Here is a 141,851-nt window from a genome sequence, read left to right on the forward strand (position 1 = left end):
TCAAATTTGGGGTGTGACTGAGTAATGGAGTGCTTGCCTAAAATGCTCAAGGCCCTGTGTTCAGTTCCCGACACACACACACACACACACACACACACACACACACACACACACACCACCAAACATGGAGCAAAGCCAAGGTTATCAGGACAGGAGCCTCCAGACAAGATTCCCTTTCCTTCTCAGAACCAGCCCTTCTGCTCAATTTCCCAGCTCACTCAGAAAGCAAAAGAGACTTCAGCAACTGAATGTTCAGCCAGTGATCCCTTCCTCTCCACATTCCATGTCATTTATAGTTTGTACATCACCAAGAGCTTTCTGCTTCCATGAACTGAGTTTTAGGCGCTGAGGAGACCCCCAAGAAAGGGTAGGAAGCCCCTAAAGTCACACCTAAAGGAGGCAGTAGTCCTTTCCCTTGGTGGCATGCTAGGGCCACCTGGGGTCCTTCAAAAAGTCCCCATGTCTAGGTCATACCCCAGTCTGATTCTGATTGCATCATGATCACTCAGGGAGGACACCAGACTTCAGGGTTTCTTAAAGTTCCCCAGTGATACAAGCCAAGTTCAGAACCTTGGAGTCAAACAATCCTGAGTCAGCTGTAGCCAACCGAGGGTGGAACAACAGCTTTGATTATAGGTGGTGAATGAATGTCTACCATTTATGTAGGCAAAGGTGTGTGATGGCCAGCAAGAGCAAGTCCCCTCATCTTTTTAGATGAGGCCGCATCTAAAAAGTGGATATCCTGACAGTAACGCTTAAGGGTTAAATGATAAATATTTGTAAGGGCTTGGCTCTGTGCCTGGCACATAGAACATATCCAGGAACTTGTCACAATTTCCAGTGTTTACCCTGATGTTCTCTGTGAAGTCTGCATAACGAAACCACATCCCCTCAATTCTAGGGATATGTCAAGAGAGAGCCCAGGAATCCACATAAAAAGCTAGATGTGGTGGTGCAGGTCTGTAATCCCAGTATTCCTACATCGGAGGTGGGAAGTTTAGACAGCAGAATCATCTAGAAGCTTGCAAGATGGCTAGCTTAGAGTGTACAGTACAGCAACGGAACCAATGAGAGAGACCTGTCTCAAAAAGATAGAAGGGAAGATCCGACTCCCAAAGTTGTTCTTGAATCTCCACATGCACGCACACAATTTTTTTTTCCAGTTTTTTGAGACAAGGTTTCTCGGTAGTTTTGGAGCCTGTCCTGAAACTCACTTTATAGATCAGGCTAGCCTCGAACTCAGAGATCTGTCTGCCGCTGTCTCCTAAGTACTGGGGTCAAAACCAACTCCCAGCGTAATAAATAATGTTTTAAAAGTGAAAATTCATCTTATCACTGATGGTTACTAGTATTTGGTGACATATAGAAAAATGACACTCACCAGTGCCAGGCACCACAGTCTGTTTCTGCTCATTGCCACCCTTGATTGACTTTCCCACAATTTATCAGAAGAGTTGTTTGTGGGGTTTGCTGTTTTGTTGAGACACAGTCTCACTATGTAACCTACATTGGCCACTCTTGATCCTCCTACCTCAGCCTCCCAAATACTTGGATTACAGGTATGCATCACTACACCTAGGAAAAGAGAGTTTTATTATATCTTCCCTCACAGATTGGTAAACTGAGGCCCAGAATTCAAGTTCTTATAGTCATTTGAAGATTGGGATGGGAACCTTGGGCAAGTGACTAAGCTGACTTCTCTGCTCTGTACAGCTTGGGGGAAACTAGAGTCCCCTGAACAGAGTAAAGTGGCCCAGCCTGTGGTACCAGAGCCACTGTGCTCACGCCCTGTTTCCACCTACAGTGGCTCTGAGCCACAGTGGAAGGAAGCCGATGTGGCTTTCTACCCCGCTCGGGCTTCCTGGTTGGCTGCCCTCTCCCCACAGATCCTCTCTCCAGCTCATTTGACTTGGTTGGGGCCTGAGTCAACAGCTTGGATCCGTTCTCTCCTGCCAGTTCATGCACCTCAGGCTTCTGATCTTGTTTCTGTCTGTCTTGAGTCAGCCTGTCCTGTGGGTCTCACTCACCCTGTCACCAGAGCGATTCTCCACAGCCCTGGGCATTCTGCTGAGGACTCTGTATGAACTGCCTTCTTCTCTCCATGGCTGCTCCAGGAGTTAAGTGGAATTCATATCCCCATTCTGCCTGTTCATTTAACACAAGGGCTCATTTTGTAGGCTAGACTGGCCTGGGATTGACTGTAGCCCTTTAACTTGTAGCAACTGTCCTGCATCGGCCTCCCAAGATCTGGGATTACAGATGCGAGGCACCATATCTTATTATTCCCACTGTGAGCCTAGGACTCAAGTGTTTCAGCTATTTACTCACTGAGATGAAATACAATCCCAGACTCCCCAGACAAGTATTTCTGCTGGGCACTTCCTCCAAGAAGGAATGTTCACTGAATCCATTCTGCTGGTGCCTCTAGAGGGCCTGGCACTGGGAATAAAGTGATGAGCTGGGCAGGTTAAGATGTGGCATCAGGGACCACCTGAACTAGAGGGCAGAGGTCCCATGATGAAGGCTATAAGGGAAGCCAAGCAGGGGACTGGAACTGGGGGAAAGCCACAGGGCCAACCTAGCCAGAGCAAGGAGGAAGGAGACCAGGAAAAGGGCCAGCTTGGTTTCAAGGCAATCAAGGCTGCTCTGACATTGTGCCCTCAGGAGAGCCACTACATGACCCTCAGGTAACCAGCCAAGCAGTGACAGGATCCCATCTAAATTCTCTAGGGTCCTCCACCAACAGCAAATTCTGTCATAGTACCTATCTATTAACATGGTGGCAGGCCCTGCCACTCACCCAGCCTTCCCAGCAAAGGAGGGGCTGAGCCACAGAGTCAAGGGCTGACTGGGCCAAGGACCATGTGTGCCATCCAGCCATGGTTGGTTTTCAGGAAATGAGGAAATAAGGAGACAGCAAAGTGGCTTAACTCAGCCAGAGGAGCTGGAAGGGTTTCATCTGAAACTTCCATGAAACAAAAACCTTAGCCCAGACCAGCAAGGCCAGATGGGAGTTGGTCTTATGGTAAGCTTCTCTCGCAGGCCCTGACTCCAGCCTTGGTACGTACGTAATTAACACCCAGGACTCTTTCAGCTGAGCCAGAATCGGCTGGGACATTATACAGGAGATGACTTTGGACCATATTTCTATTTGTGAAATTATATCTATTTAAAGGTAGAATACTGTTTTCTAAAAGGAAATGGTGTGCGCCTTTAATTCCAGCACTCAGGAAGCAGAGGCAGCCAGAACATTGTGAGTTCTGGACCAACCAGGATAACATAGTGAGAATCTGTCTCAAGTAAAAAGAAATAAGGAAAGGAAGGAAGGAAGGAAGGAAGGAAGGAAGGAAGGAAGGAAGAAGAAAAAACCAATCATAATAAATAAACAAAAGTTTGCCTGGCATGATTGTATACACCTGTAGTTCTCAGCACTTGCAACATGGAGGCAGGAGGATCAGGAGCTACATAAGGAATGTGAGACCAGCCTGGGCTACCTAAAGGCCTACCTCAAAACTAACAAATAAAAATAATAAAATTATGGGCTGGAGAGGTATCTCAGTTGGTAAACTGCTTGCCAGGTAAGCATGATTCCCATCTATGTCTTATCGATAGATTTTTACATCTGTGTAAGAAACTGTGGTAGACTTCACACACACGCACACACTCCATCAAAAGCAGGCAGAGCCTGGGTGCCTCCTGGCCAGTTCACCTAGCCTAATCACACAGTCCCAGGGAGAAAGCCTGTCTCAAGGAAACAAGGTACCTAGTTCCTGCTGAACAACATTCAGGTTTGACCTCTGACCTTCACACACACACTCATACATGTGCACTTACACATAAGATGGATGGATCGATGGATTCCCCTCACCCCCACCCCCACATTAACAATATCCCTGGAGTTTGCTATAAAATGGCAGCTATATCTTAAGCTACTTGCTTGTTTGGATTCTATCCTGGGAAGGTGCCTACACTATGGGGCCAATAAGGGCACAACTATAAAGGTGAGCAGGACCATAGGAGGGAGGTAGCCTAGCTCAGCGTTAGGTGAGTGTCCAGGGTTCTGTCCCTACCTTGAGCAGGTTAAGCTGGAGCCCCAAACAGGACAAAGACAGTTCAGATCGTCAAGGACCTACATGCAGAATGCCTGTAAGCACAGCCAAGCATGGTCCTAAGCCTCACCTTGTCACAGAACTAAGTGCCCCTACAACACACACACACACACACACACACACACACACACACACATACACACACACGTTAGGAGTATCTACCACCTGAATCGACAGATCTCAAGTCTTATGCCAGCTCTGTCTCTTCCAGACGTTTGATTCTTCTAGACCTTGGATAGGGTACCCAGCCCTGGGAAAACAAGGTGAGTGATCTGATGAGACATCCTCAAAGGCATGATGACTGGCAGAGCCTTTCGGAGAAGTTGGTTTCTGAACTGAACCAAAGCAATTTATTATACTGATGATTGATGCCTGGCTCTGAGACAGGTGTCCCAGAGAGACAGGCTGGAAAGGAAGAAGTCCTGGGAGATGTGGCGGTATCTCCACACCCCAATTCTCCTCAGAGACACCTGCTGTAAAAAGAGCCAGGGCTTCCTCCGGTCAGGCCCTGGGGCCAAACAGCCTTCCAGGGGAGCAGTGGGAGGCAAATGCTCCAATTCCTCCACCCCACAGGGTGACAGTGAGGTCAGGGTTCAGGTAGAGCAACACCCCCTGTGACATCTGGGCAACGGCTTCTGTGCTACATGACTTTGTGGATGACACAGCTTCTAGGAGACCAGAGAACACAGGGAACATCTCCCATGGGCTGACTTCCCCACTAGGCCCAGGAGACATAGTGTTCAGGACCCACCAAAATCCGGGGTTGGGGGGAGGGGGAATCACCTTTATACCAACATATTCGTATAATATCTTTTAACTTTTAAAATTATAATTATTTACTCCTCTTTGTCTCTGTCACCCTCCCGTGTGTGTGTGTGTGTGTGTGTGTGTGCGTGTGCGCACGCACGCGCACGCGCGCGTTCATGTCTGTATGTGCATGTGCACACTTGTTTGCACACTGTTGGAGACCTTACCGGGTGTTGTCCCTTAGTAGCCCTCCATCTTGTTTTGTGAGACAGGATCTCTCACTGGGACTTGGGGCTTGCCAAGTAGACTAGGCTGGCAGACCAGCAAGCCCCAGGGACCCAGTACTCCGGGTAAACGTCTCCCCTGCTGGGAATGCAAGTATATACTGCCATCACACTTGACTTGTTTGTTTTGTTTTGTTGAGGGTGCTATGTAGTCCTGGCTGACCTGGAACTTGCTATGTAGACCAGACTAGCCTTGGACCTAGAGAGCTCTACCTGCCTCTGCCTCCCCAGTGCTGGGACTAAAGACATGTACCACTGTGCCTGGCAGCACACTTGGTTTTTATCTGGGTGCCGAGGATCAAACCCAGGCCTTTGCACTTGCATGGCAAGCTAGCACTTTATAGACTGGGCCTCCCTCCCTGCCCGTTAATTTTGTTTTTAATATGTGAAAGGATTTATAAAGGTGAAAGTCAGTCGTGACCCTGGTTCCCGTGACTCTATCCTCACGTAGAGGGGAAGGACACGGACAACTTCTAAGGTACAACCTTGCCTTGTTTTGATTAACAAAACCAGAGCTGAAGTTCACCTGAAGGAGTCAAAGCTCTCAGTCAGGCCCAGGCCATTCCGGTGAGCCTGCAGCACCCCACCCCACTCTCTGTCCCATGTCGGTCCCCAAATCCCCTCACCATGCCAGGCCCCCTGGCAACCCTGAGCTGAGGAAGGTTGGGTTCCAATTCCTGGAAGAGCCCAGTTTCCTGTTTTTCTCCAAGTGGACAAGGTCAGGCTGCTGCTGGGAAGGGATGAGGGACCCCAGAGGGCTACAAATCCCAACCAATGGAGGAAGGAGGGGCTCTGAACCCTTGGGTCCCCCTCTCTGTGAGTAGAGGCCCCCACCACTTTGACAGCCTTGTAGAATCCTGCAAGGCCTCCAGGTCCCCTCTCAACTGGGCTTCAGTTTGCTCATCTAGGAAACGGAGCAAATGGGTCTACAGAATCTTCCACAGCCCAGCCTCCTCTATCCATGTGCCGTGGGTATGGGCAATGTCTGGGAAATCCAGGAGTGGTGGTGAAGTGTACAGCCTTAGCGGAAGTGGCTGAGGCATCACTGTGTGAGAATAATAAGATGCTTTGCTAGCTGGTATCAACAGAAACCAGGCGCTTATATAAAGAGCCAGCCCATAAGCATCAAGCCATACCTCACTACCACTGTCCATTCTGCATCATTGAGTGCCTGTTATATGCTGGATTCGTGCCTCCTCAGGATGCCCTTCCTCTTCCAGGATATAGGGCCAGACTCTCCAAATTCAAATCCCAGATCTGCCAGTTACAAGGTGTAAGACTTCGGGCAAGTTTCATAACTCACTTTGTCTCCATCCCCTTTGGAGGATGGGCATAATAAAGGTATGTGAGGTGACACACATCCCTAATCCCAACACTCAGGAAGCTGAGACAGGGGAACCTTATGTTTTAGCTAGGCTAGAGGGTATAAAATGAAATACTGTTCTTCTACCCCCACCCCAAATACTAATAGTGCTGAGCTCGTGAGTGAATGAGTTAATCTGTCAAATGTAGCCAGCAGCACCCTCTCCCTTTCTCCATCTCAGCTCGACTTACGTCGTTCACCCTCGTTCCTTACTCCTAGACACTCGCTCTGCCCCTGCTTCCTCCTGTTTATTCTGCCTCATCTCTTCTTCCTGAGTCTTCCCTGAGAGGCACAGCTGGCTTCCAGGAAGAGTAGGCACTGGCCGTGAGTACAACAGCAGCCATGTCCGCATGGATGCAGCGAATGGACCCCATGAGAGAGCAGAGCTTCATGCTGCACAGAGCCTAAGGAAACACTTGACCCTGTCTCCTGACAAGCCCTCTTGGCCTGAGACATCATGACTCCTAGCCAAAGACCGTAAGCCCAGGACTCAGGAGGCTGAGGCAGGAGGATTATGAGTTCGATGACAGTCTGGACTACATAAGGGAGGTTCTGTCTCAAAAAAAGGGAAAATAGTAAGAAATGGCTGAGGAAGAACTCTTCCATATCCCACAATAGCAAACATAGGGCGCCTGACCAGAAGTTCAGGGACCCGTGAGATGTGGGAGAAAAGGGACTTAAGCATCGACAGAACCAGGCCCAAGGTTACCCAAGTCCAGACCTTCTAGCCTGAGCAGCCATGCACAGGAAAACTCGGCCTCTCCATTTATTTATTTATTTACTTATTTATTATTTTGGTTTTGAGAGATCAGAATTTGCTATGTAGCTCAGGCTGGCCTCAAATAATAACAACACTCACCTTATCCCAAATGAATAAAATAATGCAGGTAAAATAAATGCTGTGCCTGAGACATGAAATGGTGAATGGACAGCCATGGGATACCTGAAAAGCGAAGGAAACAGTGAAGGAGAATAGTAGCTTGTTCCTACGTCCGGGAGCTTCATGCCACCCCACATCTGAACAGGAAAAAACTAGGACAGCCAGTCAGGTGTTCCAGATGAAGCATATGAACCAGCCCCGGCATACAACTAACGTCTGCCATGGTGGCCTGGGCATGAGAACTCACAGCTCCCCTGCAGCCGGTCTTTGGGGTCACCTCCCAAATCCTAGGCTCTAGAAAATGCTATGGAGACCCCTCAGCTGCCAGCTCTCTTTAGAGACTGCCTTCTACTATAGAAATCATCATCATCCAAAGCTCAGCCAGTAGCCAGGGATGATGTAACTGAGATGGTCTGAAAAGCCACCTTAGCCCTGAGCTCCGTGTGGGGTCAGCTGGGGCTTTCACTGAGACCACATTCGGTCTAACTTCTCCTCTGCCCGGCCTTGCTTCTGCCTTTTCCTCGTGACTGGCACCAGTCGCCAACGCCTCCTCATCTACTTCCTACAGGCTCATCTCCAGCTCAGGCTCTGTGGGCTGAGGGAGCTCAGCCTACATCACCACCTTTATTTTCAGGAGCGTCCCAGGCAGCATGAGACGTTTACCCGGTCCCACGAGCTCTATGAATCCTCCCAGGTCACATGGCGCTGTCACTGCTCACTCTAATTACTTATTTAATAATACTAGATCGAAAGCCTCAAGAGGCAGAGAAAGCATTAAGTCTCATCGCCAGTTCTGCAGAACCCAGGCCTGTCACAGCAGGTACTCAATAAATACTTGTTGAGTGAATGAATAAACTTCCTTATCTGAGGATTTGGAGATCTGACACCTGCCGGGGAGGACGGCAGCTAAAATACAAAGCATAGCCAGCAGCAGTGCATCTACACCCCCACACAGTCACCTGCCTTTGCGTTAATGCCCCCAATACCCTGCCCTCTCCCAATGCCATTCCACCCCTACCTGTAGCTCTCCACACATAGTCACTCACCCCTCCCCCATTCCCACACTAGCGGGTCCAGCCCAGGCTTTGATCCTCTGGGAGGTCATGGGTTAGAGCTGGACCAAGTACTGTGATATCACATGAGGTGTCAATAGGACATTCCGGCCACCTTTGCTTTTTACTTTAGCAAGATGTCACCTGTGACAATGTCCAGGTGGATTTGTCTGCAGAGTCCCAGGAAGGACTCTAATTTTCATGGCATGTTTCTTAAAACCCCAACTCCTATGTGGGGTTCCCTGGCCCCCTGCATTTTCTTACTTCCTCTCCCCAATCTCCACTGTTGATATTATTCTGTGACCCAGATCATATCCACAATGCCTGCCAAGGTGAGATTTGCCTAATTGCCATGCGGTTGGTAAAGAGCATTCTCTGTTTTGTCTTGTTTCATAATGCTGGGGATGGGACCCAGGCCTTTATTCATGCTACACAATACACTGAGTTATAATACATCTCTGACCATGTCCACTTTTTTTTAATATTCTATTTTATTTTTATTTTTATTTTGTGTGCATTGGTGTTGTGCCTACATGTATATAAGGATGCTGGGGTCCCTGGAACTGAAGTTAGAGACAGTTGTGAGCTGCCATGTGGGTGCTGGGAATTGAACTTGGGTCCTCTGGAAGAGCAGCCAGTGCTCTTAACCACTGAACCATCTCTCCGGCCCCGGGACCACATTTGAAAGACGACCTTTAAGAGACAACAGTCTTGGTTTGCTTGCCTACTCCAGACCAGATGAGTAGAAGGCCAATGCAGATGGGAAAGTACCTACCTTGTAGATTTAACCCAGCCAGACACAGCAGCCTGGCAGTCACCTCCCAGGAGTTCTAGCTGAGCTCCTGAAAACTGGGGCCAATCTGGTGAGCTGGCAGCGCCTGGGAGAGCTGGCAGGCCATCTCTTTTCTGCCTGCCTGCTTTGCTTCCTACTCTAGTCTCCTCTTAGTAAACACACTGGGCAAAGCTCACTGCTCACTGCGGAGCCAGATTCCAGGAAGTCCGGGCTGAGCAGACTTCTGACAGCATTCATTCTCAATTCCTTTTTGCTTCTTAAAGGTCCCTGAGCCAGAGCTCAGCCCCGTGACCTTCCAGGCAGGATCCTGGCCACACTTTTGCATGGTTCCCACCCTCCCCCCATAAGTAGACTTCTCCCTTCTTGGGCCTTCTGAGAATCCTGGAAGGTCACTGGTGGAAAGGACCGTGTTGAGAGCAAATGAGGAAACGGAGAAACCGTGGCCCATCTGACTGCTCCCACCCGCCAGTACCCAGCTTCTAGAAGGACCTCCATTAGTTAGGTGCCAAGTGCTATAGGACACTCTTCCCTCCCCTGACCTGACCGGTGATGAAATAAAAAGGTCTAGATGTCCTACAAAAGAGGGTTTGGGGTTATTGCTGGAGAGTCACAGATCCTGGAATAGGAGAGTGAAAAGCAGTGTTTCCCATCCCACCTCCATCAACCTAGGGGCTGCGGAATTCTCTAGAAGGATGAAGGATTATGGGAAAAGACTGTCAAACTAGGAGCCTGAGAACAAAGTGATGGAGATGGAGCAGAGGGCGATCTCATAAGAGATTCGGGAGGGTTTTCTCAGCCTGGGATCTGCCTTGTAGGCATTGTGGCGCAAAGATACATGCAAGTGCATTTTGAGGATGGGACCCTCACTCTTCTCTTCCTCCCTGGACCAATAGCAAAGAACCCTACCTAGGCAGATGGCCTGTGTCTGCCCCCTTGCTAAGTGTTTATCAGCTTATTCATTTCCTTATTTAGCCAGGTCTTCAGCACCCATGTCAGCCCACAATCAAACAGCCATCCTCAAGCGAGGTGTGACAACTGTCCCCATGACATGAGTGACCCAATGGGTATAATTAAAGAATGTCACAGCAAAGTGGGAATAAAGTAGTGAATAAGCAGGCGACAGGACTAACACAAGGAGCAGATGAGAGGCCTCAACTCAGGGAGGAGTCAAAGCCAGCCTAAGCTAGGTGACTTGAAGGACAGCACCTGAGCCTCGGAGAGGTTACTTTCCCTGGGATCACGCATCTGGCAAGTGGTAGCTGCCCACTCAACTCCCCATCCGTATAAACGCACTAAGTTTGAATCCTGCCTTTTCCATTTTCTGGTTAAGTGCTCCTGGGTACGTTACTGAATTGTTCTTTGTCCATGTTCCCTCATCTGTAAAAACAGAATATGGGTATCCTGCCTGGACTGTACAGAAAACTAAATGTAAAACCAAATGTATTAGCACAGTAGTTCTCTCTGCATGGTCTTGGGACCTTCTGAAAAGCCCAGAACTCTTCTGAGGGCTCCATGAAGTCAAAACTGTGCAAGATACTGGGACAGCATTTTATGGCATCATACAAATCAAATGCAGGTATCAATCTAGCTGCCTTTGAGTATGATCATGAAAGACACTTCGTAAAATGTGCCGTTCTTTTCATTTTTTATTTTACAAAATAAAATTAAATGGGCCAAAGAGATGCCAGGTTCAATTCCCAGCACCCACACAGCAGCTCACAACCGTCTGTAACTCCAGTTCCAGGGTTTCCAATGTCCTTTTCTGGCCTCCTTGGGCACTGTATACACATGGTGCACAGACATCCGTGGAGACAAAACTCATTCACATAAATTAAGAACAACTTTTTTTTCAAAAAAAATTATCACTTATAAAGGGTGTGTGGGAGTACACTCCTATAATCCTAGCACTTGAGAGGCGGAGGCAGGAGGATCAGAAGATCAAGGCAAACTCAGCTTCACAGCAAATTCAAGGCCAGCCCAGGCTACATGAGACCCTGTCACAAAACAAAGACTGGTTCCTGGAGAACCAATTACTAAATATTTACTTTCCTAACACCAGATAATGATCTACATAAACAAAAGTTCTTTGGGATCTTCAACAATTTTGTTGAAAACAAGCAAGTTTGAGAGACACTGAATTAGTCTTTATAAAACATTTCCATCAGTGCCAGATTCCTGGCAGGCCTAGGTCACCGTGAGCTGATAGTCACTAGGTTCGTATACTCCTCAAAGATTTAACTTTGCTGGGAGTGGTGATGCATGCCAATAATGCCTGCACTTGGAAGATGGAGGCAGAAGGCAAATACTTATACACATAAACATAAACACTCATATACATAAAATGTTAAAATAAAAACAAATCTTTCAAAAGCAAAAGGAAACCGGGTGTGGTTGCACACGCCTTTAATCCCAGCACCTGGGAGATGGAGGCAAATGGATCTCTGTGAGTTTGAGGCCGCCCTGATCTCCAGAGCAAGTTTCAGGAAAGCCAGGCTTACACACGGAAACCCTGTCTCAAACAAAACAAAACAAAAAACAAAAACAAAAACAAACAAATGACAAAAAACAAACAGAAAGCAAAAAGAAGGGTGGGAAGTAGGGCATAGTGGCACATGCCTCTAATCCCAACACTCAGGGGAGGCAGAGGACCACAAGTTCACAGCCAGTCTAGGCTACACGAGGCTTTATCCTAAACAACAAACACGACAACCACAAGGATTGGGGTACACGGCAATTGTAGAGTGCTTGCCTAGCATGTGCAAAGGCCCAGGTTCAAACTTCAGTGCTAGCACCAAAAGAAAAAGGAAGTTAGCAGGAGTCAGAGAGAGGCATGAAAGATGGAGTGGTACCAAAGGCAGCCTCCCCTACTTGGGATTGAAACTGTGGACACCTGCTAGGAACCTATTGAGCCTTCTCCCCTGTGAGCATAGCTTCACGACCAAGCGCTGTGTTTCTTGGCTCTACCCTCCTGTACCCAGAGTCCTCCTGATGCAGTCATTCAGTAAATATTTGTTGATTGCATGGATTAATGAATATGTAAAAAGAAAGCGGTGCCAGTTCATTGAAACAGTTCTTACATTAGGAAATGCTTGGACATAGGTAAGTCTATTAATCTATTAAGAGGAAACAAAATAATCCTATTCCAGACCAGGTGGTGGTGGCACACGCCTTTAGTCCCAGCACTTGGGAGGCAGAGGCAGGCAGATCTCTGTGAGTTCGAGGCCAGCCTGGTCTACAGAGCAAGTGCCAGGACAGGCTCCAAACCCTGTCTGGAAAAACAGAAACAAAAAACAAAAACAAAATCGTATTGCAGTTGTGCAATGGAAGAGTATGCAGAACGAGACAGGTCTATGTGCATGCGGAACTCACTGATATGTTAGTGAAATAAGCAAGGTATTGAGCAGCTGTGTCTAGTGCACTTCCGTTAATTGATATTTTTGCATTTTGTTCATTTTGTGTTTGTGTATTGCTTGGGCATGGGTGTGATGGTCAGAGGACAACTTTGGAGAATTGCTTCTCTCCTTCCATTCTGTGGATCTCAGGGGTTGAACTCAGGTTGTCAGACTTGATGGCAGGTCCTTCTAGTCACCAATCCATCTCTCCAGCCCCACTTGCATTAAATTTTCAAAAGTGATATTCAAAGGTCTGACAAGACAGCTGAGTGGGTGAGGGTGCTTGCCTACAGGCCTGAGGACGCGAGTTCAATCCCTGTGAGAGAACAAACTCCCGAAAGTTGTCTTCTGACCTTCGCACATATGCTGTGGCAGGTCACACGCACACACAATAAACAAGCATAAAGGGGGTTGTGAACGCATGTTGCATGTTTGTAGATGCAGCAAATATATTGGGAAATTGAAAAGAAGCAGTAAAAATGGTTCCATTAACAGAGGACACCAGGAACCAGGGATAGGAGAAACAAGTTCATTCTTGTGCAGTTTTTTACCCCGACTGCCAAGAATGATTCTGAGAGAGAGAGAGAGAGAGAGAGAGAGAGAGAATTGGAAAGAGAACCACCTTTGCATGAGTCCAATATGACTTAGATCTGTGGCTGCCACTCACCATCTAGTGTGCCACCAGGGAACCCGGTACTCCTCTCACGGAAAAGACCTGTCAGCACGTCACTGGTTATTGGAAACACTCTTGTCCCCACAGACTAAAGTCTGCAGTAATCTCGGAATCCAAACACCTGGGTTTTCCCTCCTCCTAATGTGAACATCTTTTATCTTACCTGAGTAGAACATATCTTCTTCCCAATCGGCCCTTAGCAGAGTCACGCAATCTTTGACTGACATCCCTGGTATGTGATTCAGCCCATTATAAGTCATCCACCCCTTTCCACAGCTTTCCCAGAGGAGGTTTCTTTCTCAGAAAACAGGAGCGGAGCTGTCAGTGCACCCAGGCTGTAGACCTGGCTGCCTTCCATCTCCTCATGGTCTCTTAATCTTAAGAAGCACACACTTAAGGATATATTAAGGGTCTTGTCATTTTATCCCAGGATGACTGGGATGGGGATTCTTAAGTTGGCTAAATCCTACAAATCTCATGGTGTGGACTAGTAATGAGTATCACAGAATCTCAGCTTCAGGGGATTAATCATGCAGCCAGGAGCTAAAGACAAGAAATCCCTAGGAGGTGAGCATCCCTGATTGCATTAACAGTTCTATGATGTTCCTGGAAGTCGGGGCCATGTGGCTTTCATCTCTGCAACCACAGATAGTTTTGTCTACAGTTGTTTGTATATGTGGTGTGTGCGTGTGTGTGTGTGTGTGTGTGTGTGTGTGTGTGTGTGTACATATGTGCCCCCACCCTCGTGTGTGTCTGTGTGTAGAGGCCAGAGTTCAATGGCAGGTGTCTTTCACTATTGCTCCCCACCTTACATTTTGAGACACGATCTCTCCTCGAACCTGGAGCTCACTGATTTAGCTAGACTACCTGGCCAGCAAGCCCTTGGGATCCACCTGTCTCTGCCTTCCCAGCACTAGGATTGCAGATAATCCTACCATGCCCAGCTTTTGATGCGGGTGCTGGAAACTTGGTCAGTTTCTCATGTTTGTGTGGCAAGAATTTTACCAACCAAGTCATCTGCCCAGTCCTGTTGTTTGGTTTTCACTTATGTTTTATTTTTAATTATGCCTATATGTGTGTCTATGTGAAGATATACTCACATGCATGTAGGCAGCCATGGAGATCCTTGTATCTGGAGCTGCAGGTGGCTGTGAGTAGGAAATGCTCTTAACCAATGGTTTCTCTAGCCTCAGTGTTGCTGTTTTTTTAAACAAGGTCTTATGTAGCTGATGCTGGCCTTGAACTTGCTATGTAACCAAGGATGACCTTAAACTTCTGCTTAGCTTGCTTTTTCCTCCTGAGTCTGAAGACTACTGCCACATACCCCCACATCTAATCCATTCTGTGCTGGGGATTGAACCTAGGCCTCCTCCAACCCTCAGATGGAGGATTTTTACCCTTAAGCTGACTTTATGCCTATACTTCCATGCTGCCAGACTCTGAGTCTGCACCCCAGAAAGAAGAAAGGAAGTAGGGCAAAGGACAAAGACAAAGGATATGTGCTAGCTGAATTGGTTCCTATAACCAAGCCAAAGACCTCTAGGTCCACCTATCTCCCTGGCCAGGATTGGGTAACTTAGTCATTCCAGCGGCCAGGGAGCCACGGAAGCATTCAAACCAAACAGGTCACCACTATAATTAAATAAGAGCTCTGATCATACACAAAGGAGAGAGTGAACACCTCACAAGCCAATGACACTTTAAGCTAACACTATGTTAAGCTGGAACTTAATCAGCAGGCAGTGGAAAGCCATTAACACCCTTGAGTGAGAGAGTAATAATGTAGAGAGGATCAGCACATAGCCCTGCGTAGTGGCGCACCCCTTTAACCGCAGCACTAGGGAGACAGAGGCAGGCGGATCTCTGTGAGTTCAAGGCCAGCCTGGTTCTACCTAGCAAGTTCCAGGACAGCCAGAGTTACACAGTGAGGTCCTGCCACATACAAACAAAAAAGAAAAGAAAGGATTGACACAGAAAAAGAAGCGGGAAAAGGGATGAGAGGAGAGAAAAGGGGAGGTCCCAAACAAAGGGCGCTGCTTTACAAACAAGTCAGTGTGACTTGGCACAAAAAAAGGCCATGAAGATTTGGGGGTGGGGGCTGGCAGTGATGTCATTAACACTGACAGAGCAAAGTGGAGATGGAGGCACCAGGTGGCTAGAGGGCTGGAGGATAGAAACATTCTCTGGGTCAGTGGCAATTCTAGTTTGGAGCTCAGGGTGAAGGTCACACTTGAAGGTGTCAATGTAGAAGTCAACAGCTAGGAGAAGATAATGGAAGGGGCAGCAAAACTGAAATGGTGCTTCCAAAGCCAATAGAATCCTCTGCAGAATCCTCTCACCTACTGCTCATGACCCCAGCATCCCAGGCGTGCCCTCCATCCCTGTTCACATTGTCCCAGCATCCCAGATGCCCTCCATCCCTGTTCACATTGTCCCAGAATCCCAGATGCCCTCCATCCCTGTTCACATAGTCGGAGCATCCCAGGCGTGCCCTCCATCCCTGTTCACATTGTCCGAGCATCCCAGATGCCCTCCATCCCTGTTCACATTGTCCGAGCATCCCAGATGCCCTCCATCTCTGTTTACATGGACCCAGCATCCTAGATGTGCCCTGCATTCCTGTTCTCATTCAGCTCTCTATAGCTTCTTGGTTCTGAATCTCTCTGTCTGGCTAACCTCTCCCAGATCTCCATCTTCTGCCACTGCCCTAGTTCAGCTCAATCACATCCAACCTGACTTTCAGCCAAGCTCTGCAGCTGGCCTCCTGCTCTGTAACTGCCACCCCAGTACCTATTTTGGAAAGAGAAATTGAACTAGGAGTCCATTCTAACAATTTAATCTGTCTTTTCCCCGGTGCTATCTGCTACTTATGCCCCGCATTGCCTTCCTTAGTCCAGGTCATAGACTTCAGTGTCGTGTCGGCTACATTTCTCTCCCTGTCCCTTACATCTGACATCCAGTTCCCCAAATGGGTTGACTGTCCTCTATCTCCACAGCTTCACATGTCACTCCTGATCCCATGTTACTTATAGTTACCTGGCCTTCTCTCAATACACCTGGCCTGGCAGTAATCAGTTTAAGAGGTACCTCTTCCCGGAAGCCACCTTTGATCTGTCCTATAAGACCTTCCTTCACCCAGTGGCTCCTCTGCCCTTTACATTGTATTGCTGATCCCCCTATGAATAGAAGGACACTTGCCTCATTCACCACTATGTCACCAAGGACTTAGTCAAGGGCCAGCTGTATGCTATATGCTCAGTTAATGCTTTCTGGATGATTTAGGGAAGCCAGGGACTGATGAGAACAAGGGGAAGGTTGTAGAAAAGCAAGGGATTCAAAACTAAAACTCAGGGAGTGTTCAGTTGGTAGAATACTTGCTTATCATACATGAATCCCTGAGCCCAAAGCACAGCAGAGGATAAGAAGTTCAAGAGCATCTTCAACCTTAGCTACAGAGATCCTGTCTTCGAAAAGAATAGGAATAAGCTGGTCATGGTGGCACAAGCTTAATCCCTGCACCTGAGAGATAGAGGCATGTGGATCTCTGAGTTCAAGGCCAGCCAGGTCTATACAGTGAGACCCTGTCTCAAAAGAAGGAGGGAGAAGATGAGATGGACAGAAAACATAAAAGGGCTAGGTCCAAATGTCAGTGATTGTCAGGAGTATGTCTCCTTTAACTCCCTCTTTTAGGTCACACTTAGTCCTGTAGGAGTCTCCATGAGCCCCCTCTGAGAGTTAGTCCCTATCAACTCTCACACATAGGCTGTGTGCCCTGCTATCCAGCCTTCGCTTCTCTGCTGCTAACTGTGCCCCTGCAAACTCACAGGCCAGCCAGAGGCTCTGGCAGGAAACCAGAAGGTGGAGGACAAGGCGAATCCAAGCTTTCCCTCCATCCCTCTTCATCTTGAGTGGGAGCTGTGGAAGTGGGTGTATCTGCAGTGTGGTTCTTTCCCAGTGACACAGCCTCTGACTGTCCTGCCCTGTCTGGTCTTCCCACCAGGGGGCAGGAGTGGATTCCTGGTCACAGTTATCTTCTGTTGGCCTTTGCCATTCTTCTTTCTCCTGTGTAACTCACTCCTCTATGAAATACTGCCTAGCTAGGTCCTGCCTGATAGAGTATACTCTGCATCTCCATCATCATGCACCCAATACCCAGGATGACTCAAGTCCTCATCTGAAATGACTTAGATTCTGCCAGTCACTACAGCAAAAGTTCCCTGAGGGCAGGGGCCAGTCTAGACACTCAGTATTCATTTCCCAGCCTGACCCAAAGGTGCTCAGCATCACATTGTGCAGCACAGGGAGACAGGAACTGAGATGAGGGTATTTAATGGGAGCCAAGTGAGTGTGTGGTCACAAAGAGGAGGAGAGGAGGAGAGGTGAGCAGAAGTCATATTGCAAGGAAGACACTGGGAAACACATACAGGAAAGCCAGGATGGGGGAAGGTATTGTTTAGCTGGTTGGTTATTTTTAGGCTGGGAGCTTGGTTGCATTCACAGGTTGAAAGGGGGAGACTAAAGGAGCAAGATGTTTTATGGCAGGAGATGCTGGGGCATTGGTTGTGAGATAATGACTAAGTAGCCTCACATGAGGATTAAGGCCACCAGAAGTGTCAGGGATGGTATGGATTTTTTTTTTTTAAAGACAACATCTCATGTAACCAAGGTTGGCTTTGAGCTCCCTATATAGCCAAGGATGACCTTGAGCTTCTGATCTTCTTGCCTCTACTTTTTTGAGTGCTAGGAACGCAGGCCATACCGTCATTCCTGGTTTGTATGGTGCTGGTGCTTGGGTGCTGGAGTCTAGGGCTTCATGTCTGCTAGGCAAGCACTCTACCAACTGCGCCACATCTTCAGATGCTACAGACACTAGAGGTAGGGAGGTGAGTGAACTGAGAAGAATATCAGCCAAGCCAGGGATCCCTTTGACCACACCAAAGGCAGGGAGGGGGTCTCAGGGAGGGATGTCCAGGCATGCTCTTGGTAAGGTTATCTTTGTTCAGTGCCCATCAGAGACTCCCATTTGTACAGCTCCATCCTGTGTCAAAACTCGAACCTCTTCTTCCTCTCATCTTAACACTTCTGTCCCCTACCAGTTCTGTAGTTTATGGTCTCCCTTCCATCATCCCAGTATGTGATAAGATGGGTCAGAAGGCAGAGGCCAGCAGCAGCAGGTAACAATGTTCTGGGAATTGTTTAGCAACTGGTTTGGAAGGGGAGATGGTGGTATGCCCAGGCTTATGTTATTTGCCAATTTCTATGGTGTAAATAGTCCCACTGTACGCTACTCATGAGGTCACAGTCTGAAGAGCAGGGGCAGTATCTCTGTATCTGTTTCCTCCACTGCTTCCCCATCCCCTACCCAGATGTGTGGGTTGAAGGCAGTAATGGGGCAGGTCCAAACTAGGGACCAGCAATAACATCATGGCTGTGGTGCAGGCAGGTCCCCAGTGGGAGGGAGCATACCTTCTCCTCCAGGAATGTCTGCCTTTAGGCCTAGGTCCTCTCTCAAGTCATCCTTACACCAGCCCTCACCTGAATTCAAGATTTCACAGGAATGTTACCCCAAGACCCACAGGCATCAGGTGATCTGCCCAACGCCTTCTCACTAGACATGGCATCGCATCCTAAATGTGCTAAGGCCACACGACAGTTTCCCTTCTCCAGGACAAACAGAAAAGGGCAAATGACCCAAAGACAGCATTGTCTCACCACTGCACCCAATTCCACAGAACTGATGGGGGTACTTACTCCTTGAACCCTGACGTTTCTATGGAGTCCTGCCTGCAGGGAGTGTGATGTACTATGTTGTTTGGATCCTGGGTCTTCAGGTACAGAGAAGTGACCCTGGGCAAATCACTTCTTTCCAGGCTTCCGTTTGTTCATCTGTGGGATGAACAGTAATAAAACGACAGGGTTCTCAAGTAGGGACAACTGCTTCTCCTGGGAATAGGTTAGCAATATCCAGAGATTTTGTGTTGTCACATGATGTCTGGGAGCATGTTTTCCTAACCAAGCAGACTGTCAAGAATGCTCTTAAATATCCTGCAATGACAAGGTGACAGGGCTGCCCGGTCAGTGACAATGAATTATCCAATACAAAATGTCAAGACTGAGGCTATCCAGTCAGGTTATGTACACAACACACTTAGTTCACATTCTTTTGTTTGTGGGTTGATTGAAGACAGGGTCTTCTGTAGCCCAGGCTGGCCTCAAACACACTCTGTAGGTGAAGATGGCGTTGAACTCTTAATCCTCCTGTTTTCCAATCTCAAGTGTTGGGATTACAGTCATATGCCACTATACCTAGCTGGATTATGTTCTTAGTCTCTTAAAAGCCAGGCGCTGAACAGATGAGAGCCAAGTATAATGACACATATATGTGAAAATGCTATGATGTAACCCATTCCTTTGCACGCTAACTTTAAGAATTTTTTTTTTTTAAAAAAAGAGAGGTGTAAACAAACACAAAACAGAGGAGCCAGGAATAGCAGCACGTGCCTGTAATCCCAATACTGGAGAGATGAAATCATGAAGAAGTTTGAGGTTAGCTGGGGCCAAATAAGGAGTTATAGGCCACAGAGACCTTACCTAGAAAAAAAAGAAAGGAAGGAAGGAAGGAAGGAAGGAAGGAAGGAAGGAAGAAAGGAAGGAAGAGGGCCAGGATGAGCTCCATGGTAGATAGAGTATTTGTCTAGGGTATGAAAGGCCCTGGATTTGGACCTTCTGATCTGAAAACAAAGCAGACCCCACTGCGCTCTCAGCCTGGCACACTCTTACCCTTGTGTTTCCAAGCCTGAAATAGATGGGATGTGAAACCCTGAGTACTGAACCCAACACTGCCCCAGGTGTGAGTCACCCTGTAAATGTCAATTATTTTATTTAAAGCCTACTTGAAGCTGCACAAGTGACTCAGGGCTAGAAGCCTGCCCAGACCATCATGACTTATTAGACCAGGACGAGGAAGTCACTTTTACCCCGAATCTCTCCTAGGGGTGGGTATTTGAAGTTTCAGAGACACCCCAGTGATCACCGGAAGAGGGGAGAGGGGTGTTTGCATCTCCCCTCACACACGGTGGGAAGAGACAGGAGAAAAGCAGCTGAGACTGAGAAGCCCTGCTTTCCCTAGTGTTTTCCTTGCTAGCGAGTGCAGTGGTTTGTTTTCCCCTGCAAGGTGACCTTCTGAAGAGCTTTGAGTCAAGAGTTTCCTTCTCACTAATACACCCTAGCACAGCAGTGTGCGTTTAAAGACCAATCATCTTGCTGGAATAGACATTGCATGGAAGGGGACCAGGACCACAGAGAAACTAGTAAAGGACAGAAACACGGATGTCCTAAAGAAGGGAGGGTGAGAGGGAGATGGCAAAGGTGAACCAGCCCTGCAGGGAGCCACTGCAGAACCTGGGCCCACTGCCCGCACCTTTCCTGAGAAGTGCTTTGCCCAGAGGCAAGCAGGTGGTGGGAGGGAAAAGACAGACAGCAAGAAAGACCTGATCCCAACCTGCACATCTGGCCCAGCTCTGCCTCTTCTGAGTCACTGAAATACCAAACCCTGGGGATGGCAGGAGCCTTTCACAAGCCCCCAGTCCAGGTTTTGTTTGTTTGTTTTGTTCTGGTCTTACCATCTCTCAGCTGGTCACCAGCAAAGCCAAGATATGTGCCCGAGACTGTCTTGACTCTCCAGTATATGTTCTGTGGAAGTCACGGCCAGAAATGCTTCCAGGGACCACACTTGTCATGGTAGAGAATGAGACACATGTGCTAGGCTATGAGCAACTGCAGGCTTTGCACTCACATTCTTCTAGCCCGGGCGGGTGGGTGAGCCTCTCGGGTTGGAGGCTGTTTGTTTTGTTTTCATACAGAAGTCTTGCCACGCAGCCCAGATTGGCCTCAAACCTGTCATCCTCCTGCCCCAGCCTCCTGAATGCTGGCCAGATGGTGAGATTCCCACACTGTCTAAATGAATGGCCTTTCCTGGTATCCAGTAACAGCTGTCTGCTTGGACACATCTCCAAAAGGAAGCTAGGTCTGCAAAGTGGTCACAAGCCGACAGTGGCCTGGCCCTGGCTCAAACCTTTCCAGACAGGACTTTCCTTATTTCTCAAGACAGACTCGGATGGAGCTGCCCACTCCCACCCAACATCCAGTGCCTGCATCTGCAGTTAGACTCCTAGCAGAGTCTATGGTGGCAAACTCTAAAAAAAAAAAAAAAAAAGTATGTGATTTCTTATTACCACTAAATAGAAGCTTCCTGTTCAGTATCAAAGTTAACAAACCCATACATTCCCTTCACTCCCCATCAAAAGGGCACTATGGATACCATGTTTTCAAAGCCCAGTCTAGGATGGGTCCTGTGCCCAGCATTCATACCACGCAGCTTCTCCTGGGGCGGAAAGAGTTTGTACCACGCCACCTGCACGCTGCTGTGTTTCAACATTAGGCCTGTGTTCTGTGGACCTTTGGCTTCCCACGTTTCTCACAGGCAGGCACAGTAACCTCATCTTCAGACACTTTACAGCATCAGGCACACGCTAAGTGCTCCATAAAAGTGTTTCTAGCCTCACCAGGACCCCACGAAGTAGCCACTCCCTTAAGTAGAAAGGAAGAGGAATCCAAGACCTTGGAGGGAAAGCGCCTCTCCATCTCCAAGGTAACCAAAGCCGAAGCCTGGAATGCCCACGCATGCGTACAGTCGCCCTTCCTTCCCGTAACCTCAAAAAGAATGCAACCCGTAAAAAGATTCGCCAGAAGCCGAGAGCGCATGTGTGGTTCCACCAACACCCTGGCCTCCTCCGCCTACTGCCCGCCCGTCCACCCAGCCACCGCTTCTAGAAACCCTGGCCGGAAACAGTATCCATTTTGGGAAAGGCCACAATAGCCAATGGCTGCTAAGGAGTGGGCGGCAAGCCGACTTGGAAGAGACGTTTTATTGGCTCACTTGTGGGAGTGGGCGGGATCAAGGGTCGCGGTGCGGCCAAAGAAAGGAGGCGGGAAGTTCGCAAAGTCTCAGCCACAGGGAGAGGCGTGGCCATGGGCGGGGCTAGACATGGGGGCGTGGTCGGGGAGGGGCGGCTAGGGCCCCCGAGCGGTCGCTGGCCAGCGAAGCACCACACTCGCTTGGTTGAGGAGAGCGGCGCTCAGCCGGTAGGTGACTGGGCAGAGCCCTGAGATCTAAAGCGGGACGCTGATGGCTCTAGCGGGCGGGGAAGGGGAGCCTCTCAGGTCGGGGCCGGGCTGCGGCCTTGCTCTCCGCGAGAGCTGGCAGGCATGGGTGGCTGGGTGTCTGCGGTCTAACCAGCTCGCACGCGCCACGCTCGCAACGCCGTGCTCTCCCGGAGCTTTCAGGCCGCGTACCCACGGGTCACTCGCTCGCCCGAAATGCGCGCGGGGACTGCCTTCTTCCCCTTCCCCAACATCCGTGCCATCGAGTTCGACTGCCCCACTACCAGACCCGGCTCTTAGGTGCCCCTCAAGAGGAGGAGATCGCTTCACCGCCCTAGCTGTGAAATGCGCTGCCTTTCCCTGTGAAGTGCTTGGGGTCGCTTGTGCTGGGAGAAGCAGCTGAGGACACTCAGCAGGGCAGTGCTAGTCGCACACAGTACCCTTCCTTTTCGATGATCCTGATCCTTCTGTGTGATTCAGTGTTCTGGGACTTTTGGTGTGTGTTTATATGTGCTAGTCCCATCTTGGAAGCTCACCCTGGCTCTGGCAACTTGCAGCCACCTGTCACCAAGTAAAAAGAAACATTTGTCAGAGGCAGAGATTCCCACCTGCTTAGGAGCCTCTTCTGTGTTTATTAACTTCAGAAAAAGTCTTTTTTTTTTTTTTTTCTAAGTTGAGATTAAAAGATGGCTCTCGACACTAGAGGAAGGAGAGGATGAGTGAAGTTTCAAAAATCAGTAGCTTAATGACAATTTTTTGTTGCTGTTGTTAATTGGAGACAATGAACTTGATGACCTGATTAAGGACTCTAAAAGTGAATGAAAGCAAGTGATGACAGTAGCACCATGAGCAGTGAACACTGGTACTGTGGCTAGAGACAGAGTCTTTCTGAAAGATTAGAGGATCCTAACATTAGTGGTGCAGGGTTTTGCTCAGTAACTTTCACCTCTAGTGGTAGGTGTGCTAAGATGAGTAGAGTTTTATCCAGTTGCTAAGTGAAGTACCTGAACCGGGTGTGGGGGGCATGAGGGTGAGCATATGTCTGAGAAGGTCTGGGGTAGTGTTTCTGCTCTTAACATGAGAGGATACTTGAGGGGTTCTTGACTTGCTTATGATGTATCTCTTGCATCTGAAGTGATGTCAAAGGCAATTCCTTTGGGTCAGTGCCAGCTTTCTGAGTTTTTCAAACGCCTTGAAGACATCTTGAAGGCTAGGCATGATGGCACACACTTGTAATCCCACCACTTGGGAGGCCAAGGATTACTGTGACTTTGAAGACAGCTAGGGCTTCATAGCTAGATCCTGTCTCAGAACACCAGAAAGGAAGACAGAAGAAGACATCCTGATTTATTTGGAAGAGTGTGGTGAACTTCTCAGAAGATCTCATAAGAGTAGTTAATATGTCTGACTTAATTTTAGAGATAACTACCTAGCTGTGCATACCCAGAAATACTTCCCAGCATTTTATGAAACTAAGCAAATACTAGGCTTTAGGTCATTTTCTGATTGTTCCTGAGCAGAAGGAGCGGTTCTGAGGGGATTTTGCCTCCAGTCGGTTAGTTTGCGAGAGTGCAACACAGAGACCCTGCCAAGTGAACCTTCATCTATTAAACAAAAATGTCTGGTTTTGCCACTCAGCCTCAGCAGATAGAAGTTTGGTTCCTCATTTTGGTTCTCTTGATGAACACAGATTCCTTTGTGATTTGCTCCGAGTGTTTGTGTGCGGGAGGCTAGGACTCACCCTCATTGGTTGTCTAGCCTTTGGCAACTGTTAGGAGGGTTTTTTTTTTTTTTTTTTTTTTTTTTTTTTTGGTGAGTGAAAGAGTTCATCACTAGCTAGGGGCTGGTAGGAGATTGGAGGGGTGTACAGTAGATAAATCTGGGTTTGTTTGTGTAGGCCATTTATCCCACTCTTAAGAGTTTTATGTCATCTCCTTGGCCCCTGAAGTCACGTTTAGGTTCCTATTTGTTTTTCCTGTCTGGGTGGACAACACATGGACTTCTCCCAACAGCTGCTTCTAGTCTGGGAAGAGCTCACAGGTTCATCCTGGGTGGCTTGACAGATGTTCTTTCTGGGGAGAAAGAAGGAATCTGAAAACCAAATTCAGTCTAAGTGAAAGGTCAGCTTGCCGCACATGCAGGCAGCAGACATTTCCACCGCTGGCTTCCATCACCCAATGCTTTTTTTTTTCTTCCTGGCAAAAGGTTAAAATGCAACTAAAATTCTGCTTTCGTGATTAATAAGTCACTACCGCAGTTGTGTCTGATGCTTCCTGTTTGCCCCATTTTAGTATTTCAGTTAAACTGGAGGTATCTCAGCACCCTGGGCACTTTTGATGGCACCGGCATGAAGTGGGTGCAGAGAGGGGCCGGAGAGGAGCGGTTTGGAGAGTGGATTTGGGGAGCTCTAAGGATAAGTCAGCCCTCTGCACACCAGGATCCCGAATAAGGGAAAGGAATGGGGTTGAATGTCTTCACGGGTAGGGTGAGCGATTCAAATATGAGCACCCTGCATTCACTCGGTGATACGGGTGATACCGACTGCAGGGCTGGCAGCTGCGGGGCGGAGTGGGAAGGCAGGAGGCATAGGAGAGTGTCTGGCAGTTCTGTGCCACGGTACTGAGGTAGGGTCCTGCATTCTGAGCTTCTCTCAACTGCCTGGGTGATAACACTAAGGAAACTTTACTCTGAGGCCCGTGTGCTCTTTTATTCGAGCTTAGATTGAGGCCCCTTTCCCCTCTTGCTGTTTTAGAGTCTTTCATCTTGAGCTCCCTGGTAGAAATCCTTTGGAATTATGTGCATAGGGAATAATTTTGTAGACAGCCTTTCTATTTTCTTGCAGTACAGAGGTAAAGATCTTTAAAATGAGGACCGAATAAAACAGACAACAATCCTTAGGAATTTGGTGTCATGGATAGAATCTAAACTGACTTTTCTTGACATATACTTCATCATTTTAGAATACTCACTTGCTCAAGAGTGATAGGCCCTTCTCCACAAAAAGTCAATTTTGAATGTAATTAAACCAGGGAAGCAATTTTAACTACCATAATGATCCTTACTTGTTATTGATGTTTAGTGATTATTGATACTGGCGGTTACTAAAAGCCTGCTGCCGGAACAAGCATGCCTATGCTCGTATTCCAGATATAGAAACTAAGGCAGAAGGCACAAGTGATCTGTCCTGTGATAGAACCTGTTCATAGTGCCTCCACATCCCCTGAGTCAGAGCCTGGTCTGCCTGTGGCTGTCTGTCTGTCTGTGTGCCCTTGAGCAAAGTGTTTCACTTCTGTGAGCATGGAGTGTCTCTGTCTGCAAATGGGATCAGAAACATTTCGTGTGGCTGTTTTAAGTAGAAGATATGAGAGGATTTGTATGCTGGGCTGGGCACAGTGGCTGTCACTGCTGTTGGTCATTGTCGTGGTAGTTATGGCAGTAGTAGTAGCAGCCAGTTACATTGTGACTAGATCTGTCATCTGAAAGATGATGTGAAGGGAAACTATTACCTGACAGGTTCGTCTTTTCCTTTCAGCAGCCCTCCAAGGATTGCTCACCAGCCTGGATGGGTTAGCTGTCAAGTTTTCCCAGTCTAAAAACAAAACAACAAAAACATTACACACTGAACATATTCACTGTGAATGCACACATGTGTATCTCAGCACATGTGTGGAGATCAGAGGACAATTTGCAGGATTCTCCCCTTCCACTAAGTGACCTCCAAAGAGCAAACTCAGGTCTTCAGGCTGAGCTGCAAGCATATTTACTCACTGAGCCACCTCCCTAGCCCCTGGTCCTCTAGGCTTACTGTACATCCTGCCCTCACACTACTTCAGATAAGCCTAAAAAGATCAAGGATCTGTCTGGTCAGAGTTCAGAGTCCTAAACAGGGATTACCTGCATGCATCTCAGGACTCTGATCCAAACAGAACTGGGCCTGTCGGGGAGCTCCCCCATCCTCCATGTGGTTAAGTGGGTCCCAGCATTAACCTGGGGTGAGAAAGAAAGTACTCACTGAATATAAGCCACTGAGGACTTGTTCTTTGTTTGGGGGACAAGGAGGCAACATTTTGGGGGGGTACGAATTGCATCAGCACATGGTACCCCACCTCTTCTCCCTTAAAACTGTCTTATCTCTATAACCAGGTCTGGAGGCCCTGGACCTACAGGGTGGGGAGGGGGAAGATTGAATTCCTTTTTCCCCTCTTAATACAAAACAAAAATACTGCTCCCACCACACTGACATTCTTTCTAAATAGCCTTTGTTTTCTCTGGGGGAAGCTGTCTTGATAGGCGAAGAGTCATTTCTAAAGCGAACCTAGTTTTTAGAAAAAATAAATCACCGGATGTCGAGCCTCGTGAGGAGCTCACTCAGATAGATGAAAATGAAAGCAGCAACCCCGGGTGGCACTTGCCTTCAAGGCTGGAGGTGAAGGCAGAGGTCTGGACCCTGCTCCGTCACTGGCCAGCCCCACAGCCTGCATTTGATAGGTGCCTTAGTCATTTTTCAAGCAGCTCTATTTAGGTGAGGGGAGTACTTTCTCTGGGAGGTGAGTCACTCACGCAGGGGTGTAGGTAACAGGCCATTTGTTCCCCGGCCTGGTTGCAGAGGAAGTCCCGAGCGGAGCAGACTTTATTGAAAAGCCCTCTGCCAAAGATCACCCTCATTCCAGCCCAAGGGCTAGGATTAGGCAGCAGGAAGCCCATGGGAGGCTCCTAAAACTTGCTGACTGACAGTCCCATCCCCTGGTGGGTCATGTGGGCAGGGCACAGAGCCCAGGTCAGCAGTGTCACCACTCCTGAGTCCTGCCACCTTGAGGGTGGAAAATGGCTCGCTTCCAGTGACAATTGAGTGCAGCAGCAGGGGTGGAGCTTTGGCCCGGAGCTGGGAAATCCCTCGGCAGAGAGTTAGAGAGACACAACCTGTACTTGGAGATGAGAGATTTGGGGAGAACCTTTTCACCTCTGCCTTCTTTCTAGCCACCTGAGTTGCAGGCACACAGGAGCTCCAGGTGTTGGGAAGGAAGGCCTGTTGCTCCCCGGGGTTTCAGGGAACTTGGAGGACTGCAAATATCACCTGAGTGGTCTCCACTTACCAGGTCAGCATTTGGGCCCAGAAAGAGGCACCTGGGAAGGCTCGAGCCATTCTCCCCTCCCATTTTCTGGTAGTCGCAGCTTCTCCTGACTCTCATTCCAGAGTCAATGATCAGCATCCATAGAAAGAGGGTCTTTCACAATGTGTCCTTGACTAGCGCACTCAGTGTTAATCCATGTGTCCAGGACCATCCACAAAATGGCCTTGACTGTTCTGGGCCTCAGTAGAACTGATAATCCCTTGCAAGTGTCCTGGTTCCCCTCCTAAGTTCAGCACTCAGCATCTACATAAAAAGCCAGATGCAGCATTGTGTCCCTGTGATCCCAGTATTGGGCTGGGGAGTAAAGACAGGAGGATCCCGGGGGCTCCTGGGAGCACGATGGCCAATCAGTGAGCTCCCCTTTCTGTGTGTGTGTGTGTGTGTGTGTGTGTGTGTGAGAGAGAGAGAGAGAGAGAGAGAGAGAGAGAGAGAGAGAGAGAGAGAGAGAGAGAGAGGAGAACCGTAGAGGAAAATGCCTGACAGTCACCCTCTGGTGTCCACACATGACATACACACATGGGAGTAGGGGCCAGATAGTCATTCGTATCTGTACTATCATCTGCAAAAGGTAGACTAAAGCCATCCAGCTACTTGTGGAGAGCTTTAGCTCTTTGTACTGTGTCTTGTTGCCACTGGACCCAGGAACTATGCCCAGCATAGGGCTTTAATTTCCTTAAAAAGCTCCCCTGTCTGTTTCCCCACAGGAAATCCATCACTCTCAGGCTCCCTGAAAGTTCTTTGGGCCTGGGAAGGGTGGAATCTGTGTGGCTTCTGCTCTCCTTCTAAGTAAACAGAAAACTGTTTGAGTCTCTCCTTTACCATTAGGTTGATGTGGTCAAAAGGAGGCCAGGGTTGGTTGATAAGAAACTACAGTCTAGGCAGGGTTACCCGGAAGTCTCAAAGGTTGTCTCCACCTCTAGGGCACTTTCTTATGTCCCCAAGCAGTATCTTGCCTAACGTAGGCCTATAGTGACTATTGATGATTGATTGTGAGGCTCCAAAGCCACTGGGCACCAAGAAGCATTTGTGTCTTTCTTCTCCAAAGACATGGCATGTTGCCCAAAGCTTACAGGTGGCCAGAAGAGCCTGAGTAGCCGGTGTCACCACAGCCAGGCCTGTCTGGCTCCTCTCCATAAGAGGCCTCTAAGGGCAAAGCATGATGTCATGTCTGGGTAATGGCCCATTGTACGTGCAAAGAGCTGTTCTAGCTAATCCTTCTGGTGACCTTGGCCTTTCCCTTTACTGAGCAGAATTGCTCTTCTGGTTGGTTTTGGGAATAGCTGGGAGGCTTAGAAGGAAAGAGGAGTTTAGCTAGCCCCAAATGAGGGTGTGATTGCCAGTTAAGATAATACCTGGAGTGTTTTGCCTGGGGGAGTTAACGTGGGGAGCAGCTCCCCATGAGTCTTAGCTGTTGTGTGATGTGGTTTGAGAGGCAGGAATAGCTTCATAGAAATGTAAGACAGAGATGTCTGTGCACCATCTATCCCCATGTGCATCTCAGTCCTGGTGGACATGGTGTGGATTAGAGGGCCAAGAAGGCTCACCTTCTCAGTCAATGGGTCACCAGGTCGGTATTTAGGGAAGAGGTCGATGACCGTGTCAGCATCCAGCTTGCAGACTTTCCCACTGGGATGCAGTCAGAACACAGTCACTGATATGATCCCCCTTTGGCAGCCACCAGGTGCCCTCCCTTTGAGCTTACCAGTGATGGGTGTGAACACACATATACCAACCCAGGCAGGCTCTCAGAGCCTATGGCCCTCGTCCATTTAGTCATTTTTTTTTTTAATATTTTACTTATGCAAGAGAGATGGGTGATGTGTGCCACAGTGCACATGTAGGAGGTCAGAGGACAACCTTGTGAAGGTGGTTCTGTGTAATCACCCCCCATTCCCCTCCCCACACTGTTAGCTGTATTCTAGGATCAAACTCAGGCCACCTGTGTAGCCCTGACTAACCTGTAATTTGCTGCTTAGACCAGGCTGGCCTTGACTTGCATTGATCCTCCTGCCTCTGCCTCTTGAGTGCTGGGATTACAGGCATGTGCCACCACACCTGGCTATTCTTTCACTCAAGAACTGTTTATAAAGAGTGTTAACTGACAAGCTCTAGAAGGTAGGACATATATACATCCCACTGATGGTGGTCCCAACTTAGTATGATACAGAAGCAATCGGCATTCCCTGGAGAATCCTCCAGATTTTTCCACGTGATCGCTCCTTGAGCTAGTGATAAATGACACAAGACCATGGTAATCTGGGCATTGGCTATGGGTCATAGCTCCCTGTCAGCCTCACTATTGTGAGGGAGGCATAGCCAGTACTACAAAGTGCTGTGTTGTTCATCTGTAATGTTCAGTAAGCTGTGACATTAGGCACAGCCCACACATTTTACTTTACATTGTTTTCATCTCACAGTGGCTTTATTGGGTCATATACCATTGAGCATCTGTCATTAAAAACTAGTAGGACTGGGGCACTTCTGTCAAAGAAGTCACCATGGAGGGCAAATGGATGCACAGGAGTCACGCTACAACTTGACCCAGTGCTGGCTGTCCCACAGAGAGCTCCCCGACAGGCGTAGCCGCCCCCCCCCCCCCAGCCTGCCAGTGTCTAATCGGGGATGCCCCAGCATCTCCCTCCTCCTAGAACCCTTTTCTGCTTCTCCTTGGACTAGGAACTTGCTGACACTCTGGAGTCTTCAGCATGCATGTTCAAACAAGGTTGGCAAAGAGGTGCTCCAACATACTTAAGCTCAGAAACACATAGTGCTTGGTGCCCTGTGGGCACATGCAGATGGCCCAAGACCTGGCCTATGACAAGCCTTTTGACAGCTAGGGTCAGTATTCTAGGATGGTCTTTCGGGGTCACAAACAAGGAAAGCTCCTGCTTGGTCACCATCATACTTCCACTGGCTAGTCCAGCACTCGGAAAGTGGTACCCACTTTCCATCAAATGGAAGTGCAGATCTATACTCCTGTTAGGCCCTGTTGGTGTGAGTAACAGAGCCATAGGCCTCTCCTCAGTTTTCCTCCTTTCCCCAAGGAATCAGTCTGAGGTCCTTTTGTAAACATGCAACTCATTAGGTGGTGGTGGTGGTGGTAGCATCACACCCCTTTACGCCCAGCACTCTGGAGGCACAAGCAGGTGGATCTCTGTGGTCTACAAAGCTAGTGCCAGTACAGCTAGAGCTACACAGTGAAACCCTATGTTGAGAAAGAAAGGAAGGAAGGAAGCAAGGAAGGAGGGAGGGAGGGAGGGAAGGAAGGACATACCTCTCATCTCCTACATCCCCCACCTCAGGAGAGAGCAAAAGTGTAGTGTAGTGGGCATGTCAGATGCACCCCTGGCACTGTGTCCTCAGATGATCACTTGGAATAGCTTGTCAAAGAATACGTAAGACAGCATCTAAAACTCGGTCCTGGTCAGGCTCCTCAGTGGACCGAGTGTCTCCCCTTCAGCACACCCCCATCCCCACATTGGAACTCTTCCGCAGGAAGCCAAGTTGTTTGGGCTTCTTGTTTGTTCTGAAGTTCCTCAAATCAGTTCCTCAATTTCAGAACCAGTCACCAGTGACTAGAATGACCTTGAAGCCTCCTCCCTCACAGGGACACTGAACCTGTCTTTCTCTTCCCCACTAAGGCCCGAGACCAGTCCCACTTGTGAAAATTACATATATAAACCCAGAAAGGAGGGCAACGGTTGTATTCAGCAGGATTGGCCATGCCTAGGGACAGCTCATTGGTATGAATCAGTCCAAAAGGTTGAGAGAGAAAGAGAGAGAGGTTTCACAGTTCACAACAGCGTTGTTACTTCTAACGATGACATCAAGCTTATTAGCAAGATCCTGAAGTGCATTTTGATTTATCAAAAACCATACCAAAAACAAAACAAAACAAAAACAAAAAACAACTGGTTTGACAGAGTGTGGTGACTCACACTTGTAATTCCAGCACTCAGGAGGCCGAGACGTGACGATTATGAGTTCAAGGCCATCCTGGGCTATATAGCAAGACCTTTTCCAAACAAAGTAAAGCAAAACAGAACAAGAAAGGGCAGGAGAGGCTGTGGTGTGGCTTAATATGAGGCAGCGGGGTAGCATTTGGAAACTGTTGAATGGTGTATACTTCAACCCCATTTCATGAGAATTACCAGTTAAAGAAAATGTCCTCATAGGCATATTTAAAGGAGACTTACTTAAATGCTTTTGCATAACATACCTAAAATACTGTTGCTGTGTATTGTATGAGGTGAAGTATACATATGGTTGGTTTTTTCTCTCTCTCGATATTATTCTACCCTCCACCTGTCCCTGCATTCCATATGTCCTCTATGACTCAGAGGTGCTCTCTCTGACATTCTGACATTCTTCATATTTGGTGTTTTGTGTGTGTGTGTGTGTGTGTGTGTGTGTGTGTGTGTGTGTAGTTTTTCAAGACAGGGTTTGGCTGTCCCAGAACTTACTCTGTATACCAGACTGGCCTCGAACTTACATAATCTGCTTGCCTCTGTCTCCCCAGTGCTGAGATTAAGGTTTATGTATTTACTTATTATCATATATACAGTGTAATAATGTCTGCATGCATGCATGCCTGAAGAGGGCGCTAGATCTCATTATAGATGATTTCCAGCCACCATGCGGTTGCTGGGAATTGAACTCAGGACCTCTGGAAGAGCAACCAGTGCTCTTAAGCTCTGAGCCATCCCTCCAACTCTGGTGTTGGCTTTCTTAATGCAAAGTTTTTTGCACGTTCCATGTAAAATGGCATTGTATCATTTTTTTTAAAGGCTTACCAAACGCCCTGTGTCGGGGGTCTGGAGACAAAGTATTGGCCATGTGTATGACATGGCAGCTGGTGCTCAAGGCTTTGTTATCAAACAAACAAACCAAACAGTGACCTAGACTCAAGAAGCCCAGAAGTAGACTTCATCAAAGGAATAGCCAATTTGGACTTGGTTACAGACCCGTTCCAGGATGAGATTCTCTTTCCTCCGCTCTCCACTCCCTTTCCTAAAACACAGGCTGTCTGTCCATGCTTGGCCATTGAGGAGATGCTTCCTCTTGGGTTAGCCCCTGGGGTTCTCACTAACCCCCCATGGATGTAAAGAGCCTCTGTATTTCAGCCCCACCTTTTAAAGCTGAGATTATTGGATAAGAGATTCAGTGTCATGGCTAAGAGTGGGCTTCGGCATAAAAGTCCATCGTGTATGTCCTGTTGGTGCCCCTTCCATGCAATGTGACATTGAGCAGATGACCTGCAGACCCTCAGTTTCCTCCTCTATATAAAGGACATTGTAGAGCCAGGCATGGGGACTCATACCTGTAACCCCAGCTCTCAAGAAGCAAGGCAGAAGAATTGCAAGTTCCAGGCCAATTAGGATGCATACCCAGACCTGTATCAAATAAATACGAAAATAATAAAAATGAAGGACATAATGTAGTGTCTTGCCTACAGAGTTGTAAGGATTTAATAATGCATGCATCACTTGATACAGAGTGAGCAGTAATAGCTGCCAGCATGAATTTCTGTTTACACGGACCAGAACGTAATTCATGTATGCAAATGTCAAAAATACCCAAAGATACGGCAAGACAACTTCCACCGAGGTCATCAAGTATCACCAGGTTATTCCTTAGTCCATTCGGTGCTGAGAGCTTTCCAGTGGAGACAGGAGCCAAACATGTTGCAGAGGGCTCTTTGGAGCCACTGTCAGATGTGATCCTTTGATGACTAAGGGCTCTTCTGCCTTTGTCCTGAGTCGTCTTCCTCCTCCCTTTCCTATCTGTTGGGCTGACATCGGTGCTGCTGACCAGAGACTATGGAGACAAAGCCTTTGGAACAGTTTACATGTATAGTCAGGGGAAAGGCTGTTCATTGTGTCGCATCGTTCATCCCTCTGCAGGCCCCACTGGTGGAATACCAGCCACGTGCCAGGCACTGACCTGTATAAATTTTCTTGCAGTTAATCATGCAGTTGCACACTGTATGTAGATGTAGTTTGAGAATGCCTCTTTCACAGGTCTCTGATTAAATGGCTGGTCCATGCCTGCCTCTCAGAATGTGAGGGGCCAATGGTTTGCACTTGCATCCTCCATCCTTTCCTTTGTGTGACTGGCCTTTCCCAGCATTAATTAGTAAGTAATGTGTTGGAATAAATGAATGCCAAAGGCATTTCTTTTTTGTGTTTGTTTGTTTTCAAGACAGGGATTCTCTGTGTAGCTTTGGAGCCTGTCCTGGAACTCCTGTAAACCAGGCTGGCCTCAAACTCACAGAGATCCGCCTTTCTCTGCCTCCTGAGTGCTGGGATTAAAGGCGTGTGCTACCACCACCGGGTGCCAAAAGCCTTTCTGAATCTAAGATCAATTTAGGGCTCATTTAAATAAATACAAGAAAAAATGACATATGATCCATTTATCTGTTTTCTCCCCAGATGGATTAGAAACACCTTGAGGACAAGGGTAATACTTTAGCAAGTAACTAGGATGTGTGAGGACCACCAGTTTCTCTGACACCCTGAACCAGGAGAGAAAGAGAGAGCACACTGACAGAGAGTCATCTGGAAATTCCAGTCCCAGCAATGTGCCACTCAGAATTATTTCCCAGCTGTACAAAAAATGTGAACAAGGATGGGTTTTTTGTGGTACTACTTCTAAGTGACAATTTGGAAACAGTTTATCCAAAGAAGAGCAGATGGATAGTCTATGACAAGGAAGTTCCTTTTTAGATGAGTGTAGGTAAGAGCAGGTGTGTGTGTATGTGAGTGATATGTGATGGCTATCTCCTTACTTCCTGAGTCTCAACCAATAAAACTCACAGTCCCCAGGGAGAATGTAAAGGAGAGTGAAATGAAAACCAAAACGCAGAGAGAGGTGCTCTCATTTCCAACCTCTGTTTCTTTGAGCGACCATCAGTGCGCTATGTACCTTTGTGTCTGCATGCTTGGTGTCATACTAAATTTACCAAGTCCCACTCCCAAACATGGATACATGTTTCTGCAATTCTTGTCCCCTACCAAGAGATCCTTTTTGGCTAGAGCATGTTTTCATTATGAGAACATCAGTGAGGGATAGGAGATGAATGGGTAATGGCCATCTACTCAGAAGAATGCAGGAAGGGGGAAGGACTTAAGCTTCTTATGGTATATTCTCCTTCTCTTTCTTTCTCTCTCTCCCGCTCCCTCTTTCTCTGTCTGTATGTGTGTGTGTGCCTGTGTGCCTGTGTTTAAGCACTTGAAATTGTTGCCTATGCAAACAGACTAACTCACTGGGCAATGGTGGCGAGCACCTTTAATCCCAGCACTCGGGAGGCAGAAGCAGGCGGATCTATGTGAGTTCCAGGCCAGCCTGGTCTACACAGTGAGTTCCAGGACAGCCAGGGCTGTTATGCAGAGAACCCTGTCTTGAAAAACAAAAAGAAAGAAAAAATAAAAAAGGAAAAAAAGACTGACTCACTGGAAAAAATGTGAGAAAATTATTAAAATATTTTAAAATACTAAGACATTCGTAAGTCTGACAAGAAGAGGACCTTTGTTATGTCTGCCAGCGTTTGGATTTTTGCTTGTTTGTTTTAAGACTCAGTCTCCATGTTTATGTTTTTATAAACGTTGATATACTTTAGAAAGGGCTGGAGAGATGGCTCAGCAGTTAAGAGCACCGGCTGCTCTTACAGAGGTCCTGGGGTTGGTTCCTAGCACCCATATAGTGCCTTGCAACCGTGGGTATCCAACACCCTTTTCATTTGCAAGTGCACAAGGTGAACAGACATACATGCAGACAAAACACCCATGTACATAAAGTTTAAAAAAAAAAAAAAGACACACACAGGGTAAGTACTATTCAGAGCCAGAATTTACATACAATTCTATGCTTTTTCTTTACGTTGTCTCCAGTGATATTAATTCATAAACATTTTACTGGGTATGCTGTGATCTAATAACTAATTTCCCCTTAATTAATTTTACTCTGGGTTTGTATTACTATAGAAACACTATGAACATCCTCAATTGTGCATCTCTTTCTGTATTCCTGTTTGGTTTATATCAAGATTGTAATTCTAGGTGATAGCTGCATAAAAAGTGGCCGTTGTCTTGAATAATGCGTTACTGTCCCCAGTACTTTCTGCCGTGTTATTGCATTGGATGAGGGTATGTTTAAAGGTCAGAGTGAAGGAGAGGGAAGAGACTGAGGTACTGTGGGTTGTCAGCGGCTTCCTGGAAGTGGAAGGCCTGAGCTTAGTCTGTACAGGACAAGCAGGAAGTGCCAGGTGGCCCACACAGGAAGGCCCACTGGGAGACCCGTAGAGCTCACTAGCTAGGAGGTTGGGGAGGGATGGGAGCAGCCAGAGCCGCGCCCTGTGTTGAGGGAAACAGTGGTCAGATAGATTATAGACCACAGACTTGAGACTGGACCATAAGCACTGCAGAGACAGCAGATGTCTTTCAGCCTGGGCTTGTCTAAAGGACTTGGTGTTTTACAGTGATCTCAGGCCGGTGGGTGTGCCGAGGTCAGGGGGAGGATGGAAGTGGCTAAGACCTACACTAATAGAATAGATACCCGGTGGTTGCCCTTAGCATCCTGAGGGCCCTTAAGGGCTGCCAAACATGCGGTGGGGACTGGAGCACTATATATATATATATAAATAAAATAAGCTGTATCCCACAGACTTCTTAACCCTGCCCTTGGCTTTGTAGAACTGGCAGTAAGGCTGAATAGCTGTGGGCATGTGAGATTTTTTTTTTTTTTTTTACATTATTGATCTGTAAAATTTTAATGATTAATGAACCTTCACATTTCATATCCTCACTAATGGGAAATGCACAAAAGGAATCTCCCTCCAGGGAGCAGGCTTTAAGCTGGCCAGGGAGGGGGTTCAAGATCCTTCCAGTTCAGTTTCACTAAGAGTGCCCAAGTACGGCCTCAGGCTTGTCCCCTCCTCCTTGCTAGTAGTCACCGGCCCCCACCTCCCTTGGAAAAGAATTCAGCAAACCTTCCAGAGCCCTGTAGCTTTTACCAGCGATATTTGTCCCACAGCTACTGTCTGTCCCTCCCCCAACCATAGTCCTCCACCTAGAACCCTGTAGCCAAGAATGTGAGGGAATGGAGATTTATATCCTCACTCTCCAGGGAATTAGACCCTGGGGTATAGGAGAACCAACTTCATTTTCATGATCTCCAGTTTCACCAGCTGCAGCTGCGACTTAAGCTTACCCACCAGCTTCTTAAAGAGTTTGTGACTCCTACAGGGAGACTCACCTCTGGATTACATACATCTTCCTGGGCCCTTCTTACCTAGAGTGCCGTGTGTGTGTGTGTGTGTGTGTGTGTGTGTGTGTGTGTGTGTGTGTGTGTGTGTGTGTGTTTACAATGTATGTGCATATCCAATTGGAAGCCTGAGATCTGCTATTGTTCCTCAAGAGTCACCCACCCACGTTTATTACTTTTATTATATTTTTATTTACTCAGGCCACCGAGTGGGTGTGGAGGTCAGAGGGCAACTTGGAGTCATTTCTCTCCTCTTACCATCTGGTTTAGTAGCACACACCTTCGCCTACTGAACCATCTCTGCAGCCTCTCTATTTTTTGAGTCTCTCGTACACATACTCAAGTCCTCTGGCAGGGCACATGCAGCAAGTGTTTTATTGCAGTGTCTCCTTTCCCTCGAGCACTTCTTGTCCACCCATAGGAAGCCTCTCCTAACTGCTGCGGCTGCTCCGGGGTTCTCATGCCCCACTGCATGTCCCCTGTGGCTGTGTCCTTGAACTCCTGTATTGTATGTGCTTTTCCGCCTGCCCGTCTCTTACCCCAGCATACTATGAGCCCCTCCAAGCACTGTGTTGTCTTCCTCAGTGTCCACCAGCACCCAGGGCAGGGTACCCGGCAGACCTACTTTGTGTACCCAGGGCCTTCACGACTCTACAGGAGGGCAAGACTCAGGGAAGAGACCTTATTCATCAAAAGCCTCCTCTGCCTTCAGTCACTAAGACTCTTTAGTGGGGTCTGCAGGGGACTGTTGTGCCTGTGTGCTCTGAGCTCTGTATCTGATATGAGCGTCACATGGTTTTGTTGGTTTGGGGGGTTGTTTTGTTTTGTTTGGTATTTATTTATGTATTTATTTATTTAGGAAGCCAAGTTCATCTATGTATCCCTGGCTGTCCTAGAACTCACTCTGTAGACCAGGCTGGCCTCAAACTCACAGAGATTGGCCTGTCTCTGTCTCCTGAGTGCTAGGATTAAAGGTGTGGTTTACATTTTTTTAACACCTCCCAGCATGTGGCAGGGCCACTGGCTTGGAAATCTGTCTTGCTGATTCAGCACTTACTGACAGGCCAGACACCCGCCTCCACAATTCTTAATTCTTGTGTACCTTGCCTCTGAGGGCAGAGAAATATACCAAATACAGGACAGAGATAGTAGTAGCCTTGTAGCCAGTTAGTACCTCTCAGTTCCTGGATTCAGCAAGAGCTGGTGGTCCTTGAGTGCCAGGGGATGGGCTCAGAGCACTGTCGCTTGAATTCTAAGCCCACATCAGGTTCCCTGGTTATCTAGATTGAGCCTCATCTGCTCCAGCAGCTGAATTAACCTCTCAGCTTTAGTTTCTTCATCTGCCAAATGGGAATAAGAACAGCACCCTTGTAACTGTTAGGTGTATCGACAATGCAGAAAACAAACAACAACAACAAAAAAAAAAAAAAAAAAAAAAAAAACACACCCACATGGTGCCCACACTCAGACTCGTGTGAGTGTTATCAGCTATTCTGTCCCCTTAGCTGAGTGGACACTTGCTGAATGAATGCAGGAGGCCACCGTAAATGGCTTCCCCTGAGCAGAAAAAGATAGGGCAGATCTGGGTATGTTCTCCACAAAGAAGGCGAGCCCCACAGAGAGCGGAGCAGACCTGCCTGTGGCTACCCAACCCCTTTGAGCAAAGGGACTGTTCTGGCAGCTGGGTGCCAGGCAGGGCAGGGGCATGTGGGGCCAGAAAGGAGAGCCAAGGTGGAGCAGTGTGGGGACCTGGGGGCACAGATGGCCAAAGAGCTGCATGTGAGGACAGCTCCCTCTCCCAGTCACTTGCCCCAGATTCTCCCTTGCTTCACAGTCCCTCCTTTTTGTTAGGTCGAAGCCTAGCTGGTGTGGCCTGACGGCTAGGCCAGCTACAGGCGAAAAAGAGGAAGCATTAGAACGACATTGGTTTCAACTAATATCTTATTAAGGAAGTTGAGTCATTCTACTTCTGCTGTTTATCCCTCTGGGCATTCAGAGAAGGACACACTCCCATTTCCAGATGGAATTGAGAGAGATTTGCTTGGGCCCTTCAGTGGACATTTTCAAGACAGCCCACAGGCTTTGATTTCCCTTTTGTGGAGTGTGAAACGAACATGGAGCTCCTTAGGTGAGGCTGTGGACACCTTGTTTATGTGAAGGAGAAACACAGACGTGTCAGTGACTCGGTGGTCACAGCCTAGTAAAGATGCACTTGGCATCTTCTGTTGGCCAGACTGTGTGGCAGTTTGTGTTCTCTACCTGTCTGCTTAGAAGATCCCTGAAAGAAAGGCAGGGCTCTGGCTTCCTGAGAGGAGTCAGACAAACTGGCCAAGGCCAGTGCACAGGCTCCAGAGGCAGGGACCAAGTCCAGCACACCTCTAGCTGTGTAACCTTTCAGGCATGCTGGGAACGGCTCACTTCCCCAACTGAAAAGAAGGTTAAATAATGCTAGGTGCTTAGTAAACATTAGCCACTATTGTTCTGAATTGGAGTCATCCAGCCCTGCATTAATCCTGACCTCGTCTGTCTGGGAGCTAGGAGGAGCCTCAGAGGCCACTGAGCAACCTGGGGTTCTACAGAGGTCCTTAGTTGAGGGGAAGAAGGCTGAGCGGGTGGGCCTCTTGCTCACCTCCATTAGCTAGGGTAGCTGTTACTGATATGAGTTACATGAGGTTGCATGCTTCTAGCTTTCAGATGGGGATGAGGTATGATTTCATTTGACAAAAATGGCCCTACTGCTTTTTTTTTTTTTTTAATAAAGCTAGAAGCTTTAGCTTCTGTTTTCCCAGCCTGTTGTTCTCAGGGTCAATGTACTTACTAAAACAGGGAAGTGAAATATGATACATTTTAGAAAAGCTGTTTGCTCTAAAGGCCGGAATTTAAAATATTACAGTTGTACCTTTGAATGAATCAAAGGCCCAGAACCCTGGAAACAGAAGTGTTTTCCATCTCAGCTCTGCAGTGTGGTAACTACATCTTATGTCATTGTAATTAAATGCAAACAAATACATGACCCCAGAACCAGATCTGACTGCCTCTTCAGACCTCCACAGCCCCCCCCCCAATGCGTGAAGATAAAATCAATTCACTTCTTTTTAAAGGTTCAGACTCTAACCAGGCATGGATGGTGCCTGGTGGCTGCTCAGGAAGCTAAGACAGGAGGACTGGACTACCAGGTTCAAGACCCTTGGCTGTCTTAAAATGATCTCTTTTCTTACTTTTATAACATTTGCTATGCGCGCGCACACACCATGGCGCACAAGCTGAGGTCAGGAGGCAACCTGTGGCATTTGGTGCTCCTTTCTCTACTCTGCGGGCTCCAGGGATCAAACTCACGCTCTCAGGCTTGGCAGCCCCAGAAGATGTTCTCTCTAACAGTTCTGGGGATGTCACGCACCTCAGTGGTAGAACACTTGTCTGGCATGTGTGAGGCCCTGATTTTGGACTCCCGCACTAAAAGAAAAGCATATTCTGGGCCTGATGCCCAGTGACTCGTCAGTGTATCTAGGATGAGTGCATTTTAAGAAGTCATCTGGCACTGTAACTTTCAGAGTTCGAAACTTTCAGGTTGGATGCGCCTGCACTGAGAGCTCTTTGGGGGAGGAGCGCAAAGGCAGACTCAGGCCTGGAATCTGGCCCTGACCTGGGAGACTGGGACCTCCTGGGCCATGGTATACATGGGCAACAGGGCAAGCGCCACGACCCCTTCCCTGGAAAAATACAAACGACATCTTGCTCCTGTGACTCCCGGACATCCTTATGTCCAAACCAAGAACTGCTCTTACAAGCATAGCCTAGAGTTGTTCTGGTAGCCCCAGTCACTCCTGCCCCGAGATGCCTGCAGCGCCATCGAGGCATGGCAAGAAGAAATCAGGTTGGGTCGGGTATATGCACCAGGCCTGAAAGAGTGCTGAGTGAACCCCTGTCTTCTCTCTGTGTGGGCCCTGGGTGTGGCTCTTCTTGCCTTTGCTGTCATCCTTGGCTTACATACAGTGAAGAGAGCAGGCGGCTGCAGGCATTGGAGGCTGAGGTGGAGCTGAGGAGGGGGTTGGGTTGAGTGATGAAGTAGAACCTTGACCTCCTTTAGCCCCCATTCCCCACGCACTGCAGGAGAGAGAGAAAGGACAAGTTTCAGGCCTGGGGGTGGGGGGGTAGGGATGAGCCAGCACCCAAAGCTTAGGGCTGGGAAGAACACCTAGCCAGAGCCCTGACATCGATACTGAACTGAGTTTTATGGACCAGACCCACGTGGAAGTGGGGGAGGAGAGGAAGCAGGCTTGCCCATATTTGTGGGAGAGCTGCCTTCAGGCCAGAGAGCCTGGAGGCTGTCAGTGAGGGGCTGAGTCACAGTCATGTGGCACAGGAAAGCCAACTGTAGGAGAAGCTTCCATGCTGCTGGCTTTAACTGGCTGCCTTCGGGAGGGTGGGGGTCAGCCTGTGTTCCCTGTGCCATTCTCAGGTCCAGATGCCATCTGCTGGGTCAGCTTCTCAATGGCCTCCTTGTCACTCTGCCTGCTAGGCTGCGGATGAGTCACTGAGAGTACACGGGAGGCCATAACCTCAACTTCTCCCCCGGGAGAGCGTTCGCCCGCCGCGTGTGCACGGGGGTGGGGGCCACAGGGCCCCTGGCCTGCTGCCCAGCTAGCCACCTAGATGAAAGAAAGGTCCTGGCTTGGCTGAGTGCCCTAACTCACGGTGGGTTTTCAACACCGGGTGGGCAGGCTATCTGAGCAGAGTGCAACTTGGCCACCATCTTCCCATTCGTTGGCCCAGCTCTTCATTGCTCACGCTCAGGGCCACCCTGTCTGAAGGTCTGCAGATGTGTGGGTCCTTTGGTGTCCTCGTTCAGCCAACATGAGTCATCCTGATTTTTGTCTTGTTTTCTGTACAAAGATGCAGCCATGCACAGGGTCCCTCTCTGCTCTTAGGAGCCCTCTGACCACAGAGGACCATGAACTTCTTTCATGTCTGCCTGTGACGTGGGAAACTCGAGGAGTGTGCATCCAGCCTGGACAGTCTGGGTTCGCATCCTGCCCCAGCTTGCCACACAGGGGCTGACTGAACAGGGATCCATTTGGGTAGGCTTCAGGTTTTTCACAAGGAAATAAGGAGACTGAAGTAACCCTGGGTTCCCTTTAAGCTCATATCTACTTCTGTTAGATTTGGGGAGTTTTCTAATTGATGTTTAAATTGAATTTTCCATGGGGAAAAAAAATAGGGCTAAGAGCGTTGGGCTCTATTGTAGGCTTTGAGTCAGTTTTTGGAAGGTCAAAGGATTTGGGGAGGTGTGTAGGGAAATGACAAAAGCCTGCCAGGAGGCTTTTACCCAGCTGCAAGTCAGAACTCCCCATAGACATCGTAAAGTGACCAAGTGACAGATTGTCCATCCCAGCCTCCAGAACCAGGCATCCCTGCTGGGGGCTAGGGCTAGAGCTGTGCTGCGTTCAGGGCTAACCTGCCCTCAAGATGCAAAAACAAATGAACACAGTCCAACCCATGCCCCAGCTGGGGTGGCAAGGCTGCCATAGCTAGCCACTGGGGTGGAAGGGTGGTGTGAGGCTGGTATTCCTCAGCTCTCCACTAGAACACTAACTTCTGGGCATGACTGGGCAGAAGGGCAGGGGTCTTAGAGCACTGGCTTCATTTGGTCTGCATGTCTGCCCCAGGAGCAAGTATGAGTTGAATTTAATGGTGTTACGGCCAGCGGGGAAGGCTACATATGTGAGTGACAGGGACCTGTCAGCCCAGAACAAGTATTAAAGACCTGCCTGCAGGTGGTGCCTTCTCAGACTTTGAAGCCAGTCACACCCTGCCCTTTAGTAAGTCCCTGTCTCTGGACTGGAGAGATGGCTTAGTGTAGTTAGGGGCAGCTGTTGCTCTTCTGGAGGAACCAGGTTTGAATCCCAGCATCCACATGGGGACTTCACAACTGTCTGTAAATTCAATCCCAAGGGATCACACATCCTTTTCTGGCTTCTGAGGGCACCAGGCACATGTGTGGTGCACAGACATACATGTAGGTGCTAACACCCATCCACATACATTTTTCTAAAGTCCTGTCTTGACTGAGGTGTAGTTCACTGGTGGAACACACTTCTGACATGCTGGATGTCCTGGGCTCAATCCCGAGCATTACACAAAAACAAAAACACTCCTGTCTTTGAAAACGATTTCAATACTAGTGGGTATGGTGGCACATGCTTTTAATCCCAGCACTCTGGAGGCAGAATTTTGAGTTTGAGGACAGCCTGGTCTGTAGAGTGAGTTCCAGGACAGACAGGGCTATGCAGAGAAACTGGTCTTGGCAGCTCAAGCTACCACTGTTTTCTCTCATGGTGATTCTAATGCCTGTTCTGTGGGCATGGTTGACAACAGCATATGGCTGCACTCTTGGGAAGTAGAGGGTTGTCTACATGGAACCCAGAGAGAAGTGGTATTTCATGCTCTGTGCCCAGACACTAGTTAGTAATAAGGTCCCCAGTATAAATGCTACTTTTAAAAAAAATTACCTAGAAGTTTTTAGCAAATGAGTTTGGACATTTGAGGAAGAAGTCATTTTTCAGAACCTTCTAGAGAACCACAAACAGTTGCATTATTGGAAAGGAGCCAAGTGTTGAGCCCCATTTTTAGGCTGAATAGTAGCTTTGTAACATTATGCACACATTTGTATAAAGCCATGAATTTCATGACAGTGTTTTGAGCACAATGAGACCTCATGTACTGCTGGCTCCAGAAGACTTTGTCACCCCGTGATGATATCATAATACACTCTGTGGTACTCACACAATGCTAAAATTTCCTGGAGACACATTTCTCAAAAAGTATCCCCATCACTAAGTGGCATGTGACTTTATATACCTGTCCCTGCTGTACACAAAACCAACCCTTGATTTATCCATTGGAAAAAGCCACTCTAGAGCTCTGTGTGATGGCAGGTGTCCCTGGGGTCTGTGAGGCGATGGCAATAGAGGATAAGATTTACTGCCCTGTCCTGAGGGAACAATGTTTTCCAAACAACAGGAAGAGATTTAGTTATTGTAGAGGCAAGAAAAGTCCAGCTCCAATTCCGTGTCACAGCTGTCTACAGGGGAAGGTGGACTCTTCTTTAAACTTATTTTTATTTGCTCTTTGATGATTTTGTATATGTGTATAATGTATTTTGATAATATTCACACCATTGCCTTCTTTTTAAAACAATTATTTTTAGGCTAGTAGTGATGGTGGCACACATCTTTAATCCCAGCACTCAGAAGGCAGAGGCAGACATATCTCTGTGAGTTCAAGGACAGCCTTGTCTACAGATCAAGATCCAGGACAGATAGGGCTACACAGAGAAACCCTGTCTCAAAATAATATATAAAACAACAATAATAATAATAATTTAAAATTTTAAATTATTTTGTATATTGTAATTATATTTGTATATTGAATGTTTAGTCTTTATGCATATATGTGCAACACATGTATGCAGTGGCCATGGAGACCAGAAGAGGGCATTGGATCCCTGGAACTGTAGTTTTAAATGATGTGAGCTGCCATTGCTTGCTAGGTACCAAATCCTTGTCCTCTGCAAGAGTAGCAAGTGCTCTAACTGCTGAGCCATCTGTTCAGCTCACATTATCTTCTTATCTCTCTCTCGTTTCCTCTCCCCCCTCACTTGCTTCTCTCCCTGTCTCTGTCTCTCTGTCTCTGTCTCTCTGTGTGTGTGTGTGTGTGTGTGTGTATGTGTGTGTACTCAGGTTGGGCTGCACTGAGATTACCTAGGATCGTTTGCATGAACATGGATGTAGGCTTATCTATCCAAGCATGGACAGTTTACTAGTGGCTACACCACTGAGGAAGATGACTCCCATCTCTCTGAACGCCCAGCAGAGAAATCCACTTACACTGCAGTGCCAGTAGACCAGGCGTCCCACAAATGAAATGCTTGTAAATGTTGTGAGGTTGGCTTTATCACTACTCGAGGTGTTTGGAGGAAGATACACTTGACATAAAGAGTCAAGAACCTTCCGGTCTGCCCACACACACACATACACATGTATTTCCCCTCCAACCTGTGCCTAATGTCTACATGGGGTCTGGGACTTGGAATGACCTGGTGTGTGTTTGACCCCCTCAAGGTGAGCACAAGCCTAGGAGATGGCAGTGATGGAAGTGGCCTGCCCAGGCACTCCTGGCTCAGCAGTTGGGCAACAGAAGGAGCTCGCCAAAGCCAAGGACAAGACACAGTCACCAGGGAAGAAACAGAGCTGCACCTACAAGCTCGAGGCTGTGGAGAAGAGCGCCGTGTTCTGTGGGAAATGGGAGATCCTGAACGATGTGATTACCAAAGGCACAGCCAAGGAAGGTTCTGAGGGTGGGCCGCCCGCCATCTCCATCATCGCTCAGGCTGAATGTAAGGATCCCGGGCTGCGCTAAGCACAGTGGATAGTGAATGAGCTTGTGGATGGGTGGCTGGGCATGGGAGGCCAGCCTTGAAGTCCCCCATGGAAGAGTGAGGTCAGAGTGAGCACACTGTAAGATTCTCACCAGACACATTTGGAGATCTAGCCCAGAACATGTAAGTGGGAGCTGTAAGAGCACTAGGGTGGACCATGGGGGACCGAGCAAAGAGACGGTGCCATTGTGACCTGAACAGGGGACCAACTGAGAGGCAGGAATGTTTAAGGGCTCTGCAGGAACATCAAGCTGGCCTTAACCTTTTGCTGTGGCATTGAATAGTAGCATCCTGTCTTTCCAGACAGGAAAGACCAAGTCTCCTAAGAAACCCCTCTGGCCTACATACCTTTCTGCCTTCAGCCATGGATGGCTTCACCCACACCCACCCCCTGCCCCCAAAATAAGCACCCTACTCTTGAGCCTGCTGGGCCAGTCTCTGGGTAGCCAGCCTCAGCAGGCGAGGCCAAGTCTGGCCCTTTCCACTTCTACTCCTTTAGCCTCGAGATGATAGTGATGGCTGTCTGGGAAAGGAGAACTCCCAGGAGGGCTGGGAAGCACCAGAGTCCCCTGCTATCCTTAGCACCATCTCTTGGGCTGGGACCTGGAAAGCCTGATAGTCCATGGCATGGTACCATTTCTCTCCATGTATCCATCCTCTGCTTCATCTCCCCAAGCCTTCCACTTTTTGTATTTTGAGAAGAAATGAGAAAATGAAAATGAAATAAGTGCACACATAAACACATACGTGTAAACATAGACATACCAGCCTATCGTTTAAGGTGACAACTGTGTCCTGTGGTGTGTGGAATGCTTCTAGGAAGCTTCACTGTAAGTGAGGCAGGCAAGCTCCCTATGATCCCCATTTTACAGACTGGTAAGCTGTGGACAGGGTAACCCCCAGTGAGAGGTAAGACGGTGACCAGGAGCGAGACACCAGACAGAGGAGTATGACAGGGAAAGGAAGAGTGGCCATTAGGGCCTGTGTGTAAAAGGCTCGCTCCTAAATGCTAAGTGTGTCTTCGTTCTCTTCTCCCTGCTAATCTGGCCCCTTTTCCTTGAATTAAAGGTGAGAATAGCCAAGAGTTCAGCCCCACCTTTTCAGAGCGCATTTTCATCGCAGGGTCACAGCAGTACAGGTAAGAAAGCAAGCTGCTAGAGCTGGGAAGGAGGGATCTGAGGCCGCCTGCCCAGGCTGCCCTCACCAGGCCTCTGGCTCCTTGCTTCAGCACCTGGGTTCTGCTCCTGGCAGCCGCCCAGCTTTCCTAGCCCGGCTACTCTCAGCCAAGTCAACTTGCAGAAGCTGCCCCTGGCTCCTGTCAAGTTGACATTTTATTTTTATTCTCCTCCAGGTCCTTGATACACCCCTGCTTTCCCATCAGCGGGGGGGGGGGGGTGCCTGGAACAGCACCTTCCAGTGGTGAATGGCCATGAACAACATGAGCACAGTCCAGAGGAGCCACTGCCACCATCCTATAGGGGAGGCACCCCAGGGGCCTTATTGTAGCCGTGGCCCTGGGTGGGAGCTAGGCCAGGCTCGTCTGTCTCCAAGCTCTCCATTCTCCAAAGATGAGATTCCATCAGAGTCTGTCCCAGACATAGGCCCCTCTTCCCACCAGGACTTTGATCATTGGCATTTGGAAACTGCTAGTGATAGCAAGAGTTCAGGGAGGGAGGCTACTGTTCTCCTTAGGGTTTAGGCAATTCCTTATGTTGCCCCGGGCACCTTTTGGCCCAGAGAATGGGGTTTCTGATGAACTCTCTTCTCTTGGCTGTCTGAGAGAGGCTTGCAGGCTCCCATCTCTAGGAGCCCATTGTGGGATAGAAATCAATGCAGAAGGGCTGTGGCTGAGGCTGTGACCAGTGCCCTTTCAAAACTTGTTTCTTTCCTGAAACCAGTTCCTTCAATACCTGACAGGGTGGGAACCTGGCAGATCCTTGGTGGCTGCACCAGTTTCCATTTGGCAGCTTCTCGTGTTCCCATGGCAACTAGGTATCTCCCAGGGCTAAGAGTAGAGATGATAGAAACAAAGCCACTCTGACCTGTCAGAGCTAAGATGCCTGCCCCAAGAATGGCCCTCTCTGGGACAGTTCATCCAAGGAGCAGCAAGGGAGCTGGCACCTGGAGGGTCTGTTCCAGCCCACGGCAACAAACTTATGGAGAGCCTGCCAGGCGCTAAGGCTTGGGAACTGTTCTCATTTAAATCCCATCCCCACCCCATGTGGCAGGAAATACTACTCTTATTTCCTAAGTGAGAAACCTTGCTATTCCTTGAGGCTTAGGAACTTGCCCACACTATGTAAGTACAGAGGTGCCACATGAGACATTTTGGTCATCAGTGGTCCCATAGGCCCATAACACCTAGTAATAAACAGCTGGCCAAGTTTGTGCTAGGATCCGTGATGCTCACACATACACACCTAACACCGCGTTTCTCACATGCGTCCCCTGTCATTAAGCATGCATGACTGGAATGACAGAGCTGGGGTTTGCACTCAGAGTCTCTGGAACTGCACAGACAGTTCCCTGAACCATTCCCTCTCCTCACTTTCGTGCACTCAAAATGTGGATCTGCCCCTTTTTTGACAGCCAGTCTGAGAGTCTTGACCAAATCCCCAACAATGTGGCCCACGCAACTGAAGGCAAAATGGCCCGTGTGTGCCGGAAGGGGAAGCGTCACAGCAAAGCCCGGAAGAAACGTAAGAAGAGGAGGTCGAAGTCAAAGGCCCAGGCAGGAGTGGCCTTAGCCAAGCCCCTGCCCCGAACCCCTGAGCAAGAGAGCTGCACGGTCCCTGTGCAGGTGAGACCCTCACCATTGTCCTGGTCCCTGCTCATGGGTATCTGGACTGGGACTTGTGACACCTGTGTTTTTTTTTGTTTTGTTTTTTTGTTTTTTTTGTTTTTTTTCAGGAAGACGAGTCTCCACTAGGCACCCTCTATACCAGAAATGTCTCCCAGTACACCAAGCCTCTGAAGGAACCAGACCTTGGCCACCTGTGCTGTAAGAAACAAGGTGAAGGCCTGCGGCCACTGCTGCCGAGACCAGAGCTCCACAAACTGATCAGCCCTTTGCAATGTCTGAACCACGTGTGGAAACTCCACCACCCCCAGGCCGTAGGCCCCCCACCCCACTCCACTCACCCTTTCCCCTACAACAGACTGCCGCACCCTTTCCCATTTCACCCTCTGGAGCCCTGGAGACCCTACCCGCTGGAAGCCCTCTTCCTGGACAAACTAGCCGGTGTAAGTGGCCAGCAGCCCCTCCCTGGCCCACACCTAAGCAAACTGGCCTATGGAGACGGTCAGAAGCCCCTGCCCGGCCCACACCTGGAGTCCAGCTACCCATCTCGAAGCACCCAGGAAAAGGGTCCTGTGGAAGAGTACCTCGTGCACGCACTACAAGGCAGTGTGAGCTCAGGCCAGGCCAGCAGCCTGGCCAGCCTGGCTAAGACATGGTCATCAGGGAGCTCCAAGCCTCAGAGGCTCAGCCCTGAAACTGAGGACAACGAGGGCGTCCTGCTTACCGAGGTAACTGACCCCTAAAGTCCTGCACACAGACCTCCAATAGCCACCACCTTCCAGACGAGGGGCCACAGATAGGGGTCCGAGCTGGGCTTGCTGTGGAAGTTAAGTGTCACTGTAATCCAGCAGGCCCTGAGGGAGGGTTTCCCTCATAGGAGAGTCACTCACGACCATGCTAATAAATCAATATGCTCATTGGGGATTGAGTTACCATGACAAAATGCCTAAAACAGTCATCTTGAAAAGTTTGCTTGGGCTGCTAGTTTCAGAGGTTTTGGCCCAGTACTTAGGGCTGCTAGTGTCTTTGGATGTGGCCATTCAGCCTCCATAGCTCTAGTAAGAGCTGCTAGCTGGAGCTATCCCAGTCAGTGAAACTGAGCCCCTCCTTTTCAACCCTAGAAACTCAAACCAGTGGACTATGAGTACCGAGAAGAGGTCCACTGGGTGACACAGCAGCCGCGTTTGGGCAGGGGATCCTTTGGTGAGGTCCACAGAATGAAGGACAAGCAGACAGGCTTCCAGTGTGCCGTCAAAAAGGTATGCCAAGGTGATGTTCTGATGGGCTTACACCCGAATTCCCAGCAAGAGAGGGCAGCCATGGATTCTAGGCCAGCCTGGACTATAATGTGAGACCCTGTCTAAAATAAATAAATAAATAAAAAGTATGTAGTAGGTAGGACTCCAGAAAGCTAAAAGGGAAGCTACTGGGTGGAGGGGGGGGGCAAGCAAGGAGGCGGGGAGAGGCTGCGTTGAGTCTCAGCAATCTGTCAAAGGCAGTCATGGGCTATCCAGCACTCGGGTCAGCTGGAGTTGGAAGGGAGCAGTCCGTCACATGGCCTGGCCTGATTGCTACCCTTGGTATGCATATCTGTGAGAGGCAGTGCAGGAGCACGAAGCCTGGGTCTGGATACAGCCCTGGCCGCTGAAGACGCCAGGGCCTGTAGGGGCAAGTCCAGACCTGGAAGATGCTCCAGTCCACAGGAAGTACATACTGAACAAAACCCTTATGCCACATGGTGGGGCCTGGCTCAGGTGATTAGAATGGTAACCACCACCTGACAGGAGGCTGGTCCTGTGAGACCCGCAGGGCAGCATGTGGAAACATGGCCCATCCAGACACTAAGGAGCTGGGCTGGTGACAAAATCAGGGTCCAAATCCAAATTTGTCATAGACTGTAGCTTTGAAGAGAGGAAGGGAAGGGGAATCCTTGTCTTGATGAGTAGCAGAAAGCTCGAGTCACCTCCCTTGCCCACGGCAGCCATCCAGGTAGCCCTAGGGCTGTGATAGACACGGAATCTGTACCTCAGAGTAGTGGAATAAGAGGAAAATTTGCAGGTTTTACCTCAGAACTCGTACAGACTGTGAGAAGTGAGCAACCGCCACCGTCCTCCCCCTCAGCACACACGGAGGTCTTGCCAGCATGGGTCATCTTCCACATGGATGCCAGGGCCACGTGCCTAACCTCTTTAGTTGCAGTTCCTCTCCCCGGTCTACCCGAGAAGGCACAGCTGTCCCTTCTGAGAGGCAGTTGGAGGTGGGCGAGAGAGTGTGAAGTGTCCTAGAGATGGATGTCCAGCGCTGGGAGCTTAGTCACCGGCTCCTCAGCTGTCCCTCTGCTTAGGTCCTCTCAGCCCCAGGCAACAAGGTAAACAACCTTAATACACTTCTCTTGTCCTGTGTCCAGGACAGTTGAAAAAGCTCCAGGCAGAAGGCCTGGACTTCCCAGGGCTCTGGTTGTCCACATTCAGAGCTCCTGCCCCCTTCCTCCAGCCAGTGGTGGGGCAAATAGCCCCCACTTTATCTTAGGGGAAAGACTTATAGGGCTTGTGCTCAATTTTCAGCTCTAAGACCACATGGGGGCTAAGTCCCCTGAGCTGAGAAATATAGATCATCTCAGGGATTTGCCTAGCAAATACGGAGCCCTGGGCTAAAATTCTGGTACTACACATACAAAAAGTTCCCTGAGTTCCCTGGCAACGGCATGGTGAGTAGGGGCAGGAGACACGGTCTGGGAGTCAGAGGTCAGGCCACCCGTGGTGTCCTTTTAGTGCCCCTGGGAAGAATCCTGAACACAGGTGTCACATAATGCCTGCAACCACTGGGTCCTCCCTCTAGAACATCTGTGGGTTTGGGTCATATGCTTATTGGCCACATATCTAACCCATAATATGAGGTTAGTGTTTTAAGTCAATCTCTTATGGATTTTTAATTAGTCATTTTTAGGGTATGCTTTTGTACATGTGTGTGGGTGGCATGTCATGGGGCAGATGTGGAGCTTAGAGAACAACTCGGGACAGCCATTCCTCTCCTTCCATCATGTAGCTGGAACTCAGGGCTGGCAGGAAGCAAGCACCTTTGCCTCGCCAGCCTCTATTTCATCTTTGAGAACAAATACAGCCTCACCATAAATGAGGTCAAACGACATCAAGTCTCCCGTTTCCCACTCCTGTCCTCAAAAATGCCATCTGCCATTTATCTTTTTAGACACGTTAGGCATAAATTTAGCTCTTTGTTTTATGAAAATGAGATCCAATCCTAGAGGTTATTCTACACTGACCCTTTCCCCCTCCCGTTGGAATACATCCTAGGCAGGATTTCTCCTTGGTTCATTCATGGTCAGACTTCTTAAGACGCCACCGATATATAAGTTCTCCCTGCCAGAGGATGGACTTATAAGATACTTAAAATTCTTGGAACTTGATCCAGACTGTGAGAGCATGGTCAGTTTGATGGCAAAGGGACCGTGCCACTCAGCAGATTGCCATCTGCCCTCAACAAAGGTGAAGGACTGTTTGTTTTAAGACATCTGGCCCAGCCATAGAATTCTGGGAGCCTCCCTTTGGCTCTGTCACTGAACTGGAATAGTGTGGCATTGGCCAAGTCAAAGCAGCTGTCATGGGGCACCTGCTCTGTACCACACACTGTGCAGAGACTGGGGCAGACTGCGGAGTCCAAGGGTCACCTATGTGTGAGTGTGCCACAGCATGTGTGCAGGTCAGAAGACAACTTCTGGTGTATGTGTGTGTGTGTGTGTGTGTGTGTGTGTGTGTGTGTGTGGTGTGTGTACGTGTATGGTATGTGTGTTTACGTGTGAGGAATGTGGTGTGTGTGTGTATGTGGTGTATGTGTGTTTATGTGTATGTGGTATGTATGTGTGGTGTGTGTGTGTGTATGTGGTGTATGTGTGTGGTATGTTTGTGTGTGTGGTATGTATGTGTGGTGTGTGTGTGTGTGTGTGTGTGTGTGTGTGTTGTCAAGATTGAACCAGGGCCTCACACTTGCTAGCCAAGTGTGTTCCAGTGAGCTAGCTTTATTCTCAGCCTCCATCTTCTAGCCAGCTCTCCCTTCTCACTGAAGGAGTGCTGGGATCACAGATGTGCAATTCCACCTTGGCTTTTCATGTGGGTTTCAGAGATCAAGATTACCAGGCTTGCTCTGCTGGCATTCTCACCTGCTGAGCCATCTTTCCAGCCCAAAGCTAGAGGGTTTTTTGTTTTTGTTTTAAACAACCCAGGCCTTTATGTGGGTGTACTGTTGAAGCAGCAGTGAGCAACGAGGGGCTGGAGGAGGAGGATGAAATGGGGACCGCTGGTTTCATAGGCAGCTTTGTGTCCTGTCCTGTGTTAGTCACTTTCCCATAGTTGATGTCGCTGAGATCTTCAGAACTGGTGGAGTTCCTTGTACTGCCTTTTTACTGGCAGGAAAACATTCAGTAAGCTGAAGAAAATAAGGAGTTTCAAGGAGGGAAGAGTCGCCAGGCTCAGGCACCCCGGCACTGAAGTGGAGGGAAGTGGAGGGCTTGTCACTTGGTGTGTGTGGGGGGGGTTTCATCAGTGCTGGCTGCGTGTCTCCCTGGAGATGCTGCTTCTGAGTACATGTAAATATGTCCAGGAACCAAGGCTGAGCCTGGAAAGTTCTCCCAGCCATACAGCCGCTGGCAGCCCTAGGGTCAGGCCTCCCCAACCAAAATCTTCCTGTGGACCCTGCTCTCAGTTGACTTTGGATGAGTTCTTTGTGCTAGCCTCCTCTTCCACATCAGTGAAATGGGGCTGATGACTTAACCCTTCACAGACTGTTGTGTAAGAAACTCTCAGTGCTGAACAATGCTGCTCTGTTCGTGGATCTTAAATGTAGTTCTCACATCCCACCACAGGCCAGCACTCTCCCTGAGCACGAGAGCCCTGAGGTTAAGAGTGGAGAGGTGTTTTGGGCGGTGTCTGGACATGGGGGGTAGGTTCCCCCCCACCCGACTTCATGGGATGGCCCTTTTACCTTGCTTCTTCAGGCTCACCCAAACTGTAAAGTCACCATGTTTTTTAAGACTTCCCATCCCACCAGCTTTGTTCGGTCTGTGTTGGAAATGATTCAGCATTGCTGGGCCCCTGTAGAGCGGTGCTTCTTAACCTGTGGGTGGCAGTCCCTTTTGGGGGATGAATGACCCTTGCACAGGGGTCACCTAAGACCATCTGAGTATCAGATATTTACATTGTGATTCATAACAGTAGCAAGAACTATAGTTACGAAGTAGCAATGGAAACAATTTTATGGTTGGGGTCAGCACAACATTAGGACTGTATTAAGGGGCAGTGCAGCATTAGGAAGGTTGACAACCACTGCTCTAGAGAGTGAGTTAGGGTCCCTCACCAGCCTGCGTCACCATCCTTAGCGTCCCGGTCAGATCTTCACGGTACCTAGGCCTCCTCTTCAGTCCTGTTCTTGGAGGTACAGGCTGTTTGACATGTGCCACTTACTGATTTTTATTTGGTGTGTTTACATTTATTAAATGGTTGGGTATATCCTAAAACTAATCATCCATTGAAAAACAAGTCATGTGAGTTGGAAGAAATAAATGTAGGGTTTTTTTGGGGGGGAAGAGGGAGGTGGTGGTATTTGTTGAGACCAAGTAGCCCAAGTTGTCCTAAACTTTTACATAGCTGAGTCTGGCCTCAAACTTGGGAGCCACCGCAGCCACACCCAGCCTCCCTCTGAGTTACTGTTGGTACAGTGGGTCTTCTTGAGCACTCAAACATCAAAGTGGACAGACCCAACTTCATTTCCTTTTCCGCATCCCACCCTCCCCTAAAGTCACAGGCATCAAATGCCTCACTTGTGAGGATTTAATAGCAAAAGGAGTGTGGTCAGTGTGGTCAATGTGGGACCTGAGCCATCCCAACAAGGAGCCCCACGGGTATTGAGTTTTCTTGTGTCCTTTGGTGTGGAAGCCTGTAGTACCTTTCTAGGCTCTCTAGGGAGCCCTAGAGTGCTTCGCTGCATATTTTGGATGTGATTGGGATGTGATTGTAATTGAAAATCATAGGTGAAGTAGTTTCAGTCAAGTTCACCAGCCTTTTAGAGGAAACATGGATCAAAAGCCAAAGTTAATGTGAGCTGATTAACCAAACTTGGTATTCTTTAAGTAGTCAGAAGAGAGACATTTCCCATTGATAGGCAGAAGTCCAAAAACCCAACATGGGCAAAGCTCCCTCAGCAAGTCTGGAAACAAAAGCCGCCCAAGCTAGTGTGCTGCCGATTGTCGCCCCCTGGCGGTGTCACTGCAGAGGACCGGCAGCAGCCAGCAGGTTCGCTATGGGAAGAGTTTAGTAAGTTGTTCTCTTTGGATTAACAGAAGTGGGGAGCCAGCTCTGCCCCGTGTCACCAAGCATGGACAATCAACGTGGGCAGACAGAGTGACAACCCCCACCTCTCTGATTGCTCACATCACCCTGGAGCAGGCAGCCCTGTCCCCACCATTCACACTGAGACTCCGTTGATGGAAGCAAGCCACATTTTTGTGAATGGCCTAACCAAAATCTAAGTGCAGATGTTTGTGTCTGGCCTACTGCTTCCTGCCATGCCGTGCTGGTCCCCATGGATAGGAGGGGGTGACCCTAGACTTCCACATCACAGTAGGAGGGGCGTTGGCCAGCCCCTCCTTAGAAACCTTCTGTACACTCAGATACTAGGAAACAGCTATAGAGTAAACAGTAATAGAAACAGAGGCCTGTCTATGTGGCTAGTTTAGTCTAGTCCTTTGGGAAATAAATAACTGGGGCTAGGGAGATAGTTCAGTGGATGAAATGCATCATGAGAACAGGGGTTCACATCCCCAGAACCCTCATAAAAGACAGACAGGCATAGTATCGCCTGTAATCCCAGAACTCGGAGACAGAGACAAGAGTTCCCAAGACAAGCTGGGCAGCTGCACTAGCCAGAATTAATGAGCTCCAGGTTCAGCAGAGACCTTGCCTCAATAAAATAAAAATCCATGGAGGTAGACACCCAGCATCACACCTTCACAAACATACATAGACCGTACACACATGTTAAAAAAATAAAAGCAACTAATTATCATAAAATTGTTGCAAGGGGGTCCAGAGAGGGGGCTTAGCAGTGAAGGGCATTGGCTGCCCTTCCAGAGGACCTGAGTTTGGCTCCAAGAACCCACATGGCAGCTCACAACCTCCTGTATCTCCAGTTCTAGGGTATCTGGCATCTCCTTCTGCTCCCCCAGGCTCCCAAACACATGTAGGACAGGTACATGCTGTTGGGTACAGGGACACACACATAAAATTAAATTATTCTTTCAAAGCAAAATTGCTATGAGGGTCCAGTGTGAAGGTTCTCAGCCTTCCTAATGCTGTGATCTTTAATACAGTTCCATATGTTGTGACCCCAACCATAAAATTATTTCATTGCTACTTCATAACTCTAATTTTGCTACGAATCGTAAATATCTGATATGCACATGGTCTTAGCCCCCTCCCCCCCCATGAAAGGGTCGTTCAGCCCCCAGGAGGTAGAGACCCACATGTTGAGAACCACTGATCCAGCAATTCTTCACAGAGTCAAGCATGGTGGCACACACTTATGACCCTAGCCCTTGGTATACTGAGGCAGGATTGCAAGTTCAAAGCCAACCTAGGATACATAATGAAGCCCTGTCAGGGCCAGAGGGTGGGGTGTGAGAATTAACAAGGCTTCATGGCCTAGACACTTTCCAGTTGGGGGAGGGGGTTGGCAGACTGAGGGTGGACAGCTTTCCAGGAACCTGGGAGAATTTGCTTTTGTGTGACTATTGTTTATAGTCAACACTATGGAGCTGGTATCTGACACTAGGGGGTTTATACATGGGTAGACAGCTTAGTCCCTGAGGGCCTGGCAGGCCCACCTGGTCCCACTTGGGCTGGACATCACTACCAGGAGCATCACTAGCCTCGAAGCATAGAATACCAAAAGTACCAGCAGGATGTAGACCCCAGCCTGACCCCTCACCCTGACCCCTGGTCCTCTTTCAGGTACGGCTCGAGGTGTTTCGGGCAGAGGAGCTGATGGCCTGTGCTGGACTGACCTCGCCCAGAATTGTCCCTCTCTATGGAGCTGTGCGAGAAGGCCCTTGGGTCAACATCTTCATGGAGCTGCTAGAAGGTAATGGGTCCTATTTTTCTCTCAAAATTCAAGGCCAAGAGTTAACCCCAACTTTGACCTTGGTCTCTAATCAGTCCACATTGTACCTTCTAGCCCTGTGACACCCTGCTCTGTGACACCCTGCTCTCGAATACCTCCTGCCCTTGGCTCTTGCCCTTTGCTTGTGTGAAGGCCTGGGAAAGCCTCACATAAAGACCGGCTGTTGGTTTCCTAGGTGGCTCACTAGGCCAGCTCATAAAGCAGAAGGGCTGTCTGCCGGAAGACCGAGCCCTGTACTACTTGGGCCAGGCTCTGGAGGGGCTGGAATACCTCCATATACGAAGGATTCTGCATGGTGATGTCAAAGGTAAGGCCCTAGTCACCATGGTCCTGGTCCCAGAAGGCTCTTCTTGCTTTCCTACCTGATGCCCTCCCAGCTGTGGGCCTGCCTGCCTGTCTTCAGAGTAGACGCCTGAGTCATCTGACAGGGCTGTGCTGAGTCGGGAGGGAATGATGTTCTCCAGGCCCTCGGTCTAGCACTGTAGCCCCCAGGGTTGTTCACGGAGGACTGAAGACCAAACTCCTGCTCACTGATGACCTGGGGGCGGGGGGCGGGGGGCCTATCGCAGCAGCTCCCACTCCAGATCCTGCCTGCTGCCTGCTCTAACCTCAACTGACAACCCTCTACCCCCATTTTCCATGACTAACTAGACTAATGAGAAGCAGCAGCTGCCATGGGACTGGCCTGAAAATTGCCTGACGAGAGGCCAGGTCAAGCCAGGCCAGGGTGGGCTGGGGCCTGGAGCCTGAAGTGACTTGCCATTCCCCTTCTCTTTTGCTGGGCGCTGCCGACAGCTGACAACGTGCTCCTGTCCAGCGATGGGAGCCGAGCTGCCCTCTGCGACTTTGGCCATGCCTTGTGCCTACAACCTGATGGCCTAGGAAAGTCCTTGCTCACGGGTAAGGCCCCATTCTCTACCTCATGATCACAATAGCCAGTAGCCATTGCTCAACATTAGCCTTGTACCACTGTGCTTTCCCTGTGGGGTTAAACACTGTGGTCACCTTAGGTCCCCAAGTAGAATTCAGCCCCACAACCACCCTGGGTTAGCAGGATTCAGGCTGTGCATAAATACAGTAGCAGATGTCAGATGCTCTTTGACCATGTGACTTTACACAGCAAGGCCTGAAAGGACCAGGCTTTGTAGTCCTGAATGGCCTAGAACTCAATATGCAGACCTCAAATTCACAGAGACCTGCCTGCCTCTGCCTCCTGAGGCTTGTGCCACCATGCCCAGCTAAGATCTGTATTTTTTACTTGCTTTCAGTGTATGTGTTTATTGTCGAGTTTTGCCTTGCTTTTGTTTTGAAACATGGTCTCACTGTGTGGTCCAGGCTGCCTCAACTCAAATGCACAGTCCTTCTGCCTCGGCCTACTGAATGTTAGGGTTACAGGCCTGTGCTCTGCCTTTTTATCTGGTATGTTGACATATGATTATGACATTTCCGTGTATGTACATGTGTGTGTGTGTGTGAGAGAGAGAGAGAGAGAGAGAGATTTCACCTTGCTCTTATTTGTACTCCCAATCTTCTCACTGGTCCCCTACCTGCCCCCAGTCTCCCTCTGCCTGTTTTTTTTAATACATATCTTTTGCCTGCATGTATGTCTTTGCATCAGATGTGTGCTTGATGTCCATGGAGGCCAGAAGAGGACATCCAATCCACAGAGACTGGAATGTGAGCCACCATGTGGGTGCTGGGGATTGAACCTGGGTCTTTTGGACCCTCTTAACTAGAGCCATCTCTCCAGCGCCTCCCTTCTTTCCTGTCACTTATATATGTGCCTATGTGCATAGTTAAATGTAGATCCTGTATATGAAAGAAAATACGTCTCATTTTATCATTACACTCCATGTTCCCCCCTCCGTGCTCCCTTTGGGCTTCTTCCTCCCCTTTCATTAGTAGCTGCCCTCTTCCAGCCACACTTTGTTTTTTGAAAAAAGGTTACACGATGTCCTCCGGAACTCTCTATGTAGACCAGGTTAGTCTCAAACTTGAGACACCCTCCAGCCTCTGCCTCCCAAGTGCTGGGATTAAAGGCGTGCTCTCCCACACCCAGCTCAAGTGCTGCTCCTGTTTTCATGTCACAAGCACAGTTATTTATATTTAAATCTAGGTGGCAAGGCTGGGATATAGCATAGTTGGTAGAGTGCTCATCTAGCGTGCGTGAAGTCTTGGCTCCCCACCACTCTGTAAACCGGGCATGATGGTACGCATCTGTAATCCCAGAGCACTATAAAGCCAGGTGGAGGCAGTAGGGTCAGAAGTTCAAACTCATCCACTGCTACATGTCAAGGTCTGGCAATCTTGAGCTTATGAAACCCTGCCTGTGTGTGTGTGTGTGTGTAGTCTGCATGTGATGTAAACATGTGATTCTCATCTTCTTGAGTCTGACTTATTTTGCTTAACATGACACTCACTCTCCAGTTCCATACATTTTCCTGCCAATATTTCTTCATTCTGGCTCTGTAAAACTCCACTATGCGTATGCACGATGTTGTAAGACGTGGGTCCTGGGAACAGAACTTGGTCCTCTGGAAGAGCAACTAGTGTGCTCTTAGCTGTCTGAGTTTTGATCTAAGGGATATAACCTATTAGAAGTCTGAGTATCCCTGTCCAAAGCTACTCTGAAGCCACAGCTTTCGGTGGTAGGCAGACTCAGGCTCACTGACAGTGTCGTGTGGAGATGGCCTATAGCCCACAGCGTCATCATACACAGGCTCAGGTCCCATCTCCAAGACTGCATTCTTCTTGTATGTTGGAAATATTCCTAGATTTAAAAAATGAAAACCAAAATACCTCTGCCCTCTTGTTTTGGATAAGGACATGGGTAGTGTAGTGTTAAAGGACTGTGTGGGTGAATCTTATGGCCTAAATTAAACATATACTTTAAAATATTAGGTGATTCTTTTGATAATTCATTACAAAAATACCCTTTCTGCTATTTTTTTTTTTAAGAATACTGAGCAAAAATGTCAAGTTCAAAGTACCAGGATACAAATATGGCAGCACATACTTTTAATCCCAGCACTTGAGAGGCAGAAGCAGGCAGATCTCTGAGTTCAGAGTCACAGCCTGGTCTACAAAGTGAGTTCCAGAATAGCCATGACCGCAGAGTGAGATCCTGTCTAAAATAATAATAATGATAAAACAGCCAAGCCTGTAATCCCAGCTCCTGGGAGGCTGAGGCAGGAGAATTGCAAGTTCAAGGCCAGCTTTGAGAACTGTCTCAAAATAGTGAAAAGAGGGCTAGGCTATCACTCAGTTGTAAAGTGCTCGCCAAACATGCATAAGGCCCTGGGTTCAATCTCAAAAATTGGAAGGAAAAAAAGTTGACATCCACTTAATTATATATGCTGGCTGTTATCTGCCTGTTTAATATTATATGCTTTTGTACATATGAATTTCCTGAGTTTCGATATGGAGTGGTTTGGAGTTTTGTTTATTTAGCATGTTTGTTTTGATTTGTGGTTTTTATTTTATGTTTGTATGTGTGTAATTGCTGTGACATTCCTAAACCATTAATTATATGGAAAAAAAATGCAGCCAAGGTAAACACAGTGGCTCATGCCTGAAATCCTAACACTTGGGAGGCTGAAGTAAAGGACTGCTGTGAGTTCAAGACCATCCTGAGCTATAGAATGAGACTCTTTCAAAAAATAAAAATAGCGGGGCATAGTGGGGCCCAGCACTTGGAAGGCAGAGGCAGGAGGATCTCTTTGAGTCCAAGGCCGGCCTGGTCTACAGAGTGAGTTCCAGGACTATGTAGAAACCCTTTGTCTTAAACATAGCAAAGCAAAACCGTGGTCCGGTGAGATGGCTCAGCAGGTAAAGATGCTTGCTGCAAGTCTGGTGACCTGAGTCTGATCCCCAGAACCTATGTAGAGGTGGAAGGAGAGAAGCAACTCCACGAGGTTGTTCTCTGACCTCACAGGTCCCACAATAATAATGCAATTGCTTTTCATTTAAAGCACTTCACCTGGGGTAACCCAGGAGTTAAGTACTATGAGCATTGAATTCATACGCGGTGACTCTGTCCCTGCTGCTGCTTCCGCAGGGGACTACATTCCTGGTACAGAGACCCACATGGCCCCAGAAGTGGTGATGGGGAAGCCCTGTGATGCCAAGGTGGACATCTGGAGCAGCTGTTGCATGATGCTGCACATGCTCAATGGCTGCCACCCCTGGACTCAGTACTTCCGAGGCCCACTCTGTCTCAAGGTCAGTGGTGGCCCCGAAACAGCTGTGGGCCGAGACCTGCAGGGCTGTGGGTCCAGGCCACAGGCTGGTGCAGGTTGTTCTTCCTTGGCAGAAATGAGTAACGGGAGGTGACTTCTGCCTCTCCCCTGGGCTACTTCCACAGAACTTCTTTGGACTAGGCCTGAAAGATATGGTGTTTTGTTGCCAGGCTCTGGCCTGCCCTATTTAGATACATGTTTTCCTTTCCTAGAGCGCCTTTCCCCACTGAGGCCCAGCCCCCTCCCTTCTACCATAGGACTGCTGGAGAGTAGAGAATAAGGCTGCTAGCGGTCTTCATGTTGCATTTTGGTCTCTAGATCGCCAGTGAGCCTCCACCTGTGAGGGAGATCCCACCTTCCTGCGCACCCCTCACAGCCCAGGCCATCCAGGAGGGGCTGAGGAAAGAGCCAGGCCACCGAGCATCTGCTATGGAGCTTCGGGGGAAGGTGGGCCAGGCATTACAGCAAGGTAAGAGTCCCATCGGCCTGGGCTGACAACAGTGGTGGGCAGAGAATAGGTCAGAACCGGAGATGATCAAAACAGAGAGGAATGGCACCTCAGAGCATCAGTCTCCCGTCTTCCCTCCGTGCTGGCAAGGCTGAAGCAATAAGTCCTTGTGCTTGGACTGATGCTACGCTTGAGAGACGGAGGAAGAAGGGCTATGATGCGCAGAGGTGACTTAGTGCAAATTCAAACCACACACACCCAGTAGCCACTCAGCTATAAAGAGCCAGAAAGTTGGTAGCACCAAGTGCTGGTTGGACTGTAGGGTAGCAGGACTCCTGGGCATTGGGAGGGCATGGACGGGGCTGCAGCCATGCGGGAGGGTACCTGTTAGCACTCAGGCAGACCTTCGCACACCCAGGATCCAACCCCTCCATTCCTGCTGCACGTCAGCCCTGTCGTTACAGGGAGTTGAGTGTGATTAAGAGTCCCACAAGGGAGAGAGGAAAGGCAGGTGACTGGGGCATGGGACAGTGCCCAGCACTTAGAAGCACTCAGAATTCAGAGTATCAGGAGCTGATCTGAAAGCCGTAGGCAATGAGTGCTAAATGAAGAGCAGAACCCTGAAGAGGAGGCCTGGAGCATAAGAGCTCTGCTGCAAGTTTTAAAAATCGATGCTGAAAGCAACACACATTTTAAGCTGGGCGTGATGACTCAGGCCTGGAATCCCAGCACCTAGGAGGTGGAGGCAAAGAGGGTTGTTGGACTTTGAGACCTCAGAGGTAGAGTGATACATCTTTAAAAAAAAACAATAACAAAACAATAAAAAGGAACTGCTGAATGTGGTGGCACACCCTTAGTCCCAGCACTTGCGAGGCAGAGGCAGGTGGGTCTCAAGTTCAAGTACAAGACCAGCCTGGTCTACATAGCTAGTTGTAGGCAAGCCGGAGCTACATAGTGAGGCCTTGTCTCAATAAAAAAAAAAAAAAAATACACACAAGAATGCAGTTAAAGTTGACACATGGGTTGAAGCATGTGAATGCAGCACACCTATGATCATAGCACTTAAGAGAAAAAGACAAGAGTTTGAGATAGAGGCCCGCCTGGGCTACATAGCAAGGCTCTGTCTCAAATGAAAGAGAGTCAAATATGGAGCATAATAGAATGTAGTTCAGCAGACAGGAAGGAAACCAGCAGTAATTAAAGAATAAAAGGTGTAAAAGGTGGGACTGGAAAGCTGAGTGTACATGTTGCTCTTCTAGAAGACCTGAGTTCAGTTCCCAGCATCCATGTCCAGGGCCTTGCAACTACCTGTGACTGCAGCTCCAGGGCCTCTGATGCCCTCTTCTGGCCTTTGTGTGCACTGCACTCATATAATCCACACATACATACATACATACATACATACATACATACATACATACATACACACACACACACACACACACACAGTTTAATTTTTTTAATTGATGGGCCATTCTTGCCTGGGCTGCTGTCTACGTGCCTTCACATTCCCCCCTCACCTTGGGTGCCTTCTCTCTTACAGTGGGAGGTCTGCAAAGCCCTTGGAAAGGAGAATATAAAGAACCAAGACCTCCACCTCCAGACCAAGCCACCTGCCACCAGACCCTTCATACCCCACTGAGGGAGAACCTACCAGCCAAGGCCAGCGCTGACGGGGCCTCTGAGCCTCGGCCTCCTCTACCGCCAGAACCACCAGAACAGAGCAGAGTTCCAGCCCTGAACCTGAGCAAGGAGGAGTCTGGCACATGGGAACCCTTGCCTCTGTCCTCCCTAGAGCCATCCCCTGCCAAGGGCCCCAGCTACCCAGACCGGAGGGCAACCTTCCCAGAGCTGGAGCTGCAACAGCTGGAGATAGGTATGGCACTTGGCTGTGGCTATACACACATGCACACACATTCATACACACAGGCTTGAGCACACACACGCAAATGTGCACGCGCACGCGCACACACACACACACACACACACACAGGATTTCTGTTGTTACTGTTCCCAGCCTCTCCTGCCTTCCACCACATTCCTGGCAGGCCAGCTTCTGCAGGCTGTGCAGGAGGAACCCTGGGAACCTAGCAACTTCGCCAGTTCTTCACAGCCATCTTCCTCTTTTCCCCCTTCAGAACTGTTTCTCAACAGTCTGTCGCAGCCATTTTCTCTGGAGGAACAGGAACAGATCCTCTCATGCCTCAGCGTGGACAGCCTGTCATTGTCAGAGGATAGTGAAAAGGTGAGCGTCTGAACAGCTGAGTGTGGACACATGGGAGGTGGAGGGAGGATGATGAGCTCACTCCCCCTTTCTTGGAGGGGTCCTTGTTCCCCGGACTGAGACAATATGCCTTCAACACCTGGGAGTCAGGAAAGACTTTACTAGTAGGGAAAGTGGGGAGTAGTTTTGGTCCCACACAGAAATGCACCTTCCCCATTTCGGCTAGGACAGGCAGGTCCTGCCCCTAGCACAGGCCCAAAGCCAGGAACAATTTCCTGATCTCATGACTGGGTCTGTGCCTTCTCTTGTGTTCAGAACCCATCAAAGGCCTCTCAGAGCTCACGAGACACCCTGAGTTCCGGCGTGCACTCATGGAGCAGCCAGGCAGAGGCAGGAAGTTCCAGCTGCAACATGGTGCTGGCCCGGGGGCGGCCCACAGACACTCCAAACTACTTCAATGGTACGGTCCCCTTATCCACTCCTGCCAAGGACCAGGGAGGCGTGGAGGGAGAGTTCATTGGCCTTTCCCCATCACAGAAGGGTTGGGGAGGAAGCTGTCTGCCACCCAGCCTCACATCTTTCCCTGGAAAGTTGGGTTTAGACCCACAAAGCTTTCCGGATAAGGAGTGGAGAACTGGCTATCAGTAGACTTGTAAAAGGCCAACAGTGTGGGAAGGAAAATGACTGCTCCCGGGCTGAGGCCAGAAGCTGAGTAGCTAAATGCCTGCTTAAGGGAAAGGAAGGGACATACCCATGAGCGTTTAGTCAAGAAGTAGGCAACGAGGTCGTTGGCATCATCTCCGGGAATCTAAAGTTAGAAGATGAGAAGACATGTAAATGCCCACTGTCAAGCTTGTTTGTACAGCTATGTTAGAGGTGGGCTTTATCAGTTCATAGGTACTAGCCCTCCCCGGGGCCAGTGTGACTCACTGCCAGGCCCCATAGCCTTGGCAAAGGCTCTTCAGCTCAGACGCCCTCACGTTGCCTCTAATTTAAGAATGCTGAGGAGAATGGAAGCATGATGAGCTCTCTTCCTGTCTGGACTAAAATTGGAACGATATGACTCAAAGGAACTAATGCTCAAAATTCATCAGAAATGATAGTGTAAGATTAGGGTGGCACTATTTAAGTAAAATGTTTACCAAATCAAGATGGGTAGCCTAGCTCGTCTGCTACATCTTTAGATTTCTCTCTTTTATAGTAAAATAATTTTCTGGGATTGGCTTGTTATTTAAAAAAATATATTTGCCAGGTGTGGTGGCACATGCCTTTAATGCCAGCACTCTGGAGGCAGAGGCAAATGGATCTTTGTGACTTTGAGGCCAGCCTGGTCTACAGGGTGAGGTCCAGGACAGCCAGGACTACACAGAAATAGACAGGGCTACTCTCTCGAAAAAGATAAATAAATCAATAAAATATTTACTTGTGCCCGAAGTTTTCATGAAGGGACTCACAAGGGCTTAGAGGATACTCAGTGGTACGGTGGTTATCTGACATCCTGGACACTGCCAGAGAAGCATCAACAATTAGGGTTTCTTATCTCTATGAATAAATAAGACACCTGTACCCCTCTCCTTAGAGTTTTTAAAATGGATTCTGGGAAATGATTCAGTATATTGTTTGACTATTTTAACAGAAAAATGTAGAGTAGTTCAGGAGTACATTAACTGAAAAGAACTTTGAAATGACAGAGTCACCTGGCACTTCTCATAAAATAGAGGACTTAGCCACCCTTAGTCCCAGCACTCGGGAGGCAGAGACAGACAGATCTCTGTGAGTTTAAGGCCAGCCTGGGCTACAGAGCAAGTTCCAGGACAGACTCCAGAACTACAGAGAAACCCTGCCTGGAAAAACTAAAAAATCAAAATAAAATAGAGGGCTTTACAGAGGGGTTCAGCTAATGCCATTTTAGGAAGATTAATACCATCGCCTCATCTTTTTGTGTTGCCGGGAATTGAACCCAGGGCTGGCCTTTGTGCATACTGGGCAAGAGCCCGGTCACTGAGCACACCCCCAGCCCTGGGTGTGTTGTACTAACAGAGGAAATTAGTCTGTGCTATTTGGGTTCGTAGAAGACTTTAAAATGGCTACATGTTATCACATTCGCCTCAGCTGACTGAACAAAGGTGGGGGGGGAAGATACTTCGGTGGTGGTGGCGTGGAAGTTCTTTAATCCCAATACTTGGGAGGTAGAACCAGGTGGATCTCTGTGAGTTCCAGGCCAGCCTAGTCTACTTGGGAGGTAGAACCAGGTGGATCTCTGTGAGTTCCAGGCCAGCCTAGTCTACAGAGTGAGTTCCAGGTCAACCAGAGTTACATAGAGAAACCTTGTTTTGAAAAACTAAACAAACAAAATCAGGTGCAGGGGCGGGGATGTAGATGGATTGTGAAGAGTGAGAAGATGGACCAGCAATAAACCATTAGCTCAGCCAGGGGGAGGGGGCTGTTTGTCTTCATTGCCTTTTTGCTGTATGTATATCCAGAGTAGATTATTTCTTCCCCCCGGGGAGCTGACCTCAGCTCTTAGCAAGGTGCAGGCCAAATTCCAGGTGTTGCTGGTCATGGAGAGCTGTGTAACAGTAGGGCCCCTTAACCTAGATGTCCTCTGTGTATCTTCACCCCAGCCAGACTGCTCCACTCCATGAGGGCAGAGTGGCTTCACAGAGGTTGTCCCTGCCCATGCTGAGTCCCTGCTCTCTGGGTTACCAACCACTGCTCTGCCCTCACTGTCCACCTTTGCCTTCTAGGTGTCAAGGTCCAAATACAGTCTCTCAATGGTGAACACCTACACATCCGGGAATTCCACCGGGTCAAGGTGGGAGACATTGCAACTGGCATCAGCAGCCAGGTATGGATGTGGGTCACGCTTAGGGACACAGTTTTCCAGTAGGAAGGCTTTCAAATGAGTAGAAATGGCACCCTGGAAGATAGTGGCCCCTGGCTTGACTGTCCTCCAGATCCCAGGGCAAGACAGGCAGGAGCTGCTGAGAATCTCTGGACCCACCCTTGGGCTAGGAAGGGCTCCCCAGCCCCTCCAGAGTGAAGGACAGGCAGCGCTCTCCAGGTTGCCTGGGTGTCTGCAGATGCCTGAGCATGTTTGGGGACCATCAGCTTTACGCTCTAGCTGGGCTCTCATCCTGCTGCTTTGCTCTCCCCAGATCCCAGCCACAGCCTTCAGCTTGGTGACCAAAGACGGACAGCCTGTTCGCTATGACATGGAGGTGCCAGACTCAGGCATCGACCTGCAGTGCACCCTGGCCCCTGATGGCAGCTTTGCCTGGAGCTGGAGGGTCAAGTACGGCCAGCTGGAGAACCGGCCCTAGCCCTGTCTTCCACCACCAGCTCCACTCTGCCCACAGCAGAGCCCTTTGTATCCCAGTGCTCCATGCTGCCCTGAGATGCTGGCTGAGTCTGCTCAGAGAGATCTGCCAGGCCCTGGTTCGGCAGTAAAGACCAGGGCGTGCAGCAGCAATGGGAGCAGGTAAAGCACCTCTCAGGATTTGCCTCCTGAGTGCTGCTGGCCCTCGTGAAGAGACAAGGAGGAAGTCGGTCTCATCCCCCAGGAAGAGAGCCAGTGATTTCCCTGATGCTCCAGGCCCACACAGATCAGTCAGCACTTGCCAGCAATTGGGGTACAGCCTCTAGCCTGGGTCAAGAAGAGCAGGTACCTAGGCAGGCAGAAGAGCCGGGTTCCTGCCCAACTCATTCAGGGCAAGGCAGCAGGCATGCCTGCCCAGGGGCTTGTGGAGCCTTTGACCCCTTGTCTGGCCTCCTTGGCCGTTGACTAGTGTGAGTAGAGCAGGCAGGAAGGATGCTAGCACCTTGGGAGGATGCACACCTTCAGGTTATTGCAGCCCAGGTCCTCAGTTGAGCTCTTTGTTCAACCAAGGACCATGGAAGGTATTGAAGAGAAGTGATTCTCAGGCCTCAAGTTTGTGGCTGCTGGAGACCGCTCCTCAGAGCACAAGCCTCACTGAGGCCTGCCCTCTGGCTGGCTGGCACTCTGGTCCCTCATCTGTGAAACTGAAGGATGACACGAGACTGGCACCTCACTGTCATAGCGAACAGGCTGGTCAGCAAATAACAGATTCCAAAGAGAGCCAAAGATGCTCTCTTGCCCGCCAAGACACATAGTCATATCCAGTGTGCCAGCTTCATGGTGGCAAGACACTGCCAGCAGCACTTTGTACCCCAAAGCACTTTTCTGGTGCCTTCCAGCAGAGCATCGGCTCTGCCTGGGCACAAGCAGGCCAGGGGATGGGAAGGGACTGTCTGCACCCATCATACACACAGCCTTGATAGCCTCAAGCCTCCTTCAGATTTTAGGTGAGCATACATCCACGTTGCCCTAGTCAGGCTTTTCCTGGTGGGGCTTGGAGTAGCTGCTTAGGACTAATGTAGCATTAAGTTAACTGTGAATCATTATGGGAAGGGGCACAGAGACCCCCCCCTCCTCTGGAGAAGCTTGACACCCCAGGCCCAATCAGCCAGGATAGCTTCTGTCCAGCTATTTGCAATGAGCTAGGTTGTCTCTGGCCCCAGCACATGAACCACAGCCACACCGTGTTGCATTTGGGGTGTGCCTGAGCTCTGTAAGCAATAAAATTTGGGGTAATGACTGGGCGTTTGTAAACAGCCGTGTGTCTTTTGCCTGCCTGCTTCCTCTACTCCACAGCCCTGACAGCTGTTGGGGGTAAATTCCTTCACGCCTCCCATTTTGTTGGAGGCAAGGACTGGCATCAGCTCTTGAGGTAGGCTGCTTGCCCATCTCTCTCCTGGGCTGAGGGGAGGAAGGGAAGGGGTCAGGCAGCCCAGGAGCACCAGAAGGGGAGGGGCTTGCATGTGGTAGCGCCACTACTCACCCTCTCCTATCCCTGAGGTCTGGCAGCCAGAGGACTTGCCCGGTATTAGTTTGAACATTGGCACAGGATGGTGATGACTTTCCCAGCACAGGAGTGCTCATGGAGTGGAAGGCAGATCACAGACAGAAGTGCATTGTCCGATCCAGCCCCAGTCTCTAGTAAGAGCTGACTATGCTGATGCACACCTGTAAGCCAGCCTGGGCAACATGGGACTTTGTCTCAAAATGAAAAGCTATTTTTTAAACAGATTTGAGACAGGGGTTCACTCTCTGCCCTGGAACTCATTATATGGACCAGGCTGTCCTCAAACTCACTGAGATACCCGCTGCCTCCGCCTCCCAGGTGCTGGAATTAAATAAAGGTTTATGCTACCATGACCAGCTGGGGGCCGCGGGCAGGGATGGGGCGACAATTAAAGCCAGCTAAAAATGATTCTGGGTAAAGAGGCCTAACACCAAACCTCTGATTTTGATCCTCAGGAATTACATGGTGGAAGCTGACAACCAATCCCCAAAAGTTGTCCTCTGACCTCCATACACACTGGCCATAGTATGCAAGTGTTCACACACACAAATAACAAGTGTGATTGTAAAAAGTTGTAACATGGGGGTGTGTGTACTGCTTAGATTGAGATTCAGCCGCCCTAAGAATCTTAGAACCTCAAAAATGCAGCGGCTTTGTGGTTAAATGAGGTTCAGAGCCCCGTCCTTACCCAGGACTGCTGTCCACACACCTGGTCTGCTTCGGGGTGGCCAGCTGCCCCAGCTCTTTTTGTCTTGGTACCCTGGCTGCTGGACCTCCAAGCCTTGTAAGATCCTCAGCTGCTCCCACCCACATTCTTGGCATGAACTTTCAAGTTTCCTGCCAGTCAGATCCCAAACGTCACAGAAGCCGCGGCATCACAGGCGCCAGCGCCCCCATCATCCCCAGCGCCCCTCCACTCGGTTAACCAAAGAGCGCACTGGAGGTGGAGGGGCAGCAGCCATCAGCCCGCTCCCCGCCTCCTGGACAGAGCCTCCGTCAGCATGGGGGTGACAGGTGGGCGCAGGCGGCGAGTGGGGGGCGGTGCCAGAAATGGCGGGGCGGTGGCAGAAGAAAGGGAAGCTGGGTGATGCCCCAGAGCTGGCCTGGGGAGTGAAGAGGAAGCTGACCCCAGCCAAGCCCCTCTGGGTGCCTTTAATTACTGCTGCAGCCACGTGCTGTGAAAAAAAAAAAAAAAGGCGTGGGGGGGGGGGCTAGATCGGTCCCGGTCTTAATGAATTTAGCCCAATGGGATCACATTCACGGGTACAAGTGCACACAGAGTTAAGGGTTGGGGATTTAATGTCTTTGCAAATCCACCTTGTGTGAGATACTGAGGAGGACCAGAGACCCAAAGCCAGTAAAGTCCAACCCGCAGAGGGCCCGGGGAGGGTCAGCAGGAGACCACGCGCTCCGAACCGTGGGCCAGGGTCTACCGGAAGAGCAGTGATGTCTAGAAGGCATCTCAAGAATTGTTGATGCCTTGCGTCATCACAGTGCGTAGCCAGGAGCACTGACGAGTGCCGGTTCGTGATGTTTTAAAGACGGTGAGATTTAAGGTCCCTTCCGGGTAAAAACATGTGGTCACAAGCTTGAAAGCACCGTGGTACAGGACAATTATTCCCTGTCCACCTCTATCCCCAGCCCCTAATAGTGGCCAATAGCTGAGGGTGAGCATTTCCTTTTCAACTTTATCAAAGAAATAAATACCCCTGACTCAAGAGCACTGCAGAGTATTCGCTGACTAAAAATACAAACAGTGGTCCCTAGGCATGTCTCAGAGCAGCTGCAGCCCCAACTTTTCTCATCATAGTAATAAATAATAATAATTAATAATAATAATAAAATTCTAGGTTTAAAAGTAATCAGAATTTTAAAACCAACCATTAGTGATTCTGCTGCCAGTATGAGTTTCTTCCTCTTATAAGTTACTGGGGTTTCACTTTTAAAAATTTGTGAGCCAGGCACAGGTGCAGGAAAGATGATCTCTGTGAGTTCAAGGCCAGCCTATTCCAGGATGGCCAAGGCTGCACAGAGAAACTCTGAAAAAAAGATAGGGAGAGAGGGGGGGGGGTGAGAGAGAGAAAGAGAAACTTTAATTTGTGGGACAGGTTGGTAGCATGGTGGTTAAAATCCTGGCTGTGCAAACATGAGGACCAGGGTTCAGATCCCTAGAACCCACATAAATCCCAAGTGGATGAGATGATGAGATGTCCAGCCTTTAATCCCAGCCTCTAAAGGTGCAGACAGCAGATGACCAGAGCAGAGCCGGCCCCTAACCATGTCTGTAAGCTCCGGGTTCATTGAGAGACCCTGCCTGGAAGAACCAGGCAGAGAAGCACCAAGGATAATTCTCAATTCCTAAAGTCAACTTCCAGCTTATACACACACACACACACACACACACACACACACACACACACACACACGAAAATGAAAAACAAATTTGTGAATCAGTTGTGCCTGACATAAACTATGGCAACAGTAGAGATTGTTCCACAGCTGTCTACCTGTCCAGTATTCAGAGAACTTTTCCAAGCCCGTGAGACCTTCATCTAAAGGGTATTTTTACTTTTTTCTTCTCCAACTCCTTTGTTCTCTCTAGGTCTCCCTTCTAGATTTCATAAACAGATGTGGGTGGAGAAAAGATAGCTATTAGTATATTGCAAGCAAGAGGAGCTGAGTTCAGTCCCCAGAACCTACGTAAAACACACATGGCGGTAGAGCCTATAATCTAAAACACTAAGAAGGTAGACAGGAGGAACCTGAGGAAGGACATGCAAGGCCGCCCGTTAGCCTCCACATACACGCACATGAATGTGCACATGCATGAACACACATGGACACGTATGGAAAAAAAAAAGCAAACTCCCTATTGTGTCTCTTCTCTCACTAAAGCTTGATATCTGGGAAATGTCTCTTCCTGGAAATACTCTCTCTTATTTCCCAGTGCTATTTGCAAACACCACTTTCTCCTTTAATTCTTTTTCATAGCAGCCTGTTACTTTTTTATGTGATATTCTAGTGTTGTCCTTGAATCTCTGAAAATGATCTGCTTCTCTTATGTTCTCTTCTTTCTCAAATTACCTTTGGTGTCCTGGGATCACCTTTTCATCTGCTTATTAGCAGTTTTGTCAACTATTTGGTGGCCCTAGGTTGCCCCTATTTAAGAATGAAACCATTTGTCAGGCAGTGGTGGCGAACACCTTTAATCCCAGCACTAGGGAGGCAGAGACAGGTGGATCTCTGTGAGTTCAAGGCTAGCCTGGTCTACAGAGTGAGTTTCAGCACAGCCAGGACTGTTACACAGAGAAACTGGGTCTCGAAAAACAAACAAAAAAAAATACAGCAAACAAATAACAAAAAAAAAAAGAGATACTATTTTAAAAGCTCATTGGGACCCCTTCAACTGTAGGGTGGTAAGGGAGGAACCAGACACACTTGTGGAGATGTCAGCATCTTTCTGATGCTTTTCCCAGTGGAGAAATAGCATCTTCAAGCCCAGACTCCCTCCCTTCATTCCTGGAATCTGAGCTCCCCTCCCCACTTGTGTGATCTTTGATCTTCCTCCTCAGCTTCTGTCTCCTCTCCATTAGACAGCATCCCTAGTCTTCTGCCTTCCACACTCTAGAAGCATAAAGATCTCTCTGGAACACTGTTCACTGGCTCAGTTATCATTACAAACTCATATTCATAATCTGTGTGTGTGTGTCTGTCTGTCTCTCTCTCTCTGAATTACATGTGGAGTCTTCCAAAAGCTCCCAAGATGCACTATCCCAACTCTTTCTCATCTCTAAGATCCATTTCTAACATCTGGTCATAAGGAGGAAATGACATCACAATGTTTAGCGTTCTCTTTAACTGGTATATTGGTATATTATCCTATTACCATTTGAAGGTAAACTTGTGATTAGTTAAAGCTGCATAGTTTAGCCTTAAAGCAACTAAAATAACAAGACAGAGTCATAGTTTTGAAAATCCAATAGAACCATACGGACACATAATCTAAAGGGGGGGCATTTTTAAAAAAAAAGCAGAGTGACATATGGAAAACAAACAACAAAAGAATCCATGTAAACACAAAAGGCAGATGTCACATAGCTCCCTTCTAAAGCAAGTGTTAAGCATGGACAACAACATTGTCCTGGGTTCAGTCTCAGCACTGCCCCCACTACCCCCCCACACACACACAGAGTCACTTTTAAACAGAGATTACCTAAATAGACAGAAAAGAAAAGTGATACTTGATCTGAGAATATAGCTGTATTGACGTAGTGCTTGCTGGGATGCACAGGCTCTGGATTCAATCCACACCACCAGGAAAAAAGAGAAGAAAAAACAAGACTCAACTATATGCTGCCCGTTTAAAATTCCCTTTAAATATAAAAATACAACAATTAAATGTAAAGTGATAGCTCATGCTAACGCTAATCCCCAGTATCACAAAAGTGAGATTACAAAAAGCTAAAGACCTTTATCAATATCAAAGCAGGTTTCAAATCAAATAATGACAGAGATAAAAGGAGATCATTTCACAGTGATAAAAAGGTTATTGCATCAAGGGTTAGGGAAAGTAGTAAGCAAAGGTGCTCACCAGCAAGCCTGATGACCTGAGTTCGATCCCTGCAAGTTGTCCTATGGCATCCTTATATGTGCACACATTTGTATACACATGGAACATACTAATTAACAGATACATGTTAATGTTTTAATTATAAAAGGAAATGCTTAAAAAAAAAAAGGAAGAGTAAAGCCAGGCATGATTGGGTATATCTATAATCCCTGTACTCACAAGGCAGAGAGAGGAAGGTTGAAAATCTGAGGACCACCTGGGTGACATAGTAACTTCTGGGCTAGCCTAAGCTACATAGTAAGACTTTGTCTCAAGAAACTATGCCAACAGGGGTTGGGGTGTAGCCCAGTAGGTTGAGTCCTTGCCTAGCATGCACAAAAGCTTGGATTTGATTCCCATTATCACTTAAGCCAGGTGTGGTAGCACCTATCTGTGTCCCAGGAACTTGTTAGATAGATAGGACCAGAGGGATCAGAAATTTCAGGTCATCCTAAGTACACAGCACATTCAAAGCCAGCCAGAGAAGCATTAAACCCTGTCTCTACAAATAACTAATAAATTGTGTGTATACATATATATATATATATACATATCAGATTATATATATATATTATATATATATATATATATATATATATATATCCAAAATCATAGCAATACTATTATCATTTTAAAGGGAATATGAAGGTCTAGAAAATAAAAATTTTGCCTAGTATATTGCAAGGCTGTGAGTTCCATCCCCAGGGCTACAAAACAAAAGAACAAATAACTATCCTAAAGGATGTGTCCCTAACATCAGAGCTTCAAAGTATGTGAAGAAAAACTAGTGTAATGTCCAAGTGTGGCCTATAGTCCCAGCATTCAGGGCAGAAACAAGAGGATCAGGAGTTCAAGGACAGCTTTGGTCACATAGGGAGTTTGAACCCAGACCGGGGTATATTTGATGCTGTCAGAGTCAGAAAAGAGAAGGAGGGGAGGGGCTAGAGAGGCAGTCCTGCAGTTAAGAGCACTTGCTGCTCTTGTGGAAGACCCAGGTTCACATCCCAGCATGTAGGTCAGGAAGCACACAACCACCTACAAGTCCAGCTCCAGTGAATCCAATGACTCCAGTGTGCCCTCTTCTGGCCTCCACTGGCATGTGCACTCACAGGCACATACCTATACACAGACACTCACTCATGCATACACAAAATTTAAAAATCATTTTTTAAAATAAGTATTTAACCAGATGATGGTGTATACACCTTAATCCAGTCAGAAAGTAGAGGCAGGCAGATCTCTGTGAGTTCAAGGCCAGTCTGGTCTACAAAGCTAGTTCCAGGACAGCCAGGGCTACACAGAGAAACCCTGTCTCCAAAAACCAATACATACATAAATATGCAGAGAGAGAAAAAGAAAATGTGAAAGTAAAAGGTACCTCAGTTAGGCGGGGAAGGACAAGATTGTGTGATGGGAGTAAATACAATCAAAATACATTGGATACAAGTATGAAATCGTTAAAGTGTACTTAAGATGCAAGGAGGGGCAGTGGAAGCCGCCATCATAGTTGATGACTTCAGCACTCCTCTCGGGGACAGAAAGGACGAGAAGACACAACTTCAGTAGGTTTCAAGGACTTGAATGGCTCCACCTGATAACTGGCGTTCGTAGAACATTCCACTCTGCAGCAGAAACAAATTCTTCTTTGAAAATGATCTTCACACTGGGCGGTGGTGGTGCACGCCTTTAATGCCAGCACTCAGGAGGCAGAGGCAGGCGGATCTCTGAGTTCGAAGCCAGCCTGGTCTACAGAGTGAATTCCAAGACAGTCAGAGATACACAGAGAAACCCTGTCTCAACCTTTAATCCCAGCACTCAGAGGTAGAGGCAGGTGGATCTGATTTCAAGGCCAGCTTGATCTACATAGAAAGTTGCATGCCAGCGAAGGCCACATAGAGAGACCATGTCTCAAGTGACAGCTGGGGGCTGGAGAGGTGGCTCCACAGTTGAGAGCACATACTGGTCTCTTGTAGAAGACCTCAGTTTGATTCCCAGCACTCACTTTGGGCCACTCACAACTTTATGTAACTCCACTTCCAGGTGGATCCAATGCCTGGGGCTGGAGACTGCTCAGTGGTTAGGAGCACATACTGCTCTTGCAGAGGACCCTGGTTCAATTCCCAGCACCCACATCTGTTGGCTTACAACCTCCTATACATACATGCAGCTCCCAGGAATCATGCAGCTCTGACCTCTAAGTGCATCTGCACTCATGTGGCATATACACACATAATTATTAAAATAATAAGATCTTTTAAAAGTCTTTTTAAAAAAAATAATTGAGGGATGCTGGACAGATGACTCAGCTCTTAAGAGCACTGGCTGCTCTTCCAGAGGACCCGGGTTCAATTCCCAGCACCCATATGGCAGCACAAAACTATCTGTAACTCCAGTTCCCAGGAATCTGACACCTTCACACCAACGCACATAAAATAAAAATAACATTTCAAAACATTGAGCAGGCATAGTGGTACATACCTGTAATCCGATACTCAGGAGGCTGAGGCAGGAGGATCTCTTTGAGTTTGAGGCCAGCCTGGTCTACAGAGTGAGAACCTGTCTCAAAGTGATGAAGAAGATGCTGCTGCTAATAGCAGGCCAGGTGTAGTGATGGATGCCTTTAATCCCAGCATTCAGGAGACAGAGGAAAGGAATTGTAAGTTCAAGGCCAGCCATGGTCTACATAGTGAGACCCTGTCCTAAAACGATGATGATGATGATGATAAATATTTCTCAAAATCAACTGAGCAAAGTAGGAAAGGAAATTTCAATCTGATAAAAAAGCATATATATGAAGAAAACCACCATGAACATCACAAAGATGGAATACTGAATGTTCCCCACGAGAACATGGGTCTGCCCTCGCTCCACAATTATGTAGTGATCATTCCCAGTGCAAAAAGGGAAGAAAGGAAGAGGCACAAGACATGGAAGAGAGAAACAAAGTTGTCTTGATTCACACACACACTCTTTGACGAACAGATCCTGTGGGGTCTCTTTAAACGCTGTCAACACCAGTAGGTGTCTGATGCACCTTTAGGACTCGAAACAGTATTTCTAGAATGTTAGCAATAACTGGACATTGAAAATACCTCATCTGTCACAGACTGCCACTTGACTGTAACAGAACACTCCTAAGGCAGGCACAGAAATCCCAAATTGAGTCAACATCAGACTTTGTCTCCCAGCCCCCCAATGCTGCTATGAGGCATACAAAATTGTAATTGGTCCTTCTGTCCATACCTAGTTGCAGTTTATGGAAGGACTGAAGTTGTGTGATGATCAGATGTCCAGAAAAATTGCAAAGCGACCAAGGAAAGCTCTGTGGTTGGGCAGGAAAGAGTCCTGCTCAGGGTCAAATGGAGCTGAAGCTAAAGAAGAAGAGTATGAAGAATGCCAGAGAAGCTTGTGAATCAAGGAGGCAGGGCTGGCCTTTGAGTTCCTGTCCATGGTGTTTCAGAGCCTCACTACACAGCTGACCTACCATCCCCAGGCCAGGCTGGAACACGGATGTGTCTAAATCTCAATGCCTAGGACCAGCCAAGCAAGGACCACCCCTTCCATACCTAGGAAGAAGCCACAGCACATTGGCATGCTTCTGATACAATTTAGGGAGCAATTCTTAGCCAGAAAGTAAGGTTAACATTTCCTGCTCCACCCTAGGCTCCTGAGAATCTGCTTTGCATAATGCATGGAAGCTATGATCCCTCAACATCAATGCTGATCGATACCAGGAAAGCAGGCAGCCTGGTGCCCCACTTCCGGGGAAGGACAGCTTCAGTATTAGAAGACAAAAGCTGCCTGGCTATCTCCTGGCTCCGAGATGCTCCTAGGGCTTCCGGGGATTGATTCAAATTCACCACATAGCACTGTGGTGATGGCACAACCTCAGGTCAAGCACGCCAAGTGTAGGCCTTGGTCGGGGTCAGTGATAGATAACCAAAAAGAGCTTGGGGAGCAGCAACAATGAAGAGTGGGAGGGGAAGTTCTTCCGGGGTGCAATGGGCTCCTGTGGAGGATGGCAGAGCAGAAAATGGAGCTAATTCTGCAGCCTGATTTCAAGTCTTTGATTCAGCAACCACCAGCTATGCGAAGCCTAGGCAACGAGCACCCTCCGATGCCGTGGAGACGACGAGATGGAGTACTGTGAGCATCCATGCTTGTGCAGGCAAGCGATAGGTTCAAGAGCTGGGACAGGGCCAAGATGGCAAGTGGAGGGTAGCAGACACGGAACACAGAACTATTGACCCTGGCAAGGAGGCGACAAGGGGAAGAGTAAGATAGGAGAGATGCTGTCGGGTGGGCTGGAGGTGGGGCCAGAAGGAATTGGCACCAGCTCAGGTACTGCCTCTCACCCTGATGCTCCCTGTCGTTTCCTTCTTCTCTGGGCCAGGTACCAGTGCATTCCCCTGCTGTAGCAAGAATGCTGTGGACATCGTGGAAAGAACGTGAGGACCAGCACCCCCCACCCCACCAGCACAGGCCCTTCCCCCCAAGCCCCAGGCTCTCAGCCCTTTCCCCAACACCATATACCACCTCTTCTGTAGCTCCTTCCCATATCTCAGAAGTTGTGTACTGGCCAAAGGCTGAGGTTGCCTACAGCCCCATCTCTGCCTTCAGCCTCCAACCCTCGGGGAGGGTTAGGGTAGAGCGGACAGAGCTGTCCAAGGTAGGGAAAGACAGGCACATGAGGGGGAGGCAACAGGAGTTTACCGTTGTAGAGCAGCAAGAAGTAAAGGCCGAGAAGCGAAGGGGCCCTGCACGTCCCCCTTTATCCAGGGCTTCTCAGATCTACCCACTGGGGATGTGGCGGGTGAGTAATGGGCCTCACTCTAGGCTCTCCCAGTGTAGGGAAACATTTTCTGAGTACCATGGCTCACCTGTGGCACTTAATAAAAATGAAGATTCCCAGCAGGGAGTTGGTGGCACAAGCCTTTATTCTCAGTGCTCGGATTTAATCCCACAGGAGGATCTCTGTGAGTTCGAGGCCAACCTAGTATACATAGTGAGTCCCAGGACAGCCAATGCAGAGAAATCCTGTCTCAAGACCACGCCCACCCCCACCCCCCAAAAAAAGGAAGATTCCCAGGCCACTCCTCCAACCAAATGGAGCTGAAAAGTTGACTGGCCAGCTCTGGAGAGTTTCTGAAGCCTGGAGAGTCTTACAAACACCATAACCAGCTTGCGGGGGGGGGGGGGAATAAAATGTTTATTTAGCACACAAGTATGGGGGCCTGGTTCAGATATCCCATGCTAACACTGTACTCCCAGAGCTGGGACATGGAAGCAGAAAGATCCCAGGGGCTCAGAAGCCAGCCACTCTAGCAAATCAGTGAGCTCCATGTTCAGAGAGAAGAGACCCTGTCCCCAAAACATGAGATGAAGAATAACTAAGGTAGACATGTAAGCAAAATCAGCCTCTAGACCCCACATTTGAATGTGTGTGTGTGTGTGTGTGTGTGTGTGCCCGCACACACACACACACACACACACACACACACACACACACAGCTCCTAATGGAACAGGGACAGTGGGGAGTAGACCTTGGGCCTTCTTGCTCACCCCCATACAAGGCCAGAACTGAGGGCCCTAGAGATCGCTCCCTGCTACCTCTGATGACCCTGCCCATGGATCTTTGTCACCCATTTGGATTCCTTATGCCTCAGGAATGACTACCAGCAGCCCCATGCCCATAAAGACAAAGAGGACGAAGAGAAAGAGGTAAGAGCATCACACTTTACACAGCGGTAGCAGGCTAGAGGGTAGGGTCCTTATGCTCGGCAATCCTGGAACTGTAGAACCAGGCCCCCCACACACACAAACACACCTTCACTACCTGCCTGCACTTCCTTCTCTGCCCCAGACAGGTCTCTGAGATAAGGGGTGGGTAGTATGCCACACGGTGTGTCAGGGAAGTCCTGGCGGGAAGGGGGTGTCCAGCTCCTGTCACCTCAGCTTTCATTTGAAACCTTTCAGCCTGAAGCGGAATTGCCCAAGCTGGAACCCCTCCCCAACGTGCAGCCGGACCTAGGCCCAGTGCCACAGCTGGAGGAGATGGAGCCAGTGGTGGTGCCCTCTAAACCCCCACCAGAGGCTAAAGGGGACGGCTTCATCGAAAGTTCGGAGCAGCAGGGCTACAGGATCGAATCCTATGATGAAGAGCTGTCATCCAGGCCCTGGAGCTTCAACGCAAACTCAAGCAACCAGGAAGAGGAACACGTGGGTGCCACCACCCAGTTCCGCTCCATCCCTGTGCAGACCTCCAAACACCTCTTCTGGTCCAACAAGCTCATCCAGGCGTCGGAGCACAGCCTCCAGCGGGCCTTGGAGAAACATCCCAAGGGCTCCCGGGAAAAGAAGTGTGTCTCCATTTCCCAGGTCCTCACAGACTGTGCCCCACTACCATCCAGCCCCCGAATATCTTGCACCAGCCTGCCCACAGCCATTGGCCTGGCAGATCTGATCAACTTCGCCTCTTCCCTGGCTGTAGCCTCCTCCAGCAACATGAACTTGCCTAGTTTAGAAAATTTAATCAAAGGTACATCTGAGAAGTCCCAGGAGACAGCTGTAGAGCTTTGCCAGCCAGGCCAGTCCATCAAGTTTGCCCAGGCTACCCAGATTACCCAGATATCCTCGGAGAAGCATGAGAAACCTCCTGAAGACATGACAACTCAAAAATCTTGGACTCAAGAAACCAAGAACGTAGCTTGCTCTTACCTAGATTTTAGTAAGACAGGGCTCAAGAACGCCACCATCCAAGGGGAAGTGAAGTTTGTCCAGGCACCAACCATGTCCCCTCAGCTTCAGGGAGCCAAAGAAGAGTGAGTGATTCTTGCCCTGCAGCCATTCCCTAGAATGTGGAGATGGGCTCAGTTCTCACATAGCCAGGTGGGGTGTGAAACAGTGGAATGGAGGGGGAGGGGCTGAAGCTTAGTTGAGGGCCCAGCCTTAATGACCTCATAAAGGCTGCTAGGAACAAGATTCCGGTGACCTGAGGCACAGTAGCAAAGCCAGAGCCGGAGGAGGCCTGGGGACCATGGAGGGTGAGCTCTCCAGGGCTAGGACAGAAACCTGGGTTTAAAATGGGCAGGGCCATGTGGCATCAGGAAGCATGCTGTCTGCTCTTGAGAGCAGAATGGCTACATTCCTAGGGCACAGGACACTTGCATGAATGAGCATAAGGGAACTGGGCTTCAGAGCCCTTGGCCCCTGATGACATGTAGACACAGAACAGAACACCAGCTGCCCCACAGATGCAGTGGGAGACCCCCCACCCTAAGGCCCTAGTGACACTGTCTCTTTTGTGTTGCAGCTCGGTGCCGGGAACCAAGAAAGGGAATCCATTATTGCTGAAAATCCATTTTAAGTTGTCATCCCCCTCACCCCCAGAGAAATAACTAGACAGAAACAGTAAAGCCTCCAGTGCTGGCCCTGGTGAAGACTTTTTTTAAGGTGCTGGGATCGAACCCAGGGACCTGAACATATTTAGGCCAGTGTTTTACTACTGGGCTATATCCTCAGCCCTTGGATTTTTTAGATAGGGTCTCCTTCTGTAGCCCAGACTGGCCTCAAACCCTTGATCTGCGCACCTCAGCCTCTTGAGTGACGTTACAAGTATGTACTATCCTGCTTGGGCTCTGGCTCAGATTTTAGAGACCTAGTGACTCCTTACCACTGAGTACACCTGGCTGCTATATTCTGGAAGCAATTTTTTAGGGATGACACCTCCATTTTGGAGTTTCCCTTGAGCCCACCTGTCTGTCCCCTGAGTTCTGGCCAGCTGTCTAGGGTTTGCCTACTCCCCAAAGTGGTTCCCTTTTATTGCCATCTACCAGACCCCTAGGGCGCCTCAAAGCTCCTCCCAGGCTTTTTTTAGGCCTAAGTCTAGGGACATATGGGCATGAGGATGTGAGAGATAGGGCCTCCCTGGAGGTGGGTCTGACTGAACAAGAAAGTTAGTCCAAAGGGAAGTCTTCCTGTAGCCAGTGGGGAGGCCTAGGGAGGACACTGTGTGAAGGCTTGAAGGAGGGAGGAGCTGATGTTGACAGAAGTAACTCCAAATGTCACCATGTGTGGTGACATACCTAACATGGCAACCCAGAGGGGTCCCCCAACATTACCAGCCTGACACTTGCATAAGACAGCTTGCCCACAGACAGGAAACACAGGGACAGGGCACACACATGCCTGGGGACCAGCCACAGGGGTAAAATACTCACAGAGGCACACATCCACTCAGAGGCCCAGAAGTTATGAGACAGCTTCTGCTTTTGACAAAGGGCAGGAGGCTGTGAAGTGGGGAAGGGAATTTGGGCCTAGAGAAAGAGAAGGGGCCAGCTTGATCCATAGAGGGCTGTGTGTGTATGAGAGAGAGGTGGGGGGAGGGGCGGACACCTCTCTGTGTAGCCCAAGCTAGCTTCAAAGTTGTGACAGTCTCTCTACCTTGGTTACAGGGATATGCTTACACTGCCACACCAGCTTTTGTTGTTGTTACTAAGACTAGGTCTCATTTTGTAGCCCTGACTGCCTCTTGCCTGTCTCCTGGGTGCTAGGCGGGCGCCACCACACGGCTTCCTTTTTCTTTTAAGACAGGGTACAGCTGTGTAACTCAGGCTGGCTTTGAACTCAAAAAACTGCCTGCCTCAGTCTTCAGAGTGCTAGGAGCATGCCATCATGCGCAGCCCTGTCAGGCTCCCTGCCAAGGGAGAAGGCCAACAGGACCCTAGGCGGAGGCTGATCTGGGAGCCTAGGGATGGGGATGTGGGAAAGGGAAAGGGGTGGGAATCTAGAGGTGAGTATCTGGCTGGGGTGTCATTGGGCTCTTAGGATTTATCTTTTTAGATTTTACTGTTTTGCTATAAAAAATTCTATTTTTTAACCAGAGGTGATGGCACCTACCTCTCATCCCAGCACTTAGGAGATGAAGGCAGAAGAATCAGAAATTAAAAGTCATCCTTCCACTACATATGGCGGTAACACTTTTAATCCCAGCACTCGGAAGGCAGAGGCAGGTGGATTTCTGTGAGTTTGAGGCCAGCCTGTTGTACATAGCGAGTTCCAGACCAGCCAGGGATATACCTGTCTCAAAGACAAAAACAGCTGGGCAGTGGTGGCGCACGCCTTCAGTCCCAGCACTCAGGAGGCAGAGGCAGGCGGCTCTCTGTGAGTTGGAGGACAGTCTGTTCTACAGAGTGAGTTCCAGGACAGTCAAGGCTATACAAAGAAACCCTGTTTCAAAAAACAAAACAAGTCATTCTCAGCTAAACAGTAAAATTAAAGGCAGCCTGGGCCATGGTACATTATACCCTGTCCAAAAAGGGGGAAAGAGATTGCTGAATCAGAGTGGCTTCAGGTGCACTAAGCAAGTGGCAAGCACGGTTCCTGTGTGTTCCTGGAACACACAGTCCCTATAGCCTGGAACACAGGGACATCCCGAAGCAGATACAGGGCTACCCAGACCCACACTGGCTCACCCAAAAGCCCATGGAGACATTTGGGCTCACTCCCTCTTGGTGTACGTCCTGTGACAAATGTATGACATTTGTCTCCTTGTAGTGTCATACAAAATAGTTTGCCCGCCCTAAATATCCTCTGCGTCCACCCTCTCATGGTCCCTCACCTGCAGGTGCCCACTGGCTGTTACTGTTCCCTTCTGCGTTTCCCAGAATTAACTGGAACTGAGCCTCAGTAAGCAATTAACTTCCCTCCATGTCTTTTCACGCCTTGACAGCTCATTTCCTTTCCGCACTCAGTGATATTCCGTTATCTAGATGGACCAGTTGGTTTTTCCACCCACCTACCAAAACATATCTTGGTGGATCCCAGGTTTAGGCAGTTAGGAAGTTGCAATAAGTAGCAGTGTGTAAATTCTGTGTATTAAAATCATCTGGATAAATGCCAAGGACCATAGTTGCTGCTTAGTATAAAGGTGTGTTCATAAGCTAGGAAGGTGGTTCATCTACCACCTGGCTGGGCTCACAACCAAAACATCAAGACGGGGTCAGATCTGTTTGAAATAGCCCAAGGGGCTTCCAGAGTAACTCACCACTTTGCAGCTCCCACACAATGTTCCTCGTCTTCATCGTTCGGTGGTCCTGGTGTGTGTTCTCATAGATCCATACTGGTGACTCATTTTACTGTTCAGTTCTCTAGTGATTTGAGATGTGTATGTCTTTGATTTGTCAAAGAGTCTGTCTGTATCTTTTGCCCATTTTAATTGGGTAGCTCATTTTCTCATTGTTGAGTTTTAGAGGTTGTTTGTTCTTTTGTGTCTGTAATTGTCTTACTTTCTTCACTCTGTTGGCAGAGTCAAAGGTTTTGGGCTTTTGTTTGTTTGTTTTGACACAGTCGTAGAACTGGCTGCCCTGAAACTTGCTATGTAAACCAAGTTGGCCTCAAACTCAGAGATCTGACTGCCTCTGCCTTGAGAGTGCTGGGATTAAAAAGGCAAGAGCCACCAGGCCCTGCTAAATTTAAGTATATTACTATATTTATCTTGTGTTTGGTAAGTACAATTCTTCTTATATATTGTCGACTTCACTTTAGTAATATGTTGTCAAAAATCTTTGCATCTGTGCTGGAGAGATGGCTCAGTGGTTAGCAATTCCTGCTCTCCCAGGGGACCTGAGTTGCTTCCCAACACAAACACTGGACAGTTCCCAACTGCCTGTATCTCCAGCTCCAGAGGATCCCATGCTCTTTTCTGGTCTCCAAAAACACTTGCACTCATTCACACACACACACACACACACACACACACACAAATATATTTTTAAAAAGCCTTCATGACAGTTTTTTTAAAGGTGGAGTCTTACTGTATAGCCCAGCTGACCTGGAACTCTCGGTGATCTGCCTGCCTCTGCCTCCCAAATGCTGGAATTAATAATCATGTATTGGCAGATGGTGGTGGTGATGCACGCTTTTAATGCCAGCACTCCGGAGGCAGAAACAGTCGGATCTCTGTGAGTTTGAGGCCAGCCTGGTCTACAGAGCGAGTTCCAGGACAGGCTCCAAAACTACACACAGAAATCCTGTCTCAAAAAAACAAAAACAAAAAAACATGCTTCATCACACCTGGCCAAAGTAATTTTTACTGTTGTTTTATTTTGGAGGGTCTTGGGGGTTGTCTTGTTTTGAGACAGGGTTTCTCTGTGTAGCCTGGCTGTCCTGGAACTCACTCTGAAAACCAGGCTGGTCTGGAACTCACAGAGATTCACCTGCCTCTGTCTCCCAAGAGCTGGGATTAAAGGTGTGTGCCACTACACCTGGTGGCCAAAATAATGTTTAAAAATGAGATTTTTCTATTATGTTCTTGATGAATATTGTAGTTTTCTGGAAAAGTCTTTTTCTGTTTGGGGAACAGGGCAATGGCCTTGCAGGATGAGTTAAGACATAGGGAAGTGAATTGAATTAAAAATCATCAGTGAATTTATATGGACCACCCTCTGCTGTGAAAGGCTGTTAATTACTGGTTTGATTTCCTTAGTAGATAGAGGTCTATTCATATTATTTCTTCACATGTAAGTTTTGGCAGCTTCTGTTTTTCATCTACTTATAAGCATAGTCATTTATAATATTCCTTTATTATACTTTGAATATCCAGGAGATCTATAGTGATGCCCCTTTTACAATGCTACTACTCTTTCCTTCCCACCTATTTTTATGTTTATAGTGGTGTGTGTTTGTGTGCGTGCGTGCGTGTGTGTGTGTGTGTGTGTGTGTGTGTGTGTGTGTGTACACCCATGCTAGGAAATGTGTATGGATGTCAGGACAGTTTCAAGGAGTCAGTTCTCTTCTTCCACGTGGGTCTCGGGAACCTTTGACCTTTGAACTCAGGTCACCACATTTGTCAGCAGGCACCTTTACTCACTGAGCCATCTCACCAGCCCCATCTACCTTATTACTCTGCAAAGAGCAAGATTTGGGCATTACTTGTTTTCACTATTGATTTTCTGCTTTCCATCTTAATTTTTGTTCTTAATTTTACTGTCTTAATTCTACCTACTTGAGATGAAATTTGCACTTCTTTTTCTAGTTTCTTAGAATAGGAACTTTATTGGTTTTAGAATTTTCCTTTTCTAAACCATACACCTAATACTACAAATGCCTCTGTAAGCAGTTTTCGTTACATCCCACTTTTGATTATATTGTATTTTTATTTTTGTCTAGTTTGAGGTTTCTTCTTTGGTACATGCTTTGTTTGCTTGTTTTGAGACAGGTTCTCATGTAGCTCAGGCTGGTTTCAAACTTACTATAGAGTTGAGGGTGACTCCCTGAGCCTTCTGCTTTTGCTGCCCAAGTGCTGGGATTATTGACATACACCATCCCACCTAGCACTGTCTTGTTTTAAGTACTTTCTCTCCTCTTGACAAGGTCTTATTCTATAGCTCAAGCTAACCTTGAACTCACAATCCTCTTGCCCCAACCTCCAGAGTTCTGGAATTATTGGGTGTTCATCACCATACCTGACCCTACATGTTGTTGACCCTACATGTTGTTTAGAAATGATTTCTTTTTTAATTTTGATTTATTTTTTAGTTTTTTGAGACAGGGTTACTATATGTAGCCCTGGAACTCACTCTGTAGACCAGGTTGGCCTTGAACTCACAGAATTCTGCCTGCCTCTGCCTCCCAAGCACTGGGATTAAAGGCGTGAGCCACCACCACCCGGTTTAGGAATGAATAATCTCCAGGTGTTTAGAGATCTTGCAGCTCTCTGCTATGGTTTCTAGTTTCACGCACTAATGATCTGAGAGTAGAAATTGTCTGATGTGTATTGTTTTTAAATATTAAGGTTTCATGGAATGTCTTAAAATGTAGTCAGTGCGTTTCTGTTGGACAGGACCCCATGCCCCCCACACCTGGACTTGGGATTCTGTAGCCTGTTTTTCTTTGAGGGCCTCTGTCATCCTGGTTCAGCATCAAGAGTGTAATCACAAATCCAGGTGCCTGAAAGGAGGTAAAGACTTGGGAAGAGGAAAGCAGCGGTTCCAGCAGGAAGTCAGCCTGTGAGGGAGGGTTGGCAGCTCTCCTGACAAAACTCAAGTCACCACTGAGGCGGCCTGGGAGCAGCCTCAGAGCCTGTGACTCTGCCTTTCAGACAGCAGAGGCCAGAAGACCAGGAGATCCCCATCGACACTGAGAAGGTACTGGCAACTAGGCCGGGGGAGGGTCTTTTTTTCTCTCTCTCTCACCTGAATTGGAGGTTCATACCCTGTGCCTGCTACAGAAGCCCCTTCCTAGAGAGCTGTGGGTTCGAATGGCCTGAGGATCCTGGGAGGAGGAAACTGAGCTGCTCACCCACAGCCCTTGTCCCTAGATACCCTAGAGTCTATGCCTTCCAGTTGACTGGGATGTCTGCCTTCTCCCTATCTTCAAGGCCTCCACAGAAGCCTCGGAGTCTCCTCACACGAGAGGAGCAGGCTGGCAGGATGCATAAAGGGCGGCTGCGGCCACAGACAGGCCAGCTACCCCAGTCAGAGCTAGCATCAGCCATGGCCACAGAGCAGCAGACCATACTGAGAGAAAGAGAATTTAAGGATCTTGAAGCTACCCAACCATATTGGTCAGGCCTGGATACCAAGTCTCAGAGGTGAGGGTAGGAACTAGAGGCCAGGTTTGGGGTGCTGGTTTGGGGGCAAGGCCTGCCTGGCCCTGGAATTTCTCTGCAACAGGTACTAAATGTCCACCTCCTTTTACTGGAGCAGTCTGACTGATGATAGCGTGGTACCTCTGACACCCCGGCAACTGGCAGGTAAGAATCCTCTAAGTCCAGAAGTAGAGAGGAAACTGTGGGGGATGCTCAGGACGGAATTGCAAGGAGTGATGTGCCCTGAGGTGTGCACGACCTTGGCAACCCCCCTCCATGCCAGTCTAATTTTTCTGTTCACTAATGTGCCCCCGGGTGTGCGTATCTGTACCTCTGTGTGTCTGTGTCTGTGAAGGAGAGGTACCTGAATGGATGGGATAGGTTTAAAAAAAAAGGACAGAAAAAAAATTCCCAGGGTCTGAGAGGTGGGAAATAGAAGGTGTTCCTCAAATGTCACACATGATCATGACAGAGACCACGTCAGTAATCTGAGTGCTTGCTTATATGCCACACCCCAGTGGGGCTCCCAAGCAGCCACAGAGCCAGACTCCACATGTGAGCTTGGGTGTGAATTTTTTTTTAATAGTTTTTAATGTTAGTTGTGCGTGGAGGGAGGTGTGTGCGTGCAGTGCCCACAGAATCCAGGGGCTCTCTGCCAGAGCAGCACGCTCTTAACCACTAAACCAAATCTAGTCCCACGTGTGAGTTTTTAAGACATGTTTATACGTGTGTGTGTGTGTGTGTGTGTGTGTGTGTGCACACGCTCAAGCATGCACCATTGCACTTGTGTGGTGGGCAGAGGACAACTTATAGGAATCAGTTCTCTCTATCATGTGGGTCCTGTGGCTCAAACCCAGGTCATCAGGTGTGGCAGCAAACACCCTTGCTTGTCAAGCCATCTCTCTGGCCTCTAGACATGAATTGTAAATGTTTTTTGTCGGAAATGTCCAAATCTTGTAAGACTGGAATAACGTAAGAGCCCACACGCAGCAGGCACCTGTGCTGTCCATCGTAGTGAACGTTATAACAACGTCAGACCCCAGTCCCACCCCGCTGGGATGTCCAGGCAAAGTCTCAAGGATACCACATGCAGTTCTCAGATTGTTGACAGTCCCCTTGCCACCCTCAGCCTTCCAGGATGTCTTCAGGCTGTTCAGCTGCAGCCCAACTGGCACTGTGGACATGCAGAGCATGAAAGTTGCACTGCGCAACGTGGGGATCCAGCTGGGCCCACAGGAGATGTGTGAGGCTCTGCGACTGGCCGACTTGGATGGTGGGTGCCCCATCTCTGTCTACAAAATCCTTGCCCTGGTCCTTTTTTCTTTTCTTTTCAAGTTCCCTCTTCCAGGAAACACCCTTATCTCCTAGTTTTTCATTGCTACTGAGTCAATCCTCATCCCCCAGGGCAAGAGCTGTTGCCATCCACTCACACTAGAACCCTTTGGCTTCTACAGAAGTATGTTAGTAATGGAATCTATTTGAAAGGCATGAATGGTTTGGGGGAGGTTTATGATGGTGGAGAAAATCCCAAATAATTCTCAATGTCTATTTAAACCCCTAACGTATCTACGGGACAAACTTTCCTAAAGGGAAGTACCCACTGCACCCTCTTGTCTTCCCAGGTGATGGAATCGTAAGCTTCAAGGACTTCCTGGGTGTCCTCACTGACAACTACCGCTTCGCTCAGTGCATGGGTGAGGGGTTAAGGTTATGGGCAGGGATGTGGGGGTCTTTATCGAGGACATCCCTCCTCACTCTTACCTGTGTTTGCTGTCCTCAGGCCAAATGAAGAGCAATCGGGTCTACGAGCCCCCCGGCCTGCAAACCCTGTTCCTCGAGGTGCTGTTCAAGTTGCTGAGGCTGGGTTTTGTGCCCTCCAAATCAGGGCAGGAGGTGACAAGGTGTGCACAGCCATCCCCAGCTCCCAGACTCAAGATTCCGAGAACTGAACCAGCCCTTGCAGGAAGTCCCCTGATGCTCCCGCCCCTACACCCACCCTTCACCCCCCCCCCAGAGAATGCCCAAAATTATGTGTCCTTTTCCTGGGCCCCAGGTCATGTTTAGCCAAAGACAAGTAGCTTCTGGTCCTGCTTGGGTTTCCCCACACATAAGATGGAGGAAACCAAGGGGCCGTGTCTGAGCCCACTGTCCCACTTTTCTCCTCCAAGCTACTATTTCAAGAAGCAGCGGGCTCTGCGGCTGAGCACAAGCTCTAAGGGCCGGGTGCGCGGCCAGGGTCGGCCTGCGCGTACACACACCGGTCTCACCTTCTTCTGCCAAGCGGCGCGTCTCAGCGGCCTCTCCAGCTCCCAGCTGGCGCGCTCCCTGCACATACTGTACAGAGCCGGTGCGCCCCCAGCCGGCCGCGAGTGGGGGATCCGTGGGGCAGGGTGGGACCCCACGAGGGTTGAAAAGGATGCTCCAGACCATCCGCAGCCTAGCCCCCCCAGTTCCCCCCCCCAGTACTATCCCCGCCTCTTCCTCCTCTGGATCCCTCCCCAGGTGGGCGCAGCCCCTATGCTCAGATTCCCAACCTGGCCGGGCGCCCGCGACTGGAACGCAGGATCTCGAACCGAACCCCAGGCCCCGAAGTTCGCCTCCCCAAGCCCCATCAGCCAAGCCGCCCCAAGCTCCCTCCCAACCTGGGACCACTCAGCAAAGGTGAGAATCCTCAAGAGTGGGACCAGATCGGCCGAGGAGACTCATAGGACAGGGCAGATGGGGCGGAGGCGGGACAGCAGATGGGGAGTGACTGACAGGCAGCAGAGGCTGGCGTAGAGTGGGACCATAACCAAAAGAAATGGGGACTGTAGAGCAGCATATGCACCCAGGTGTTGTTAATCGCACCCGCATCTATAATGAGTTGCCCTCTCGATCTTCCTCAGGTCCCTTCCGCCCTCCCGTCGTGATAGCGAGCCAGCCACTGGAGCAAATGCGCCCCACGAAGCTGGCTCCCTCCCCGCCAACTCTAGTGCAGAAGCACCCCTCCTCCCCTTCGCCAGCCTGTTTCCAGAGATGTGCTGTGAAGAGCTTGTACAAGTAAAGCGTTTGCTGAGCGAAACTGGCAGCACCTGGTGGGGTCAGGCACTGAGCCGACGCGCATCTTTTGCAAACATCTTTATTAATCTTGTATAAAAATAAGGCCCAAGAAGAATCCTCTGGGCTAGGGCGGCGGCGAGGTACACTTTATAAGTTACAGACCAGGCTCGCGCTCAGGCTAAGTATGGCTATTGGAGGGAGAGGGTGCTGTGAACTGGTGGGGTGAGGGGCTTCAAGGCTTGTAGTCGGCCAGAGGAGCGGATGCTCGACCCAGCCGAGCTAAGGACCACCTTCCTTGAGCTCCAGCCTGCCTACAGCCCTACAAAATCCACCAGCGGAAACAGTGGCTACAGCGAGAGGTCAGCAGTGACCTGCAAGGGGGGTCCCGGGGGTCGCCGGCGAGCACTTCGGCGACCTGTGTCTGCACGGATATAGGGCTGGTTTCGAAGATCTGGAAGCCAAAAGGGACACATTGGCCCAATTTCCCAGGACACAGGCTCACCTTTCTAAGGATTTGATTTTGTACATGTGGAAAGGGACACTGATTTGCCTCAGCCAGAAACACCACCCCCTAAAACATTCCAGCCATGCTGTGGCCCAGGATGGGGAGGCATGTCTGGCCCCGCAAATCCCCAAAGTTGTGCCAGTGCTGGAATCACAGGCCAGGCTGTCTAGGTACCTGGGAACTAGAGGGGCATCTCCTCTCCCAGGCTGGCCTCACAGAGGAGCCGGGATGTCCGCTTGCCGGTGCGGGCGGTGAAGGGCACTGTCTTGAGCACTGAGAGTCCGGAGATAGAAGGTAGAAAGAGCGAAAACAGAAGAAAAATAAAATAGAAAAAGGTGGCAAGAGGCATGGAGGATAGGCCTGGTGGCTGACACCTTCTATCCCAGCACAGTAGAGGCAGAGGCAGGAGTTTGAAGCCAGCAGGGTCGATATAGTGAGTTCTAGGCAAAAGGGGTTGTGGGGAGGCAGCAGACCCCACCGCAGGGCGGGAGAAACAAAGAGAATGACATAGTAGAGGCTGAAGAGGGGACAGGGACCTGGCTGTGTGCTCTCACCTGTGATGATGTCTTCGATGGCCCCATCCCTGTCACTCTCGTAGATGAGTGGCTCTTTCTGCTGCTTCCGTTTCAGCTCAGAGATGAGGTCCATCTGTTGTCGTCTGGCCTTGGGCGGAGACTGAGGAGATGAACAACTCTAACTTTAGGAAACTTCTCACCCCGCCTACTCCAGAACATCTGTGCAGTCCCCCACAGCTAAAGCAGACCTAAACCCACTGTCCTCCTGGCTTCCGGGGCACTGTCTTTATCCTTGGGCAGCATGTAGCTAAATGCTGATGGTGTAGGGGTGAGACAAGAGTGAAAATTTCTGTACCCAGTACCAGGCTCGGGGACAACTGCCTACCTTGGGTGCCGGAGGCTCTTCCCTGCCTGCAGTATCCGTATCCGCTGCTGCTTCTCTCTTCCACTGCTCCACCTCTTGCTCTGCTTTCTGAGGGCATGAGGCAGGCAGGCTTTGGTGAGGACAGCCCTTCCTCTTTCTCTTGTCCTACCTAGGACGGATGCTGTCCCCGCTCCTCCCTCTGCTATCAGGGAGAGGCCCACACCCAACACATCAGACCCACCCTGCCCATCAGACACTTGTACCTTGTAGGCCTTGGTGAATCGACTGAAGAGGGAAAAAAACATGGAGGGGGATGTGGTCTTGGGATTTTCTCCAAAGTACTCCACTACCGACTCGTAGGCCTCCTGCAAGGACAACCCATCAGCCCTACTAGCTTGGTCCCCTTGGAGCCTGACCGAGCCCCATACCCCTCAGGATACTATATCTCTTCTTCCACACAGGGTGGTCCCTTACTCTTCCTCCATCCTCCCAGAGTTCTGCCGGTGGCCACACCCATCCAGGCCCTGGCTCCACACCTCCACCCTAAGGCTTCAGTGCTCTGTGCGCCCCCCCCACGCACCTGAGCCGTCTTGCTGTCTGCCAGAAGCTTGTCCATGGTAGGGGAGTTGGCCCTCAGGAACTCCTTGAGCACCACACAGTCATCCTGCCGCACAAACTCTCGCTGGGTCAACTCCAGGCCTCGCTGCAGGGAGCGCACATCCCCCAAGACGCTATCCAGGGACACTGTCCAGGGAATGGACAGCATGGTGTCAGGAGATCAGGCAGCATGCACAGTTATGCCCTGTAGTATCCCTTCCTAACACATCAGTGGCCCAAGACCCCCACACCCTATACCTGAGCCTGCCTTGTCCAAGAAGTGCAGGTCACTATGAAAGCCCGTGAGCTGTGGGTACTTCTCAGCAATGACCTTCACCAAGTAGTGCAGTAATGTCTGTTTTCGATCGGTCGACTTCATCTCCAACAACTGGACAAGGATCTGTTATAAGCCATGGGCCACTACCCAGCCCCCAGCCCCTAGCCCAGGAGCCCCTTCTTACCGCATCCAGACTCTGAAGTCGGAAGCCATAGGCTGCCCCGCGTTTACTGCTGTTCATGTAGTTGCCAAAAGCCAGGACAATCTGGGAAAGGCAGAGAAAGAATGAGATCCAGGCTGGAAAATCCCTTGAAGAATATATATTTCTCAGAAAGGAAGGAATGTGGCAAGAAAATAGCCTGCACATTCAGGCCTTCATGCATGGATCCTTCACGACACATGTGACCTGCGTGTACATCTCGTGTGTACATTATTAACACCATGAGTATACTCTAACTTTATCCTCTGTTATTCCACCCTAAAACTAGCTTACCAACATCTCCCTCCTCAGACCCTTGATGGCCATGTATTCTGGTCTGCAGATATGCCACTGAGTAGGTGCAGTGACCATACCTCTCACAAAGCAATCCCCAGAGGGACTGAGCCCTGTGGCAGGAGCTCAGATACTACGCTATGCAAGCATGGCTGACATTGCTATTTGCCCACCCCCACCTCCTGCCATAGTTTGTCTGTCAGAGCATGCATGTGAGAAATGGGAACATCATCTTTGCTATATCCCAGGTGGAAAAGGCTTGAGTCTCCCTTTTGACGCTACTTAGACTAGGGAAGGGTAGGCCGTGTTCCCCCAGTCCCTTGCCCTAGGCTCTTACCTCCAGGATCTGGCGGAGCTTGTCAGAGGACTTGATGGACATTGAGGCTGCAATGATGGCGTTCAGTTGCTAAGGATGGGGTGAAGATGAGGTAAGCTGAGCTCAGAGAAGCTTCCTCCTTACCCCCAGCCCAGGCTCCACCACACCACCCTGCCCGTCCTGCCCACACCGGCATGAGCAGCTGAGCAGTGTCTGGAAAGTTGCCCAGGAAGGTGAGCGTGTTCATGCGCTCCGGCAGTCTCTGGATGTGACTGAAGCGCAGCATGAATCGGTCCTCCTCTGACAGCTCCTCCATCGGCCGCTGTTCCTTCTCGAAGCGGGCTATGAGGCTGCGCTCGTACTCTGTGGGCAGGAAGCGAGTCAACAGCTCCAAGAAATCCAGGCTCAGAGTCTGTAGGTCATAGCTGTATGAGGAAACAGAGGGGAGAGTGGGTGTCACCCCAGAAAAAAGGACTGAAAAAACAGCCTTCAACATTTAGTATCTGCAGTCAGCCAGCTTCGGAGAACAAGAGAGTAGGAGTCAAGGGAACTGGAAGCTGGGAAGCCCAGTCCTATCATACAACACTGGCAGATGCTATACATAAATCCTTTGGCCTGGGTGCCCGTGCTGGGCAGAAGCAGGAAGCTAGTCGGGAGGTCTCAATCTGGACATGTACAGTCTGTTTTCTTGGCAAGAAAATGAGGACAATGTTCCCTCACCAGGACTGGTATAAAGTTTGATGGGCTCTGTCCCACTGCTGGGGTTCTTTGTTTTTGGGGAGGGGGGAATGTTCAAGACAGGGTTTCTCTGTTCCAGGCTGTCCTGGAACTCACTTTGTAGACCTGGCTGGCCTCGAATTCACCTGCTTTTTTGTGTGTGTGTGTGTGGGGGGGGGTTTGTTTTGTTTTGTTTTGGTGGTTTGGTTTGTGTTTTGTTTGGTTTTTGTTAGTTTTTTGTTAGTTTTTTGTTTTTTGACACAGGGTTTCTCTGTGTAGCTTTGGAGCCTATTCTGGCACTTGCTCTGTAGACCAGGCTGGCCTGGAACTCACAGAGATCCACCTTCCTCACCCTCCCGAGTACTGGGACTAAAGGCGTGCGCCACCATTACCTGCCATGCCTTTTTGGTTTTTTGAGACAGGGTCTAACCATATAGTTCTGGCTATCTGGAACTCAACAAGCTGACCTTGAACCCACAGAGATCCACCTGCCTCCACTACTGCTGGGGTTCTTACTAAGCTCTGCCTGATGTCCCTAGCCTATCAAGGGGACTGGGCCACACCCCAGCCCAAGTACTTACGTCTCAATGGCCTGGCAGATTCTGTCTGCCCCTAGGTTGCCCTTGCGCAGGGTGATGGCCAAATTCTTGGCCCGGTTGGCCTCAATGAGTATTGCCTTGGTGGGGGCTTTGTGGGCCGCCTTCCCCTTCAGAGTGCTGAGGTCCAGGCTGGGGCCTTGAGATTTGGTCTTGAACTGCTCCTCAAAGTCATTCATATCTAGCTCCTAAGGATGCAAAGAAGAGACTGCTAGGCTGAATGGAGCTGAGATCCGCCCACACTCCTGGCTCAACACTGCCCAGAGCTAAGGCTGCAAGTATAGCCCAACAGAACACCATTGGACAGAATAACCAGTGAGCTAGCTTGACCACAGCCTTGAAAGGAGATACAGGAAAAACACAAGAAAGGTGTGACTGAGAAGACCACAACACAGAGGACCCAGATTCCCAGCCATTCCCGAAGGGAGGGCTGAGCAGCTGGCAGTAAAAGGTTATTCCGGGCGGAGAAAACAGTGTGAGCAATAGCCCAAGGCCAGGGAGCCCAGGCCACACTCCGGGGAGCAGAAAGCCTGCAACCATCAGGATACTGTCTTCTGGATGCACCAATCCAGGATCTTAAAACCCACACTCTGTTCCCCATCCTGAAGGAGATGGCCGCCCCTGTGCCCAGCTCTGCTACCCACTCACCTGTAACACCTTCTCATCGTTGAGCTCAGTGAAGACAGTGCCTGTGATCTGACTAGGTTTCAGTGCCACCCAGTTCAGCAATGGCATCCGGAACTTGGTCTGGATGGGTTTCTTGGTCTTCACTCCTGGGAGCAGGAAGAAATCGTCAGTGCAGACATTGGAGGGAACTAACCCAGCCAAGTCTAACAAGACAGGCAGGAGGGGAAGGGATCTGAGATAGTTCACTCCACTTACCAGGGCCTATCTCTGGGCCTTGCTCTCCCAGGATATCAGGGGGCCCTCCCGGAGGTGGTGGGGGTGGCGGTGGCACTGGTCCATCAGTACCAAGTGGGGGTGGTGGGGGTGGGGGCGGCAGGTCTCCAGGCAACGGCGGTGCAGGTGGAGGCTCTGCGCAGCCTGGGAGAGGCGGGGCCAGCGGGGGTGCAGAGGAAAGGGCTTCCTGCTGGGACTGGAGGTTAGGTAGTGGGGGTGGCGGCGGTGGTGGCGGCGGTGGCGGCGGCGGCGGCGGTGGTGACGCTGCCCCGGGAACTGACTCTGCTGCAGGTGGGAGATGGGAGCCCAGAGAGGGCATGGGAGGAACCCGTCAACTTCTTCGCTTGGGGAGGCGGGTCCTCGCCACCTCCCTGCCCAATGCATACATCCAGAACCCATTTCAAGCCACCTACATGTACCTGTGCCACACCCACAATCCAAACCTCCTTATCTTTCACAGCCAGATATATCCTCGGGAAACCTTTCATTGCCCTGGTCTCTCTCTCCCCCAGGATGAAACCAACTGCGCACCTGGGCTAGGAGAGTCTGTGGGCACCCCTGGAGTTGGTGCATTGTCGCCACTTGGTGTCGCCACCGCTCCTGGGAGGATCTCGATGGAGACGACATCCCCGGGCCCCCTCAGGATTCGGATTAACCCCTTTTCCTCAAGCTCCTCCACTTTTAGCTCTAGAGCTGAGGGTCGTACCATGGTAGGGGCAGGCACTTTCTCAGGCTCAGGGATTCGTCTGGCCGTGCCCATGGGGGTCGACTCGCTGAAACGCTCCTGCGAGCCCCAGGAGAGGGATTAGTGCCTACGGGCAAGCTCTCTGGCAAAGAGCAACCCCGCGCCCAATCCTCTTCTGGGATAGACTGGGATGTCAAGCGGAGAAGACTCCTTGGGAAGCCTGGCCCAGCCCACACCCTCGGCCTGGCCCAGCCCACACCCACAGCTCACCCTCAGGGTCTCCAATTCCTTGCGCGCCTGGCTTAGCTGCTTCTCCAGTTCAGCGATCTTGGCCATGGAGTCGTTCTCTGCGTCCCGAAGCCGCTCTGTCAGCTGTGGCACCAGCACATGGTGAGCTACCACCCGCGGCCAGGCACTGGCACCGCCGGTGAGGGGGCGGCATCAGGCAAGCCTGCCTGGAGGGCTGGGGGTGGCTCCCACATCCGCTTGGCCCCGCGTGCCGGTGCCAAGGGTGGGCCGTGCCTGGCACCTGAACCCAAATACAGGAAGAGGGGAAACCAAGGCACCGGTGCGAAGCAAGGTGGTGGGGGAGAAGATTGTGCGGAGAGGGACCCCCGGATCTAGTTCACTGGAGTCCGGGTTTGGAATCTGCGCAGGGAGGAGGTGCCTGCCTTGCGCACACACGTCCCACACAGCGTGGGCGCTCCCTGAAGACTCATTGAGAATGACACCAAAAGGACTCCGGATTTGGATGGAGGGCAAACTCAGAGCCCAGGCAGACTGCCGCCTCCAATCTACAGCCAGAAGTGTATCTCCCATTCAGTTCTTGCTGCATAAGAGGAGCGCGGGGCAGCCTCCCTGTGGGCCTCTACTATGTAACAGACTAGCTGGGACCATCTCTTACCAGTGCCACCTGCTCCTGCAGCTCCTCCATGTGCTCCAGGACTGCATTCTTAGTCTCTGTGTCCTCCAACAGGGTTCCCACATCAAAAACGTTGTCCAGGTACGCTTGGATCTGCACCTGCAGCTTGTCACTCTCTGTCAGCCGGAGCCTCTGTCCCCAGACAGCACAGCAGGAGCGTGGTGAGACGGGGTGTCTACCTAACCACCACTGCTACTAGGACCCAGACGAAGGTACTTGAGCTCTAGTTTGCTTTTTATTTTTATTGCTATAATTCACACACCACACAATTCATTATTTCAAGATGTGTTGTGTTACCGGTTTCCCAAAAGGTCAGTGCGAGTTAGGGTGTCTTTCCCCTTATCTCCTCTGGCAGCCGCGAATCTACTTCCTGCCTCTATGGATTTAGCCATTCTGGACATTTCTTAGTTTTAGAAGTCATATATAAAATTCAGATTTTCATGTATGTATGTATGTCCCTGTGAGAGTATGGGTACCACGTGAGTTCAGGTGTTCTCAGAGACCAGAAGAGTGTACCGGCTCCCCTAGGGTTGGGGCTGGAGTTATAGGAGATTGTGAACCACCTGACATGGGGGGACCTCTGAAGGAGTAGAGTGCTCTTAATCGTCAAGCCATCGCCCCTCCCTATATTCAGCCTTTCTCAGCTGGCTTCTGTCTTCTTTGAAGGTTCAGCCATGCCGAAGCTGGTGTCTGACCACACCCCTCATTCAGTCCTAGCTTTAGGAAATCCAATCCCAAACACACACACACACACACACACACACACACACACACACGCACGCACGCACGCACACACGTCCCTCTAGAAAGTCTCCCAAGGGAATCAGAACAAAAGCTGTGGCTTCCCGCTCACAGTTCCTCTGTCCCCTCTTCCCAAGACCCAGACTCAACCTGAGGCAGCCCCCCCCCCTCTGTCCAGTATCTCTGGGCTCCCCATGTGTTGATGGAGCCGATGCTCCTGGGTCACACCCAGAGCCACCTGAGCCTGTTCCAGGGCCTTGGTGACAGATGTTATACTAGGTATCCATCATGGACCAGAAGCTCCTGTACATGTTTAGAGTCTTTATCACCTGTGATTGACAGGAAGACAGGCTCAGAAGGATGAACGGATGTGTGCAGGGTTACACAGCTAGCAAGTGGCAGAGGTAGGATTCTGTTTATTTGTGGGTTTTTACCATCATTTTGTGGGGAGGGGGAGAGAAGCCCATACTGAACTTGAACTTGCCGCCCTCCTACCTTGGCTTCCCAAGTGATCTGATGACTGGCATGTATCACTAAACCCAGCTCTCAGAGCCAGGATTTGAACTCAAGACCTGCTAGTTATATACTACATACATAACTGCATACTCCACAGTCGGTGGGGGTAGTTCAGCCAGGGGCCCAGGGATGGGGTGCGGGGCTCACCTCCAAGTACAGGTCCAGACCCAGGTGGGTGAATTCATATTGCAAGAAGACACGGAAGTTCATGTTCTCCACTGAGTGTACCACAATGTTGATGAACTGCATGCAAGCCACCTGGGGGCCAGGAACACCAGTGCTGCTCTCCTCCACCTCCTATTTGTCCCCAAGCCTCCCTCCCTCTCTTCAGTCTTGTGACCTTCTGGTCCCCTTGGTCCAGTCCTTACTCCCCTGACACCCACCTGTTCCCACTGACAACTCAGCCCTTACACTTCGCTGTGGCAAAACCCTGAGTCCTAAACTGCTCCCAGCATGCAATAGGGCCCAGCCAGTCCTCAGCCGCAGAGCTCGGAAACTCACCATGAAGTCAATGTTGCTGTCTTCATTCCGGAAATATTCCATCAGCTTTTCAAAGCGGTGCTGCTCCCCACACACCTGGAGATGGAGAATGGCAGTCACTAAATAATGGGTCACACCTTTTGGCCGCCACCCTTGTGCCCCTACAAGTTCCTCTCCAATTGCATGTAAATGTGGCATTTGTGAGCCTCCTGATGTAGGGGCTAGTGTCCAAACCCGGCAGAGCCATCTCTCCAGCCTCATCCCGTGTTTTAGAGAAAGGGTGTCTCAGTGGCCCGGTGCTCACAAAGTAGGCTAGGCTGGCTGCCACTGAGCTCCAGAACTGCCTATCGCTGCCTCCTCAGTCCTGGAGTTGCAATCACATTACCACTACACTATTTCTTTTAAGATTTATTTTATTGAATGCTTGCTTGCATGTATATGCAAGCGTGCCTGGTGCCTAGAGAGGTCAGAAAAGGATATTAGATCCCCTGGAACTGGAGTTGTGGACAGTTGTGGGGTGTCATTTGATTTCTGGGTCCTCTGCAAGAACAAGTGCCCCTAACCACTGAGCCATCTCTCTGATCCCTGGGATTTTCTGTTTTTACAACATGGTCTCACCATATAGCCATGGATGGCCTGGAACTCATAAAGATCCACTTGCCTCTGCCTCTGGAGTGTGCTACCATGCCTGACAAACTTGGCTTTTTTTTGTGTGGGCTCGGGGTCGCATGTCCTGTGTTTGCATAGTAGGTACTTTATTGAATGAGTACTGTTACCCCAGCCCTCTCATGCCTTTTCATTTCTTTTGCTCACCAATGTACCCTAAGGGCCTGCTTCTGTGCCTGGTCCAGTCAGCCCTCAGTACACATTCATGGAAGAATGTATGAACACATCCAGTAAGCCTTTTTGTTTCTTTCTTTCTTTCTTTCTTTCTTTCTTTCTTTCTTTCTTGGGTTGGTTTTTGGTTTGGCATAAGTTTGGGATTTGGGGTTTTGGAGGCTAGAGGCTGGTCTTGAACTCACTATGTAACCAATGATAATCTTGAAGTAAGTCCTAATCTTTCTGACTCTGGGATATAGCCCCGCACCAGCATGTTTAACTCAGATCCAGCTCTAAAGCTTGGTTGACTGTCTGGGCATGGTGGCTTCACTGTTTATCCCAGCACTCAGATGCCCTATCAGATGTCCACAATTTCTGGCAACCAGATTCCAAGGAGCACCAGAAGGGCAAGTAGGTTTGGGATGGTGGATCCAGTACCTCCTTGAAGTTGTCAAAAGCTGCAAGAATGATGTCGTGTCCTCCCCGCACCAGGCACACAGCTGCCAGCAGCTCCAGCACCAGAGCCTTGGTTCTGCAAAGAGAAGAGGGAGGCTGGACCCCACAGCATGGCTGGCATGGGCCTGGCTAGAGAACAGGGGAGGGGGGCGGGCCTGGGCAGCGGTCCTGATGATAAGCGACGGAGTTTGCAAGGGCAGAAGCAAGAAACCAGTTAGGAGTATAGACCTCACCTGGGGTTCTTGTTGTTAAGGCTAAGAGCGATCTCATTGACACAGGCTGGGTGGTTCATAACAAGGCTGAAGCCGGACTGGGGAGAGAGGAAAGGTCAGCACCTCCAGGCAGGTCCCCAAGATTGTCAACACCCCCAGCATAGTCTGGGCCATGCTGTTCTGGCCTCTAATGCTCCAAGTTCTTCATACCCAGCCATAAACTCTTCTTTAAGAAGCCAGACCCAGCCAGGCAGTGGCTGAGTGCCAGCACTCAGGAGGCAGAGGCAGAGGCAGGCGGATCTCTGTGAGTTCAAGGCCATCCTGGTCTACAGAGCAAGTTCCAGGACAGCTAAGGCTACACTGTGAGACCCTGTCTCAGAAAAACAATAACAATAATAACATACATAAAATCTCAATATTTTAAGAATGATTACAGTCTTGTGTTGGACTGAGCTCTCCTCAGCTGCATGGGACCCACAGGATACAGGCTGGACACACCCGCAGGCTCATGGAGCAAAGAAGGGGGCTGCACCCACCACAGCCACCTCCCAATGCCATAGCCAAGCCCCCTCGACTACCTCCCATAGACACCGCTACCCAAGCTGCCTTGATCTCCATCTGAGGCCCCCACGACCCCCTCCACACACAAGGCCACTCCAGCACACCTGACATGAGGTAACAAAACCAAGGGCTTTCCATAAAACATCGTTCTGGGGGCCCCACAACATAGCCCAGGCCCCCCAGGCTTCCCAGATGGGGTTCCAGGGGAGAGTGACACTTGGTCTTAGAATATCAGCAACTTGTACAGGCCCCATGAGGACAAGTCAGCTCCTGAGACCCTAATCCCATGCCACCCACCAGCTGACCTGGTAGTTCATGATGGCTCTGAGACACATAATGCACACGTGGACATCGTCCTTCTGGCTGACGATGCGGGAATTCCTCAGGGTCTTCCTACTGTGGGCCGGTGTCAGCCTGGTGGGTGTGGCAGAGGCAGGGTCAGAGCCTCAATCCCCAGCTCCCCCGCACCAGTAAAATGTCCTTTGGAGTGAGGGGGACATATCTGGAACTCTAAGCCACTGTTCCTTATCTACCCAACCCAATGGGTCAGCTGAAGGCGGCAGGAATTCTTCCTCAGGGGCTGGCATGCTGAGGGGAGGTGGTGAGGGTTGGTAAAAGAAGCAAAAGCCTTTTGAAAGACTTGGTTTTTAGAAGGGCTTTTGTGAGCCAGGCATGGTGGCATGTGCCTGTAATTCCAGTATTTGGAAGTAAGGGAAAGAGGGTTGGAGTTCAAGACCAGCCTTGGCTACATAGTAGAGTTTGAGGCTACCCTAGGTTACACGAGAACCTGTCTCAAAAAACAAAAAAGGGAGGGAGGGAGAATGCAGGGAGGGAGTAGAGCTGTGTTATGAATGGAAAGTTCACCAAAGACAAAGCTTGTAAATAGCTAGACACCAGGAATGTGTCCACAAGGTGGCGCTCACAGACACTTAGACTAGTCTTCCATCTTGAGAGGCAGACTAAAGGCAAAGTGCCTAGATTCAACAACATTCCTGATTACTACTTAGTGGAGAAGGATTTAATCCCACTTTCCTCATTTGTAAAAGGAATGGCAACATTAGCACCATACTGGAGGAGGCAGGGGGAACTAGACAAAGTCTCACGTAGACCAGGCTGGCCTCCTTCACAGGTTTATACCACCACACCTAGCAATAGTAGATACTTCATGTGTACATGTGTGTGTATTTCATGTGTGTGCAAATGTGCGCATGCTAGTGCATTTCCTGTGTGTGTACAGGCCTTTGTGTGCATGTGTGTGCATGCGTGTATGTGCATGCCAGCGCGCGCACGAGTGTGTGTGTGTGTGTGTGTGTGTGTGTGTGTGTGTGCAGACCCATCAAACTTGAGCATCATTCTTGAGAAGCTTTTCACCTCGTTTGTTGTAGTTGTTGTGTATGTGGTGTGTGCATGCACACTTGCATATATGTGTGTGCACTCACTTCAGTGTGCACGTGAAGGCCAGAGGTTGATTTCATATATTTTCCTTTACCAGTCTTTACTTGTTTTTTGGCACAGTTCTCTTATTAAACCCAGATGCTCTATGTCTACTAGACTGGCAGGCCAGCAAGTTCCACTGGCCTTCCTGTCTGTCTCCCCAGCACTGAGAACACAGGTGCATGTTTTTACATGGATGCTAGAGATCCAAACTCTGGTCCACGTGCTTGTGCCAAAGCCCTTTACCCATCAAGTCATCTGCCCAGCCCCTACTTTGTTCTTTTGAGATAAGGCCTCTCACTGGGACACGGTGCTTGCCAAATAGCTAGGCTGTTTGGGCATTGAGCCCCATGGATTCTCTCGTCTCTGCCTCTCCAGTGCTGGAACTACAAGCATGTATCGCTGTACCCAACTTTTTCCAGGGGTGCCAGGGATTCAACTCAGGCCTTCATGCTTACAAGGCAAACATTTTACTGACTGAGCTGTCTCCTTGGCCTCAATAACACTTCCTCACAGGCCTGTTGGTATTATATAATAGGCTCCAGCCTGGCACCTAATGCACTCTCTAGTATTCTTGGCCAAAAAAATAAAAATAAAAAAAAAAAAGCAAGGTTTCCATTCTTGTAGAACCACCAGCCAGGTCTTGCACACGTTGATCCTCTTGACCGTTCTGTAACTTTTCCAGCCACACTGTCCAGCCCCACCTCTCCATCTCAGTCCTCTCTGCTGCTTGCCACATCAACCTTTCCCATCACTGCCTGTCTTTGCTCATGCTGCCCCGCCCCACCCCCATCGCTTGCTATAAGGCCACAACCCATCTGTTAGAAATCCTTCCAGTGCCATCTCTGCTGGAACCCTTCCCTGTATCCGGTAGCAGTGGGCAAATGGGCACCTCCCTTCTCAGAGGTCCAGGTCATTCTTCCATGATTGCGTACCACACCACATTTCTATGAGTATATACCACACTAAATTGTCTCCCACTAGACTGTGGCCCCCGAAAGCAGAATGAGCTGTCTTGTGGGCACTTGCCACTAATATGTACTATTTAGGATTTCATGAGTGTCTTAAAAACTGTTAAGTGAGTGAATGAAGAAAGAGAGAAAGATTTTGTGAGATCTTGGGGCTTAATACACAGTTGGTCCAGGCTGGTGGTGTAGCTCAGGGTAAGAATACTTTCCTTACATGCCTGCGCCCTGGCTGCAAGTCCCAAAACCTGTGTGTGTGGGTGTGTGTGTGTACATACATATGTATATATATATATATATATATATATATATATATATGTATGCATATGTATTTTATGGGCTGTGAAGATGGCTAGTTGGTAAGATCACTTGCTGTGAAGCAAGATGACCTGAGTTCAAATCCCCAGCACCCATATAAAAGCCATGCTTAGCATTAGCACTTACACTGACCCACATACACACACACACACACAAATAAATAAATAACATATATGTGGTCCCTCAGACCCAATAGAGGAAGCTGATGCTCCAGGGATATTTCCTTCCCCCTCCCTGCATCCCAACAAGATGGCAGAATGTCTGTGTCAGGATGAGGAAACCAATCCACAGCAGCTGAATGCAGCGGTGTTAGCTGACTGTGTCTTCCAACCCACCACCCCACAGAATCTGCCCAGCATGCACCTGCCCCCAGGTGACTACGTACCGGGGAGAAGGGGGGCACCTGGAGGCCGCATAGGAAGAAACAAGGGGTTAGATGGGTACAAAAGGGATCCTACCCACCCCAAAATCCCCTCCTTATTCCAGTCCCCCTCAGATTCTAGTTTCTAGATGCCTCCACCTGAAGGCCTAATACATTTGTGTCCAAGAGCCAAGACTCTGATCCCTCATGCTGAACTACACCTCCCACCAACCCTTGGGGTCCTGATTGGATGTGGCAGTGTGCGGCTCTCCCATCCTCCCATCTGGGGCCCTGCGTACTTGATGGTCAGGCGACTTTTGGGCACAGATGAGGGTGGTGCCTTGGTGAGGTCTTCCACAGATTGTTCCAGAGGCTTGTTCTTCTCTGCACTAGCAGCCACATTGTCTGTACTTTCCATGTCATATCTGGAAATGGGATGGGAGGAGCTTGGATGTTTCTAGCACAAGGAACACTTAAATAGGGGGAACAGGGGGACATTCTAGGCAAGCGGGATTTGCAAGAGAGACTGAGGCAGGAAGAGAAGGCTATGTTCATTCATGGTTCTCATTTTTTGATTTTGGTTTTACTTTTTGAGACGGCTTCTCACTCTGTAGACCAAGCTGACCAGAACTCACAGAGATCTGATTGTCTCTGCCTCCCAAAGGCTGGGATTAGAGATCTGAACCACCACAGCCTGGCTCTATGCTGAACATAGTGAAGGGAGAAGGAATGTCCCTCCAGGACAAGGACAGGCCTTCTGAAGAACCATCACCCCAGGGCCAGTCCAACTTTCCCGAGACAGGGCAAGAGATCAGTTCCTGTTCAGAGGGGTAGCTGAGGCCTGGGAATGTGTGATCAGGACTCTAAGGGGCATCCCGAGGACTAGGGACAGGGGCTTACGCCACAGAGCATTGAGCGAAGGCCAGGTACTCAAGCAGGACATCCAGACCACGGTTCTCTTCATTGAGGAACTCCTGCACCCACCTGCAGAGGACGAGGTTCAATTATTACAGCCTGAAAGGAAAGGATTCTTCCCAAGTGAGCAACAAGCTCCCAAAGCAAAAACCCTTGCGTGCCCTTGCCCCAGAACATAATGCCATCCCCTATCCTCAAGAGACTCAGGGATTCCAGAGGCTGCTGCAGGCCTGGGCCGACCCACAGCCCGCTCACTGTGTATACGTCCAGCACAGGCAGCAGAGGAGAAAGGAAATGGTCCCACAGGCCTAGCCTGTGATGGAGGGCCTGGAAGGCCCCAGAGTCTTCCTAAACTCACCCAATGTGGTTTGTCCTCAGGGAAGTCTCCAGCTCCCGCAGCACCTGGGTAGACTCCTGAACTCGCCTCTTAAACTGGGGGCCAAAAACAAGGTCTGAGGGTGGAGCCCAGACTCCCACAGTCCTGAGACAGCAGCCAGAAGTAACACCCCCGCCATGCGTTCAAGGCCTTTCACGTTTAGCCTCCCCCACCACCTCCATGCACCTGCCCAGCAGGATGAACACTCACGGACTACATGCCTCCCCGCCAACATGGAGGGTACCTCCACACACGACTGAATATGCTGGGTGCACAGACATACCCCATACAGAGATATAGCATACACGCACACACATCTCTACACAAACAGACTGGACATAGACACATCAAACACAAGCATGCACATCCACCCAGGAGACCCTGGACACACAGGGTGCCTATCCATTGTTTATGCACGGGTACACACTCTCCCACTCTCTCTTTCTCATATACATGAGCTCAGGGATACACATGAGAACAAATAAACCTACAAACCTCAAAGTACACACATCTACCACATACATACATATCTATGTATGAATATACAGGGTACACATATATACAATACAAATGCACACAGGAATGCTCGTGTAAGCACATGTAAGATACGTACATGAGTCTATGAGAGAGCCTACCTGGGGTATTCAGTCCCCTATAATTAATTACACATACATACTTGCTTATACATGAACTCACACAAAGCTACAAAAAAGACATACATGACCACTCCAGCTGTTTAGAGGGTACAGGATAGAAAGGGAGATATATACCCCCAGATTGGACATCCAATCAGCTGCTACCTTTCGGCTGACCCCACCAGTATCCAAATAGCTCTTCAGCTTCTGAATGTAGGCTGCAGGGGGATTCTTGACTTGAAACCGCTCCTGGGAAGATGGATGGAGTGTACAGAGAGCCTGTCCAAAGGCTACTGGATATTTTTCCTCCCAACACCCCCTTCTCAGCTCAGACTTGAGGTTTCAGGCTGTCTTAAACAACTTCTGCAATACCAGAAGTACAAACTTCGGACATATGGAAGACCTTAGTTAGCCTCAGGCCTGGTTTGTGCCTCTCCTGGGGCCTGTGGACTAGAGGCCAGTTCTGCCACGGGCCCTGCCTTGAGTTATTCATTCAGGCCTGTCATGCCCTTCCTGGACTAGAGTGGAAAGTTCAGGCAGAAGCCAGCTCCCTGGCAGGTAGACAGCCCACCTCCAGGACAGATGTCCTTTCTCTCTGCAGGGACCACAGCAGAGACACACCCTCTCCCCAAGGCTCCTATTCTTCCCAGCTCAAAACCCTCAGGTATGCCCAGACACCCTCTTCTACTTTCTGCTCTGAAGACTTTGAGCCTAACCTCTGAGAATCCAGGCAGAGCCCTTCACCAGGGACACCTACCGCAGCTCCAGAGGCTTTAGGACACTCCCTACTCTGCCATGGCCCAGCCTTACCAAGATGGATGCCCAGCTGCTATGCCCCAACCCAGTCCATTAGGGAAAGACTGCGCTGGGTCCCAGAGAGAGGGGAGTTCCTCCCTCCAACTCCCTACTCCCCTCCAGCCTCCAGGCCTCTGCTTAAAGCAGCTCCTATCTCTTCTGGATGACCCTGCTGCAACCAGCCCACCCTACTCCACCCCTGCTCGAGGAAAGAGTACTCTGGGCCCCCAGCAGCCAGAAGGATGAGGCAACCCAGGGAACCCAGGGCCCAGCCAGCAGTGTGAACTAACTGCTCTTGGAGATGGCTGCTTGACTGTGTCTCCTCAGACCTCAGAAGAAAGACAGTTGTCCCTGCCCCTTTCTCCCACTCCAGTTAGCTAAACCCAGGGATATTGCCTCCTTTTCTTAGCCAAGGGTAGGAAAATCAAGCCACTGGGCATGGAGACCCACACCTGTACATAATCCCAGAATTCTGGAAGCTAAGGCAGAAGGAACATGACTTGGAAGCCAGCCTGAGCTGTATAGCAAGACTGGGTTTCAAAAACGGAAACCCAAGTGTTATGGACAGCTCAGCGGCAGACTGCTTGAAGCCCTAGGCTCAGTCCCCAGTGGTACAGAGCAGGGCAGCCACTGCCAGTTCTCTAGGACACACCCTGCTGATGACCCCTAAGGTCTCTGATCAGATTTTGCAAGAGAGGATAGAGTCCTACAATGGTCCCCAGTGACCTTAGTAGATATTATTCTCTGGGCAACATGGCGGGCCCCTCCTGCCTGCTCCTATATCTCAGAGCAGAGTACCCCAAGAACAGGTGAGTCTTCCCGGTACCCACCTGGTCACAGATGAGTTCCCACTTCTTCTCATTGTCATACTGGCTCAGCAGCTGGACCTTGTCTGGAGGCAAGTTCATACAGTTCTGGGGGAGGGGGTGGAAGACAAAGGCCCCTGAGACCAGGATTCCTCCATAAGCAAGAAGGAGAGAAAGGCATCTTCAGGGAATCCCTCAAGGTTCCCTCAAAGATGTGCATCCTTTCATCCTAACAATAAGCAGTGTTGTCCAGTGAGAAAACCATAGCCCCTAGAGGTAGGCCACCTTCCCCGAGGCCCCAGGGCCTGAGCTAGAAAGGGACAGGGTGAGGGGAGGGTTTCTAAATCCAAGTCTGACTGGGCCCTGACACCATCCACATCAGCTTCCCGGCACACCTAGCATGAGGCAAGTGTGTGCATTCCTCAGGGAACTCCCAACACCTCTAGGCTCCATTTTACTCACTGGAGCTAAGGAGACATAATCTCCGTCCCCACTGAAGTGAGGAGCCAGATCGGCCCAGATGGGACCTGGCAGCAGGGTCTTATTCCCACATGTCACAGATACCTTGTGTACACAGATTAGGTCCAGGTCACCAGGGTTGAGGGGGCTTAGGAGGGTGTGTTCCTAGGGAATGCCAGGGAGTTCCAGAAAGATGTGTCACAGCAGCAGAGGTAGGGGGATTTAAAGGATGGAAGTCCTTCTACCGCAGAATAGGCCCAACACTGGGCCTGTGGTTCTGGTGGCCCAGGCTGGGACTCTCCCATACACACACACACACACACACACCCAGGGTCTGAGATAACCCTCTGGCTCCTCTCCCCCTAGCTGCACGTTCTTGTCACCACAGATCAGAAGAGATGTACAGTTCAGCCTGGACTGTGGGTTTAAGTAGATGTTGCCAAAAGCAGGGGTCCCCACGTCCCCAAGGACAAGCAAATCTGCCCAATAGACCTAGAAAAAAAAGGCCAGTTTACTCCAATTTAGGAAACCTCAAGTTTAATGAGAACCTAACTGTATGTCGGTCCCCCAGTGCCAATTCTTGCCCTCATGGAGCCTCCAGTTTAGTCTGGATTCTACGGGGGATATGGGAACCCCCTAAGGAGCCCAGCCCAAAGTCTGGGAGTTGTCTGCCACCCACTCTGGTAGTTTAGGCTGTACTCTCTGACCCTTGGCTCTGAGAAGAGGATAGAGCTGGAGCAGAGACGGAGCCACACCCACTGAAGACTCCTCAGCTAGCTTCCCCTCTTGGGTGACAGGGTTAGGTCTGGGGCTCTGGCCAGACCTTACCCCAAATCACTGCCTTGACTCATCCTCGGAGAACAGGAAGCTGGGTATTATCAGCCCCCGTTGGCTAAGCTTTCCGGATGGGGCCCTATGTGTGAGGTGAAACTGCCCACCCACCATACTCCAAGGCCAGCCAGGGACTGAGGTACGTCATCCCTGTCCCCATTGCGAAAGTGAGCCTGGTCTGAGGAAACTGTGCCAGGCCAGCTCCTGCTGCATGATAGTCTTTCCATAAGGGGTCTGAAGGCTGTGGGGCAGGGCCTACTTTACTCCAGGGGGCTTAGGAAGCCACTTTTCCTCTCTGTCTGATTTATCCCCATCTGACAGAGACAGAGCTGGGGGGTGGGGGTGGGGTGGGGGGCTGAGGTGCAGCAGGGCAGGGGAAAGAGGAAGTGGGAGTCAGGCCTGCCAGGACCCTGGAGCTGGGGCCAGTGAAGAGGAGGGAGATGAGGATGCTAAGCCCAGGCTTCTGAGCCTTAGAGGGACAGACAGCTCTCTTACAGAGGATGTCTGAGGTCTCACTTACCTTGGAGACAGACCTGTTTGGCTCTGGAATGGCTCAGTAGTATTTCTTTTTTATTGTCTGGTTTTTTTTGTTTGTTTGTTTTGTTTTGTTTTGTTTTATTTACTTATTTATTTATTTTTCTGAGATAGGGTTTCACTATGTCCTGGAACTCACTCTGTAGATGAGGCTGGCTTCAAACTCACAGACATCTGCCTGCCTCTGCCTCCTCTCTGAGTGCTGGGATTAAAAGTGTATGTCACTACCACTCAGCAGTAATTCTAACTTCAATAATAACCCCAACAGTCGGGTTAAAAAACCAGCCTCATCTAAATGCATTCCATGCCAAGACACTGATCTCTTGTCCTGACCATCATCGTTGGCACCGTTAATATGCCCATCTCACAGATGCAGGCACAAATTAACTCAGTGACCTGCCAAAGGTTACCTTATAAAACCAGCCAGGTGGGGGAGGGGGCTGACTGGCTTTGAGCCACAGCCCTGGTTCACACCTTCAGAGCCACTCCAGGGTTAGTGCTAGAGACAGACTCTATGTGGGGCCGCCTGGTGTACCTGTCTCAACAATGGCAGAAGGCAGGATGCCCCTTTGCCTCTTCCCTACCTGGGACTCTTCAGGCCCCAGACCCACGTGCCAGCCTGCCAGACAATCTAAATTTAGGCTCGGAAATCAGAAATAGCTCTGACAGCGCTGAGCACTCATTAGCAGCTGCTCCCCGGCTGTGGCTGTGCCCACCAAGTATCCGGGTATCCAGGGAGCAGGAGACAGGCCAGCAAATGCCACTCACTCAGGGTGAGGTAGGGCCACCCTCAAATCAGGAGCCAAGCCCCACACCAGGGCCTGAATTCAGCAAGGGCATAGCACAGTGAGCAGGCGCTGGGGGATAAACAATAGGCTGGCTGACGTTGTTCAAATAGGACAGGAAGGGGCAGGTATATGCCCCATGTATGAGTGGGGCCTCCTGGGAGCATGGAAGAGGGTAACTAATGCAGAGGTACTGAAGCTAAGTTCAAAAGACCCACCTAGGTGGGCTCTGGGCCCACTTATCTGACCACTTATGTATGAGCTGGTCAGCCTCAGATTCCTCCTCCATAGAATGGGCACAGGCTGGCCCACTCCCAGAGTGCCTGGCAATATTCAGAATATAATAATATTCTCTGGTGCCCCACCACCAGGAAAAGGCATCTCATAAATGTGAGGCACAGGAGACAGGAGGGGTCCACAGAAGATGTCAAGGTCGTGCGGGGACAGTAAGTGAGCAGAGATGTAAAAACATCGGGACTGCCCAAAGCTGGCTCCGAAGTTTGACCAAACCTGCACTGGCCTTTTCCTAGTGTCCTATCGCTCCAGGCCAGCTGAGGAAGCAGATGGGGTTAATTGGATGGGGTGTGGCCAAGCAAAGGAGCTGATACTTGCCATTTGGCACAGGCCTATTATAATCCTAACACTCTGGAGGCAGAGACAGGAAGCTACTCCAAGTCTGGGGTCAGACTGGACTAGACTGTGAGAGAATATCTAAAAATAAATAATAAGAGCCAGGCGGTGGTGGCGCACACCTTTAATCCCAGCACTTTGGGAGGCAGAGGCAGGTGAATCTCTGTAAATTTGAGGTCAGCTTGGTCTACAGAGTGATTCTCCAGGACAGCCAGAGCTACACAGAGAAACCCTGCCTGGAAAAACAAAAACAATAATAGTAACAATAAATAAATGGAACTGATTTCATTCCGATTCCTATTAGACTGCATGAGGACAACCTTCTCTCCCTGCCGAGACTCCAGAGACTCCGAACCCCAGCTTCAGTCTGTCCCCGCCCAGCCCCCGCAGAGACGGACCCCAGCTTCAGTCCGTCCCCGCCCAGCCCCCCGCAGGCTCACATGAGCAGCGCTCCTGGCACTGCCTGCCTTGTTGACTTTTAAGACACTGTCCCAGGAGACTGAGGACTCAGGACACATCTGGACACTGCCACACCCTCCAATTTCACTTTCAATCTGCACAGAATCTAGGCTCCATCCCACTACCCCACCCCTTCCTCACAGTCAAGCCCCTTGAGGTCCAGGGAGCTCCTGAGAGTGGACCCCCAATCCCAGTATCAAGTAGCCCCAGAGCTCGGCATGACAGGTCCAAATGCCAAGGCTGCCTCCAGGCCTCTGCACCACTCTACCCCCTCCCAGGTCTCAACCTTGGCATTCAAGCTGTCGGCACACATGCAGAAACAATCAGTTGCATCCATCACTTAAAAATCCCGGATACAGACTTGCAGGAGCTCTTACAAGCAGTCCCAGGCTTAGAGGAAACTATGCCGTAACCCACCTTGCATCAGGAGCCGAGAACCCCAAAAGTTACCAGTTTCTCCAAGGACAAAGGTAAGTGAGAACCAGGACACCAGATCTTGCCACCCATATAATCCAGGCTAACATGAGAATAACAACAATAATAATAAATACCCCTAAACACTTCTCAGGCCTCAGTTCCCTTCCAAGTATTATGGATCTATTATCTACTCACTTAAACATCAATAAACAAACCGGTTACAACAATAACCCCATTTCCCAGATAGAAAACTGAGGCACATAGATAGTAAGTCATTTACCCAAGGAGACCCAGGTAACAATGTGGTTTAAAAATTCAAGGTTTGGCTGGGCAGTGGTGGTGCGCGCATTTAATCCCAACACTCCTGGAAGGCAGAGGCAGGCAGATCTCTGTGAGTTCGAGGCCAGCCTGGTCTACAGAATGAGTTCCAGGACAGGCCCCAACACTACAGAGAGAAAAGCCTGTCTCAAACAAACAAACAAAACAAAAACAAAACAAACGAACAAAAACATAGTTTGTTTGGTTCCCCCTAAAGTAGGGGGCACTGGGGTCCTGGCTGCAGACAACCCTAGCCCCAATCCCCCGAGAAACCAGGAACAGCCACAGTAGCTTCCTGCCACCCAGCACCCTCCACTTCCTGTTGTTGCCCACACTGAGTTCTTACTCACTGGGGGAACCCCCCCCCCCAGCACCCTGTCCATGTAGGGAAGTAGAGGCCTCCCACCCCCTTCTCGTGCACACCGCTGCCACCACCATGCTACTCCACCCTGCAGGAGAGACGGGCCCTCCCTCTCGTGGTTTCCGGCCACTAGGCAGTTTTCAGTCTAGGCCTCATTGCTTCTAACCTGTGCAATGACAAGGAGGCCGGTGATAACTGGAGGCCTGCGAGTGACTCAATAATGCATGGCAACCTGGGACGTTCCTGGTGGGGGCAGGGGTAGAGGGCCTGGGGATGGAGAAGCCCAGAGCTTCTCACTGTAGGGAATATTTACTGATGTTTGCTCCCTGAGGGCAAACTCTGTACTGAGCCCACCACTTAATCTTTTACCTCAGCAATCCTAGGAGGTCGCCATATACCTATTATCCTCTTTCACACGTAAGAAAAACTGGAGTTCAGAAAGAAAAGTGAATTTTCCCAAGGTCACTCACAAAAAAAGCAACAAAGATGAAACTCATCCTCCAAACTGCGGGATCCCCAACCCAGCCCCTTCAAAAGCAAGGAGAGCCAAGCCAGAATTGTGGATTCCCAAGAAAATGCAAAGGTGGCCCCAAGGGCAAACCCATCTGCTCCTACTCATCTCACCCAGAACTTTGTCAACTGACCCCAGATGCCATTGTGAATCATGTCCACTATGGCCATGCCTGCTGGAAATGTCAGCTATGGCCTTTGCCCAACCCATCTAGCCACAAGGCCACACCCCAATGAGATCCACTGTGGGCAGTCCAGAAGTGGGAGGCGCAGGGACCAAATGACACCTGTCACTGACCAGCAAAGTAGAGATATCCAACCTGCTCTTCACCACCAGCCCCGTACGCAGGAGGTAGAGCACCAAGGACCTGTATTCCACTTGGAGGTGTCATGACTGTCCCATACCACCTAAGAAAGTGTCTATGTCCTGGGTACAAGAGTCACTCGGGAAGCTAAGACCCCTGCCTAGCAAACTGTCTCTGCCTGGATATAGTATCACTCAGCTTCCCACAGACATCCCCAGGCACTTTCCCTTACTCCTCTACCCCAGGTCCACAGGCAGATCACAGGGGCCAGCCACATACATAGCACTCCTAGCAGTCCTGGACAGGGTGATTTGCCATGCCAACCCCTCACTCTGCATGGCTCTCAGAGAAGGCAGGGAAGTGCTGGAAGATGCCCAGCCTTGGGCATGGGTGTAGGAGAGGCGAGAGCTCAAAGCCTGGTGCTCCCAGCACCACAGCAGGCCTGTGTAGTGGGGCAGCCATCCCTCCTCTGCGGTTGCTAAGGCAGCTACCAAAAACCCTGGCTCAACCTGCTCTTTCTCCTCAACCCCATTTTAAGCAGGGCACCCCTCATAGCCCTCATCCTTAGTGGGAAGACATCTCTTTGATCTCCTTGCCTGGCTGACCGAAGCACCCCCAAACCCATAAAAAGAGGGCCATGGCTAAGAGAAGAAGAGGGTTTGGGGAGCTGGGAAGCCCCCAGCTTCCTACGGGGGAAGAAGGGGCTAAGCTGAAAGGACCAGGGTCCCTGGGGCCATGTGACTGGGGAACTCACTTCCCCTATCAACACTGGGGGTCCTAGGGTGGGCCCCAGCAATAAAGACTTCAGGTTCTTTTCGAGGCCCCAGGGGTAGGGGTCAGATGGAGCCACACCCACTGTAAGACTCCTGGGTTCACCAAACCTTCAGCTCTGGGAAGCCTCAGGCAGAGGGCAAGGCTGTTAATCCAGGTGGGGCTCATGACCCTGATGGTGAGGGAACTAGAAAATCCAGTTCTAAACCATGTAATGTGAGGATGGGTTTACCCCCCCCCCAAGGAGAAGGGACACACTGGGTACCAGGGGACCTGAAAGGCATGGGTACCCCTGTGGGTGCTAGGGCCCTAGGCTAAGCCACCAAGACACTCGGGAAGATCCATCTCTGGTAGACTCTCCACGGCCCGGCACTCAGAGGCGTCCAGCTGCTTTCCATGGTCCCTCATTGCTATAGCCACAAGTCCAGGCAGTGCAATCAGGTCCCACCCTTGCTGGAGAACTTCTCCACTTGACTTTTGGAATCTCCACTGGTCTGAATTATTCAGAAGGTTCCTCCCCATTAGTGTATATGACTGAACAGACAGCGCCCAGACCTACCCCTATCCATAGACACACATAAAGGGAGGGATGACCCATGCCACCCCCACCCCCCACACACCCCCTACCCCCCCCCCCCGTCAGGCTGAACTCATCACTGACTCCTTAGATGCCCCCCATCCCCCACTTGCTCGGCTCAGCTGAACTCGGTCAAGGTCTGGATTTGGGGAAGAGGGAGTTAGAGGCAGGTGGAGACATAAGGAAGTCCAAGGCTAGCCTGGTCTGAGATGTTCCTCAGAGCCCTTGACTTCACAAGGACAGGCCCCACCCCATCTCAGAGATCCCCAGCCTCCTCCTGTCCTTCTTTTGGAGGGGACAGGAGCCAGGATTCTCAGGAACTGTTGGGAGGTGCCCCTTTGGGACCATGCAAAGGATCTGGGAAGTCAGGCCTGATGACTGGCTAGCCAGAGAAGGGAAACGCTGATGTCTAGGCGGTGTAGGGGACATGAGGCTAGCACTTCTTGGCTTCCGGGGTGAACCTCTCCTGGGCTCCCCACCCTCAGACCTGCAACACCAGCCTACTGAGACTGAGAGGTTGCCTCCAGGAAACAGCCCAGCCTTGCTCCCTGTCACCGGGTGTCCAGCAAGGGATGGCTAACAGTAGACAGGCCACTGGGCAACTACCAACAAAGGAGTGCTGGGATGAAGAGGGGAAGTGAAAAGAGGGGCCTCTCCCTTCCCTACCCGTCTTCTGCCTCCCACCCTTCCGAGGGATCTCCCACTGCACTGGAGTGCCCACCCCGCCAGAAATACTTTTAACTGCTCCGGGCTGAGCCCGAGTTGATGGCTCGCTCCCACAGGGGCCTAGATTTCAGCTCCTCCTTCCTCCCACCCCACTCTCCCCTCCCCTGCCCCAGGTTCCACCAGAATGACCAACCCACCCTGACCCCGCCCTTCCTAATGTTACTCCTTACAGTGGTTAGGAGGGGGTGACCACGATGGATGCAAGCACCCACTCCGGGGAAAGTGGGGGGGGGGTAGGTAATAAGAAACAGGAGCTGAGTCCAACTCCTAGGCCAGACACATCAGAGCAAACCAGGACCAAACACTCCACTAGGGCTACGGCTTCCAGGAGGTTAAATTATAACCCCTTCCATCTTTGACCCTGAGAGGCAGAAGGGCGGGCAGTCCAGACCCGCACCCAACAGCTGGGCCTGTGTGCAGTGAATAAGGGGGTGCCAGCCTCCTCCCACCCTGAGCGTGTTCGCTGGGAACCCAACCTCACAGGACATTTTTGACACCTTTAGACCTAGGAGCATGGGGGTGGGGTTCCCCTAAGAAGGCTTACTGGAGGTGGCTGAAGAAAGTTTTTGGGGGGAGAGTGGTAAGTCACTCTGAAAGATGACACTGTCACTCCCACCACCCCCAACCCCCCGAGGAGCGGCAGGTGGGCCAGGGATCTCCAAGCGGCACCTGAGTCCCAAGAGGCGGGGACGAGTACTGAGCGAGCCCCTGTCATCCAGGCTCCTGGTGCGCATCGGGTCACACTCACCAAGACCCGCGTGAACCTCTCCTCCAGCTCCCCGGCCGCCGGCATCGGTTGCTTGGGGGCGGCTGGCTGCTTCGGGGGCGACGCGGTGGGGCCCGCGGGTTGCTCGGCGCTGCCGGCCGCGTTGCCCATGGTGGTCCCCACCCAGCCGGCCAGGCGCCTCCAGCCTCGGAGATCCAGTTTTCCCAAGGGGTCGCGGACTAGGCTCCCGGAGCCGGGGGCGAAGGGCAGTGGCAGGTGACAGGGTTGGGCTGCGTCTCTGGGCTCAGCAGCGCGCAGGGACTGGGGTGCGGCGTCCCATCGCGGCAGCCCCGTCCGAGGGAGCGGGCGGCGAGCGAGGCTCGGGGAGGAAGTCGGGCTGCAGGCGGCCGGGGCCAGAGGGCTGGGCCGGGGGCAGGAAGCTGCGGCGCGGGCTCCCCCCTCGGCGATTTTCGAACTTCTGCTGCCGCTCCCGGTGCGCGCAAACCGCAGTTCTCCGCCGCGCACCCGGCCCCAGGGGGGCGGGCTGCAGGGAGGGGGCGGGCGCGGGCGCTGGCCGGGGGTCCTCCGCAGCCATGGCACGCCGGCCGGGGGCTGCAGAGCGCTGCACCTGCGGCGGAGGGGACGGCCGCCGATGCACCTGCCCGAATCCCAGCCGACCCTGGCGAGGCCGAGACACGGCGGCGTGCTCGCCAGGCGCCTCCGGGTCCTAGAACCGCAGCTCTCCGCCAGCCCAGAGCCGGGCCGTGGGGGTCTCCGGGCCTGAGCCTGGAGGAGGCCGACCCCCGGCCGGAAGAATGTCCAGCCAATCACGCACGCCTTGGAGACCTAAGGCGGCGCTGCGGTGGTGGGGCATAAGGGCTGCGGGGGTCCCCCTCTGGGGTCCCCAACTAAGGAGGTGGGAACCCCCTTCCAGGCCCCCCACCTCTGTGTCTCTCTTCCGCTGAGCCCAGAGATGAGCTGAGGACCAGAGGGAACCATCTGCAAACAGGTTGGAGGACACGGACCTAGGTCAATGAGACCTGACCAGCTGCAACTATGCCAGTGTCCTCCGTGGCTTTAGACTGGGGGCATCCGTGGGAAAAGAAGGTTGGAGAACCTGGGGACCGCTGTGGTGGTACCAAAGAGAAGCAGGGCATTAAGAAGGGTTAAGGCCAGCTCCTAGACTGGGGAAGGAACATGCACCATGTACCGTGGAGGGGAGGAAAATCTTGACTCTGTTATCATCAGGGACCTACACTGGCCTCTCGACCTGAAGATTAAGAACCTTGGATATCCGATAGTTACAAAAAGATTTCTGTGACAGTGATCAGCAAAGGTAGGTACGGATGTCCTCGTTTCAGTGATGGGGAAATGAGGAACAAAGAAGTTAAGGGACTGACTGAGGCCGCACAGCTGATAAGTGCAGAAACAGGCCTCTTCTGCCCCATGTCCAAGATCTACACTGCCATGGCCTCTCATTCCTGTTATCTGGGGTGGGAGAGTGAAGAGGGGAACACCTTCAGGGCTGGAGCTCAAACTCAAGCCTGAATTGGCTCCTCTAGTTCCCCACTTACTTTGTGAGGCTCTCAAGTTGGCTCCTCCCTGTATTGCCAGGCCATGGGATGATGGGGTGTCTTACATTGAGTGAGCCTGGGACCTTCTCTGTACCAGATCAAGGGCCCTAAGTGGTCACTCTGGATCATTCCCGGCTCTCATCCTCATACTCAGAGCCATTGACAAGGGTTTCAGCAGGAACCCAGGAAATTAATTATCTAATCATGAGGAAAAACAGACAGGAACCAGCCCCTTCCCCCAGACCGACCTGATTTAAGCCTCTCCTGTCAAGGTCGCCAGCATCCCTGGTATGGGAGAGATGCAGTCCCTATTGCTTGTCCTGAGCAGGGACTTCCAGGGTAGGTGAAAAGGGGGCTCCTTGAGCCTGCTGGGAAGGTGATCTGCCCTGTGCCCTCTGCCACCTTCCCTAGCCTTGCTTGCCCTTGGGCCTTGCCTGTAATAAGTGGCTGGGAGATCTTTTTGTTTATTTATTAAAGGCTTTGCTTCCTGATTCTTCCATAGCTGTCTCTTTCAATTCATCAACAAATGTTTTCTTTGCCCCAGCTGTATGCCCAGCTGTCTGCTTAGTGCTGGGGCTTTGGGACTGGTAAGGAGTCCCTAACCTTGGACTGTTCTCAGCCTGTAAAGAACAGATTGAGTTGAAGTGCCTGTGGGATCAGTGCCCATGCTTCCTCTTGCCCATCACTACTACTTTGAGGGACATGAAAAATTGGGCCTCTGATGCAGTAATTGCCAGCCTGTGTCCTCATTGCCAACCACCTCCCACCCAAAACCTGGTGGAAATAAAGCTAAACTAAAAAGGGCCTATTGTGTGGAAAATTACCGTGTCAGTAAGCCTACATTATCTCTCCTGCTGACCAGAAACGTGAGTTACCAAAGAGATCAATCAATCACTACCTATCACATTTAGTGGCTTGGCAGGAAGCACCTTCCCAAATCATGGACCACAATGGAGAAAATTTTACCAGGAAGGCTTGGTTGTCAAGTGTGGGAACAATGTTTCCGTAAGTCTGTGTTGCCCCCTTCTGTGAGCAGGTGGTATGACAGCCAAGACAGAGTGAAGTTGTGATGGATGGTCACAGCCAGGATGACATTTCCAGATTATTGTTACTTTGTCATCTCTAGTGGAAGGAGTATGCAGCCACTGGGGACACTCACGACTCAGGTGACTGAGCTTATATCCACAAATAGTCAGTAAGTGTCTCTTTAAAGGAAAAGGTAAGCTATGGAGATGTGGCTCCGTGTTAGAGGGCAAAGTGGAGGCATGCAGAGCCCTGGGTTCAAGTTAAGAGAAGAAAGAAAGGAAAAGGAGAGCCTGGTGAGCAAGCATGATGAAGCAAGCCTGTAATCCCAGCATTCTGATTGCTGAGGCAGGAGGATAGTGAGTTCAATTAAGAACAACTATAGGGCTGGAGGGATGGCTCAGAGGTTAAGAGCACTGGCTGCTTTTGTAGAGGTCCTGGGTTCAATTCCCAGCAACCTCATGGTGGCTCACAACCATCTATAATGAAATATAGTGCCCTCTTCTGGTAAAAAGAAAGAAAAGCTGGGTATCTAGCAAACCCCTACCTATCTTATCAATGAAAAAGGGAGCTGGGCATAGTTGTGCATTCCTTGAATCTCAGCACTCAAGAGGCAGAGGCAGGTGGATCTCTGTGAGTTCAAGGCCAGCCTGGTTCACACAGTGACCTCCAGCCTAACCAAGGCTACATGGTGAGATATTGTCTTGACACTACCATCACCACTACACCCCCCTCCCTGCAAAAGGAGCACCCGTTGCTTTTCTAAAGGACCTGGGTTCGATTGCCAACACCCACATGGTGTCTAGCAAACATTTGTAGCTCCAGTTCCAAGAATCCTGACACCCTCTTCTGGCCTGCTGGCACGGCTTGCACATGGTGCACACACATTCATGCGGACAAAACACCAAATACATGAAATAGTTGTTTTTCTTTCTTTTTACGTAATAAGGTGGAGGCCCAGAAAGATGACTCAGCAAGTAAAGGTACTTGCTACATAAATCTGACCTGAGTTTGATCTCCGATACTCACATAACAGCATTAAGAGAACCTATTCCATAAAATTGTTCTCTGACCACCATATACTCCGCGGCACACATACAATAACGATTAATAGCTGGGTATGATCATGTGTGCCATTAATCCCAGCACTCGGGAGGCAGAGGCAGCCTGGTCTACAGAGCAAATTCCAGGACAGCCAGGGCTACCCAGAGAAACCAACACTGTCTTGAAGAAAATAATGATAATAACAAATAATAATTAATAAAATTAAAATAAGGTGGAGAGAGGTACTGGACATTGACCTCTGGCCTCCACATATACACACATGAGTGTACAACTTGCATACACATTCACAAGCCTATAATTACAGAACTAGGGAGTGGAAGGCACTGAAGATCTGGTGTTCAGATCGGACATCAGCTGTTTGGTGAGTTGGATGCCAGCTTGGGCTACTTAAAATGAAGGAAGAAAGGAACAGTACTGATGACTATATCCTTGCAGAGATGTCTGAATGTTTATGAACAGTGTGTGTTTGACATTCTACAGTATCCAACACCTTACTCCTACTTTCTATACCTGCTTGTGCAACTCGTCCCATTACTCCCCTCCTGATGAATATTCAGGTTATATCAGTCCCTTTGTTGTTCTTGTTTAAATATTGAGATCTCTGTCCCTCCCTCTCCTCGTTCTCCCTCTTCCCTCCCTCCTTCCTTCCCTCCAAGACTGTCCTTGGACTCTCTACTCAGCTTCCCAAGTGCTGGGGTTACAGATATATGCCACCTGTGTCCCACCTGGGCTTTAAAGTTTTTAATAAATATTCATTGACTTGCCCCCAAAAAAGTTGGACCAGCTTTACAGCAGCAGCAATGGATGAGTGTGGTGACTTGAATGAGAATGTCCCACAGGCTCCTGTGTTTACATCCCTGGTCCTCAGCTGCTGGAACTGTTTGGCAACGATTAGGCGGTGTGGCCCTGTTAGAGGAGGACTGTCACTTTGTGTGGGTTTCGAGAATCCAGAAGCCTCCAGCTGTCCCCGGAGTCCTCTCTGCTTCCTGTCTATGGGTCTGGATGGGGGTTCAGCAGCTGGTCTAGCACCGCACCTGCCTGCCCACTCCTATGCTCCCCACCTCTGAAACTGCAGGCCCCTTTGTTTTGTATGTTGCCTTGGTCATGGAGTTTTATCACAGCAATAGAAAAGTAACTAATACAATGAGGATGCCCATACCTTCACAAATACCACCCAATAGCGAGTGTTCTGACTTTAGGTGAAGCCTCTCTGGAAGTCACAGGATCTACTTCTTTCACTGTAGATTTCTCCAAGGCAGGGACTATATCTTCTCTATCCCCGTGCATTAGTTTTTTGTCGATTTGACACAAGTTAGAGTCACTTGAGAAAAGGGACCTCAGCTAAGAAAATGCCTCCATCAGATTGGCCTGTAGGCAAGTCAGTGTGCTATTTTCTTGATCAATGGCTTTTGTCGGAGGGCCCAGCCTCAAAGAAGAGAAGAGGAGGAAGAGGGAAGAAGGAGAAAAGGAAGAAAATTACCTGCACTATATTATCTTTCATCTAAGAGGTGAGGTATGAGTGAGGATAAATATTGACATTTATTTGAATTTGCACAGAGGAAATAGTAACAGTGGTAGCCTGTGGGTGCTGAGGAAACCAGAGGGTGAGAGAGAAACTTCCCGATGAATTTCTTTTTTTAATTTCATTTTATGTGCATTAGTGTTTTGCCATGGGTTTTGGGTCCCCTGGAACTGGGTTTACAGACAATTGTGAGCTGCCATGTGGGTGCTGGGAATTGAACCCTGGTCCTCTAGAAGAGCAGTCAGTGATTTTAACCACTGAGCCATCTCTCTAACTCCAGAATTTGTTACTATATAATTTTGGTTGTTGAATCCCATGTGTTTATTGCCTATCCAAAAGCTACATTAAAAGAAAATTATGGGGGCTGGGAGAGATGGTTAGGAGTACTTGCTGCTCCTACAGCCTCCCTCTGAACTGGTAGATCCAGCAAACAAATAAAAACCAAGCTTCCCTAGTGGCAGACCTTTCCTTGGCTTGTTTGCTTGAATTTTTACTTTTCGTGTATGAATGTTTTACACGTATGTACGTGTGTGAATCACAGCCCTGCCTGGTGTCTGCAGAGATCAGCAGATAGTAGATCTCCCAGAACTGGAGTTAGGGTGGTTTGAACAGTATGTGGGTGCTGAGAATTGAACCCCAGGCCTCTTGCAAGAGCAGTTACCACTCTTAACCACTGAGCTATCACCCACTCATTCATTCCCTCTCTCCCCCTTCCTTCCATCTCCCCTCCCTTTCTTTTTTAAGCTGATTGTCCCCCAATTTTCCATCTTCCAGCCTCAGCCTTTCAAGCAGGATTATCAGTGGATAATTTAACATCAACTCCTAACTGTATATTAAATGTCTTCATCTCTGCAGGTGGCATATCTTTCTCAGTGACACATCTCCCACTTGCCATCCCCCTGCCTCAGCCTCCTGAATACAGAGATTACAGGTGTGTACCACCCATCTGTCTTAACCAGCTCTGCTAACCCAGTCAGAATAGGAAAATGGGGTTAATCCTCTTAGAACTCCAAATCCCACACAAACTAGTGCAGAAAGGCCTTGTCTCATGGCTCGCCAAATGCTCGGCCTCTGGGCTGTGTGGAGGAGAGCTGATGGTCATGTGTAGTGTATTTGATATACACTGAAGGGTTAATGAATGCTGAGTGAGCCCTTATGGAAGATTTACTGCACACAGACATCATGGAAGCATCTCATTAACATAGTCCTCAGAGTAATAGACCAAGTCTGCTAATATTAACATTCACTGGTTTGAATGACTCCCCCAAAGGTCATGTGTTGGAAACTTAAGCTTCTACACAACTTTGGAAAGTGAGACTGTAAGAGGGCGTTAAAACACCCCTCACGAGTGCCGTCATCCAAGTAGCAGGTTCTTCATAGAGGGTGAGTTCAGCCTCCTGCGCCTGCGTTTGCCACACGATGGCTTCCCCCATGTTGTAAGAAGGTGTCCACCAAAGGCAGCCCTCACTGTTGGAACACCGCTCTCCAGAGCCATAATGAATAAGTTTTATTTCTTTGTAAATGACCCAGCCTTGGGTGTTCTATTATATAGCATCCCAAAACAAATAAGGCAGCCCCATTATGTACAGACCGGAAAACTTGGGCCTAGGGAGAGTGGGTAACTTGTGCAAGGTAAAGAAGATGGCAGATCAGAGAAAGGAATGGAGAAATAGGGTACATGTCTTTAATCTCAACACTCAGGAAGCAAAGTGTCTCTGTGAGTTCAAGGTCAGCGTGGTCTACACAGAGAGACCCTGTACCAAAAAGAAAAGAGAAGAAGAAAAGAGAAGAAACTCAGGCTCAGGTCTCTCCATGAAGAGCCCCCTGCCTCATGAGGAGAGGCCTGTGTGCCACACGAGTCACTGAGGAAGGAACACAGGCTAACTTCAGACCCACTCCTTGTATGTGTGTGGGCCCAGGGCCTCTGAGCAGGGAGCCCCTAAGTATCCAGGTGTCTAGGATAGCCTACGCCTCTGCTACCAATATGGGAGCCACTGGCTCCTGCGTCGTTGGCGCAGCCCCAGGAACACACCTGAGGGGGTGGTGAGGAGGTGAAGAAACACAGATGGACACACCTGAAGAGCTGAGGTGGAGAGAACTGGGCTCATGCAGAAACTGAGGCGCCTTGGAAGTACTGCATGTGTATAGAATTGAACAGAGAGGCGGGACTCTTGTACAGATAAACAAGGAGGTGGAGTTTAAGGATCAAGGACACAGGTTTAGCAAGTCTCAGTAGGAACAGCCCATGAGGAGAGCAGCCCATGAGGAGAGCAGCTCATGAGGAGGGCAGCCCATGAGGAGAGCAGCTCATGAGGAGGGCAGCCCATGAGGAGAGCAGCTCATGAGGAGGGCAGCCCATGAGGAGAGCATTTCATGAGGGGAGCAGCCCATGAGGAGAGCATTTCATGAGGGAGCAGCCCATGAGGAGGGCAGCCCATGAGGAGAGCAGCTCATGAGGTGAGCAGCCCATGAGGAGAGCAGCCTGTAATTTCTCAACACCCACACATGAACCAGAAGGGTCTTGGGAGAGGGTCCTTGACATGGCTGTATCCAAGTCAACAGCACACATTTACTCAGGACTTAACAGACTCGGGGATTTCTCCATTTCCCACAATTAACCATATGTGATTACTGAAATTTTTAAAGACTATTTACTTTTGGAAATATGAGCATTTTGCCTGAATGTATGTATGCACACCATGTGTGTGTCTAGAGTTTGGGGAGACCAGTAGAGGAGTTTGGATCCTCTGGAACTGGAGTTACAGATGGTTGTTGTTATGATAAAGTGCTTGGGGGACCTTGGCAGATTCCAAGGCAGAAGAGATTGACCAGGACAGAGGGACAAACATTCCAGGCAGACAGAGCTTAAGAGAGTTTTTATTAGAAAGGGGAGGGAGGGGAAGGAAAGAAGAGGAGAGAGAGGGAGAGAGAGAGAGAGAGAGAGAGAGAGAGAGAGAGAGAGAGAGAGAGAGAGAGACAGTCCTGTCTGCCTCAGGAGGACAGAGGAAAAGAGAGGATGTAAGTGGGCGGGGTCTGTCTTTATAGGGTCCTTTGCACCTGCATGCAGACTATATAGCCATGAAACCCGGGGCTGACCAGGGTACTGCCTGAGTGCATTCTGCCAGATGATAGGGGCAGATCAACATAATGTTACAGAGAGCTGAACCTGGTTCCTCTGCAAGAGCAGGTGCTAACCACTGAGCCACCTCTCTAGCCTCTAGCTATGTCACATTTCAAATGCTCAACAGCCCCTGTGGTTTATGGTACCATACTGGAGAGGGCAGATTGAAACCATTCCATCATCCAAGGAACTTCTGCTGGAGCCCCAGGGGATAGATAGCCTAGGCCTGAAACCCCGGCACTCTGGAGGTGGAGACAGGACAATAAGGATTTCAATTCATGTTCAGCTACATAGTGAATTTAAGCCCAGCCCAAACTACAATAGCACGGGATCCAGTCCTCTTCCCCACCCCCCCCCCAAAAAAAAACAAATGAATAAATTCTGCTGGGCACTGGCGGTCTAGCAGAAGCAGGGGCCCACTTATGCTCACTTACGGGGATGGATAGCGTTGGGAGAACCAAGAGTGGTACCTTCCCTGCCTTGCTGGAAGAACAGATACACCCAGGAGGTTGGGATGGCTTCTCCGTGGGAATGACATCTGATGGAGCAGGGCCCACGGCCCACTGGGGGGAGCACCACACTTGACACAACCAGAATGAGGGTGCGGGACTAAGTAGGGAGAGTGTTCGGAATCTGAGTCTGGAAGGATGCTGAAGGCCCGAGGCAACATACGAAGGGTACAAAACGGCCCTGGCGACTGATGGGGTCCGGAGTGGCAGGAAGGGGTGGCAAGACCAGTCACATCAGATCATCAAGTCAGGGCCAAGAGCAAGATCCAGGAGGAGGCTGGGTGTGGTGGCACAGGCCTTTAATCCAGCACTCGGGAGGTAGAGGTAGGAGGAGGTCTGTGAGTTCAAGGCCAGCCTTGCCTACAAAGGGCTGTTATACAGAGAAACCCTGTCTAGAAAAACAAACAAACACACAAAGAAGAACTGGAAGGAAGGCTCACATGCTCGGCAAGCGGGTGAGGCCATTGCCGTCAAGTCTGATGACCTGAGTACAATCCTCATGGCCTCCATGGTAAAAGGACTCCTACAGTCGTCTTCTGACCTCTGCATGTGCTCTGCAGCTTGTGCCCCACACACACACAGAGGCATGCATGCACACATACACACACACACACACACACACACACAGTACAGGTAGGGAGTTCAGAGAACCACTAGCAGGAAGTCTCCCTCCCACTACACAGAACCTGGATTTCAAACTCGGCTTGGCAGGTTTGGTGGCAAGGGCCTTCAGTCTCAGCACTCAGGAGGGAGAGGCAGGTGAAGCTCTTGTGAGTTTAAGGCCAGCATGGTCTACAATGTGAGCTCCGGGACAGCCAAGAGACTGTGTATGTGCTCAGTGGTAGAGCACTTGCTAAGGCGCACAAAGCCTTGAGTTCAATCTACTCCAGCCCCAAGTTCTGCAGAAAGGGAAAACAGCTCTCCAAACCCGGGATCTTCCAAAGTTAGAGATTTTATTCTGGTTTTTCCCAGCCAGGGCCTGCTAGAACCAGCAGCGTCCCAGGAGAACAGGGTAGAATGAGGGGCACAGGTGGCCGGAAAAGGCAGAGTCCCGCCGCTTCAGAACATTCTTTCCTAGGCTGCCGACATTTTCTGATCTGACAGCTGGAGTGGCCAGGGACCCAGGCCAGGAATGACTCACCCACCGGGTCCCATTGCTGTGGGGGAGGCCTGCCCGGCTGTGAGGGCCCGGTAGGCAGGTGGCGCTGTCGAGTCAGCACTGGCAGAACCTGACTGAACCACACCAGGACCTGGCTGGAGCTGGTCAGCCCTTGGATTTTTCTCCCAGAACCCAGGGCCCAGGAACTGTGAGTAGCTCATCCTCCCCGAGCCTGGCTTCCGGCCCTCAGCTTTCCTATGCCTTCTCCGCCTACCGTGAATGCCCCAAGGCCACCAACCCCTCACATGATGCTAAGAGGAGAGCAGGAGGTGTTGTGGGCAGGCTTCATTCAATTCTTGGCCCTAGAGTCTAAGTAGCAAAATAATCTTCCCTTTCCCTCCACCCTATCCACCCGCTCCCTCCTCCCCTTCCTCCTCCCTCCTCTCTTTCCTCCTCCCGGGCAGCTCTATCTAGTCGTTCAAAACAAACATGTTTTCAGCCCATCCCACGCCTGCCCTGCTGGGGCCTATTGAGAGTTTTAAGCCCTGGACTCCAGTTCCTCCTGCGGCATCCAGGGGGCAGGGTAGATATGGGGAAGGGTTGACAGGCTTGTCTAGGTGCCGGGGTGGAGGAGGGGCTGGCAATGCCTCAGCCTTCCTGAGACTTCCAGAGCAGGGACTGTATACATCTCAGCTCTCTGCAGGCCTACCCACATTCAGGTGGAGGGGACTTGAGTCCACCCGCCCCTCGCCTCCAGGAAGGACTGGCCATTCAGCACCTTCCACACCCTTCTGAGTTTCCCTCTGGAGATTTACCCGAAGCCAGCAAGCCCTGCAAATCTTGACTGGGACCATCAAAGGTTCCATTATCATATGGTGGCTTGTCCAAAGGTCCAATTCCACTCTGTGCTTTTCAGTAACACCTCCCAACATAGTGGGCCTCTTGGTTCCTCTCTGGGATCAGCAGCACATCTGGGATAAAATTCCTTTACTGAATTGTCTCACCAGTTCCAGTGTTTGTCTTTCTGGGACCTCACTTCTACCACTGGGGGACAGGAAGGCCAGGGCCCTGCAATAATGTGTTCTTAAAGAAGTTCTTTTGTTGTTGTTTTGTTTTTTTTCTGAGACAGAGTTTTGCTGTGTGGCCTTGGTTGTCCAGAAACTCGCTCTGTAGACTGGGCTGGCCTCGAACTCACAGAGATCTGTATAGGTCCACCTGCCTCTGGCTCTCTCTCTGCCTCTGTGACTGAAGGTATGCACCACCATCCCACCATCGCCTTTAGGTGGTAGAATTTGTCCTTAGCATTTAAGAGTCTCCTAGGCAGAGGAGGGAGAAGGGAGGGAGGGAAAATGGAGGGAGGTGGTAAAGGAAAAAAAGATTCTTTTCGACTTCTTCAGAGTCAGTTTCTCATGTATAAAACACAGTTAACATAAATATAAATATACTGGGGCATGGTAGCAGTGGTGGTGCAGAGTCTTTAGTCCCAGCACCTAGGAGGCAGAGACAGGCAGATCTTTGTGAGTTCGAGGCCAGCCTTGTCTACATAGTGTGGAAGGCTTGTTCCCCACTGCTGGGTACTTCTGGAATTGGTAGCAGCTTTTAAGAGTTGAATAGCTAAGACAAGTCAGTTAGGTTACTAGGTGTATGTAGTGAGATATTCACATTGTCCACTGGGGTGGGGACAGGGGCAGACATGACCTGGGGGAACTAGGTCTGGGGAAGGGGCCAGGAGTGCTCTCTCGCTTGCTGGAGAGGAACAGAGAGCATCTGGAGGAATCCCTGGGACCAGGAACCTGCTGGTGTTCATCTGTCTCTGTTGTAAGTTATTTCTCCCTGAATAAACATCTATTCAGCCTGTTTTTCCTGATCCTTATTAAACCACGATAGGTGTATGCTTTGAAGATTATACCTGAACTCTGTTTCTATCTTGCTTTCTGATTCCTATCCGACTTTAGGTAAACAGCCTCCTCCTCTTCAACCACAACCATCTCAATGCTCTGCTACCCTTAGGCCCAGATGCAACAGAGTCCAGGGTAATGGACTGAGACCTCTGAAACCCTGAACCAAAACAAATAATGTGGCCCTTTCAGTTGCTTTCCTTATGTATTTGACACAGGAGGAAAAAGCAATGACAATCACAAAGTAAATAAAAGTGTCTAGAGTTGGAGATGTAACTCAGTAGTAGAGCACTTGCCTAGCATGCATAAAGCCCTGGGTTCGATCCCCACCATTGCATAGACTGGGCATGGTAGTACACAGTAAGGTATTATGGTAGGTTACATGCATGTAATCCTAGCATGGGGAAGATAGAAGGTTTTCCTTAGCTACATAGAGGTTCCAGGCCAGTCTGAGATACAAGATATTCTGTTCTTATTAATCAATTAAATGTTGGCTAAGAATGGTAGTCCATGCCTTTAGTCCCAGCACTCAAGGGGCACAGGCAAGTGGATCTCTGAGTTGCAGGCCAGCCAAGGCTGCACAGTGATTGGGGAAGGTGTGGGGCAGGGGATTCCAGAGAGATGGTTCAGCAGTTAAGAGCACTTAACTGTTCTTCCAGAGGACCTGAGTTTGGGTTCCAGCACCCACATCTGGCAGCTCACAACTGCCTGTAACTCCAAGGGATCTAATACTTGACCTCTGAAAGTGCCTGCACATGAACTCATAAAGACATACAAAACAAAAAAATTTTTTTTTCTGAGTCTATCTGAGTTTGAGCTTTAGTGAGAGCCTGAGAAATGGGGGTGGGTCAGAGAAAGGAAAAAGGGCAAAAAAGGAAGTCCATCCCCATAAGAATTACTAAGTGAGAAAATCAGACAACATAGGGAGAGATGGCTCGGTGGTTAAAAGCACTGGTTGCTCTTGTAGAGGATCGGAGTTCAATTCCCAGCATCCACACATTGGCTCACAGCCATGTCTAATTCCAGTTCCAGGGAAGCCAAAAGGGTTCTGATTTCCATGAGCATGTGATACACATACATACATGAAGACAAAACATTCATACACATAACACTTTTAAAAAGAAAAGGAGACAGCACCAAGTTTTGGATAGGATGAGAAGCGAAGAGTTCTCATACCCAACTGGGGGGGGGGGGCTGTGGAACAGTTTCTGTTGTGATTGAATATATGACAGATGACCCAAAATTCAACTAGATATAAGCTGGACAGGGAAGTGGACATGAGAACCAGAAAATGGATTTTTTTCAGCTGCACATCTTAACCCCAACCAGCCAGCATCCACATACCCAGGCCTGGAAAAGAACTGGATGCACTTAGTTTGTTTTTTTGAGACGTGTCTCCCTCTGTGGCCTTCCTGGCCTGGAACTCACTATGTAGACCAGACAGGCTTTAGACTCACAGAAATTTACCTGCCTCTAATTCCAAAGTGCTAGATTAAATAAATGTGCCACTGTTTCAGGCCCACACTTATTATTTTACATTCCTGATATATTCATTGTGTGTGTGTGTATATACAGCAGCATATATGGGGAAGGTCAAAGGACAACTCTCCTCTCATGTGGGTCTCAGGGTTCAAACTCAGGTCATCAAGCTTGGTGAACCTTTTCCCAATGAGCCACTTAGCATGCTCAAACGAGTGTTTTAGTATAGTCGTATTGAGTACTATATAGCAATGAAAACAAATGAATCACTGATCTCCATAACAAGGGAGATTGCCACAAATAACACTGAAGGAAAGAAAAAGCAAGAAAGATGGAAATACCTTGCTTATTTTCATCATAAGTTCCTAAACAGCCAGCTAATCTATGTCAGAGGTCAGCATGCAGGTTATTTGGGACCCAGGGATAAAGGGCAGGCTTGGAATGTTCTGGGAGCTGACATTATTTCTTCATTTGGTGTGGTCACACAAGTGTATGGACTTGAAGAGTCAGTAAGCTCTATAGGTGATTTAGCGTTATTTATAATGAAGGTATATTTTTCTTTTATGTGCCTGTCAGTAAAGTACCTGCCTCAAATATCTGAGGACCTGAATTCGGCCTTAAACAAAGCCTTGTGCAGTGGTCTGTACCCACCATCACAGAAGTCAATAGGTAGAGACAGGAGGGTGCCTAAGGCTTGCTGCCAGCTGAGTCAGTGAGCTCCAGGTTCCATGAGAGACACTTTCTCTCTCTGCTGGGGAGATGGCTCAGTGGGTAAGAGTACCTGCCACACAAATGTGAGGACCTGAGTTCAAATCCCCAGAACCGATTAAAAAATAGGTATGGTCCCATTCACCTGTAGCCCCAGGCCTGTGTGGGAGGTGGAGACGGGGGCAGGGGCTCACCGGAGCTTGCTGGCCGCCAGCTAACTCCAGGTTCAATGAGAGACCCTGTCTCAAGAGAATAGGCAGAGTGGTAGAGTAGGACAGTCAGTGTCCTCCTGTTTCCCATGTGTGGGCACAAGTACACACATCTTCACACTCATATATAATTGCACACACGCATACACACACTCAAAAGTAAAATAAAAAGGGAAAATAAATAAAGCTGGGCACTTGAGAGATTGGGGCAAGAGGATTCTCTGTGAATCTGAGGCCAGTCTAGTTTACACAGTGAGCTCCAGGACAGGTAGTGTTGCTATATAGACAGACCTGCCTCACAATGAGAGAGAGAGAGAGAGAGAGAGAGAGAGAGAGAGAGAGGATAGAGTTGTAATTTAAGAAAAGCAGATCAAAAGAGAAAGATGCCATATGACAGGGTTCAAGCAGAGGGCTGTTTGGATTTTTTTTTTAATTAGAAAAAGGGATCATAAAAACGGGAGAGGGGAGACCAGCCTCCCTGGACAGGAGCACCAGAAGAGAGGGAGGGGGGAGAGGGGAGACCAACCTCCCTGGACAGGAGCAGCAGGAGAGAGGAAGAGGGGGAGAGAGGAGGACAGAGAGAAGGAGAGAGGATGGGAGGTGGGCAGAGCCCCTTTAAAAGGGAATGTAGTGAATATGCACATGTGATGCTCTTAATGACTGCAGCTGAGAGCGCATTCTCTCAGAACCCCAAGGACAGGCCAGCACTAATGCCTGATTACTAACATTCCTCCCTCTTTACTTATTATAAAGGGGTAGCAGGTAAGGCGGGGATAAGGACACTGTGTCCTCAAGACTACTTCCTACTAACCTGACAGTTGTTCATCTTTGGGGGACCTGGGAAAGCTGGGGTGCTAGCCATGTCCTGGAATGCCTGGATGTTTCACTATCCAGGCTCTGTGGAACCATCAGGCACCACCTGGGCCTGGCAAAATGCCATTCTTGGTGGATCCAAGTTGATTCCCTAGGGCTTAAAGCACCTGATCCTTTCCCATCATCACAGCATCACCTGGACGTGTTTGGTAGCCTTATGCCTTCAGTTCTATGGCCAATAGCTGGTAGTACTGCAATGATGGTGGATTGGCAACAGTCAGAGGGCCTCCAAAAACAAAAAACAAAAAACAAAAACAAAACAAACAAAAAAAAAAAAAAAACAAACCAGCCCAATGAGAGATGGGAGCAAGGAGGAAGGAGGTAGAGATGATGACACCAGCTCCCACGAGTGAGGCATAGAAGTAGGACCCAAGGGTCTGCAATTCCAGGCGTCCCAGGAATTCAGAGGGTCCATTTTGAGACAGGCACAGGGCACGCAGTGAGTCATCACAAAAAGGGTAGGGGCCAAGAGCTCTGAGCCAGAGAGGCACACGGTTGCCTGGTACCAGGACTCTGAGCGAGGACAGGACTGTGCTCAGAAAGGAAGCCTCACATCCAGTGGAATGGTCAGAAATGGATAACCCCGCCAGAGACCCAATTGTTGGTATTTAATGGAAGGCAAAGCCATCAGCGAATGAAACAGCAGATTTGTTGCAGGTGGAAGAGATCTATTGAAGGTGAAGCAGGTGGGCAGGGTCCCAGCATGAAGTGATTGCAGAGTGCTGGGAAGGGGATTTTTGGTAGGTGTATTCCCAGTGAGTGAGGCAGAACAGGATCCCATGGCTTTTATCAAGCGAGGATGCAGGCAGAAAGGTACAAGCTACCTCAATGACTTGTCAATCAGGGGGCCGAAGTACCTGAGGGTCCGAGAGATGAGACTGGCACAGGCCACCCAGTGGGTCGTCACACAAAGGATGGGGGCCACGGGCTCAGAGCCCGAGAGAGCCATGGTTACCTGATACCAGGACTTAAGGAGGCCAAAAGGCTAGAGAGAGGAATAGCCTAAGGTGGGGGGGGGGGGGCGAGCAGCTCATCAAAAGTGCCGCTTTTGGATGGAAGGACACAGCAGTCCGGAGAAGCTAAGCTGTCATGTGTGAACCAGGTTCTAGGGTCCTAGCATGCCTCAAACTGCCTTCGAGCTGGAGGAGATGCCAGGAGAGCCTTCCTGGTCAGGAACCAATGTTGTAATTTAAGAAAAGTGAGAGACAGGTGCTAAGGGACAGGGTTGGTTCAAGCAGAGGTGTTTTTTGTTTTGTTTTGTTTTTTAATTAGGGTAAGGTGGCCGGCTGGTGGTGGCACCACCTTTAATCCCAGCACTCTCAAAGCAAAGGCGGGTGAATCTCTGAGTTCGAGGCCAGCCTGGTCTACAGAGAGAGAGTTCTAGGACAGCCAGGACTGTTTCACAGAGAAACCCTGCCTCGAAAAGGCAAAAAAAAAAAAGTATGTAGGGCAGACCAGCCTCCCAGGACAGGAGCAGCAGGAGAGAGGAAGTTGGGGAGGAGGGGAAGGGGGTCAGCCAGGCAGAGACAGGGAGAGAGAGAATGGGAGGTGGGCAGAGCCCTTTAAAAAGAGAACAGTGGATATGCTCAGGTGGTATACTCTTAGTGGCTGCAGCTGAGGGCGTATCCTGTCAGAACCCAAGTATAGACACTACAGATGCCTGAATATTAACAAATAGATAGATGATAGCCAGACATACAGACAATGTCAAAAAATAAGGTAGAGAGTTGTCAAGATAGCTCAGGTGAGAACACAGACTGCTCTTTCAGAGGACCTAGGTTAGGGTCAGAACCCACATGGCAGAGCACAACCTTCTGCAACTCCAGGTACTGGGGATCTGGTACCCTCTTTTGGCTTTCTCTGGCACCAGATATACACAGGGTGCACAGACATACACACAGGCAAATTACTCATACATATAAAGTTAAAATAATTTAAAAATAAAAATTAAAAAATAAGGTAGACAACAACTAAGGAAGACAACTAATATTACCCTCTGACCTCCTTGTACACTCACAACCAAACCACACATCCCCACGCATAGAATTTTTAATATTATAAAGCAATGTTTAGGCTATACCAAGCCCTAGCGAGGTTTAATCCCCAGTGTGAAAAAATGAGGAGGCAGATAGCGCCAGGTATGGTAGCGCTTGCCTGTAATCCCAGCACTAGGGGAATGGAGATGAGCATCAGAGATCAAGGCTACCTCAGCCACAGAAAGTTTGAGAGTAGTCTAGGTTACTTGAAACCTTATTCCAAAAACTCAGAAGTAATGTCTCATACCAGCACTTGGGAGGCAGAGGCAAGCAGATCTCTGTGAGTTCAAGGCCAGCCTGGTCTACTGAGTGAGTCCCAGAACAGCCAAGGCTACACAGAGAAGCCCTGTCTCAAAAAACCAAAACCAGTCAGGCATTGGTGACACATGCCTTTAGTCCCAGCACTCAGGAGGCAGAAGCAGGAGAATCTCTGTGAGTTCAAAGGCAGCCTGGTCTGTATTCCAAAGCAATACAGAGAAACCCTGTCTCGAAAAACAAAACAAAAACAAAAAAAAAAAAAAAAAAAAAAAAAAAACTAAAGTGAATAGTCTTGAGTGATACCTGAGGTTGACTTTTACTCTCTAAATACATGTGTATATGCACATCCCCACGCATATAAAAATAAAGTAAGAAATCATTTGAAGTTTCCTTGTGCATATCTTAGCACCTTCTTTCCTATTAAAATAAAACCCATTCTGAGCTGGGCAGTGGTGTGGCACACCTTTGATCCCTGCACTTGGGAGACAGAGGCAGATGGGTCTCTGTGAGTTGGGAGGCCAGCCTGTTCTACAGGGTGAGGGCCAGAAAAGACTCACTCCAAAGCTACACAGGGAGACCCTGTCTTGAAAAACAAATAAATAAATAATAAAACTCATTCTGTATTTGAAATTCTGTGTGCTTACAGTACATCATGTGTATATTCATGTTTGTGGACGCCTGGAATTAACATCAGATGTCTTCTCAATTATATTCCACCTCCTATATTGAGGCAGGGTCTCGCCTTGAACTTGAAACTTGCTATTTCAGCTAATCTGGCTAGCCAGATGCCTTCTATATGCTGGGATTACAGGTAGACCACCATAGCCACCAAGCTTTTTTATGTGGGTTCTGGGGATCATGAGCTGCTGTCATACATGAGAAATGCTTGACTCACTGAGCCATCTCCCAAGTCACACACACACACACTCTCTCTTTCTCTCTCTCTCTCACACATACATACACACACTCCCTCTTTTTTTGTTAGAAGCTTTCAGCTTGTGATCCTTCTGCCTCAGTCTCCTAAGTAGCTGAGATTATAGGTCTATAACACACACCATCCTTAGCTAAACTCATTTAATTATAAATATATTAATCAGACAAATATCAAATATTCAGAAAAACAGAAATGAATGCAATGGTGAGAACCATCCAGCACCAAAAAAATAAAGCTGACAAAGCTAGAGTTTGTGTCTATAATGCCAGCACCCCACACAGGAGATCATGAGTTCAAGGATAGCCTGGGGCCACACAATGGGATCCAGTCTCAAAACACCAAAATTTGCTATGTGTGACACACCTTTAGTCCTAGCACTGGAGTTCCTGTGAGTTTGAGGCCAGCATGATCTATATAGGGAGTTCCAGGCCAGCTACAGATCCTGTTTCAAAAAACAAAACAAAATTATAGTAACAAACAAACAAAAAACTCATCAAAACTCCCCTCTTCACAAAACTTATCTGTATGATACATGTAACTCGGTTCTTTGTGAGTGCTGTGTATATATATGGTGGAGGTTTGTGCAAATGTGTGCACAAATCCATGTTGAAGACAGAGGTCAATCTCAGATGTCATTCCCATGGTGGTGTCTCCTTTATTTTTTAAGACAGGGTCTTTCACTGGCCTGGAACTCCCTAGAAGATTAAGCTGGCTAACCAGTCCCAGGATCCCTGTTTATACTTCCCCAGTGTTGGAATTTCAAGCACAAATCACAATGCCTGCCTTTAGTTTATATATTTATTAGTGTGTGTTCTGTATATGTGCGCATGCACACCCAAAGGCTGACTTTTTCACTGTTTTATTTTTTTGAGACCCTGTCTCATGTATCTCAGGCTGGCCTGAAACTCTATGTAGCTGAGGATGGCCTTGAATTCCCAATCATTTTCAGCCTCCTGAGGGCTAGGTTTATTTGTATATTATGTCACCAAGCCAGGTTGTAACTGGCTTCTTTTGTCTGTTCATGAGAGAGAAATGAAGGTTCTCCGAGACACAGGCTCATGAAAATGGGGTGTAGCATAGATTTGCATGCTGCAAGAGATATGAGCAAGCTTCAGCACACTGTCTTTGTGAGCACAGAAGCCACTAATTATAAGCACATTTTGTCTGCTATTGGGCCCCAAGTGGGATGCAGGCTCAGAGAAAAGCACTCCCCTACACTCCAAGCCCATGGAAGCATGCCCAGCTCTGAGAGGGGCTTCAAGGAACGCAAATGGCAGCGGCCTGAGTTACAGTCAGAGAGGAAGGTGCCTGCTTGCCATGGCTCTGAGGGTCTTACTTCTGTGGAGAAGAGTAGAAGGGTTGGGAGGGTTGTGAACAGAGCCACTGCCATTAGAAGCTGTGGGAAGCCCACCGTGGCGCAACCGTCTGCATAGCAGAATGCTCACCCTCACTGACAGGGCTGCACTGGGTAACCTGAGGAAGGTAGAGGAGGAACCGCTCTGAGTGGTGATAAAATTACGATGAGCTAGAGCACCCTAGCAGACTGTCTGCATCCTGTCCTCTTGCTGTTACCAGAAATCTCCCTACCAGGCAGGCTGAAATCGATGAAATGAGGTTCCTCAACTCACTCACTCATTCATTCGTTCCTCATTCACTCATTTTCAATCTAATAATTAAGGAAAGCCTATTTGTAGCCATGTATGGTAGTATATACCTGTCATTCCAGTTCAAGGTCATCTTTTGCCACACAGCAAATTTGAGACCAGCCTGGAATACCAGAGAACTTGTCTCAAAAGTCTAACTGTGGAGCCATAGTGTCTTTAATCATGTCTTTAATCCCAGCACTCCAGAGGCAGAATCAGGTGAATCTGAGTTTGGGGCCAGCTAGGTCTACAGAGAGAGATCCAGGATGGCCATGAGAAACCCTTCTTTCTGCACATCCCCATGAGATCACTCAGTGGGTAAAGGCACTTGTGGCCAAGGCTGACCAAGTCAGATTCTCAGAACACACATGGCAGAAGAAGGGAACAGATCCCAATCTTGTCCATGGACCTCATGTGCATGCAATGACATTGTGCCACCCCCTACACAAATAAATAAATTAAAAATCATAAAGATTATTTTATTATTTAATTATGTGTGTGTGGGTGTATCCACAGAAGCCAGAGGAGGGTGCTGGGCCCCCTGGGGCTGAAGTTATAGATAGGGTTGAATCACCCGGGGCAAGCGCTGGAGCCAAAACTGTGTCCTCTAGAAACGCAGCGAGTGTTCTTAACCACTGAATCATCTTCAAGAAATTTTTTGCAAGTAAAAAAAAAAAAAAAGAAAGAAAGAAAGAAAGAGCCCCTGTGTGAGACAACCAAAAAGCACCCAGGGAGGGGTTGTACACTCAGGATCAGTCAGGAGGACAAATCATGAAGATTGCATGTCATCCAGGAGGCAGTATGAAGGGAAACATCAAGCAGGCCCCTGAGGAGGGTAGGCTGAAGCTCATCTCCTTCCACATCGAAGTCCATCTGGTCCCATGACAAAACATCACAGGCTGAGTAATTCACAAAACACGAACAGATGCAGCCAGGCGTGGTTGTACACACCTGTAAACCCAGCACTAGGAAACTGAGGCAGGAAAATGGGGAGTTGTCTCTCTCTCTCTCATCCCCATTCAGACTGATGGGTTAAGAGAGCCCTTCTTTCTGAGCCCCTGTGATATAATTCTCAATCACTGGGCCCCAGCTCCCAACACTGCTACACTGTGGAGTGAGTGTCCAGTACAACAGTGGGGCCTGGCTGGAGTCTGTGATGATTTCACTGCCCTGAAGGATGAGGCAGAAGGATCAAGTGTTCCAGGCCAGGGTTACAGAGATGGCTCAATGGGTAAGCATGTAAACGACTCCTGTACAGGCCTTAGCACCACACAAGGCCCTGGGGACAATCCTTGCACCAAACCAGAAGCAGACATGACCCTGTGCTGCAGTCATGTACAGGACTGACTTGCTGTTGCAAAGCAGAGGGATGAGAGGCACATCAGGTGTGCTGTGCAGCACTATCTGAGCCGTACGGTGAAGGGATGCACGCTGAGCCAGACTGCCAGGGTCAAAAGGCTGCCACTCATTAGCCACTCATACTTCAACTGTTTACTCTTTTAGTTTTGTAGCCCAGGCTGACCTTGAATTCACCACATAGCCAATAACTATTAGTGGCCTTGATTTCTTTTTGTTGTTGTTATTTGTTTTGTTATTTGAGACAGGGTCTCTCTGTGATACAGCCTTCCCAGGAACTAGCTCTGTAGACTAGGTTGGCCCAAAATTTACAGAGATCTGCCTGCCTCTCTCTCTCGAGCTCTGGGATTGAAGGCGTGCACCACCACTCAGCCAGACCTTGGTTTCTTTATCCTCCTGTTTCTACCTCCTATTACAGGCAGAGCCACCATGCTGGCTTCAACCTCTTCCCATATAATCTGCCTGTGGGGATCAAATGGCAAGAAGGGAACGCTGCTTATACTGGCTGGCATGTAACAAGGGCAGAATATTGCTACTGGTTTCCTGTGTTACAACTAAATCCCCATGGATACCTATGCAAGCCCACCAGGTTATCCAAAACCCAGTCTCTCCATCTGTGAAGTGGGGACTGGCAATCAGGCCCAAAGAAACACAGATGAATACAAACATCATAAACTCTATGGAATGCTTCATAAAAGAAGGGTAGTATTTAAAAAAAAAAAATGCTACAAGGGGGACTGGAGAGATGGCTCAGTGGTTAGGAGCATTGGCTGCTCTTCCAGAGGATCTGGGTTTGATTCCCAGCACCCACATGGCAGCTCACAACCATCTGTAACTCCAGTTCCAGGGAATCTGACTCCCTCTTATGGCCTTCACAGGCATAAACATAGTGCATAGATACACACACATGTGAAATACAGGTACACATAAAATAAACATAAAAATTTAGGCCAGACATGGAGGCGCACACCTTTAATCCCAGCACTCAAGAGGCAGAGACAGGTGGATAGCTGAGTTCAAGGTCTGCCTGGTCTATAAAGCGAGTTCCAGAACAGCCAAAGCTATTAAACAGAAAAACCCTGTCTTGAAAACACCCCCAACCAACCAAACAAACAAAAAAATTAAAATTAAAATAATAAAAAAGGAAGGGTACAAGAGAAAAACACTATTAAAGTGGCTGGGCTGGGACAATGACTTAGTTAAGTGCTTGCTGCAAAAGTACAAGGACCCAAGTTCAAGTCCCTGGCACTCATGTAAAGAGCCTAAGTGTGGCTGGAACCTATACTCCCAGAATTGCCTGGCATAGAGACATGAAGATCTCTGGAACTCCCTGGCCAGCCAGCCTATCGAGGTCCAAGTTCAGTGTGAGACCCTATCTCAAAAGATAAGGTGTCCTCGTTTGTCTCTATTGCTGTGATAAACACATGACCAAAAGCAAGTTGGGGTGGAAAGGTTTATTCAGTCATTGAGGGAAGTTAGGGGCTGGAAGTCAAGCAGGAGCAGAGGCAGGGACCACAGGGGAGTGTTGCTAATGGCTCACTCCCCAGGCTTGTTCAGCTAGGCTTTTTGTACAACTCAGGATCAGCTGCTCAGAGATTGCACCATTGAAGGTGGGCTGGGTCCTCCCACATCAGTCATCAGTCAAGGAGATGCTACATACACACACACACACACACACACACAGAGAGAGAGAGAGAGAGAGAGAGAGAGAGAGAGAGAGAGAGAGAGAGAGAGACAGACATCCAAAGGCTAATCTGAGGCAATTCCCCAGCTGAGATTCTATCTTCCCAGATGACTCGAGTTTGTGTCAAATAGACAAAGAAACTAAGTAGGATGGCAACTGAAGACATCCCCATGGAACTCTGGCCTCCATATGCATATATGTGTACATGTATGTCCCCAACACATATGCCACAGAGAGAAACACACACAGGACGGGGGGGGGGGGGGAGTGCTTGTTATGATGAGTAGTCTTTCCTTATTCGGCCTATTTGTTTATCCTGATCCTTATTAAACTGCGATAAGTGCTGGCTAGTTTTATATCAACTTGACACAAGCTAAAGTCGTCTAAGCAGAGGGAATGTCAACGGAAAAAATCCCTGCCTAAAATCAGGCAGTGTGGCAAGCCTATAGGGCATTTTCTTAATCAGTGATTGATGGGGGAGGTGCCAGCCCTGGCTTGTGGTCCTGGGTTCTGTAAGAAAGCAGGCTGAGCATGCCAGAAATCATTAACTCTTTCATGACCTCTCTATCAGCTCCTGCCTCCAGGTACTGCCCTTTTGAGCTCCTTTCCTGACTCCCTTTGATGATGTACTATGATATGGAGAAGTCATGGTGTTTTCTCATAGCAACAGAGATTAACCCAGGAAGTAAGGGAGGAACAAGGGACAGAGACCCACATTTGTATAGTCTATGCCTAGCCCTTGGTAGGGAAGGGAAAACAGGACTTCAGGGCTACCCTCAGCTACACAGAACATTCAAAGCCAGCCGGGGCTACATGAGGCCCGGTTAAAAACAATTAAATAAATATCTAATCTAGGGGTTGGAGAGACGGCTCAACAGTTGAAAGCACTGGCTGCTCTTTCAGAGGACCCAGGTTCAATTCCCAGCACCTACATAGCAGCTCACAACTGTTTGTAACTCCAGTTCCAGAGGTCTGACACCCTCACATAGACATACACACAGACAAAACACCAATGCACATAAAATAAAAACAAAAAAAAAATAAACAAACAAAAAGAATCAAACTTAGCCGGGCAGTGGTGGCACACGCCGCCTTTAGTCCCAGCACTCGGGAGGCAGATGCAGGAGGATCTCTGTGAGTTCGAGACTAGCCTGGTCTTACAAGAGCTAATTCCAGGACAGTCTCCAAAATCACAGAGAAACCCTGTCCCCAAAAAAAAATGAAACTTAAACCTAGAGCCATAAACGCCATGAGGATGTGACTTGTGCCCACAGAGCTCGCTATAATAATATGCCTAGCACGACACAGCTCCCAGGTTATGGATTAAGTCACTACCCTCCCACCACCAGGTGCCTCAGAATGTAGCCTCATTTGGAAATCAGGTCTTTGCTGGGGTAATCAAGTTAAAATAAGGCTATTAGGGAGAACTCTAAAACAACAGAACCAGTGTCCTCCCAAAAAGAGAGGTTTGGACACAGAGACAGATGCTTACCAAGAGAAGAGGGGCTGTGAAGACAAGAAACCAGGGGCCTGGGGATGTAGGTCAGTAGTAGAGCGCTTGCCTAGCATGCTTGAAGCCCTGGCTCTCACCCCTGGGTGGGGATGGGGGCTGAGCAGCACACTTACAAGAGAAAAAAGATCAAAAGTGGCCAACACACTGACCGAGCCAAAAAGGAGGCTAAGAAGGGCCCTCCTTGTACAGGTTTCTCAGGGAGCATTTCAGACCTCTGGTCACAAACAAGTGATGAATTCCCTCGTGTTGGTCTAAGCCTGCAGCCCATCCTCAGCTGCAGCCACCTTGAGACACAAAAAACACCCAGTGTGTCACTCTTGAATAAATACATGGTGCTGCGATACTCCTGGTGACATATGGCATCTTCTCACTGGCAGGCTTTGTGGCCAGTCAGGAACGTGAGAACGCGTCCCTTTGGTTCTGTGCTAACGGGGCGGAGAAGGCAGGATTTGGTGCTGTTCTGTGCAATGCCCATTTGTGCCCTTAGCCTTATGCCTTATTTAAGTCCCTGGAGAACTCTACTTGGCTCTGAAGAGACATCCATACCCTGGCCTCCAGGGGAGGTAGAGATGTGGAAGGCACTAACAAAGGAAGCGAGGATGGCATCGATTCTGAAAGTTCCAGTGGGTTCTTGCATAGTGCTTGCTTCTGGGATGCCATTGGTAGAAAGCCTGGGGATATGCCCAGTCCAGAGGGCCCTGACCACAAGAAGCAGAAGTCATCACCAGCTGGTCGTGGTGGCACACACCTTTAATCCCAGCACTTAGGAGGCAGAGGCAGGTGGACCTCTGTTGTCTGGTGTTCGAAGCCAGCCTAACCTACCAAGTGAGTTCCAGGACAGCCAGGGCTACACAGAGAAACCCTGCCTTAAAACAAAACAAAACAAAACAAAAGGTTTATGAGAAACAAGGAACTTCAAATTACAGTGAAGACTTTTCAAAAGTTAGGGCCCCCAACAATATAAGCAGTTGGAAAAATAAAAGTGTGTGTGCAAATGTCATTCTGAATCTGAAACCCTGGATTGGGAACACTACCAGGGAGAACAAGGTAGCTTAGGTGTTTGGGAAAAGCCTGTGTGAGGGGTGTGGTTGAGTCTGGAGCTATACACACAGTCTATGAGTGTCCCGGAAGGGTAGTTGGTTCAGGCACCCAGAAGAAGAGAAACCCTTTCTCAGGGGAGGAGAAATGGAGGACTAGATCCATGGAGGGAAAACAACATCTGCTTGGGAGGACTCTGCTTCCTAGTCACCTGCCCTCAGGCATGTAGCTCCAAAGGGCAGTGAGGTCCTGGGCTTCAGTGATCCTCAGTGTGGAGCTGGCCAGCCCAACCACACAACTACAGGGCTTGGCTCCTGACAAAACCTGAGGCAACCTGTCTGGATCCTCCCAAGGAGGCAAAGGAATCACAGGGCCTCAGGACACTGGGGAGGGAGTCTAGAAGGAGTAGGAGCCCTTTGAAATTACACAAAGAGACTCCTTTCTTTCCTGTTAAGAGCTGGGCCTATGGCAGAGGCAGGCTGGAGGCCTACCAGGTCTGTGTCCTCCCCACAGCCCAATCTCTTTAGTACTGTCCTCCTGATGCCACTGGGGCTAGAAGGGAGCAGTACATGAACCACTTTCCTTGCCCGAGGCAGGTAGGTGCCTTAAGGGCCGTCCTGGGGTGTCCCATTTTGGGTAAGTTCCAGAGATGGCCCCAGAGGCAAGTGGTCTCTGGAATGTCCAAGAGCTCAGGCAGCTGGGATTCAGTAGCCAACTGGGGACCAGCTGCTCAGCTTGTCCCCTACCAGGCAAGCCTGTGCAGACACACAAGGTTGACAAGGAGCTCTCTGTTTGGGCTAAGGGAGATAGACTTTGGGCTATGGAGAAACTGGAGGGAGGACAGAAAATATGCTCTGTGATTCCTACCCTGACCTGTAGGAAGGCCTGGCCTTCTAGTTCAGGCAGCACATCTCAGCTCCTCAGAGGCCAGTATTTCGGGCAAAGGGGAACCCTTCTAGAAGAGATAAGAGAGAGAGGGAGTGAGAAGAACTCCCAAGAACCACTTTGGAATGGAGCTATTTATGATTAGGCAATGCCCAGAGAGTAGTAAAGTGTATGGGCTCTTCCATTAAAGCCCTGCCCACACAGCTGGCACTTGGCTAAGCCCTCAACTTGCTTTCTCTTTAAAGAAGGGAAACACAGTAGTCAAGAGCTCAAGCTATAACCAGAAAAAAAAAAAAAAAAAAAACTGCCTACAACCCCAGCTACCCTGTCCCCTCCATGTAGGGGTGTGGCCTTGAACAGCTTTCTCAACCTCTCTGTGCTAAGGCTTCCTCATCTCAAGTGACCCCAGACCTCACCATATGAATCACAGTGTCCCTGAGGCCACATTCACTG

The 141,851-nt window shown here is 49.6% G+C and overlaps 4 protein-coding genes across 9 annotated transcripts; 3 read left to right on the plus strand and 1 right to left on the minus strand.

Annotated features, from left to right (window-relative positions):
• Window positions 1-22,345: 22,345 nt before the first annotated feature.
• On the plus strand, window positions 22,346-67,801 carry Map3k14 (mitogen-activated protein kinase kinase kinase 14). Its single transcript, XM_051177652.1, has 16 exons — window positions 22,346-22,437; window positions 44,969-45,243; window positions 46,354-46,423; window positions 47,875-48,085; window positions 48,196-48,813; window positions 49,207-49,344; window positions 56,104-56,233; window positions 56,448-56,579; window positions 57,068-57,172; window positions 60,330-60,493; window positions 60,829-60,979; window positions 62,502-62,834; window positions 63,097-63,203; window positions 63,498-63,642; window positions 65,930-66,030; window positions 66,341-67,801. Exons 2-16 carry the CDS (start codon window positions 44,988-44,990, stop codon window positions 66,503-66,505), a joined length of 2,826 nt encoding a protein of 941 aa, XP_051033609.1. The 5' UTR covers window positions 22,346-22,437; window positions 44,969-44,987; the 3' UTR covers window positions 66,506-67,801.
• A 1,077-nt stretch (window positions 67,802-68,878) lies between these two features.
• Window positions 68,879-80,109, plus strand: Spata32 (spermatogenesis associated 32). The gene is made up of 5 exons (XM_051183397.1): window positions 68,879-69,082; window positions 77,071-77,125; window positions 78,345-78,399; window positions 78,655-79,499; window positions 79,991-80,109. Exons 1-5 carry the CDS (start codon window positions 69,070-69,072, stop codon window positions 80,073-80,075), a joined length of 1,053 nt encoding a protein of 350 aa, XP_051039354.1. The 5' UTR covers window positions 68,879-69,069; the 3' UTR covers window positions 80,076-80,109.
• Window positions 80,110-85,764: 5,655 nt separating this feature from the next.
• LOC127216843 (spermatogenesis-associated protein 21) lies at window positions 85,765-89,327 on the plus strand (the record flags this gene model as incomplete). The annotated part of the gene is made up of 9 exons (XM_051177706.1): window positions 85,765-85,823; window positions 86,057-86,269; window positions 86,385-86,431; window positions 87,396-87,539; window positions 87,889-87,960; window positions 88,047-88,167; window positions 88,435-88,613; window positions 88,769-88,927; window positions 89,152-89,327. Coding segments are annotated over 9 exons (1,152 nt in total), but the record flags the coding sequence as incomplete, so codon positions are not given.
• A 41-nt stretch (window positions 89,328-89,368) lies between these two features.
• Fmnl1 (formin like 1) lies at window positions 89,369-115,671 on the minus strand. Of its 6 annotated transcripts, none has more exons than XM_051177694.1 (28): window positions 115,014-115,671; window positions 106,607-106,690; window positions 105,147-105,230; window positions 104,329-104,402; window positions 103,956-104,039; window positions 103,355-103,480; window positions 103,080-103,097; window positions 100,283-100,391; window positions 99,438-99,514; window positions 99,187-99,280; window positions 97,951-98,025; window positions 97,597-97,707; window positions 96,175-96,324; window positions 95,541-95,642; window positions 95,117-95,369; window positions 94,568-94,870; window positions 94,334-94,458; window positions 93,671-93,873; window positions 92,563-92,797; window positions 92,394-92,462; window positions 91,748-91,828; window positions 91,545-91,674; window positions 91,270-91,433; window positions 90,953-91,054; window positions 90,711-90,797; window positions 90,365-90,485; window positions 89,985-90,083; window positions 89,369-89,756 (listed from the first exon to the last, which is right to left on the minus strand). In XM_051177694.1, the coding sequence occupies exons 1-27, from the start codon at window positions 115,140-115,142 to the stop codon at window positions 89,992-89,994; spliced, it is 3,282 nt and encodes a 1,093-aa protein (XP_051033651.1). In that variant the 5' UTR covers window positions 115,143-115,671; the 3' UTR covers window positions 89,369-89,756; window positions 89,985-89,991. The 6 variants fall into 6 exon arrangements, with proteins under 6 accessions (XP_051033651.1, XP_051033630.1, XP_051033645.1 ...); XM_051177673.1 differs by having other exon boundaries at window positions 105,117-105,230; window positions 115,014-115,669; XM_051177688.1 differs by lacking the exon at window positions 89,985-90,083 and having other exon boundaries at window positions 115,014-115,669.
• Between the last annotated feature and the right edge of the window lie 26,180 nt (window positions 115,672-141,851).

The sequence above is a fragment of the Phodopus roborovskii genome, unplaced genomic scaffold (genome assembly GCF_943737965.1).
Source record: "Phodopus roborovskii unplaced genomic scaffold, PHOROB, whole genome shotgun sequence".
In the NCBI taxonomy this organism is placed as follows: domain Eukaryota; kingdom Metazoa; phylum Chordata; class Mammalia; order Rodentia; family Cricetidae; genus Phodopus; species Phodopus roborovskii.

Coding starts and splice junctions, on each gene's coding strand:
- Map3k14 (XM_051177652.1), top strand. CDS start 44,988: ATGGCAGTGATGGAAGTGGCCTGCCCAGGCACTCCTGGCTCAGCAGTT. Junction 49,345..56,103: donor TCCAGTGTGCCGTCAAAAAG/GTATGCCAAGGT, acceptor GTCCTCTTTCAG/GTACGGCTCGAGGTGTTTCG. Junction 56,580..57,067: donor TCTGCATGGTGATGTCAAAG/GTAAGGCCCTAG, acceptor CGCTGCCGACAG/CTGACAACGTGCTCCTGTCC.
- Spata32 (XM_051183397.1), top strand. Junction 77,126..78,344: donor GTGGACATCGTGGAAAGAAC/GTGAGGACCAGC, acceptor CTTATGCCTCAG/GAATGACTACCAGCAGCCCC. Junction 78,400..78,654: donor AAGAGGACGAAGAGAAAGAG/GTAAGAGCATCA, acceptor GAAACCTTTCAG/CCTGAAGCGGAATTGCCCAA.
- Fmnl1 (XM_051177664.1), bottom strand. CDS start 115,142: ATGGGCAACGCGGCCGGCAGCGCCGAGCAACCCGCGGGCCCCACCGCG. Junction 104,403..105,116: donor ATTGGATGTCCAATCTGGGG/GTATATATCTCC, acceptor TTTGGCCCCCAG/TTTAAGAGGCGAGTTCAGGA. Junction 94,459..94,567: donor AGGCCCAGAGATAGGCCCTG/GTAAGTGGAGTG, acceptor TCCTGCTCCCAG/GAGTGAAGACCAAGAAACCC.